This window comes from Benincasa hispida, chromosome 10 (genome assembly GCF_009727055.1).
Source record: "Benincasa hispida cultivar B227 chromosome 10, ASM972705v1, whole genome shotgun sequence".
In the NCBI taxonomy this organism is placed as follows: domain Eukaryota; kingdom Viridiplantae; phylum Streptophyta; class Magnoliopsida; order Cucurbitales; family Cucurbitaceae; genus Benincasa; species Benincasa hispida.
In genome coordinates, this window is record NC_052358.1 from 12,705,458 (window position 1) to 12,848,724 (window position 143,267).

Below are 143,267 nucleotides of genomic sequence, written 5' to 3' on the forward strand. Positions count from 1 at the left end.
CAAGATGGATATTGATTCTCCTCTAGTATGCTTAATGGACGATGCTGATGTCCAATTTCTCCTCTCAGAGTACGACCGTACTAGACCATAGGTATTTATGAGTCTTGAGGAAATTCAAGAAATTCATCACAAGGCAACATTTGATTACACAAAGAGAGAAAACCAAGCCATGTATGAAGCGGATGTCAATGAGCATGATGTTTGTCCATCGGGTGTTTCACTAGAAAACGACAACATCATTGTTAATATAGCGGATGCATTATATCCGAATATGACAATAAAAGAGGTTGGCACATGTATAAATGAGAATGTGATGATAGAAGAGGAAGAGGCTGGGAATAAAGAATAGCCAACCCCGGTTTTTTAGAGAGTAATCATTCTGTTGTGAATGAAGAACAACTAACCTAGGTTATTTTAGGGAGTAGTCCTTCTGTTGTGAATGAAGAACAACAAATTTTGATTATGTCAAATGATTTTGGTTATTCTGTTAGAAGTGTGTCATAACTGGCAGAAATTTCAGTTATTATAAGCCTTTTATTTAGAATTATGAGGGCTAACAAGTAGAAAACACGCTAATAATACTTAGAATTTGTGAAAAATTGAGTTTTGCGTCGATTAGCACCTAAATCCTCACTGACCCAATATTATGCGTTACTCCATGCCAAAGTGTCTATTTTTGTAGCTATCGCAGGAATCAAACGCATGCGCTGAAGGCAGGCGACCACAAAGACAAACACATACGCTGAAAACCGAGCTATCACCTAGACGAACACATGCGGCGATCACATGCATCCATCGCATGAAAGTTGCGGTGATCGAATGCGTCCATCGCATGAAAGTTGCGATGATCAAGAAAATGCGGTAATCACTTGGAGATTGCGGCCACAGAGTGATCACCATAATAGAATAGCGATCGCAAGAAGCGTATAATGTGTTGATACTTCAACTGAATCAAGCTCGGACGCATACCTCGGGAGTATTAACAAGATAAGACGATCTGACAATGCCCATATCGCGACAAAAGCAGCAGTGAGACATAACACAATCATGATAGCTGTCGGCATTTAAACTCTATAAATAGCCCTTGGACCTCAATTTTAAGACATCCAAACTTCTACCTTAAGGTAGAGGTTTGCGATCACAGATGATAGTATGAGCAAGATTTTCAGTGAGAATTCTTCATCTCCATGAACCAGACCGAGTGACGACCGGAGCTTTCGTCGAAGATAGAGCTCGAGAGAGACATCTCCACCATTCATCCATGGCACCACTAGCAGCCTTGACGCAGAGTCTTTCATTTCTCCTTTAACCTCTGTATTGTATTACATTTTAGCTTAAGATATTAAGACATTTTGTAATCAATGCATATCTTGATTCCTTCAATGCCATCTTCTTCATCATCTTTATCTTTATTATCGTTTACCTTCATAGTTTATTTATCAAAGGCGATCGCATACTTAATCGTGCAGCCTAGAGATAGGACGCATGTAGCAACCCATCGAGAGGTGTGCGTTGTGCGAGTATAGTGAGTTAATCCTCTTTGCTTGGTGAAAAGCGATAGCAACGCTTGTCTATAGGTTGTTGCAATGCTTGTCTATAAGTTAAATAGCCGTGTCTAACTGCTTGAGAAGGTAAGAGATGGAACGCAAAAATGCAAAGTATGCATTGTTCCTAGAGATAGGCACGGTCTTATGTTCGACGCACCCATGCACTATAGAGATATAGTCATGTGACTGACCACCGAGAGGTGTGCGATGCGTTAGTGTGACGAGCTGGGATTACTCGAGCGATTTAAGATAATAAACATTACTATGCGTTAACGGTTGTTATGTAATCTACCTATTCTCATCGCAAGTCTTCTATTGCTCAATCTATGTTTAGTTAGGAGTAGGAGTAATGTGTAAATCCATTGAACTTCTTCTTTTTATTTTTATTCATCGCCTCAAACGCATTGCTTCACAAGCATTATTGAGTGACAAGTCCCTGTGTTCGACCTCGGATTACCCGATAAACTTGCGTTGCGTTATACTTGGCGCAAAAGTAAGAGAACTTGTGATAGGAATGCATGGTCATTGCATATTAGATTAACGTAATTTCATTCCAACGCATGACCTCTGACACATGGGCATAAACGCATAGCTTAAGCCATGTATAACGCATGATTGCGTGCACAACCCCATCATTTTTCCTTAACAGTGTGCCTCGCCAAAATCGCGCAATGTACCATCTAGTAGTAACGCCAGAACGGGGGACTTGATCATGCAACCATATTCTTCTATAAGGTTGGTGGATACCGTTGAAGTAGGTCAAATTTTCTTCAGCAAGAATGATGTGAAGATGAAGTTAGCAATGTTGACCATTAAGAATAACTTTAAGTTGTGGGTTAAAAAATCAAACATAAAATTGTATAGTGTTTGATGTATACACTCAACTTGTAAGTGAACTGTTCGAGCAATTAAAATGGACAAATGTGATATTTTTAAGATCACACAATGCACGCTCAATCACACCTGCTCGATTGAAGTATTGAATCATGACCATAGGCAAGCTAGTGCATTTGTTATTGGTCACTTAATTAAGGACAAGTTCGTCGTTGGTTGTAACACAAAATTTAAATGTGAATGAATGAACAAGTCCATGTCCCTAGCAACGGCGCCATAAACTTGTAAGGCATAGAATTTATCTTATGTCACATAACGCATGGATGATGGAAATGGAATGTGGATGCTGTGTTATGCTTGTTCAAACTTCATGCGATACTACTTCTAGATGTATGCATTAATAATGAAATGCTTGTAGTATGCTATGCGTTGTCACAAGTTTCCTTACGTGAAACCAAGTATAATTCCAACGCAAGTTTCTCGGTGTGATCTGAGGTCGAACACAAGGTTTGCTTAGTTAATGCGTTACGTTCGTGATATATGCGACCGAGGGTTTTTCAATTAATAAAAGTTGTGTTTATAAAGGAAATTAAAGTTACGGTAAAGTAAAATCGTGCGGTAAAGTAAAGATGCGATAATAAAATAAAATGCGATAAAAGTAAACCTAAGCTATTATGATACAAGATACATAATACTGATACATGATACTGAGTTTAAGACTGACTGTGAAGATTATAAAAAGGATCGTGTTATGCGGTGGCAAGTCTTTATGCATGAAACAAAAATAAGGGGTAGTTAATATAAACATCGTAAGTTCATTAATTGCGTTAAAGACATAACTACGGTTCCGCTTTCCCTTGGCGTACACCTCTCGGTGATCTGCCGTGTTTCCACATCTCTGTGGTGAAGTAGGGATGAACGTAATGAACGCAAGGTTGCTTCCATCTCTGGAAGTACTTCTCGCTTTAGTTAACGCATTCTTCCAACCTTCTCTCGACAAGAGAATGGCATCTTCACTTCTGCTCTCACAGGTGAAGATTCCATCTAGCATGCTTTAGCTAAACATATTTATTTCTTTAGCAACAGATTAATTTACTTGTAAGATTCATGCTAATTACCAGGGGATTAAGAAAACATCATGGAGAAAGCAGCTCATGGAGCCAACAAAAATAGACAGAAAGATGGAGATGAAAATAATCATGACATTCAATACTAAGATTTAGCGTTTGATACATGGTGTGGATGATAGAGATTAAGAAGATGAATACAATTGATGATAAAAGATAGAAACAAATACAGAAGAGTGCCAACGTCTTGACACAGATCTGGACGGTGGATTTGCTTTACCAGGCGAATGGAATGAATGTAGAGAAGAGCTTTCTTCTCAGGCTTGCTCGTCGCGTAGAAGTGACCTTGGTACAGAGCTTCAATGGCGGGGATTGAAAGAATTTGCCCTGCGACTCACCTCTCGGCCTTGTCTCTTAAATCTTCCTGGATCTTCTCCGATCAAGCTCTTCAGACCAGTCTCTCTCTCAATATACAAATATCAAAATATGCCCGTATCAAGTTTATCTTGCAATGGAATTTCAGAGGCTATTTATAGACTCAGCTTTGACTCTCTGCAGTGTGGACCCCACTTTATTGTTATGGCAAATTTGGAAATGGTGGAGTGAATATTCCTTCTGTTACGCAATCAATCCCGTCAGAAATACACAACGGTTAGCTGTACACGTGTCTGGATCCTCTGCAATTGCGTTGCTCTTTTGCATCTTTGATCGTTTGCCCACATGCGATGTTGTTTTTTGTTTTCGCATGCGGTTGAGATTGCGTTGATCGCAAAGCTCTTGATCGATTGTCGCGTAAGCCGTCATTGCATTGATCGTCTATTCATTCCTAAATGATGGTGCAATGCGATGTAGATGCGTTGTTTTTTTTATCTTGAGCCATGAACGCATGCGGTGACTTGATTTCCTGCAAAACAGACTTGAAATATTCTTTTCTACCATCGCAATGGTGTCAGTGGATGTATTGACGATAATTTATAATTCCTGCATTTCTTAGCTAATTTCTATACAATTGACATAACTTTCCTTTCTTTTGGCCGCAATATTTAAATAAAACAGTATAAATAACATGTATTTCTACAAGTTATCATTGGTCAGGGGGACAAACCGCACCATATTATTGAGGATATCCAGCATTAGTACGGTGTCAATATAAGTTATGACAAGGCATGGCATGCAAGAGAAACTACTTTTGCTCTTGCAAGGGGGACGTCAGAGGAATGACATGTCGTTTTGCATGCATATAGTAAGGCTTTAAAGATAGAAAGTCCTGGAACTATATTTGAGATCGAGCTTGAAGAATCAGAATATTTCAAATACATGTTCATGGTATTAGGTGCGAGTTTAAAAGGTTTTAAGAGTTATTGACCCGTAATCATTGTGGATGGTACTCATCTAAAGGGTAAGTATAAAGGAACAATGTTAATTGGTGTTACAATGGACGGTAATAACCAATTGTATCCATTGATATGCGATTCTTGATAGTGAGAATGACTGAGCCCTGAAGTGGTTCATGACGAACCTTAAGACAACAATTAAAGAATGCTCTAACCTCGTATTCGTCACCATAGACAGAGTATAACTAACGTTGTGGACGTCACATTCCCCAATTCTTACCACGGACCAAATAGTGAACTACAACAATGATTCCCTTGTTAGATATTTGAAGGATGTTGATGTTCAACGATGGGCATGGTGTTATCAGTTCGGGAATTGATATGATAACATGACCAACAATAGTGTCGAATGCTTCAATGCTATTACCAAAGAAGCAAGAGTGTTGCCAATAACTTTGTTGCTAGTACATAAGAGGTCTACTTCAAAGGTGGTTTCATGAGCGGCGAACAATGTGGTTTGATAGTACATCGACACATTCAAAATATGCAAAGGAAATAATGAGTTTAGAGTGTGATTAAGCTAGGCGATACCGAGTAAATCCAATCGATTGTTATAGGTTTTATGTCAAGGATGATGGATTAGATGGTACCATCAGCCTTAACACTCGAGAATGTAGTTGCATACAATTTCAGTATTTGGAGATTTCGTGTTCATACACTATTGTTGCAGTTAGAGAGTGCAACATCAATCCATTTACTCTATGCAATAGATTCTATAGTGTTGATTCTCTAGTACTAGCATATGCGAAGTCAATAAACCTGTTTGGTCATGCGTCCGAAAAGAAAAAGCCACCAAGGTAAAAATACTCCTACCAAAAAGAGTGGCACTGATTGGTAGACAAAGGGTAAACATGATACCATCTGCTGGAGAACATGTCACATTAAAGAAATGTGGATAGTTTGGCCAACTGAGACATAATAGACAAGACTGCAATGAAGCACTTCATACGACCAAACGTAATAAACGGGCAAGGACCGAGACTCAGGGGACCCAGATATAATCAATGTCAAATAATGTATAACATATGCTGATTTAGATTGTTTATTACTTTGCATTATAGATTGTTCATTCTGTAAAGTAAAGTAAGCATTTTGATAAATACTTGATACTCGATCCATGTTACACGTTACTCCCTACTCGATCCTCATTACATGTTACTTAATACACAATTACTCGAAAATACTCGATAAATATTAACTGAAATTACAATACTCGATATATGATACAATACTTGATGCAAGTTACACGATACTCGATACACGATATTGATACTTGATGCATGTTACTTGATACAAGATGCATGTTAGTCATACAGTGGCTTAATACTTAATATGGAAATATACATACAGTTGCTTGTAACTGTTGGGGTTGATGCCCTAAATCTTGTAGGGTCTTATAGTTTATAATTGTAATGTATAAACATTTTATTTATGTAATAAAATATGTGATGTTTTATTTCAAAATTAGTTGCATTAACCACAAACCAATAAACTAACATCCAGTGTTATCTTGTAGCTTAAACATGTATGTAGAGACATACGGGTGGATCATGTTTAAATGATAACCTAAATAGTCTGTAGTAGATAGATAATGTTGGATACCTTATCCTGGTGACACTATGAGTATGGTCCACTTTGTAGGTGTTACAATTGTTGTAAAGTACTACAAATGATCAGATCCTGATCATTCATGTGGAGACATGTGAGCGGGATATTCTATACAAAGAAGTTTGTATAAGACTAGACCACAAAATGTTTAGTCTCATCATATAATGTCGTTTATAATAGACTTACATTTCATCGGAATGACCAGAGGTAACATGACCTGAATCCTAAGTGAGTTGTGAACTCCTGCCTATAAGGGCGGTTATTTGATTTGTATGGGTGAGAGTGGCCAAATCGCTGACTCAACAAGCCTACCATTTTGGGGATTCGTCTTATTGAGGAGATGGGAACACAGCTACACAAGAAGGAATTCACTCCTTCCCTACTGTCAGGACGAGTAGACAAATTGCTCCCCTAAGGGCTGATTCCAGGGCTTGAACAATGTGGTGTCATACTCTCACTTGGCCTGAGAGGAGTTTGGTCATGGTTGGACTATGATTTATTGTTCATAAGAAGGATCAATGGTACTTAAGGAGTTTTGGCCTAACTATACTTACGAGCAATTTGTGAAAGGTTACCATGCAGATAATTGGTTACATCCAATGAACACAAAAATATATCTGTAGTGCGAAGAGTGCAGTTGTTGGTCTTTAATAGAGTGCTCGACAGTTAACGGATGGTGAATAATTTAATTAAAAAATTTAATTAATTATTCACTTACTGTTGAAGCTTCAAGCTACAGGTCCATAAGGTCTCTTCGGTAGTTCAACGGGATTAGATGAGAGTCGATTTTTGGATTAATTTGAATTGTTCAAATTATTTGAGAGAATTAATTATATATGATAGTATCAAGAAAATTTTAATTATATGTGATATAATTACTATGAGAGAAAATAATTATTAAATAATTACTATGATATTAAGTATTTATGAGAGAAAATAAAATTTTGAATATGATTCAAATATTAATTATATGAATTGGATTTATATAATTAAACTTAATGTAAATATGATTTATATTATATAAAAAGCCATTGGTAAGAGAAAATTGAAACTATATGTCATATTGTATTTGATACAATATAAAAACTGTGGGTTATATGTTATATGTGATGTAACATATAGTTATGTATATATGTATAATAAATTAGTTATTATATATATATACATAATATTAATTAATTAATTAATTTTTAATTTAAATTAGTTAGTTTAATATTTTATTTATTGGGAGGGAATTAACTTCCCTCCCCAATTTTCTCTCCACCCATGTTTGATGTGGGTGGTTAACATAGTTTTTGTTTTTCTTTTACTTCCTTCTGCTGTTGGATTTTATGTCCTAAAACTCATAGTTTGTAATATCATATTCTTGCTCAATAAAGTTGTCATTGACAATATGTAGTAAATTTAAATTCTATATTCATGAATTCAATAAACTAAGGATCCGAGGCTATGAAGTTTAAGTTTGAACTTTATGAGTGACATAAATTTAGATCAAGTTCAAATATATAGCCAAAATGGTCTATAGTATATGAATAAGGTTGGGTGCCTTATTCTGGGGACACTATGGATGCGGCCCATTTTGTAGTTAGTACAAACGATGTGATCTTAAACTGTTCATGTGGAGACATGAAAATGGGGGCATCCTATGTAAAGAGTTTACATAAGACTGAACCATGAAATAGTCACTTTTTACGTTCTAAACGCCATTTAATGTATAAAACTGACTATTTCGTTAATTGATGACCTAGGTAACTTAATCTTAATCCTGAGCTAACTATGAACTCTTGTTCACTCATAATTATCCTTAGATCTGCATAGGTGAGGACAACTCATTATCGCTGGCCCAATAAGCCTCCCATTTCAAGGGTAAGATCAGATGGATAGCTAGAAACATAGTGTGCAAGACGGAATTCACTCCTACCCGTTATAGGGATAGTAGATAGGTTGTTCCCTTTAGTACTGAATCCAGGTCTTGAACAAGGGGCCCCACCCTCTTCTTGGCCCGAGAAGGGTTCGGTTTATAGGTTGAACCTTAAACAAATTGTTCATTAGAGGATCAGTGGAACTTAAGGAATAAGATGTAGTCTCGGGGATAAAATAGTTTTTATGACCCAGCCGAGATTACGAACAACCTGTGAAGGATTAGCTTACTAATCATGGTTATATCATATGGACACAAATATACCTATAGTGAGGGGAGTGTAACTACAGGGCTATAGTGGAATGACCCGTGAGTTAACGAATGTTGATTAACTCCATCTAAAGAGTTTAGCCAGCTGATCTCAAATCGTTGGACCCCATGATCTATAGGTCTATTAGATTCCCCTAATAGATCATATGGAATAAACATAGAACAGTATGGTAGAATAATTCGAATTGTTCGAATTAGGTGAAGAAAGAGAAACCGACAAGTATATGTGATATAGTGGTCGGTTTTTCAGTTTAGAGATACAACTTTAATATTTAAATGTGATTTAAATATCAAGAATATGAATACGTTCATATTCGGAAGCTTGGAAATAATGGAAATGGTCAAAGATGTAAAAAGTCAAAAAGTTGACTTTTGATTTTGAAAAGTCAAACTTTGACCGACCTTATATTCAAGTGTGAATTGAATTTCAAGAAAATGAATGCGGATTCATGCTTGGGAGATCAAAATTAGTCAACACGAAAAAAATAATAAAAAGTCAAAATGTTGACTTTTCAGTCAAATTTGACTTTGACAAAATGACTATTTTGCCCTTTGACTAAAGTTAGTGGGAAAGTCCAAACTTTTGTTGGATAATTCCACTAACAAGATAGTGGGCTAGGTGTTGGCTTATAGTGGAGACATCAAGCCCACTTAGATAGTGGATTTTGAGGTGTTGGGTTTTTATGAATTTGTTTCATGCAATTTTGCATGGCTTTTTTCATAAATATGGGCTTTCAATTTGGATAAAAGACTTTTGACATTTTGCCAAAATTGGCTTCAAATTTGGGCTGGAAAAAAATCACTAAGTTTTAGAATAATTCAAAACCCAAACCCAACCCAAAATTCTATCTTCTATTTTCGTCTCTTTCTCTCTCTCGGGTTCTTCATCCATCAGGTCCCACAACCCGATTTTAAGTCCAGAGGATAATAGGTCAGCTCTAGTGGTTGTCCGATTCGTGTTCGAGTGGAGATAGAAGAGATTCGGGAGCTTCAAAGGTAATATTTAAAAAAAAATCCTAATTAATTAATTTAGGGTTGTATGTTTAATTTATGCAATTAGAGTAAAATTGATCCTCATTTCTGTTCCGCATGCCTATTTTTCCATCATGTGGTATCAGAGAATATTTTAATTTTACTCAATTGCATGTGGTGGGTTTCGATTTTTTAGATAAAATTGAGATTGGAAACTAAAATGGTTTTTAGGTTTTGACAATTAAATTATGTTTTGTTTGTAGTATTAATTTATAATTTCTCACATGTTTATGAGCATTAATGTGTGAAAAAGGGTATGTAAATTTGTTAGAGTCATTAAAGTTGAAATTAGACTGTAATTGCTCGATTCCGGAAAAGAGGATAACTTCAACTTTGGAGAAAAAGGGCTCACAGACCCGAAATAGCCACTAGACCCGAGAGAGTGCTCCCAGACCCGACCCAGACCAATCCGCACTCCTCCCCGGTTCCTCGCACGCATGCTTGGCTTCACATGCCTGCCCCGTTCGGATTCGACTAGTGTGCCGCCCTGCTCCGCCTCCGCCGACTCTGCGTGCCCTGTGCGCTTTTCCGTCGACCTGACTCCTCGCTCTTCTGTTGACCGTGCTAGCGCACGTTGACCAGTCGGTCCAGATGGTCTGGACGAATCCGTTTGACCTGGTTTAGCCAGTTTGACCAAGTTCAACTTGATTTTTGGTTTTTTGGGGCCCGGTTACGAGAGTTTTTGGTGGCCCCCCGGTTTTCAAGGTTTGAAAAAAATTTTCAAAGGGGTTGTTTTTGAAGCTGATTCGAAGTGGTTTTTTTGTAACTACACCAAATTATTATTGTAATAAATTTAGTTTTTAGCTTTAATTTAAGAGCCAAAACCAATCCAGTTTTAGGGTGTTTTAATTATTGATGTTGAATGTATGTTTAATTAAATTTTGAATCTTGTTGGTGCATATAGTAATGCCATATAGATTTACAATCCGCACCATAGGTTAACATCGTACATGCATTTGATATATGGTTATAATTGTTATAAATGTATTATAGTCATGGCATGTTAAGTTTTTTTTTTTAAATATAAAGTGTTATATTAAAGCATGATCATTAAGTATGAATGTATGTTATAGATGTATGATTCTAGGGTTATAATGGTTATAATTTTATTTTATAATTGTTATAAAATAACCTAGACTTTAAAATCTATAACAAAGGTAAAAGTTGCATGCTCACCTAGGATTAAATTGGTGCAATTTCAATCGGCTTTTCTAAAGAGTTAGAATAGATCGATTACTTGTTAAACAAAGAGTTATTTACTTACTCAGGGAAAAATTGTCTAAGGTTGGGGGTTCTTAAGATGACGGTTTACAGAACACCTCCTACCTGGAGATCAAACTGGCGTCTAAGTCAAATAACCCTGGTTTTAATGAGCATGCGTGAGAGATGTGAGGTAATAAAATTTGTTTATCACCTAGACATCATAGGTTAAAATCCAGTATAAGAGTTATACCTGGATCTACCATCTAGACTTAGGATATGTTTAATTTAGCCAGAATATATCTCTAAGTATTTTTTTATACTCTAAACCGTTATAGAACACTTCAGCTAGAGAGAAGTAGCGTACTTTTAGCTTTAGCGTCCCTAAGAGTTCACATCGTGAGGTCCATGCAGGGTTTTGGGCCGTGCTTAGGAGCGGACTCCCTTCGGAGAGTGTTTGCATGGATCAATATCAAGGTGAATAGGGGAAGTAGTTCATAGTAAGTAAGTGACGGGTATGTAACAACATACCCCATGGTCTCTTCTATTAGGTAGCACGTGAGATTCCTATAATGTGCCTATATGTCTGCCCTTGAGCGACCTTTCCCTTTGGAGGGTTGTATTATAGGATTCGGAACATCGCGAACTCCAAATCTGGATAGGCTCTCTTAGATTAGTTTTATATTGACTTTCCACTTTTGGGAGCATGTTGATTCTGGTTTCTGAAATCTAAAAATGGAAGGTTACATTTACAAGAATTACTAAGATGTTGGTATATTCTCGACCAAAGTAGCGATAACTAAAGTGTTATAAGAATAAAGAGTTATTCTGGGGTTAGCATTCAGTCAAGATTATCTTGGTTCAAAAGAGGAATAATCGATCGCCCTTCGGTGGAGGTTACTTTAAACTTCTGAAATATCGTTGCAAAATATAATAATGAAGGGTACATTGTTAGTTTTTGCTAAATTAAATTGGTTTCTTTGTGATTATAGTTTTTCTAAAAGAATATGTTTATCTTTTTCAGCATGAATAGCTCAATAATTCAACTCTTAGCTTCCGAGAAACTAAACGGCGATAATTATTCGACATGGAAATCAAATCTAAACACAATACTGGTAGTTGACGATCTAAGATTTATCTTAACTGGGGAATGTTCTCAAGCCCCAGCCTCAAATGCTAACTAAACTATTCGGAAAGCATACGATCGATGGGTCAAAGCCAATGAAAAGGCCCGGGTTACATTCTTGCCAGCATGTCTGATGTTTTGGCAAAGAAACATGAATCCTTAGCTACAACTAAAGAGATAATAGATTCATTAAGAGAAATGTTTGGGCAACCATCATGGTCCCTTAGACATAAGGCAATTAAGCACATTTACACAAAGCAGATGAAGGAGGGGACCTCTATTGGAGAACATGTCCTGGACATGATGATGTAGTTCAATATCGCTGAAGTAAATGGCGGGCCCATTGATGAGGCTAATCAGGTTAGCTTTATCTTACAATCTCTTTTTATACCTTTTGAGACAAAATGCGTCTTTAAATAAGATAGAATTTAACCTCACTACTCTTCTTAACGAGCTCTAGCGATTCCAAAACCTTACTTTAGGTAAGGGGAAGGAAGTGGAAGCAAATGTTGCTACCATTAAGAAATTTTTTTTAAGAGGATCGTCCTCTAAAAACAAAGTTGGACCCTCTAAAGCTTAAATGAAAGAAGGGAAAATGGCAGGCTCCCAAGATAAGAAAGGGAAAGAAGGATACAGATAAAGAAAAATGTTTCCACTGTAACCAAAATGGGCATTGAAAGAGAAATTACTCGAAGTACCTTGCAGAGAAGAAAGCTGAGAAAACGGCACAAGGTAAATATGATTTACTGGTCGTTGAAACATGTTTAGTGGAATATGATACTTCAACCTGGATACTAGATTCAGAAGCCATTAATCATATTTGTTTCTCATTTTAGGAAACTAGTTCTTGGAAAAAGCTTGAAGAAGGTGAGATAACCCTCAAAGTTGGAACATGAGAGGTTGTTTCAGCTGAAGCAGTGGGAGATCTGAAGTTGTTTTTTGAAGATAGATATCTAGTACTTAAAAATGTTTTGTATGCACCTTTTATGAAGAGGAATTTGATATCTATCGCTTGTATTATAGAACAATTATATACAATATCTTTTAATATAAATGAAGCGTTCATTTTTTGTAAAGGTATTTAAATTTGTTCCGCTACACTTGAAGACAACTTATATAAGTTAAGACCAACTAGAGCAAATTTTCTTTTAAATACTGAAATATTTATAACATTAGAAACTTAGGATAAAAAAACAAAAGGTTTCTTCCAACATCTATCTATGGCACCTAAGACTTGGTTACATAAATCTCAATAGGATTGGGAGATTGGTCAAGAGAGGACTTTTAAGTCAGTTAGAAGATAACTCTTTACCTCCATGTGAATCCTGTCTTGAAGGAAAGATGACCAAGAGATATTTTTCAGGAAAAGGTCTCAGAGCCAAAGTACCCTTAGAGCTCGTACATTTGGACCTTTGTGGACCAATAAATGTCAAGGCTTGAGGTGGGTATGAATATTTCATCAGTTTTATTGATGATTATTCAAGGTATGGTCATGTCTACCTGCTTCATCACAAGTCTGATTCTCTTGAAAAGTTCAAAGAATATAAGACTGAAGTTGAGAATGAATTAGGTAAAACAATAAAGACACTTCGATCAGATCGAGGTGGAAAGTATATGGACATATGATTCCAAGACTATCTGATAGAAAACGGGATCCAGTCACAACTCTCTGTACTTAGTACGCCTCAGCAGAACGTTGTATCAGAAAGAAGAAACCGAACCCTATTAGATATGGTTCGCTCTATGATGAGCTATGCTCAATTGCCTGATTCCTTTTGGGGATATGCACTTGAATCTGCTATCTATATTTTGAACAATGTTTCCTCTAAAAGTGTTTCAGAAACACCTTATGAGCTATGGAAAGGGCGTAAAAGTAGTTTACGTCACTTTAGAATTTGAGGTTTCCCAGCACATGTGTTGGTACAAAATTCCAAGAAATTGGAACATTGTTCAAAGATATGCTTATTTGTAGGTTATCCAAAGGAATCATGGGGTAGTTTATTTTATCATCCTTAAGAAAACAAGGTATCAACAAATGCCACATTCTTAAAGGAAGACCACATTAGAAATCATCAACCATGCAGTAAGATAGTATTGAAAGAAATTTTAAAAGACGCTATAGATAGAGCTAGTTCATCTACTAAAGTAGTAAATAAAACTAGTACATTTAGTCAGTCACATCCTTCTCAAGAGTTGAGAATGCCTCGACGTAGTGGGAGGGTTGTTCATTAGCCTAATCGTTACTTGGGTTTAACAGAAACACAAGTCGTCATACCTGATGACGGCATAGAGGATCCATCGACCTATAAATAGGCAATGAAAGATGTGGACCATGATCAGTGGGTCAAAGCCATAGACCTCGAAATGGAGTCTATGTGCTTCAATTTTGTCTGGAAACTTGTAGATCAACCAAATGATGTAAAACCAATTGGTTGTAAGTGGATCTACAAGAGAAAAGAGACCAAGCTAGTAAAGTACAGACTTTTAAGGCTCGACTTGTGGCAAAGGGTTATACCTAGAGAGAGGGAGTGGACTATGAAGAAACTTTCTCTCCCGTTGCCATGCTTAAGTCGATTAGAATACTCTTATCCATTGCCACTTTTTATGACTATGAAATTTGGCAGATGGATGTCAAGACAGGCTTTCTAAACGATGACCTTGAAGAGAGTATCTATATGGCTCAACCAGAGGGGTTTATTGCACAGGGTCAAGAATAAAAGGTTTGTAAGCTTCAAAAATCCATTTATGGGTTGAAAGAAGCTTCTAGATCTTGGAATATAAGATTTGATATTGTGATAAAATCTTATGGCTTTGAACAGAATGTTGACGAGCCTTGTGTTTACAAGAAGATCATCAATTCTACTATAACATTGTTGACGAGCCTTGTGTTTACAAGAAGATCATCAATTCTACTATAACATTCTTAGTTTTATATGTCGATGATATTCTACTTATTAGGAATGATGTAGGATATCTTACTGACGTCAAGCAATGACTAGATACACAATTCCAAATGAAAGATTTAGGAAATGCGCAGTATATTCTTGGGATCCAAATTGTTCGGAATCGCAAGAACAAGACACTAGCCATGGCTCAAACATTTTATATAGACAAAATGTTGTCTAAATATAAAATGAAGAATTCCAAAAAGGGCTTGTTGCCTTTCAGACATGGAATTCATCTGTCAAATGAACAATGTCCTAAGACACCTCAAGAAGTTGAGGATATGAGAAATATTCCCTATGCTTCCGCTGTTGGAAGCCTGACGTATGCAATGTTATGTACTAGACCTGACATATGCTACTCAGTAGGGATCGTTAGTAGGTACCAGTCTAATCCTGAACGTGATCATTGGACTACTGTTAAGAACATCTTAAAGTATCTCAGGAGAACTAGGGACTACATGCTCGTGTATTGTGCTAAGGATCTGATCCTTACTGGATACACTGACTCTGATTTCCAAACTGATAAAGATGCTAGGAAGTCTCCATCTGGATCAGCGTTCACTCTTAACGGAGGAGCAGTAGTGTGGAGAAGCGTAAAACAGACCTGTATAGCTGACTCCATAATGGTAGTTGAATACATAGCTGCTTGCGAAGCAGCAAAAGAAGCAGTTTGGCTGAGGAAATTCTTGACAGATTTGGAAGTTTTTCCAAATATGCATCTAGCCATCATCTTATCTTGTGACAACAACGATGCAGTTGCAAATTCAAAAGAACCTCGAAGCCATAAACGTAGAAAGCACATCGAATGCAAGTACCACCTTATCGAGAAATCGTACACCATGGTGACGTTATCGTGACCCAGATACCTTCTGGAAAAAACATTGCTGATTCTTTTACAAAAACCTTCACGGCTAAAGTTTTTTAGGGTCACTTACAGAGTTTAGGTCTATAGTGTTTCTAAACTAGGACAAGTGAGAGATTTTGTTGGGCGTGAATGCCCTAGTTTATTGTTATCATATGTTTATTGTACTCATATGTAATATTAATTTCACACAGTTAAATTCAGCATCGTTTGATTCTACTAGGAGTTTTAGTCTAAGTGGGAGTTTGTTGGATTTTATGTCCTAAAACACGTAGTTTGTAATATCATATTCTTTTTTAATAAAGCTGTTATTGAAAATCTTTAGTAAATTTAAATTCTATATTCATGAATCCAATAAACTAAGGATCCGAGCCTATTAAGTTTAAGTTTGAACTTTATGTAGTGACATAAATGTGGATCAAGTTCAAATATATAGCCAAAATAATCTATAGTATATGAATAAGGTTGGGCGCCTTATTCTGGGGACACTATGGATGCGGCCTATTTTGTAGTTAGTACAAACGATGTGATCCTAAACCGTTCATGTGGAGATATGAAAATGGGGGCATTCTATGTAAAGAGTTTACATAAGACTGAACCATGAAATAGTCACTTTTTATGTTCTAAATGCCGTTTAATGTATAAAACTGACTATTTCGTTAGTTGATAACCTAGGTAACTTAATCTTAATCCTGACCTAACTATGAACTCCTGTTCACTCGGAATTATCTTTAAATCTGCATAGGTGAGGGTAGCTCATTATCACTGGCCCAATAAGCCTCCCATTTCAGGAGTAAGATCAGGTGGATAGCTGGGAATATAGGATGCAAGACTGAATTCACTCCTACTCGTTATAAGGATAGTAGATAGGTTGTTCCTTTTAGTACTGAATCTAGGTCTTGAACAAGGGGCCCCACCCTCTCCTTGGCCCGAGAGGGGTTTGGTTTATAAGTTGGACCTTAAACCAATTATTCATTAGAGGATCAGTGGAACTTAAGGAATAAGATGTAGTCTCGGGGGTAAAAAGGTTTTTATGACCTAGCCGAGATTACGTTGGACCTTAAACCAAACGGTTTTAGGACCTTAAACCAATGCATGATTTGTTTTATTTTCATTGTAAAATTGTGTTCTGTAAAATTTTGGGAATTGAGACGATTCGTTGCTTCCGCTCAAGGACCCTTCATTGGGATCCTTCAATTGATATTAGAGCCAAGTTTAATGGCCCAAATTTTCAAAAACACTTCAGCATAAATTTTACAGTTTTGGTAGGTTACTGTATTCAATTTATTCATGTGATGTGCTACATTGAATGAGGTTTACAATTAATGAATGTTTACGAGATTATACACTATAGATTTCTTTGTTTTGGTTTACAATTTTGTGTTGTAAAGACCCATGTTTTGGGGTATAAACAAGCATTTGAGTATGTACTTTAGTATTTGAGTCGCCCATGTTGTTGCTAGAGGCGATCTGATGGAAACGGGGCCAAAATTGGAGGTGTTTCGAAGAAGTTCGAAATTGTAGAGTGGGCAACTGTACAGTAGCATCGTGATGTTGTGCCCTAGCGTCACGACATTGCATTGCAGAGGACGAAGATCATCTTTATAGCATCGCGATGCTAGGGCACAGGTTATGCATTTTTTTTTTTTACATGTGATGTATGACTATTATTTACATTTATATGCAATATAGTATGAAATCCCACCATAGGTTATGCATTTTATTTCCTACATCATTTACATTATAAATGTTATAATATATGTATATGCATGATTTAATTAATATAGCATGCATCATTTAACTAATATAGCATGCCCATGTATCATATAATATAAATGTTATAATATATGTATGCATAAGTTATAATATATGCATGCATATATCAATAGCATATTCATACATCATTTATATTATAATTGTTATAATATATGGTTTGATATATGTTTAGTTGTATGTTATAGTATGTTTCATTACTTTGTCATATAATCGTTATATATGTTAGTAATGAAATGAAATTGCATGAAACGTGACACTACTTTAGTTTAATTTATAAATGTTATATTTTACTAAAGTACGTCAACGCATGCAAATGTATGGTTTTAATTATTTCATTTCTTTATAGTTTTTATATCTAAATGAAATTAGAATTAGAATCAATAATTCAAAGATGCATGCAAACTTTAGGTTATATTCATCTTTTAAAATTGTTTTAAAATATGATTGCGATAGACCTAAGATCACGTTTCTAATGAGATTAAAAATATTAGTTTAATCTTTTAATCGGTTTAATAAGATTAAATTGATTCATAATAAAAGATTAACAATGTAACAAATATATTTATAAGGGACCTTTTATCTAAGGCGGGTTCTGTCTAGGTTGGGGTATTTAAGTTAACGGAAACGTAACACCCCTACTTGGGAACTTATTTGGAAAGGTGTATTAGATAGATTTGTTACATGCATGCTAGTTTGATCAAAGTTTATTAAAGAGTTTAATAGACCTTGATCAAAATTATTTAACTATCCAAAGACAAATGTTGTTTTTTGGGAAAATTAAACACCCACTTAGTTAAATCAGTAGCCGAATTTTCCTAATTTAATTAACCTCAGGTAAAACGCTCAATGGAAAGAAAATGGGGTATATGATACTTCATCCTCTTCACGTTTTTCCATTAAAGTTCACACTGTGAGGTCTATACTCGACCTTGAGGCACCATGGGTGTCCCCCTACGGGTGGCATTTGTATAGATCAATATTAAGGTGAATGGAGAGAGTGTTTATAGTAAGTGGGAGCGGGACGTGTGACAACACATCCCTCGTTCTCTCTCATTAGGTTGAAGTAAAGTTTCGTGCATGGCCTCGTAACACCGTGGGTGTCCCTCTAAAGGATGGCATTTTTGCATGATGCTTCATTCAATCTCCATAAATGGATAGGGTTGCTTTAGTTTCATGTCCTAATCGGTTTTTCCCTATGGTTGTCTCATTGGGGAGGAACTTTAAAACTTAAAATGAGAGGTTATACTTACAAGAATTATTAAGCAAGTTAACAAATTCTGGACCAAACAATGGTGACTGTTAGTTATAGTGACAAGATGTTGTTTCGGTCTAATGGTCAAGAATGTCTCATTTCAGTGAAAGGGCACTTGATCACCCTACGGTGACTTTTGTCCTACTTTATTGAAACATCATTGCACCATAGATGTCACTTAGGACACATTAGACTATTTTGCTAAAACTTATTGGTTGTCTTAGTGGTTTAATACAAATAAACTAATAATAAATAAAATTGTATGGTTTCAACAAACATTTTTCACTATGACTTCTGCGACATTAAATCTACTCGCCGCTGAAAAGTTAACGGGCGAAAACTACGTTTCATGGAAAAACATGATCAACACAATTCCAGCCTCGAATGTTGCTCAAAATGTTTGAAAAGCATACGAGCGTTGGACACGGGCAAACAAAAAAGCATGAGTGTATATCTTGGCTAGTATTTTGGAAGTCTTGGCCAAGAAGCATGAGCCCATGCTCATAGCTCGGGAGATCATGGAGTGGTGGAGTCCCTGAAGGGAATGTTCGAACAATCGTCCACACAGTTCAGGCATGACGCTCTCAAACATATCTTTAATGCCCGTATGCAAGAAGAAGCATCTGTTCGAGAAGATGTTCTCAACATGATGGTCCACTTCAACGTTGTGGAGATGAATGGGTCTATATCGATGAAGCCAGCTAGGTTAGCTTCATTTTGGAATCTTCACCTGAAAGTTTCCTTCACTTTCGTAGCAATGTTGTTTTGAACAGGATTGACTACAACCTAACCACCCTCCTCAATGAGCTATAGACCTTCCAGTCCTTGATGAAAAGTAAGGGATAGAAGGGTGAAGAAAATGTTGCTTCATCCTCTAAGAAGTTCCACAGAGGTTTAACCTTTGGGAAAAAGTCTGTACCTTCTTCCTCTGACAATAAAAAGTGGAAGAAGAAGAAAGGTAGAAAGGGGAAAGCTAACCCACTGAGCGTTGCTCAAAAGAAAGCCAAGGCTGTAAAGGGATTATGTTTTCATTGCAACCAAGGTGGGCATTGGAAGAGGAACTACCCCAAGTACTTGGCAGAAAAGAAGAAGGCCAAACAAGGTAAATGTGATTTGTTTGTATTAGAAACATGTTTAATGGAGAATGATGATTTTGCCTAGATTATAGATTCTGGCACCACTAACCACGTTTTTTTCTTTATTTCAATGAATTAGTTCTTGAGGCAACTTGATGCTGGTGAGATGACGATGCGGGTTGGAACTAGGCACATCATCTCGGCTGTGGCAGTCGGAGGTCTTTAGTTGACTTTATAGAATAAATTCATTTTGTTAGAAAATATATACGTAGTTCCTGGTTTAAAAAGGAACTTAATTTCTGTAAAGTGTTTGCTTGGACAATCGTACTGTATCAACTTTATTGTAATAAAGTGTTTATTTCCAAAAATGGTTGATAACTTATAGAAATACAAGTTATTGTCTCTCAAAAGTTGGAACAAATAGGGTTTTTAATGATAAAATCTCATCATTCTTAGAGAAAACGCATGAAATTACTCAAACACTACTAAGACTGGCCAAGAAATAAGCTCGAGCCTTCTTGTTTGCCCGTGTCCATCACTCGTACGCCTCCTGAACATTTCGAGTGGCATTGGGAGCTGGAATAGGAGGACAGCCTCCGTAAAGGCAAACATGAGATCTTCGATGGTTAGTATCGTTGTGATCATATGTTTCCAAGTCGAAAAGTTGCCGCCAGTAAGTTTGTCGGCGCTAAGCAAAGCTATAGTGGTTGTAGCCATTTTAAAAACTTTTTGAAAAATGAACAAACTTTTATAAGATTTTGCTAAACCACATTTTAACCTATTAATTTTAGCAAAACAGTTTCCAAGTATCCAAGTGTATAAAACTTCTATTTTGCAATGATACCCCAACGAGGTAGGACAAACGTCACCGGTGGGGTGATCAGATGCCCCTTCACTAGGATGAGACATTCTCAACCATCAGGCAGAACCAACTCCTGTCTCTTATACACATCTAGATGTGTATAAGAGACAGGTCCAGAACTGTTACCCTTAAGAATTCTGCGTAAGTGGGACCCCTGGCTTTCGGCGCCATAGTCTCACCCTAATGAGCCCACCGTAGGGAAGAAGCAAATTAGGACAAAAGATTAAGTAACCGTATCTTCTTACAGGAGATCAAATAAAGAAACGTGCAAAACTTCCATCCTATAGGGGGACACTCCCAGGGTGCCTCAAGGCGATGCGCAAAAAGTTTATTCAATCCAACGAGAGAGACTGTGGGATATACTGTTGCACTTCCCGCTCCCACTTACTATGAACATTCTCTCCATCCACCTTGACATTGCCTACCCAAACACCATCCTTTAGGGGTACACTCCCAGGGTGCCACGAGGCCGAGGGTAGATCTCACGGTGTGGACTATGTGAAAGAAACGTGAAAGGTTTAAATGAAGCATCATATGCCCCAAGTACCTCCCATTGAATGTTCTACCTAGGGGTTCATTAACCTAGACAATCTGGCTACTGATTTTAGTCTAAGTCATCTTTTAAGTCTGCTCATAAACAACTTTTGTCTATGAAATAAAACAAATTCAAGTAGTCGTATTTAAACACTTTAATGGACTATCCTTAACTTGCATGCATGCATCAAATCTATCTAATTCATTTTTCCAGGTAGGTTCCCAAGTAGGGGTGTTACGTTTTCGTCAACTTAAATACCCTAGCCTAGACATAACCCGCCTTAGACAAAAGGTCCTTTATAGATAGATTTTCTACACTTTAACCTTTTCTTAATAAATTCAATCCTATTAAACTGATTAAAAGATTAAAGCCTAAGGGTTGCTAATCATGTTAGAACCGTGATCTTAGGTCTATGTCATCCAAGTTTTAAACATTTTAAAACCACGATTTAAACCTAAGTGAGCATGCATATCTTTCTTATAGCTTTTAGTTCAAATTTCTCTTTAACCTTTAAAAAGAAACAACTAAAACACATTGCACATAACAAGGTATTTATAACGCTTATAAAGTAACCTATGTGTCATGCTTCATGCAATGTCTGGTCATTACTATACATAACTTTTATATACATGTAATAACCAAGCAAATATGCTTTCCATACACCCTTATACTATAACAATTATAATATAAAGATGATGCATGTCAATGCTTTTTATGCATGCATAAATATAACTCTTATATTATATGATGCATGAGCATGCTCTTACGTAATATAAATCATGCTTCTCTAAATCATAATATTTATAATAAAGAGATGATGCATGATGAATCCGTAACCTAAAGTGGAATTTTCTATATGTGCATACCATATGACATATAAATAAACATACATCTCATGTATTAAACAAAAGATTAATGGATCGGGATGAACCAACACAAAATCAGAATGAAAAATTCTATCTATTACATATTTCCATCGAGCAAACTGGTTCACAGGTGAACCAGGTCTTGAACCATCGGGCGAAGCTCCATCGTTTAATAAACGACTCCAGGTAAACGATCGTGTAGCACACACTAGACGATAGGACGAAAATCTAAACAATCGCTTAGACGACAACAAGGCTGTGAAGCCTGATCGTTTAGACAATCGCTTAACACGCAAAAAGGTAAACGATTTACCATGCGATTACTCCACGATCGTATAGTCAGTAACTAAGCGATTAGGCTTGCTGGACTATACGATTGTTTAGTGCGCACGTGCATTAAATGATACCCGAGCATCTGATACTCAGCAATCATCTACCTCATTGTCTGCACGACCTGACCAACGCTTGGTCTTTTTCCTCGAAAAACAACAACCCTTGCTCCGAACTTCTTCATAAATGCCTCAAAACTCAAAATAACTTTGAAATCACAGACTCAATAGCAATTAATTATGCCCAAAAATGCAGAGGCCTTTACAATTAATTGGAAATGTAAAAGAATTTAACAAACTGAGGTTTCATCCCAAAAACTCCATTAATCCACACATCCACAAGTGATTTAACAATTAAAATAGAAAGTAGACATGATGCACCCACCGAGAATGTAAATGCAATTCTTTGCAGCAATGAAATTGGAATATCAAAAACCTGCCTTTGATACCAATTGAAAGAACTCTTATACCAGAGTATCTATGAGGGGCAGTAGATCTTTCCAATTCATTGTGACAGAATTTACACATTTACATTCAAACAAACAGATATGCATTGATTACACTAAATTACTGGCATGCTTTAAAAAGTAAAAACAAAAGACCGAGAAAACGTACCAGTTGAAGATTTTCTTCAGAAAACTCAGTATCTCCGTGAACGAGCTCCTCTCGCTCTTTCTCGTCTAGCAAGTGATCGCCCAACAACACCACAGTCGTCTACACGAACAACAGGCAATAGGGACGACACCACCACTCGAAGCCCTCAGTTTCTCGGAGTGAGAACAGGGTGGGCTTTGATGGAATTAGGGGAGGAGGAAAGGCTATCGTGTACTACGAACAAGCAAGTGGGAGAAAAAGGAGACTATCGTATAATCAGGTGCTTGATCGTTTAGAGCGGGGTACACGATCATGTAGTATAAGCTAAGTGATCGTCTATGAAAAGGTAAGCGATCATTTAGATACGCTCAGGTGCTAAGCGATCGTCTAGGAAGAGGTAAGCGATCATTTAGGAAAGCGCGAGTGTGTTTAGTAAACGAGCGCTATCATATAGACTCTCAACACTAAGTGATACAATACTTATCACACCGTAAGCGAAAATGCGTCTCTCTTGCAAAATGAAAACTATTTTCATTTTATTCTTCAGTTACTAAAACTGAATTGAACTTCCCACTATCGCACGACTTCGGAGAAAACTTCGGCCAATTATCTCATAACCGCCCAATTATTAAATTAATAAATATAATCATATTATATTTATAACCTATAGTTTGATATCATATATCAACTATAGTGTTTTCTCCTTTACTTGATATAAATCATATTTATATCCTTCCAAAAAAAAATGTATCTCATACATTTAGTCAATCATATCATATATAATTAACTAGTTCAATTATATCATATATAATCGAATACCCTTTTGTCAATTTGAACATTTCAAACTGACCTAAAAACTGATTCTCAACTTATATCCAAGCTACCAAGGGGACCTTATGGACCTATGGCTCGAAGCTCCAACGGTACGTGAATAGCTGACTAAACTCTTTATCCACGAGATCCACCATCCATTAACTGCCAGGCATTCCACTAAAGACCGACAGCTGAACTCTTCTTACCATAGATATATTTTTGTGTCCATCAGATATAACCAATCATGAGTACAATAACCCTTCACAGATGTCGTAAGTACAGTTGGGCCAATTTACCGTTTTACCCCTGTAGTTACATCTCACTCCTTAAGTACCACTAATCCCTCTAATGAACAATACAACATAGTCCAATTATGTGTGAATACCTTTTGGGCCATGAGAAGGTGTGTGTGGCGCCACATCGTTCAAGCCCTGGAATCAGCCCTTAAGAGAGCTATCTATCTACTTACCCCTACTTTGGGGAAGGAGTGAATTTCATCTTGTGTAGCTGAGTTCTTAGCTCCTAAATCAGACGAATCCTCAAAGTGGTAGGTTTGAGTCGGCGGCCTGGCCACTCGCACCCATGCAAATCAAAAGACTGCCCTCAATGGCAGGAAGTCCCAACTCACTCAAGATTGAGGTCATGTTACCTATGGTCATCCTAGTGAAATGAAGTCTTTGTCATGAACGGTGTTATATAACGAGACGTTCACGCTTCGTGGTCAGGTCTTATACAAACTCTTTGTTAGAACACCCCAGCTCACATGTCCTCTACATGAATGATCAGGATGAGACCAATTGTAACATGTCACAACACTTGTAACTATTCCACAAAGTGGGCCGCATCCGTAGCGTTACCAGGATAAATTTCCCTTCTACATCCATATACTACAGACCATTTTGGTTATCACTTAAGATATGATCCACTTGTATGTCATCATATACATGCTTAAGTTACATAAAGACAACCAGAGGTTTTAGTTTATTGGTTTGTGGTAAAGCAAATAAAGCATTCAAATGAGCAAAAACAAGAAGTGAAGTAAATATCATATATTATACATCACAAGCGTTTGTACAAACTATTTACAAACTACAAAACACGAGACTTTAGGGCATCAACCCCAACAATTCCTACACTGATTGCCCACAAAATCTGTAGTCAGTCTGCTTTATTAAAAATAACCCATTCTCGAACACTTATATTGCCGGATGGAGGAACCATCCAAATTTTTCTTGGGGAGGTCAACAATAGAAGCAACACCAACCAGGGGTAAATCAACAACATAGGCAGGGACCACTGCCTAAATTCCAACCATCTCAACAATCGCACCAACAATTCTTCAATAGAAGAGGTCATGCGTCAAGTTTAGCTTCTCCGCTTGAAAACCTCTTAAAGGAATATATCGCCCAGTATGACGAATTACTAAAAAGCCAAGTGTCATCCATTAGAAACTTGGAGATACAAGTGAGGCAAATTGCTAGTGAGCTGAAGAATCGGTCGCCAGGAGTCTTGCCCAGCAGTACAAAAACCTCGGGAAATAGTAACAGAAAAGAGCAATGTCATGCGGTGACATTGCAAAGCGGTAGACCTCTTGTGGAAAGAACAGTGAGCACACAACATGCCCGAAGGCATTTAAAGATCAAGAAGAACAAATGTCTGAACCCACAAGTCATTCCAAACCGAGCACGTCTAATGCAGGAGCACCTGCGGTGTAGCTGAAAGCATCATTTCCCAGACACTTGTTGAAAAAGAATGATGAGTAGCAATTCAAGCATTTTCTTGAACTTTTAAGGCAACTGCACATTAACATCCCACTTATAAAATCCTTGGAACAAATGCCCAAGTATGTAATTTTTTTAAGGATATTCTGACGAAGAAGAAAAGAGTCAGTGAGACAGAAGTAATTGTTCTAATGCAAAAGTGCAATGCGTTAGTCAGCAACAACTTAACCAAAAAATAGAAGGATCTGGGAAGCTTCACAATCCCGTGCTCAATTGGAGGATTAGATGTGGTACATGCGTTGTATGATCTGGGAGCCAACATCAATCTCATGCCCCTCTCAATTTTCAAGAAATTAGGAATTGGAGAAGCGCAACCCACTTCTGTAATGCTTCAACTCGCTAATAGAACAATCACATATCCGGAGGGAAAGATTGAAGATGTTCTGGTGAAAGTTGACAAGTTCATATTCCCAGCGGATTTCATTATCCTTGATTAAGAAGTATACAGGGATGTGCCAATCATTCTTGGACGCCCATTTCTTGCACTAGGAAAGTGCTAATAGACGTGCATAAGGGAGAACTAACCATTCGCATAGATAACCAAGAAATGAAATTTAATTTGTTAAACGCATTTAAATTTTTGGATGATGAACAATGCTTAGCAACTCAATAGAATTTCCTGAAGAGGAAGAAGCGGACCAAGTTTGTGAGATCCTTACATTGGGAGAAACCATGAAGAAATTCGAGTTGCTAAGTCTGAGTGAGCGGTAGACTAAGCCAACGAGTCCATCATCAGAGCAACCACTAAAACTAGAATTGAAACCTTTACCTGACCATCTTAAATATGCTTTTCTTGGATTAAATAACACTTTACCTGTAATTATTTCAGCTAATCTTTCTGAGCCTAATGAATGCTCTCTTTTGCAGATGTTACAAGGACACATGCGAGCAATAGGATGGACACTAGATCGATTGAGCCTCAACACAGGCTAAATCCTATAATGAAGGAAGTGGTGAAGAAAGAGATCATTAAGTTGCTAGACGCAGGAGTAATATATCCTATCTCCGATAGCAGCTAGGTGAGCCCAGTTCGATACGTCCCTAAAAAGGGAGGCACTACAATGATAGTAACAACAATAACGAACTCATCCCTTCAAGAATTTTCACAGGTTGGCGTATCTACATGGATTATAGGAAGCTCAATGCGGCATCCAAGAAGGACCACTTCCCTCTCCCCTTCATCGACCAGATGCTTGATCGGTTAGCCAGAAAAGACTTTTACTATTTTCTAGATGGATACTTTGGATACAATCAAATTCTTTTCGACTCGGAAGATCAAGAGAAAACGACATTCACATGACCAATTGGAACATTTTCATTTAGACGCATGCCTTTCGGATTGTGCAATGCACCAAGGACATTTCAAAGATGCATGATGGAAATTTTTTTAGACTTCCTTGAACAGACCGTTGAAGTTTTCATGGATGACTTCTTAGTTTTTGGAGACTCCTTTCAATCTTGCTTAGACAACCTAGAGGTCGTCCTTGCGTGATGCGAGGAAACGATTCTTGTGTTAAGTTGGGAAAAATGTCACTTCATGGTGATTGAAGGTATTGTTTTGGGTCACAAGGTGTCTAAGGCCAGACTGGAAGTCAATGAAGCCAAGATTGATGTCATAGCTAAACTTCCCCTGCTTGCAAATGTTAAAGCATTACAAGTTTCCTAGGACATGCAGGCTTCTACAGAAGGTTCGTAAAAGGATTTTTCTCAGATTGCGCATCCTCTGAGCACACTATTAGAATTGAATCGACCCTCTATATTTGATAACGACTACTGCGACGCATTTGAACCATTGAAGTATGCATTAACTAAAACACCAATACTAATAGCATCGGACTGAACGCAACCCCTCATTCTGATGTGCGACACGAGCGATGTTGCAGTTGGAACCATGTTGGGGCAAAAGAAAAAAAACTTGATACACCCCATCTCTTATGCGTCAAAGACTTTAAATGACTATCAGGAGCATTACACAACTACTGAAAAGGAAATGTTGGCAGTAGTGCTTGGAATTGAGAAATTCAGGTCTTATCTAGTTGGTGCGTCAACAACCATTTACACAGATCACTCTGCCATTAAATTCCTGATGAGCAAAAACGACGCAAAATCGAGGTTAATTAGATGGGTGTTGCTCTTGCAAGAATTTGACATTGACATCAAGGACAGAAAAAAGACTGAAAATCAAGTGGTTGATCACCAGTCGAGGTTAGAAAATCAAGAGATACAGAATAAACAAGATGAAACCAGGGATGCATTCCCTGATGAATGTTTATTTAAAGTTGAAGATAGGGAACATGGTATGCAGACTTTGTTAATTACTTAACCACCAAACAATTCCCTGAGCACTTCAATACTCAATAGAAGAAACGACTTGTACACGATAGCAATTTCTATTTTTGGGATGAACTGTTTCTTTACAAACAAGGTCTTGATTCCATCATGCACCGATGTGTGACAGAAGGAGAGACATAATGCATCTTAGTTGAGTGTCATGACTCCCCTTACGGAGGTCATTTTGGAGGACAAAGAATTACTGCAAAGGTTCTCCAAAGTGGGTCTTTATAGCCCATCCTCTTCAAGGACACAAGGGAGTATGTTCTCAAGTGTGACCCTTGTCAATGCATGGGAAATATATCCTCAAGGGATGCGATGCCTTTGAATAACATACTTGAAGTTGAATTATTTGATGTATGAGGCATTGATTTCATGGGATCTTTTCTTATGTCCTGCGGTCAACAATACATCTTGCTAGCCGTAGACTTGTATCAAAGTGGGTTGAAGTTGTAGCTTGTGCCAAGAACGATGCGGTGACTGTTTCAAAGTTTCTCACCAATAATATTTTCACATGTTTTGGAACACTGAGGGCATTGGTGAGTGAAGAAGGTATGCATTTTATTAACCGCATCATTTCGAAATTACTTGCTAAATACAATGTCAGGCATAAAATTGCTACCGCAATCACTCTAAAACCAACGATCAAGCAGAAGTATCCAATCGAGAAATAAAGGCGATATTGGAAAAGGTAGTCAACGCATCGCGAAAAGATTGGGCACAAAGGTTAGACGAAGCACTTTGGGCCTACAAAACCTCAATAGGTATGTCTCCATACTCTTTGGTATTTGGAAAAGCCTGTCACTTACCCTTGGAGTTAGAGTACAAAGTTTTTTGGGCAGTGAAAAAGCTGAAAACCTAGAAGCCGTGGGTGAACAACGCACGCTTCAGCTCAATGAAATTGATGAATGGCGGCTGAACGCATACGAAAATAGCAAAATTTACAAGGAAAAGACTAAATGTTGGCATGACCAACACATCAGTAAGAAAGATTTTTCTATTGGACAAAAAGTCTTGTTATTCAACCCACGTTTGCGTTTGTTTCCAGAAAATTGAAATCTAGGTGGTCAGGACCTTTTATCATTAAAACAATCTTTCCACATGGAGTTGTTGAACTAACACGAGAAGATGGCACTAATGTGTTCAAAGTGAATGAGCAAAGCGTGAAGCCCTACTTTGAAGGAAGTATAGAACGATAGAAGTCATATCTCGAGTTGCGCAAAGCCAACTGAGGCTTGTGTTGGAGCTTTCGTATGTTTAAATAGACACATATTCTAGGGACGTTTCCTCTACACCAACTCTTTTGCATTATGTATTCTATGTTTGCTTTGTTTGCGTTGGTTTTTACTTTGTGTTATTCCTTGTTTTGGTTTATGGCCATTTACTGAATTTATGCATTAGAAAAATTTTGAATGTGTGTTAAATCAACTTAAAGAAGTTTAGGGTAGCAAAGGGGATAGGATTCTGATGCGTTGGACTTTAGCCAACACATAACCCAACCATCAGATGAAAGGACATCCCTCAAAGACATAAAGCACTCGATTGCTTGGAAACCCTAGGCGCATCCTTTCATCTGCACCATTAATGACGATGTCAGACGCTGCCTGACGTCGCTTCATATTCTCCCAATAGCCTATAAAAGGTAACCTCTAGCACTCTTCTTCTTTCTTTACTCTCATTTTTTCTTCCCGAAATCCCTTGCTATTACTCAAACTTTCGAAGCCCTCGACGTCCGTCCAAACCAAATATTTTAGTTTGCATTTTGGTCGTCGCCCTCAACCACGATGTCAGACGCTTCAGATAGCCAAAACCAATCGCTGAGCTTTGGAGGTGATTCATCGGTAAGCTCCTTCTCCTCTTCTTCAGTTTCGTTGTCGCCTTCCACATCCCCTCGCCCAGCCTCGAAAGCCCCTTTTCTGGCCAAACCTTCGTGCGGTGGTTCATCCTCAATTTCTTGGAAATCATCTCTGTCGAAACCCTCTAAAACCACCCAAAAACCTCAACCCTCCAAAACCTCCACCAAACCAAAGACTAAAACCCCTACCAAACCGATACGGCAGGCTGCAGCTAGGCGTCTTTCAACCTCTTCGTCTGTCGCCAAACCCTACAGACAGCCTGCACCACCACCAGTTATACCAAACATTAGTCTCGTGGTTGCGATGCATGGCTCTACCCCAGGACATCTTCGCACCATTTCATCACCTGTCATGTGTCCCATTGCCCTTCTCTCTATCCAACCCTTAGCCACAATTTTTCCCATCGAAATGGAACCATCCAGCCAAACCATTCAATCAACCTCACCCATCATCATATCATCCTCTGGGTCACTGCATACCCCGCCTGGCACCCCACCGAGCACACACCTAAACCCACTTCCAACCCACCAAGCTCTGACAGTCATGCTTCAGAGCACGATATTGCTGATCTGTCAGAGCTGGATTGAAGAGACGAGCAGGAAGTCTTTAGGGAAATTTTAACAAGCTTAATGCAAGGATAATTTGATGTGGATCAAGTGATGCGTTCTGACCCAACCAACGCATCACTCGATGTTGAAGATAAGACAGAGTGATAAGTGATGATGCTCGAAGCTGAGTTAGAAGAAGAAGAAAATGAAGAGAGAGAAAGAGAGGTTGGCCCAAAGCATCGCAACCTCAGCAAACTGATGTAGAGGAAGGGTCGTCAAAAAGAAAAAAAAGTTGATTTTGGAAAATGATGAGATGGGCGTCCTGCACCTGGACATGAAGGTGCAACGCATGAAGCCAGTTATGACTCAAGAACCATGGAAAAGATATTGGAGAGGTATAGGCCAGCGCGCCAAGGGCAAAAGAAGTCAGCCATTCAAAGAAAGTTAGAAAATAAGCTAAGATAGCTCGCATGAGAAACCAGAGCACATGAAGCGGGGAAACGTAAGGTGACAGCCGCATCACCTAGGAAGAATAAGAGGAGGAAGCGTCAATTCAACGATATCCTTACAGAGAAAGGCTTCTTCCCTGAATGCAGCCCATCGCCTTCTTATATAACAGACACTGTGGACACAATGGGCTAGCGTCAACTTTGTGTTGGGCCCACAAAGATTTGGCCCAACCTTGTCCACCGCTTCTACAATAGTGAGTTTGATGAAGAGAAGAACGCAGTGCTTGTAGATGATATCCTGGTGCGTTTCTCTACAAACAGAATCAACAGAGTGTTCAACATAGAGAGCAATTCGGACACAGAAGGGAATAACATCTTTGAGCAGCCAACTCCCAACCATTTAGAAGATGCGTTAAGAGAAGTGGCCAAAACTGGAAGCACTTGGAAAATTTCAAGTACTGAAGTGATGACTTTAGCTTCCAGGAACCTCACACCGGACGCAAACTTATGGTTATATCTGATAAAAACCGTATCATGCCAATAACACATGATGAAATAGTTTCAAGAGAACGCGTTCTGGACATTTACTGCATCATGCAGCGCATCCCCCTGGACATAGGGAAGATAATCGTGGTTCAGATCAAGGCCATCAAAGCAAAACCACGCGGCTAACTCTATTTCCCTTGGCTGATCTGTGTGCTGTGTGAACGCGGGGGCATCCCTCTAAGGGATGAGTATAAGGAGATTGTTGGTCTCATGGACATCAAGTTAATCAAGCGTCTGCTTCACGATTCACCAAATCAGCTTGCCCTACCTCTTAAAGCTGCAGTAACAAAACCTCGCTGAATGAAATCGAAAATGAGGGATTTCTATGAGCAGCGGAACAAGACTATTCCAAATTACAATCATGAATGAACATATACATTTACAGTCGACTTCAAGCAAACGATTATGTAATTCATACAGAAATTATAGCATGTAAAAAAACAAAGGAACAGAGAGTAAAACTCTACAAACAAATGCAATAACGTCTCCACGCTCCGATGCGTGACTCTGATAGAACAAAAGAAACCACGAGTGCTCGATCTATACGATCGCAACACCGCACGAACAGTTCGCACTCGTCCTCAATGATCTCCTCGGTCACGAACTCCTCCACAACACGAACGACCTCCACAACACCACAAAGGCCTCCAAAAACCTCGACAGTGTCGAGTTGAGTCTGACACCACCAACAAGGCGATCTTGGTATTCTCGGTGTAAGAATTCAGAGGGTGGGCTCTGTTCGGACTTGGTATGAGGCAGACGAACAAAGAAAACAACAATCGCGTACATGACTGGGCAAGTGGGAGAAGGCGGAGACCTATCGTATAGGTCGATGCTCAATCGTTTAGATAAAGCTATGTGATCGTTTAGTCTGTTGTCTAGCTTGGTCTGTCGCTTACAGACTCTACACAATCGTTTACCTTGGGCAAGTGATCGTCTAGCAAAACTATGCGATCGTTTAGTAAACAATGCATGATCGTTTAGCTCGCACCTGCACGATCATTTAGCTCGCCCAACCATCGTTTAGTAAATCTGTATTTACTTGACGACCACTGTGAGTTTCTATACGCCAAGAGAAAACTCAAAAATCCTTTTGAAACTTTTTTAAAACTTCTTTTTCAAAATAGGAAACCAATTTTCTTTTAAACTCACGGTTACCATGATCCAATAACCACCTACTACTTTGGTTATTTAAAAGAAAAAAAGTATTAATTATCCAATAATTAATATTATTATAAATATAAATGATAACTAACTTATTATACTATATTTATAACTTATAGTTTTAATATTTCATCTCATGAAACATATAAACCATAGTTCTTTTTCTATTCCATGGTACTTAATGTAAATCTCATTTACATCAATCCTCAACTAGATGTATCTTATACATCATATCGATTATATCATATATAATTAAAATACCTTTTGTCAATTTAAACATTTCAAATCAACACCAATAACTGATCCTCAACAGAATCTAAACTATCAAGGGGACATCATGGACCTGTAGCTCCGATGCTCCAACAGTATGCGAATAATTGACTAATCTCTTTAGTCACGGGATCCACCATCCATTATCTATCAGGCACTCTACTAAAGACCGATAGCTGAACTCTTCTTACTACAAATATATTATGTGTCCATCTTAACCAATCAGTAGTGTGACAACCCTTCATAGATCGCTCGTAAGTACAGCTGGGCCTATAACCGTTATGCCCCTGTAGTTACATCTGTCTCCTCAAGTACCACTGGTCCCTCTAATGAACATAAGTCATAGTCCTACTATGACTGAGTCTTCTCTTCCAAAGAGAAGTTGTGGCCACTATGTTCAAGCCCCGGAATTAGCCCTTAAGGGAGCAATCTCTCTACTTATCCCTGCTTCGGGAAAGGAGTGAATTCCATCTTGTGGATTGCAGCACAGCTAAAACAACCTCACCATTACCGATCGAAGAGTATCTCTCCCTGTGGCAACGTTTACTAGGATACTAATCCTTGGTAAGAAGGAACTTGACATGAATTGGTAAGTACCTAAATCAAGGATCCAGGCAAGAATCATCATTCTTTACCAGACATGTCTCCAAGACGAATAAATCATATTTTACTATCTTGTCTCCTCTTTGAGAGTAGTGGGATGGAGATCGTTTTGCCACGAAATTCGCTCACACGATTCTTTCCATTGTAAAAAATTCGGTCATTTTTAAAGCTTTAAATTTTGAAATACTAACGAGTTGCTCGAAAAGAAAAAACAACATTGACCTACATTAGGTTTTTTATGGCAAATACCCAATTGTAAAACAAAAACAACATCCAATAAAGTTTTTCGTAAAACTAACAATGAACCACTGTGACTCTAGTTTTCGCATGACGCTTCAAAGGTTTAGGACAAAAAGACGCCTAAGGGAGGTCAGTTTATCCCTCCTCTTTGAATTGAGAAGTTCTCAACCAGTCATTAAATATCCAGAACAACTCTTGTTCCTAAAACGACTAGCCATCATTGATTTGGCCAAGAGATCATTAACTTACTTAACATCTCGCCGTAAGTGTGACCTGCCATTTTAAGCCCTAGAGGTTCCATCCAAAAGGCCATTATCCTAAGGGAAAAAATCCGATTGGGCCAAAACCTAAAACGACCCTATTCCAATTGGAGTTCACCCTTAATATTGATTGGGGCAAACCTAAAGCGACCCTATCCATTTTTGGAGTTCACCTTAATATTGACCAACTGCACAAAACCCGCTTCCTAAGGGGGCCCGCTACCAAGGTGACACGAGGGGCGTACAAATGATCTCGCAGTGTGAACCAATGACAAAGATAATAGGACGTGTTGACACATACCCTTCACCAACTTAACTATAATACTCTTTCTGTCCACCTTGATATTGACCATGCAAACACCATCTAGGGGGATGCATTCCTAGGGCATCTTCGAGACAAGCATGAAATCTCACAATGTGAAACATACAGGGAGAAATGTGAGTGGAAATCATAGAAATATCTGATACGGCCTCCTCCTCCCACTGAGTTATTTTATAATCTTAGGGTTTAGTTTACTTAGAAACACGGCTAAGGATTTTAACTAAGTGAATTTTAGGTTCCCATGGTAACTTTTTAACCTTGGATAGTTGAACACTTTTGAATCATCATCCATTAACTCTTTTAGCGGAGTCTTTGACCAAAAACGTCGCATGCTTGTTGAAAAATCTATCTAATTCACCTTTCCAAAGTAGATTCCCAGCGTGGGGTGTTAACGTTTCTGTTCAACTTGAACCTAGCCTAGCAGAATCCGCCTTAGACAAAAGGTCCCTTATAGATATGTTTGCACAATTTAACTTTTTTATTCCAACCAATTTTATCCTACTAAATCGATTTGAAAAGATTAATACTAGGTTACTAAATTCCTTTAGAAACCACTAGACTTAGGTCTATCTCATCCAATTTTAAACCCTTCTAAAAAAACTTAAGTTCACCCCATTTCTGCATGCAACTCTAATTACTGATTTTTAAGGTCTATTCCTTTATAACACTTATAAACAGATACAACCACAATGCTAAGCTAACACATGCAAGGCAATTCATAACAATGTTAAAACAGCCTAAGTGCATGCTCAATGCAATTGTTCATTCATTTCTTACTTCTTTATATAAACTTATAACAAATACACAATGAAACAAGCAAACATGCTTCCTTCACCCTTAGAAAACTATAACAATTATAATAAAGGAATGATGCATTATAATGCTCCTGCATGCAAAAATATAACTTCTTATATTTCATGATCATGTGCATGCTTTCCAAGTAATTTCTGCCATGCAAGATTATAACATTTATAATACATGATGCATGAATAATTGCAGCACCTAAGGTGGGTTTTTAACTATATGACAAACACTTTAACATATAAGAAGCATACTCACATGTATAAGCAATAAAGTTGATGAACTGGGTAAAATTGCCTTAAAACACAAAAAGAAAGCTTGAACTATTACAAAGAACAAGGAGTCTCTTATTCCAAACAGGCCGACCGAGGTCTTGAACCACTCGCAAAGGCATTGCTTCTCCAACGCATCCCATCGTGTACTAAGCTCCCCGCAATGGTCACACGATAAAACAAACTCTTTTACTTATCGCTTACTAGCGCTCCAGAGTTAAAAACAATCGCTATATCATTACTATATGATCGTCAGAAAATCAAAACGATCATTTAAGCTATTAACACATGATTGTGTAACTTTACTAAGCAATGAAGCCTCAAGTACACGATCGCTTAGCACGCTCCGCACAGCGACTCGCCTTCCACGCTCGTTAAAGCGACTTACGAGCCACGAAGCACCATCGCCTAAGTGATCGTCTTTAGCCTAGCATCTCCGTATCGTATAAGGGGGATCACATAGTAGTAACTAAGCGATGAAGGCTTGCTAACTAACGATCGTCTAGCGCGCACCTACTAATAAACGACGAAGCATCAACATGCTCCACTACGATCGCCTACCTCGCGCGGCCTATGCGATCGCGCAAATCGCACGCCATAAGCGACATGGTAAACGATTTACCCCATCTGCTTAGCATTAGCTAAACGATCGATTAAATACTATAGTGGTCGTCTAGAAAATATCTAAATGATGCGCTTAGTGAAATCAACGATGCGTTTACCTGAGGCTACACGATCGACAAACAACTTGATCTCTTCTTCGTTGAGAATTGCATCGTCATGCACGAAGGCTTCATCACGAACGACTCGACAACTCGAACTTTTCGAATTACAGACTTGATTGGCAAAGTTAATTTTCCCAAAACACAGAGGCCCTTTACAATTTAGACACTTTGTAATACCGAAAGCTTTAACAAAAGGCAATTTTAAAAAACCGAAACGTCCATTCAAAATCATCCCATAAATGTAGAAAACGGTTAACCACAAATGCAAAAAACCCCAACCGCGACTGTAAAACCAAATGTTTAATTCAGATCTGTAATTTGGAATATCAAGAAACCTGGCTCTAATATCAATTGAAGGTGTATCCTGTAAGGATCAGATCCTTATCTCCATACACAAGCATGTAGTCTCTCGTTCTTCGAAGATACTTAAGGATCGTCTTGACCGCTGTCCAATGATCAAATCCTGGATTGGACTGATATCGACTGACAATCCCTATTGCATAGCAAATATCGGGTCTGGTACACGACATTGCATACATCAAGCTTCCTTTAGCAGAAGCATAGGGAATCCGTCTCATCTCCTTAACCTCTTAAGGTGTCTTAGGACATTGATCCTTTCACAGAACGATTCCATGCTTGAAAGGTAGCAAACCCCTCTTGAAATCCTGCATCCTGTACCTGATCAACATTTGATCAATGTACGATGCTTAAGACAGAGCTAACCGTTTGTTTTTGCGATCCCCAATAATCTGGATCCCCAGAATCTACTATGCCTCACCCAAATCTTTATTTGGAACTGGGCAGCTAGCCAACTCTTAATGTCAGTCAGATATCCTACATCATTCCCAATGAGTAGGATATCATCCACATACAGTACCAGGAAAGCTACTGAGCTGTTGATGATCTTTTTGTAAACACAAGGCTCATCAACGTTCTGGTCAAAGCCAAACGACTTGACAGCAGTGTCAAATATGATGTTCCAAGATCGAGATGCTTGTTTTAGCTCATAAATGGACCTATTAAGCTTGCAAACTTTTTGCTCTTGATTTGGAACTACGAACCCTTTTAGTTGAATCATATAGATGGTCTTCTCAAGATTACCATTTAAAAAGGCAGTCTTAACGTACATTTGCCATATTTCATAATCATAAAATGTGGCTATGGACAGAAGAATCCGAATAGACTTAAGCATGACAACAGGTGAGAAAGTTTCCTCATAGTCAAATCCCTCAACCTAGGTATAACCCTTTTCCACGAGCCTAACCTTAAAAGTTTGCATTTTTCCATCTACACCTCTCTTTCGCTTATAGATCCACTTACACCCAATAGGTCTTACCTCATCAGGCGGATCAACAAGCTCCCAGACGTTATTAAAGTACATAGACTCCATTTCTTGGTTCATGGCCTTAACCCATTCATCTTTATCAACATCCTTCATTACTTTCTTAAAAGACAATGAATCCTCGACCCCATCATTCGTAATGATGTTTTGGGCTTCAGTCAAACCCATGTAGCGATCTGGTAGGTTCATAACCCTCCCACTACGTCGAGGCAGTCTCAACTCTTGAGCTGGTTGACTAGACATCCCGACCTCAACAACTCTTGTTGATCTATCGGCCTGTTCAACAACTCTTGTTGAATCCTCAGCAGTCTTAGTCTCACTAGAGATCTCATGTAAAACGAGCTTACTTCATGGCTTATGATCCCTCATGTGATCTTCTTCCAAGAAGATAGCATTATTGGAAATAAACACTTTGTTCTCACTTGGATCATAGAAGTATCCTCCTCTCGTTTCCTTGGAGTAGCCCACAAAGAGGCAAACCTTCGAACGCGGTTCCAACTTCTTTGGGTTAGTCGCTAGCACCTGTGTTGGACAACCCCAAATCCTAAAGTGGCATAAACTACTTTACGACCTTTCCATAACTCAATAAGTGTTTCAGAAACACTATTCGAAGGAACGTTGTTCAGGATATAACATGCAATATGCACTACATACCCCAAAACGAGTCTAGAAGATGAGCATAACTCATCATAGACCGAACCATGTCCAACAAGGTTCTGTTTCTCCTTTCTAATACACCATTCTACTGAGGTGTACCAGGGGCCGAGAGTTGGGACACAATCCCATATTCTATCATATAGTTCTAGAATTGGAGGTCCATATACTCTCCACTACGATCAAACCGTAGTGTTTTTATCTTCTTTCCTAACAAGTTTTCAACTCAGCCTTATACTCCTTGAACTTGTCAAGAGTTTCAGACTTACGTTGCATTAGGATGAGATACCCAAACCTTGAATAATCATCTATGAAGGAGATGAAATATTCATACCCACCTCGAGCTCTAACATTCATCGGACCACAGAGGTCTGAATGTACAAGTTCCAAGGCTTCCTTGGCTCTGTAACCTTTTCCAGTAAAAGGTCATTTGGTCATCTTGCTTTCAAGGCATGATTCACATACTGGTAAGGAGTTTTCTTCTAAACTTTTTAGAAGTCCACTTTTCACCAACTTCTCAATCCTACTGAGGTTGATGTGACCTAACCTTTTATGCCAAAGATGGGCGTTTTCCTTTGGAGAAACCTTTGGTCTTTTAGCTGTTGTTGTCGTACTAAACAATGTTAAACATGGCTTTTATGACTAACGGCCTTAGTACATATAAGTTATTTTCCATTGAACCATAACCAATCTCCATTCCATTCTTGAAAATAAACATTTTATTCTCAGAAAAGAAAACGGTATAGCCTTGTTCAATGAGAAAAGAAACTGAGATTAAGTTCCTCTTAATATGAGAAACTACAAAAATATTATCCAGTAACAGATAACGCTTCTTGTCAACAAATAACTTCAACCTGCATACAGCAACAGCTAAAACAACCTCACCATTACCGACTCGAAGAGTCATCTCTCCCTGTGGCAACGTTTACTAGGAACTAAATCCTTGGTAAGAGGAACTGACATGATTGGTAGTACCTAAATCAAGGATCCAGGCAGAATCATCATTCTTTACCAGACATGTCTCCAAGACGAATAAATCATATTTACTATCTTGTCTCCTCTTTTGGAGAGTAGTGGGATGGAGATCGTTTGCCACGAAATTCGCTTCACACGATTCTTTCCATTGTAATAAATTGGTCATTTTTAAAAGCTTTAAATGAAAATACTAACGAGTTGCTGAAAAGAAAAACACATTGACCTACATTAGGTTTTATGCAAATACCCATTGTAAAACAAAACAACATCCAATAAGGTTTTCGTAAAACTAACATGAACCACGTGTGACATCTAGTTTCGCAATGACGCTTCAAAGGTTTAGGACAAAAGCCGCCTAAGGGAGGTCAGTTATCCCTCCTCTGAATTGAGAAGTTCTCAACCAGTCATTAATACCAGAACAACTCTTGTTCCTATAACGACTAGCCATCATTGATTTGGCCAAGAGATCATTAACTTACTTAACAATCTCCCGTAAGTGTGACCTGCCATTTTAAGCCCTAGAGGTCCATCCCAAAAGGCCAATCCTAAGGGAAAAAATCCGATTGGGCCAAAACCTAAAGCGACCCTATCCATTTCTGGAGTTCACCTTAATATTGATTGGGGCAAAACCTAAAGCGACCCTATCCATTTTTGGAGTTCACCTTAATATTGACCAACTGCACAAAACCCTTCCTAAGGGGGCCGCTACCAAGGTGACACGAGGGCGTACAAAATGATCTCGCAGTGTGAACCAATGACAAAGATCATAGGACGTGTTGACACATACCCTTCACCAACTTACTATAAATACTCTTTCTGTCCACCTTGATATTGACTCATGCAAACACCATCATAAGGGGGATGCATCCTAGGGCATCTCGAGACCAAGCATGAATCTCACAATGTGAACATACAGGGAGAAATGTGAGTGGAATCATAGAAATATCTGATACGCCTCCTCCTCCCACTGAGTATTTTATAACTTAGGGTTTAGTTTACTTAGAAAAAACACGGCTAAGGATTTTAACTAAGTGAATTTTAGGTTTTCCCAATGGTAACTTTTACCTTGGATAGTTGAACAACTTTTGATCATCATCCATTAAACTCTTTAGCGGAGTCTTTGACCAAAACGTCGCATGCTTGTTGAAAATCTATCTAATTCACCTTTCCAAGTAGATTCCCAGGTAGGGGTGTTACGTTTCTGTCAACTTAAGAACCTCAGCCTAGCCAGAATCCGCCTTAGACAAAAGGTCCCTTATAGATATGTTTGCAACAAATTTAACCTTTTATTCCAACCAATTTAATCCTACTAAATCGATTTGAAAAGATTAATCTAGGTTACTAAATTCTTTAGAACCACTAGAACTTAGGTCTATCTCAATCCAATTTTAAAACCCTTCTAAAAAAACTTAAGTTCACCCCATTTCTGCATGCAACTCTAAATTATTGATTTTAGGTCTAATTTCCTTTATAACACTTATAAACAGATACAACCACAATGCTAAGCTAACACATGCAAGGCATTCATAACAATGTTAAACAGCCTAAGTGCCATGCTCAATGCATTGTTCATTCATTTCTACTTCTTTTATATAACACTTATACAAAACACCAATGAAACAAGCAAAACATGCTTCCATTCACCCTTAGACTATAACAATTATAATAAAAGGATGATGCATGATAATGCTCACTGCATGCAAAATATAACTCTTATATTTCATGATGCATGTGCATGCTTTCAAGTAATTTCTCCATGCAAGATTATAACATTTATAATACATGATGCATGAATAATTGCACAACCTAAGGTGGGTTTTTAACTATATGACAAACACTTTAACATATAAGAAGCATACATCACATGTATAAGCAATAAAAGTTGATGAACTGGGTAAAATTGCCTTAAAACACAAAAAAGAAAGCTAACTATTACAAAGACAAGGAGTCTCTTATTCAAACAGGCGAACCGGGTCTTGAACCACTCGACAAAGCATTGCTTCTCCAACCATCCATCGTGTACTAAGCTCCCCGCAATGTCCACACGATAAAACAAACTCTTTACTCTATCGCTTACTAGCGCTCCCAGAGTTAAAACAATCGTTTATCATTACTATATGATCGTCTAGAAAAATCCAAACGATCATTTAGCTATTACAACATGATTGTGTACCTTTACTAAGCAATGAAGCCTCAAGTACACGATCGCTTAGCACGCTCCGCACAGCACTCGCCTTCCACGCTCGTCTAAGCGACTACGATGCCACGAAGCACCATCGCCTAAGTGATCGCTTAGCTAGCATCTCCGTATCGTATAAGGGGGATCACATAGGTAGTAACTAAGCGATGAAGCTTGCTAACTACACGATCGTCTAGCGCGCACCTACTACTAAACGACGAGCATCACATGCTCCCACTACGATCGCCTACCTCCAGCGCCTATGCGATCGCGCAACCAACGCCATAGGACATGGTAAACGATTTACCCCATCGCTTAGCATTAGCTAAACGATCGATTAGAAAATACTATATGGTCGTCTAGAAAAATTATCTAAATGATCGCTTAGTGAAATCCCAACGATCGTTTACCTGAGGCTACACGATCCGACCAACACTTGATCTTCTTCTTCGTTGAGAATTGCATCGTCATGCACCTGTCTCTTATACACATCTAGATGTGTATAAGAGACAGCTCCTCTACCGCACCACGAACAACCTCCAGAAAACCTCGACGGTGTCGAGTTGAGTCTGACATCACCAACAAGGCTACCTCTGTCTCTTATACACATCTAGATGTGTATAAGAGACAGGTTTAGTATATTGTCTAGCTTGGTCTGTCGCCTACAGACTCTACACGATTGTTTTCCTTGGGCAAGTGATCGTCTAGCAAAACTATGTGATCGTTTAGTAAACACTACACGATCGTTTAGCTCACACCTGCACGATTGTTTAGCTCCTGTCTCTTATACACATCTAGATGTGTATAAGAGACAGGGATAAGCGCGATCACATAGGTAGTAACTAAGCGATGAAGCTTGCTAACTACACGATCGTCTAGCGCGCACCTACTACTAAACGACGAGCATCACATGCTCCCACTACGATCGCCTACCTCCAGCGCCTACGCGATCGCGCAACCAACGCCATAGGACATGGTAAATGATTTACCCCATCGCTTAGCATTAGCTAAACGATCGATTAGAAAATACTATATGGTCGTCTAGAAAAATTATCTAAATGATCGCTTAGTGAAATCCCAACGATCGTTTACCTGAGGCTACACGATCCGACCAACGCTTGGTCTTCTTCTTCGTTGAGAATTGCATCGTCATGTCATCACGAACGAATCTGTCTCTTATACACATCTAGATGTGTATAAGAGACAGAACGAACACCACAACACCATGAACGACCTCCAGAAAACCTCGACGGTGTCGAGTTGAGTCTGACATCACCAACAAGGCGACCTTGGTATTCTCGGTGTGAGAATCCAGAGGGTGGGCTCTGTTCGGACTTGGTATGAGGCAGACGAACGGAGGAAACAACGATCGTGTACATGACTGGGCAAGTGGGAGAAGGCGGAGATCTATCGTATAGGTCGATGCCCAATCGTTTAGATAAAGCTATGCGATCATCTAGCAAAAGCTATGCGATCGTTTAGTATATTGTCTAGCTTGGTCTGTCGCCTACAGACTCTACACGATTGTTTTCCTTGGGCAAGTGATCGTCTAGCAAAACTATGTGATCGTTTAGTAAACACTACACGATCGTTTAGCTCACACCTGCACGATTGTTTAGCTCGTCCAGCCGTCGTTTAATAAATCTGTATTTACATGACGACCACCATGAGTTTCTATACGCCGAGAGAAAACTAAAAAGTCCCTTTCAAACTTTTTTAAAACTTCTTTTTCAAAATAGGAAACCAATTTCCTTTTAAACTCATGCTTACCATGATCCAATAACCACCCACTACTTTGGTTATTTAAAAGAAAAAAGTATTAATTATCCAATAATTAATATTATTATAAATATAAATGATAACCAACTTATCATACTATATCCAATAATTAATATTATTATTAATGATAACCAACTTATCATACTATATTTATAACCTATAGTTTTAATATTTCATCTCATGAAACATAATAAACCTTGGTTCTTTTTCTATTCCATGATACTTAATGTAAATCTCATTTACATTAATTCTCCACTAGATGTATCTTATACATAATACCGATTATATCATATAAAATAAAAATACCTTTTGTCAATTTAAACATTTCAAATCAACACCAAGAACTGATCCTTAATAGAATCCAAGCTACCAAGGGGACCTCATAGACCTGTAGCTCTGAAGCTCCAACGATACGTGAACAACTTACTAAACTCTTTAGTCACGGGATCCACCATCCATTAACTACCAGGCATTCCATTAAAGACCAACAGCTAAACTCTCATTACTACAGATATATTATGTGTCCATCTTAACTAATCAACAGTGCAACAACCTTTCACAGATCGCTCGTAAGTATAGTTGGGCCTTTAACCATTATGCCCCTGTAGTTACATCTATCTCCTTAAGTACCACTGATCCCTCTAATGAATATAAGTCATAGTCCTACTATGACTGAGTCTTCTCTTCCAAAGAGAAGTTGTGGCCACTATGTTCAAGCCTTGGAATCAGCCCTTAAGGGAGCAATCTCTCTACTTATCCCTGCTTTGGGAAAGAAGTGAATTCCATCTTGTGGATTGAGTTCCCAGCTCCCAGATCAGACAAGTCCCCAAAAAGGTAGGCATGTTGAGTTGGCAATCTGGCCACACTCATCCATACTAATCAAAGAACCGCCCTCAAAGGCAGGAATTCCCAAAACACTCAGGATTGAGGTCGTGTCACCTATGGTTGTTTAGGTGAGATGCAAGTCTCTAGTATCAACGACGTTATATACAGAGTCTAGTTATCTCGTGGTCCAAGTCTTATACAAACTCTTTGTATAGGACACCCCCCCTCCATGTCTCTACATGAATGGTCAAGATCTACCATCTGTAATAGTTTACAACACTTGCAAACCTCTACAAAGCGGGCCGTATTTGTAGTGTCATCAGGATCAGGTATCCCACCTTAATCATTATACTACAGACCTATTTAGGTTATCACTTAAGGCATGATCCACTTATATATCACATATACATGCTTAAGTTCACATAAGATAACCAAGGAGCTTTGTTTATTGGATATGTGTAAATGTCAGAATTAAAAAACACTTATTTTATTCATTGAACAATGTGTATCTTTACAAAATAACGAGACTCCGAGAGAATTAGGACACCAATCCCAACACTCGCTCCTCCCAATGTGCCCCCAAAAGAAGACAGGTCCAGATTGTTGAACGCAGCGATGATGCTTCTGAAAATGAACAAGGATCTGAAGCAGAGCATGCGTTAACACAAGAAGAAGTCGGCCAAATTTAAACATGCCTCTCCCAAACTCACCTTTGGCCTCGCACGATGATGAGATTCTTGATCTAACACATTATGATAACACCAACTTAGATCAAGAAATCCTTAGTCCTCTTCCTTCCCCTTTACCATCTCCAATCCCAACCTTCATCCCTTCTCCAACTATCTTTGAACCAACTGGATTAGGAACAAGTAACGTATAAAACTCAAAAGATCAGGATGGAAGAACTGAAGAACCAACCCCACCTCCAGCAAGTGCCAATCTTGATGAGTCGAAGGCGTTCATTAGCGATCAATGATAACGAGCAAAAATGCACGTTATCATAGTGTTAAGTTTACAATGTTGGAATGCGTTGATGAAATATGTTAATTTACGTCCATTAAGTATCAATTTTATAATATTGCGGTCGCATGCATTCATCGCATTAGAACAGTTGATTTTTGTATTTTTGTGCAGAATATGCATTAACGCAATACAAGAATTGCGATCATAGGAAATCATCGGTCAAGCACAACTTCACCGCAAGGCTTTGCGATGATTGTGCTCGCAAAAATTCACCCGAAAAGAATCGTCACAACCTGGTCAGCGTAACTTGGTGGGCGCATATGGGTGAAAGGCTAATTAATCACGATGGGATAGAAAACTGATGACAGTCGAATCCGAATTAAGTTGACAGCCAATAACGATCACAAGTACATTCAGCTTTTCGGTGACAAATATTCGGCGCATCAATTAGGAATTAATGTCGTCCCATCTGTATAATCATGAGAGAGAAGTCATTGTTCATCTTAGATGTTCTATAAATACTAGAGGCATCCTTCGAAAAAAGGGTTCACAAGTTCACTATTCTTTGTTCCACAAGTTCGCACGCCCTTGTTCATAGTTTTCTTTCATTTTAAGGCAGACGCAAGAGAGAAGGTTGTGCCGATCGAACGTTCCGATAAGCTTGGGAGAGCACCGGAAGCTTCAAGGACGGAGAGAGGGCCGACGCCTGTGGAAGCGAGAACATCTTTAGAATCAAATAGAGATTACAGTGTAAAAGCCTCAGTCAGCAAGGAATTGCTACCAGACTCTCTACCTTTAACTTCCATTGTCATTTTGTACTCCACTCATTTATCGAAATGGAATCTATTTCTCTATATCTATTCACTCTCTGTTATTTGCACATGAGTAGCTAAATTAGTTGAATGGGTTGAGAAGTACTTAGCTAGCACAACTAGGGAATCTTCATGCTATGCGATTATCTTATATTATGTATGCTTCATTCATCCATTAGAGATACTCGGGAGGGTAGTCTAAGGGCAGGATCTAGACTTGGGAAGGCCAGGTTAGAATCTAGGCTCGGGAGAGTCAGATTAGAATGCATAATCAAGAGATAGAAGCTTAGGAATGAGTACTATTTGTTATCAACACATCGCATGCATCCTAGAGATAGGATATGATTGTATGCGGTCACCTTGCTTTTATGCATCTTACATCATTGCATAAGACAAGAGTAGAGACTTAGGGATAAGCTCTATGGATACTTTTGCATTCAACACATGCGTCCTAGACTTAGGAGCATTGCATTTGCATTGGAAAATGACTTGTTATGCATGGTGGTAGCATGATCGCATAGTCTGAGGCATTCCCAAGTAACTGTCTCTTATACACATCTAGATGTGTATAAGAGACAGCGATCGCAATAGGCCCATTAGGGACTATGCATCGCCAAACCTCTATGATTTCTCTCCAGGAATCATGAGGTCTGCCCTCTACGGAAGCCGATTCGAGATGAAACCAGTGATGCTGCAGATAATCCAAACTGCAGGATAATTCGGAGGAAAGCGTGGCAAAGACCCGCATGCCCACCTCTGAAGCTTTATTGAAATTTGCAATACTTTTGTGTTCCCGAACATCTCTGTCGAAGAAGTTCAACTAACTTTGTTCCCATTTTCTCTCTGTGATCAGGCTAGGAAATGGGCATATTCTCTCAAACCGGGAGAGATAACTTCGTGGGAACTGGTGGTGGAAAAGTTTATGAAGAAGTATTTCCCACCAACTGAATGCTAAGAGAAGGAAATTAATAACAAATTTTGAACAAGAAGATGACGAATCGCCCAGCGATGCTTGGGCGAGGTTCAAGCGGCTGGTAAGAAACTGTCCACACAATGGCTTACCAAACTGCCTGCAAATGGAGATTTTCTACCAAGGATTGAATCCCTCTTCGCAGACCGCTGCTAATGCGACAACCGCTGGTGGTCTACTCGACAAAACATATTGGGAGGCAAACTAGATCGCATTTTCAAAAATCACGAGGATTGGCGAGAAAGGGACCAGAGATTAAGAACAAAAGAAAATGACACAAACAATGGGGCCATCACATCCCTGCAAAATCAAATGACTACGATGATGAGTTTAATACAAGGAATCGCAATTAATAATACGGGAGCGAAGAAAGGGCAGGTCAGTGCAATTACTCAAACGACCGCAAGTTATGTCATTTGCGAAGATGCTCACCCGATGGAGGAATGGCCAACAAACCCACAATCGGTATGCTTCATGAGAGATGATCCCTATTCCAATACATATAATCTCGGGTGGCGAAACCACCCAAATTTTGCGTGAAAAACTCAACAACAAAACTTTCAACCTATGGCACAAAAAGAAGGGCCACCTAGATTTTTTCCTCAAAACAACGGTTCAGTGCATAGCCAAGCTAGGAGCTCACAATCACTGCAATCTTCATCCTTAGAGAGCTTGTTGAAGCAATACATTGAGAAAAATGAATCAGTGCTTCAAAATCAAGTTACATCCATTAGAAATCTCGAAATCCAAATGGGACAAATTGCGGCGAGCTGAAAAACATACTGCAAGGAGCGTTGCCAAGCTCAACTGAGCTCCCTCGCAATGCTGGGGGTAACGGGAAGGAACAATGCTTAGCAGTCTCCTTGCTAAGCGACAACATGACTGCGGAAGTAGAGGGCAAGCCCATCGCGACCAACTTGAATGCGGTGACAACCAAAGACCCATTGACCTATAGTTTGAAGAAGCCCAAAAGAATAGACCCTGAAGTTGCGTCCACCTTTAAGCCTCTAGATCTTGAAACAGAAGAAGTCCAACCACTAGCAACTCCGCAAAGACTGAAAGAGGAACAAAATGAGGAAGGAAAGATCGCAATAGTGGCTGCAGCGTAAAATGCTATGATCCCACCTAAAATGGGCAACCCAGGAATCTTCACGATCCCATACTCTATCGGAGGGACCTACAGTGCCAAGCACTATACGATCTTAGGGCAAGTATAAACATAATGCCGCTATCAATCTTCAAACAATTGAATGCCGGCACACTTACACCCACAAAGGAAACTCTCCTACTCACTAACAGATCCCAAATACACCCAGAAGAAGAGTTGAAAAATGCTGTAATTTCAATCGATAAATTCATCCTGTCGGCAGACTTCTTTATTTTGGATTATAAAGCGGACGAAGATGTGCCCATCATATTGAGACGACCATTCCTTTCAATCGGTCGCGCTCAAATGTATGTGCGCAAGGGGGAAATTGTAATGAGCATTCATGGGGAAAAACTCTAGATTAAGGTAGTAAAGATCCCAGAGGACAAAGAAAAGAGAGAAAAGCCACCATGGACGTGAATAAACCAGCCTGGAATAAGTGATCCCTGAGTATTATATGATTCAACCTCATCAAGGACGCAATCCTTTTGAATATCCTTTTCCCGCATCAAATACTTCATGAACTTTTATCTTACTCGTTATTATCTATTATCGCAATTACTTTGTTTTACTGACTATCTATCTACACTGTTCTTATTCTAAAAAAAAAAAACTTGTTGTTTTGTTTAAAATCATTTAACCCTCTCTTTGTTTGTTTATAACGATTAAAGCACAAGATTGCGGAGATGCTACATAAAGCAGAAAATTATCTCCCTCCATCACCGCAATCCAAAGAAGAGAGATCGTCGCAAAGATGGATGTGTCAATACACAATGCGGGCAACAACGTAAATTTGGGGGTGTATTCTTCCTTATCCTTATTTCAAATTTTTCACTATCGCATCGCATGTTAGTCTTTACAATTTTTATCACCGCATCCTCTTTAATTACCAAAATCATATGACATAGATAAATTTAGTGAATCACCGCATGTTGTTTCTTTGCCAAGTATGATTTCAATGATGAAAAATATGCTTCTATGTCTTTCATATATACTAGAGTCAACTTAACTTTAAAATAGTCACCTCATAAAATATTTCTAGAAGTTAGGGGTTTGCTAGCTTTCTTTCAAACTCTCTTTACAACGCATTCTAAGAACATCGCATGACTCATTTCAATCTTTTGGCAATGAGGACATTGCCGCATTTTAAATTTGGGGGTGAGGTATTTATTTTCGACCTTGCTCTTTTTTAAAAAAAAAATTGAGAATAACAACTCCACTGTTAATGCAATGGGAAACCCATGTTGATAAGAGTTAAGTTGTGAAAGGCACTTACCCGTAGTGGATGTCCGCATGATACATGTGGGGGCAAGCCAAAACGAAAGTAAGTCACCACAATCCTGTCTCTTATACACATCTAGATGTGTATAAGAGACAGTGACATACGTGGGGGCAAGCCAAAACGAAAGTAAGTCACCACAATCAACGCATAAATAAATAACCGCAACTCCACTTCCAAATAGGTATGAGTTTAGTTTGAGAAAGAGTGCATTGCTCGTAGTTGAATGTCCACATGACACTCGTGGGGGCAAGCCAAAACGAAGGCAAGGCACTTGGATCAGGGCAAAGTCAGAAGAAAAAAATAATAACAATGACAAGAAATATGCGAGGATAAAATCATTTGACACCCCGGTGGAAAATTTTCTTTTTGAAATAAATCATGCGACGTTCCGGAAGTTAGTAAAGTCTTTTTTAAGGTTAAGCTTGCAGTCCTTAGGTCTTAGAAATATTTTAAGAAGAGACTTGAATAAGACTTAAAGAAATTTTGGCATATAGGATTTGAACGAAGTATCCTTGAGAAATCTAGGAAAAGAACTTTGCAGTTGACTTGCTAAGGAATCTTTAATTTATGCTTGAGGACAAGCATTGTTTAAATTTGGGGGTGTGATAACGGGCAGAAATGCCCGTTATCATAGTACTAAGTTCTTAAACAATGTTGGATTGCATTAATGAAATATGTTAATTTGCGTCCATTAAGCATCAATTTCATAATATTGCGATCGCATGCGTTCATCGCATTAGAACAGTTGATTTTTGTATTTTTGTGTAGAATATGCATTGACGCAATGCAAGAATTGCGATCATAGGAAACTTGAGTGCACAACGCAATCTCATCAACACATATCATCCACATTTCCACTTCATAAAAATAAGCATTAATCAATGCAGACCACTGGTTGCGTCTATAGAAACACTACAGTGTCAGAATATGGTTTTAAGAGGCTACATGCGACAATAAACAAGAAGAATACAGGACCAGTTCGTCTTTACAACACAATACATCAACCAAGTCCTAATAGGGATGTTTGCTCTACCACTTCTGCCTGCCCATCTAATGAACCCTCTGTGCTTCATGGATGAAGACCCTGCAGATGAACGCAGGGATGATGCACCAGCACAGTGAATCTGGGGGTGTTGGTTATTTTGTTCTCAATTGATCTTTTGTAATACTTTGTTTTGTTTTAGTTATTCCATGGCTGGCCTATCAAAGAAATGAATGAAATTTCTATCATTTTTCATCCTTGCATTTGTCTTAAGCATACCTCTTTTTATTCTTTAGTTATTTTATTGTCTTGTTCTTTGATTTACCCCAATGATATTACTAATATGCAAAATTTATAAGTATAGAGTAGGCGTAAAGAAAATCAACTAAGTCTGAACTTCTCTAAAAATCAAGTACATGCTTTCTTTCTGACACATGCAAGCCCTAACTCAAACCTTCTTTTGAAATTTTCAAAGCCTTTTCGGAATTTTGTTTCTCTTTTAGCAATGAGGATTTTGCTGATCTTCAAAATTTGAGGGTGATGGAAGTCCGAGTTAAGATGCATTGATCAAATAATTTCAACAAACAAAAATATTAAAAAGAAGAAGAAACAAAATATAAGGATGTAATATGCAAACTCCTCTGCCAACTTTATAAAAGAAAACCTCAAATTGGCAAGAGTTAGATTGGAACGGGCATTTAGCCGTAGTTGGATGCTCGCATGACCCCTGTGAAGGCAAGCCAAAACGAAGTTAAGTCTCCTAAACTAACGCATCCCAAACTCCACTATCTAGCTTAAAGGAACTGTATCCTGAGTTTAGTTGTGAAGGGCTCCCACCCTTAGTTAGATGCTTGCATGACACTTGTGGAGGCAAGCCAAAATGAAAGTGGGACATCTGGAATAACGCATGGGTGGTCCAGAATTCTTATTTTCTTACCTGCATCTTGTTTAAAAAGAAAGCATCTAATGCATTATTGGTTTAGAAAAATGAGAATGTTTTGAGAAGCGAAAGGAGTTGTTGACAAAAGGCTTGCTCCATTGGAAATAAAACATTCTTCCTTTTAGAAAAGAATCAAACCTGCGTTACATTTTTAAAATGTCAATATCAAAAGCTTATAAGTTAAATATGATGAGAGGTGAAACCTGCACACTTAAGACAATGGAGATAACAACGAATTGTTTTTGGAATGCTCGAGGATGAGCATTGTTCAAAATTTGGGGGTGTGATAATTTGTAGAAATACAAGTTATTGTCTCTCAAAAGTTGGAACAATTAGGGTTTTTAATGTTAAAATCTCATTATTCTTAGAGAAAACGCATGGAAATACTCAAACACTACTAAACTTGTACAAAAGAATGTTTATTGTTAAAAGTTGCGCCACTAACGCATATTATTGCAAGATTTCAACAAAGATTCTAAGTGTCGTAGGCGAAGCTAACACATGGACATGCGTCGGAGGGATTTCAACGCAACAAAGGTTCATTGACTTAGGCTGTTTATGTCAAATCACCATTTGCAAGCATGGGCAGCTGACTGGCGACGTCTAAAAAGTGTCTGAATGTCAGACGGCTGACCAGGGTATGGAAATTTAATGTTGCCTCATCATTAAGCTGGTGAAGAAAACGCCTATAAATAGATGAAATCCCACCAGAATAAGGGTATTCAGCTCATTGTGTATAATTTCGAAAACTAGAAAGACTTAGAGCTTTGCTGCTATAACAAGAACACATAAGGAAAAGATCCATCTCCACAGTTCATCAAGAAGTGAAGGAGACCTAGCTCGAGAGAGAACTTTCCTCCATTTCTTCCACAAGTTGGTTGTACACGAATTTAAATTGACCCAAAAAGGATAAGGGATTGTACTCTGCGGCTTGATTCTTTTCTTTTCATCTCAATTCTACTCTCTTCATCTCATTTGATTAAGTATTGACATTGTAAAGACAATCTGGTTCTTTATGAATTCACATATTTGATCAACTACACTTTGCTAATGTTTATTTCTTGTTATATGTTAGATGCATCTATGACTTCATGCAAGTTCAATTTATAAACGCTTAAGTCAACATAATTACTTAGCTTGAATTATTCGAGAGAATAAGCAAGTAAGCATTAAGTTAAAATGCTTGGTACATCTAGAGATAGAGGCACTAGTATTTCATTACTTTCTGTGATTAATGCATGCATCCTAGAGATAAGAATTTGTGTGGCATTCGCATTGAGAAGTGCTAAATAGAAGTTAAGCAGAAACCTAACGCATTAACGCATATTTGAATTATAAGCATATCTTCATCCACACAACATTCTCGTACGTGTTTTCAACTTAGATCAACGCATACCATTTTCACTGAACACCATTTTCACACGAACCCCTGTTTTCCACTTGACCTCTTGCATCTTCTTGTATGCATGCAGCAAACTTAGTGTAGATAAAAACTCATTCAACATTTACTTAGGATCCTTCTACATTAGCTACAACGCAAGCCCTGTGTTAGCTCTGATCTAAATCCCTGATTTCAACCCTGAACTTACCAAAAACCCGAATTAGATTTATACTCAAATCCGATTCAGGAAAACTTGAATGCATAAAGAGGAGTGTCACGCATCATTGACACATCATTCACACTTACACCCTATTTTCCTACTTTTCTCACACAATACACTCCTAAGTTCGCATCATGAGGAACACGAACAATGGTGTTGATATTTTTTATGCAAAACTGGAAAACAACCTTTATATGCTAAGACCTTAGCAACTAAGGCACTTCATAACACTAAAATATTTAAAATTTTGATAACTCAAAATAGAACACTTAAAATTTCTCCTAAAGAAAATGCCCAACTTTGTCATTGAGGTTAGGACACATAAATTTTAATAGGATTGAGAGATTGGTGAAAAATGGACTTCTAAGCGAGTTAGAATAAAATTCTTTAAATGTGTGTGAATCATGCCTTGAAGAAAAAATGACTAAAATACCTTTTACTGGAAAAGGTCAGAGGACCAACGAATCTCTAGAGCTGGTACATTCAAACCTTTGTGGTTCGATGAATGTAAAAGCTAGGGAAGGTTATGAATATTTCATCACTTTTGCTAATGATTATTCAAGATATGGGTACGTTTATTTAATGCAACATAACTTTGAATCTTTTGAAAAGTTCAAAAAATTCAAGGCTGAAGTTCAAAATGCATTAAGTAAAACAATAAAAACATTTCAATCTGATTGAGGTGGAGAGTTTATAGATATGACATTCCAAAACTATTTGATAGAACATGGAATTGTATCCCAACTCTCAACACATAGTACAACTCAACAGAATGGTGTATCAGAAAGGAGAAATTGAACCCTATTGGACATGGTTTGGTCTATGATGAGTTACGCTTCCTTACTTTACTCGTTTTGGGGTTATGTAGTAGAGACTGCAGCATATATTTTGAACTGTGTTTCCATCCAAGAGTGTTACTAGAACACCTTTGGAGTTATGTAATGGTCGTAAAGCTAGTCTACATTATTTCAGGATCTGGGGTTGCCCAGCACGTGCGCTTGAGGCTAATCTTATGAAATTGGAATCTTGTTCAAAATTGTGCTTATTTGTAGGCTATCCCAGAGGAACAAGAGGTGGTTACTTCTTTGACCCAAAAGAAAATAAAATGTTCGTATCGACAAATGCTACTTTTCTTGAAGAAGACCACATGAGGATTGTGTTAAATGAACTTTCCAAAGAAACTACTAAACCTTCAACAAGAGTTGTTGAAGTTAGATCATCTAGTAGGTAAAATCCACCTTAAGTGTTGAGGGAACCTCGACGTAGTGGGAGGGTTACAAATCCACCGGTCTGTTATACGGGTTTAACTGAAATCCTTGCTATGGTAGCTGACGGAGATGTTGAGGATCCATTGTCTTACAAGAAGCCAATGGAGGATGTTGACAAAGATGAATGGATCAAAGTTATGGATCTCAAAATGGAGTCAAAGTACTTCAATTCAGTATGGGATCTTGTTGATCAACTTGATGGGGTAAAACCTATAGTTTGTAAATAGATCAACAAGAGAAAACATGGTGATGATGGAAAGGTGCAAACCTTCAAGTCTAGACTGGTGGCAAAGGGTTATACCCAGATTGGGCGAGTCGACTATGAGGAGACTTTCTTATCTGTTTCCATGTTGAAGTCTATCAGAATCCTCCTGTTGATTGCCTCATATTATGACTATAAGATTTGGCAAATGGACGTCAAGACTGCTTTTCTAAATGAAAATCTTGAGGAGACCATTTATATAAAGCAGCCCAACGGATCCATAACCCAAGGTTAAGAGTAAAAAGTTTGCAGCCTTAATCAGTCCATTTCTGGAGTGAAGCAAGTTTCTTGATCTTGGAACATAATGTTTGATATTGCGATCAAATCTTATGGCTTTGATCAAAATGTTGATGAGCCGTGTGTATAAAAGAGGATCATCAACAGTTCAATAACTTTCTTAGTTTTATATGTAGATGATATTCTACTCATTAGGAATGATGTAGGTTTACTAACTGAAGTTAAGAGCTGGCTAGCGACCCAATTCCAAATGAAAGATTTGGGAGAGGCTCAGTTTCTTTTGGGAATTCAGATCTTTCGAAATCAAAAGAACAAAATGCTAGCTCTGCCTTATGCATCGTATATTGACAAGATGTTTGTCAAGTATTCGATGCAGAACTCCAAGAGAGGCTTACTGCCTTTCAAGCATAGAGTGATACTGTCTAAGGAACAATGAGACACCTCAAGAAGCTGAAGAGATGAGACAGATCCCCTATGCGTCGACTGTTGATAGCCTGATGTATGCGATGTTATATACGAGACCTGACATCTGCTATGTTGTGGGGTAGTCAGTAGATATCAGTCTAATCCAAGATTTGATCATTGGACCGACGTTAAAAATATCCTCAAGTATCTACGAAAAACAAGGGACTACATGCTCGTGTATGGTCTAGGGATCTAATCCTTACTAGATACACAGACTCTAATTTTCAGACTGATAAGGATTCTAAGAAATCTACATCAGCATCAATGTTCACTCTTAAAGGAGAAGCAGTAGTCTGGAGGAGCACCAAGCAGGGGTGCATTCCTGATTCCACTATGGAGGCCGAGTATGTAGCAACTTGTTAAGCTACTAAGGTACCTGTTTGGCTCAGAAAATTCTTGACAGATCTGGAAGCTGTTCCAGGCATGTCAAAGCCCATCACACTTTATTGTGATAATAGTGGTTCTATGGCTAATTCCAGAGAGCCTAGGAGTCACAAAAGCGACAAACACATCGAGCGAAAGTATCATCTCATCCAAGAGATTGTGAATCGAGGAGACATGATCATCACACAGATAGCTTCGAAGCACGATGTTGCTGATCCATTTACAAAGGCCCTCACGGCTAAGGTGTTTGAGGGTCACCTGCATAATATGGGTCTATGGGACAGGCCACATTTAGACTAGGGTAAGTGGGAGATTTTGTACTGGGCGATTTGTGCCCTAGTTTATTACTTTGTGTACTTTGTTTATAGTTTTACTTTTACACTGTACACCCCACTAACTTTAGGTCATGTGGGAGATTGTTGGGGTTGATGCCCTAATCATAAGGTCTAATAGTTTGTAATTGTAATGTACGAAGATTTTATTTATGTAATAAAATATGTGATTTTTTATTTCAAAATTAGTTGCATTAACCATAAACCAATAAACTAACATCCAAGGTTATCTTATAGCTTAAACATATGTATGTAGAGACATATGAGTGGATCACGTTTAAGTGATGTCGATAGATCCGTTGGATACCTTATCCTGGTGACACTACGAGTATGGCCTGCTTTGTAGGTATTACAATTGTCATAAATTGCTACAAATGATCAAATCCTGATCATTCATGTGGAGACATGTGGGCAGGGATATTCTATACAAAGGAATTTGCATAAGACCGAACCACGAAATGTTTCATCTCATTATATAACGTCGTATATAATAGAGACTTACATTTCATAAGGATGACCATAGGTAACATGACCTGAATCCTAAGTGAGTTGTGAACTCCTGCCCATGAGGGCGGTCCTTTGATTGTATAGGTGAGAGTGGCTAGATCGTTGACTAAACAAACTTATCATTTTGGGGATTCTTCTAATTGGGGAGCTGGAAACACAGCTACACGAAAAGGAATTCACTCATTCCCCATTGTCGCGACAAGTAGATAAATTGCTCCCTTGAGGGTTGATTCTAAGGCTTGAACAATGTGGTGCCACACCCTTTCTTAGCTCGAGAGGGGTTTGATCATAGTTGGAGTATGATTTATTGTTCATTAGAGGAATCAGTGGTACTTAAGGAGTTAGATGTAACTACAGGGGCAAAATGGCAATTTTGACCCAACTGTACTTACGAGCAATTTGTGAAGGGTCGTCGTGTTGTTGATTGGTTATATCCAATAGACACAGAAATAAATCTATAGTATAAAGAGTGCAGTTGTTGGTCTTTAGTGGAGTGCCCAACAGTTAACGGATGGTGAATAATTTAATTAAAGAGTTTAATTAATTATTCACGTAACTTTGGAGCTTCAAGCTACAGGTCCATAAGGTCCCCTCGGTAGCTCAACGAGATCAAATAAGAATAAGTTTTTGGATTAATTTGAATTGTTCAAATTATTTGAGCGAATTAATTATATATGATATAATTAATTAAATTTTAATTATATGTTATATAATTACTATAATGTATTTGATACATTATAATATTAAGTATTTATAAGAGAAAATAAATATTTGAATATGATTCAAGTATTAATTATATGAATTTGATTCATATAATTAAATTTAATGTAAATATGATTTATATTAAAAGCCATTGGTAAGAGAAAATTGAAACTATAGGCTATATTGTATTTGATACAATATAAAAAACTATAGGTTATATATTATATGTGATGTAACATATAGTTATGTATATATGTACAATAAATTAGTTATTATATATATTATTATGAATATTATAATAATAAATAGATGTCCATTGAATAGTGTCCCAAAGCCATGTGTCACCATTCATGTTGTCCATGTGTCTTGTAATTATTCATGTTTGGTCTCCATATAAATCCACACCCTACTTGCCACTTTGCCTATAAATAGTGACATTTAGTGGATCTTAAAATTATATATACATCGGTGAGAATTCCACTTCAATTTACATATTATCAAATTTTATAATTTTAGTTATTTTATTTAATTATTATTATTATTTAAAATATTATTATATTATATGTTCTCCATATTCGTGTTCTTGTTGTATTCCTTAATTTCACAATACGTTATCAGCACGAGCTCCTGTCGTTTTTCCCACTAAAGGTAGGTCCTAAAGGTATGTCGATTTTTTCCTTTTCGTTATAATTAATAAATTTAATGTTATTTTACATATTCAATATTTATTAAATTTCTAACATAAGTAACATATTTTATGATAGTGTTGTCAGGACAAATCTCACAAAATTAGAATTTTCCGCCCTTGATATTAATGACAATAATTATTTGTCATGGGTACTTGATGCCGAAATCCACCTAGATGCTATGAATCTTGAGGAGACTATTAAAAAAAATATGACATCCAGTCAGGACAAAGAAAAAGCTATGATTTTCCTTCATCGTCATCTCCACAAGGGATTGAAAATGGAGTATCTTACAATAAAAGATCCCGTATCTTGTGAAAAAAATTTAAAAGAGAGGTATGATCATAAAAAAAAAAAAAGTTATTATTCCTAAAGCTCGTTATGAGTGGATGCACTTGAGGCTACAAGATTTCAAATCAGTAAATGATTACAACTCCGCATTATTTAAAATCAGTCCAGAATTATTATTATGCGAAGAGAAAATTAGTGATATCGATATGTTAGAGAAGACATTTTCTACATTTCATGTCTCGAATATGCTCCTGCAGTAGCAATATCGAGAGAATAGTTTTAAATAGTATTCTGAATTAATTTCATGTCTTCTCGTGGCCGAACAAAATAACGAGTTATTGATGAAAAATCATGAATCTCGACCAACCGAAACGACACCATTCCCTGAAGTGAATGTTGTGAAATTTAATAATAATTGTAGTCGAGGTCGTGGTCGCGATTGAGGTAGTAACCGTGGCACATGAAGAAATGATTATTATTTTCGTGGTGGTCATTTAATCATTCAAATTTCAGAAGAACCGCCCAAAATGATGATCACAAAGGAAAAGCTCCACAAATCAAGAGTTCAAAAAGTGTTGAAAATAAATATTTCTAATGCGGAATGACTAGCCATTGTTCATGTACCTGTCGCACGTCAAAACACTTAGTTGACCTCTATCAAGCCTCCCTGAAGGAAAAAGAGAAAAATGTGGAAGCAAATTTTGCATACCAGGATAATGACATATTTGACTCATCCCAAATGAAAATTTTGGATGTGGCAGACTTCTTTGAATTTCATGAAGAGAAGATTGGCGCAGTTGATGGAACACCAAGTGTTTCTTTTGATTTCGAGAATATCTAGACTTAATGTTATTGTTTTCTTTTATCTATCTTCATGTTTTTTTAGTAACTTTTGTTAAGTGTTGTTTTTCTTATTGTAATTATTTTTTTAATGAAGAAACATGGATCATTTTCATATGTTGGGTGCTTCAAAAATGAGCAATGAAGATCTATGTCTAGTAGACAGTGCAACTACACACACAATACTTACAAATAAAAAGTATTTTTCCAAATTGACAATGCTGAAAGCAAAAATAAATACAATATCAGGTTCTACAAACTTGATAAAAGGTTTTGGAAAAGCAAATATTATTTTGCCTAGGGGAACAAAATTTACAATTGACAATGCATTATTCTCTAGTCAATCAAAGAGAAATCTTCTAAGTTTTAAAGATATATGTTGCAATGGTTATCATATTGAGACTAATAGTAAGAATGATGTGGAATATCTATATATCATATCCACTGTCTCAAATGAAAAATGTATATTGGAAGAGTTGTCTGCTTTATCTTCTGGATTGTATTATACTCATATACGAGTAATTGAAATATATGCAACAATGAACCTGAAGTTCATGAATCTAAATATATTTACAATTTGGCATGACCGATTGGGTCATCCAGGATCTATAATGATGAGGAGAATTATTGAGAATTCAAATGAACACCCATTGAAGTACCAGAAGATTCTTCAATCTAATGAATTATCATGTGATGCTTGCTCTCAAGTAAAATTGATAATTAGACCATCACCAGCTAAAATGGGGGCTGAATCACCTGCATTTTCAGAGCGAATTCATGGTAATATATGTGGACCCATTAACCCACCAACTGGACCATTTAGATATTTATGTATTAATAGATGCATCCACCAGATGGTTACATGTGTGCTTATTATCAAGTCGAAATATTGCATTTACAAGATTATTTGCTCAAATAATTAAGTTAAGAGCATAATTTTTTCATTATACAATTAAGCCATTCGTCTTGATAATGCTGGTGAATTTACATCCTAAGCTTTTTGTTACACCCTGCCCTAGACCACCCTTTTAGCCTAGAGAAGGGCATGACTGCAGCAGTTATCAACCCTTAGGTTGACACTTACTGCTTAAAAACTCCTGCGGAATAACTCTGATACCAAATACAAATTATATGCAACGGGATGGTTGTAGGCCCACAATTTAGTAACTTAGAAACTTAATATGTTTAGAGTATTTACAACATTAGATTTACAAGTCCCAAAACCCACAAACCCTAGTCCCTATACGAACAATAGTAACTTGTGTACAATATTAACAGTAACCACCTAGCAAACGGTTACAAGTCTTTTCGTCCTTTAATGGCAGAGCAGATACTGAGCTATCTTCAGAGGATTACCGTACCTGTGGGAGGGGGGGGGAAACAAAACATTTGAAAACGAGGTGAGCTTAAGCCCAGTGAGTGACCGAGAAAACATAGTAAATTCTCATGCATTAATTTCAGAAGATAGTTTTATCTGAAAATATATTATGCAGCATAAACAATTTCCAAGCGTAAATGTATATAAAACTGTTTTAAACATAAAACAGTTAAAATCATTTCTCAAATCAAAGTACTGTATAAACTGGTAAATATATTCCCAACATCAACTACTAGTCCAGAGAGAACCCTTTGCCAATCTCTGACTTTATTCACCTATGGCCACATTAGTACTACTGCTCAGATAACCTTCTCCTGTACTCAGTATTCGAGCTACTAGGATACCTTCTCCAACGTACTTCATATCCCGTTGGCTTGGTACCTTCTCAAACGTATTTCAGTACCAATAGATACCTTCTCCTTGTACTTCAGTATCTAGTTGAGTGGATGCCTTCTCCTTATACTTCGGCATCGCATTTTACCAAAAATTTATAAACAACTTTTCTCTTTAAAGCATGTTACAGTAAACACATATACAACATGGCTTTAAAGATGATAATGCATGCTGGATAAAATCAACATATGTAAATAGTTTTTCAACAATATGCATGCATTCAAAACCATTCAAACTTGCTTGGAAACCACTTTATAAAACTAGTAGCATGAGAACATTTTCGCAAATATGCTTCTATAAAATGTTTGTAATCAAACCAGTTTAAAATATTTTAGTTCGAAAACATTTTAGCCACTCACCGCGAACTCTTAGGAACTTTCACTCTAGTAAGTCCTCGGGTCCCTTTTTCACCCCTAGAATCCAGAATTCAACTTACAACTTAGATTACTATAGTTCGGACCTTATTTGGAAATACTTCCTTCTACAAACTTATTCTAAAATGTCTTAGAATCTTACCCTAAACTTTCACAAATTCCTCTATGTTTGGCCATAATCTCAAAATCTTCAAGACTTGCTCAGACTGATCCGACAGTCTGACCCTTCTGACTTCTTCTCAACCTCTAGCTCAGTTCCTTTGAGCCTTTCCTCCGTCAGCCCTACTCTGAAAACTAGACTTCTAGATTCATATGGTTTTGGAATCACTCCAAATGCACGAGTAGATTGGAAGATCTTCTCGTCCAAAGTTTGACACATTCCTCTGAACCCTCACTGCCCTCTACTTTCTCTACGAAATTTATGATTTTTTGTGATTTGAAAATGAAACCCAACTCTCTATTTATAGGCGTTCAAATGCTCGTGGATTGACAGTACCTACTTGGCTGCATGACCAAATGTTTAATCCTCCCTTTATCAACGTAAGCTGACTTCACCTTTGGTCAATGTGTTCTTCCAAACGCATCCAACACAATTTCTTAGGGTTTAAGAATTTCTCTTAATCAGACACCTAGATTTTAATTGAAGTTTGCCCTACGTCTTCAAGCTTTGTTTGTATTCAAATTAGGTTTTTACATGTATAATCCACCCCAACGCGTCCAAATACATCGCCCAAGAAGCTTGCTCGGTCGTTCAATGCATAGGTGAGGCCATGGGCTGACGTTCGAATGCAGCATCGGACAAGGCGTGGCTGACGCACGGGCTGCTCTCGCTCTCTCCCACTTTCTCGCTGGTCTCGCTCTCTCTACTCTTGCTCTCTCCCACTTTCTCGCTCAAAATCTCACTCTCTTCCACTCTCGCTCTCTCCAACTTTCTAGCTCAAAATCTCACTCTCTCCAACTTTCTAGCTCAAAATCTCGCTCTCTCTACTCTCGCTCTCTCCCACTTTCTCGCTGGTCTCGCTTTCTCCCATCTTCTATCCAATCTCGCTCTCTCCCATTTCCTCTCCATCTCGCGCGTCTCGATCTAATGATCTCGCTCTCAACGATCTCGCTCTTAGCTACTGCGAATGTTTGTCTCCGTGCAACTTTCTACACGATTGTTGCCACTAGTCACCTTGCCTTCTATTGCTTTGTGCACAACACGCATTTCACATAAATTTTCCATACTTAGCCAATTTTTCCCAAATTTTCCAAACTCAATGTCCATATTTTCTTTTCAAATCCCCATTCCTTCTTCACCATTTCACACTAATTTTCTCATCAACCTACTCAACTTATTTATACAAATTTAAATAAGGACACACAATTAAGTAAAAAATTAAGACAATTTAAATAAGAAAACACACTTAAGTGTAAAATTGGGATTCGAGGTTCACACTTTTGATAATCATTGTATGTCAATTGGGATAAGTGTTGAATATCTTGTAGCTCATGTTCATACACAAAATGGTTTAGCAGAATCATTTATGAAATATTTGCAATTAATTGCAAGACCATTACTTATGAGAGCTAAGCTTCCTTCATCTGTATGGAGACATGCTATTTTGCATGTATTGTCACTTGTACGCATTAGGCCAGTAGCTTATCATAAGTACTCGCCATTACAATTAGCTTATGGTCATGAGCCAAATATTTCCCATATGAGAATTTTTGGATGTGCAATATATGTTCCAACTGCTCCACCACAACGCACTAAGATGGATCCTCAAAGGAGGTTAGGAATATATGTTGGGTACGATTCCCCATCAATTATTAAATATCTTGAGCCCCTGGCAGGTGATGTATTTACTTCATGATTTGCTGATTGTCATTTTAATGAGACAAATTTTCCAACATTAAGGGGAGGAATTAAGAAGTTGAAAAAATAAATTATATGGAATACATCATTATTGTCTCACTTAAATCCCCTTACAGATAAATGTGAACTTGAAGTTTAGAAAATAATTATTTGAAAAATATAGCAAATCAATTACTAGATGCATTTATACATATACCAGCTACAAATATTCCATTAAAAATTGATATCCCAACACAACAAGTTGTCTTTAATATGTCTGGAACACGCCAGAAGCGTGGTAGACCAATGGGTTTCAAAGATAAAAATCCTCAAAAATGAAAAATAATTAATAGTGAAAAAGACTTGGTTGAGGATGTAAATACCCATAAAGAAATCCTCGACATGACTAGTGAGGAAAGTGAAATACCTAAAGATAATAATGAGATTTCAATAAACTATGTCATTATAGGAAAAAAATGGAATCGATCTAATGTAATTATTGACAACATTTTTCCGTATAATGTTGCTCTTGATATTATATCTGAAAATGAGGATCCTGAACCAAAATCTATTAAAGAATGTCGACATAGAAAAGATTGGCTTCAATGAAAAGAAGCAATCGAGACAGAATTAAACTCACGTTTAAAACATCAGGTTTTTGGACCAGTAGTCTGAATACCAGAAAGTATTAAACCTGTGGGATAAAAATGGGTATTTGTGAGGAAAAAAATGAAAATAACGAGGTCACTGTAGGATCTCTTACCGAAGAGTTCCATGAGCACGTTCGGATCACTCCAATTTCACAGTGACTGAAATACAACATTATACATTCATATGAACAGTTATGCAAACAAACACTAATTATCGGCATGCTATGAACAACAAAATAACAAGAGAATGAGTGCCATACCAGTTGAATACATTCTTCACACTTTGGAACTCAACGCAGCGGAAAACCTCCACGCGGTCTACCAAAACCCAGTGGAAGCGTCCACTACAGCAGCACGAACAACCACGAACACGAACGTTGTAGGGACGACACCACTAGAAAAGGGCCCAGGGTATTCTCGGAGTAAGAACCCAAAGCGTGGTCTTTGGTGAATTTGGTAGAAGAAGGAGGAATACCAGATCGTGTAGGCGATAAGCAAGTGGGAGGGAAAAAGTTGCTATCGCATAGCAGAATGCTTATCGTTTAGGAGAAGCTACACGATCGTATAGGTTTTACTAAATGATCGTTTAGTAAATGGTATACGATCGTTTAACAAAATCGACATAATATACGATCGTTTAGAGAAGCTATGCGATCATGTAGGAAATAGTGTGCGATCGTTTAGGCGCAAGGAAACTATCGTATAGGCTCTCAATTCTTTAAGCGATCATTTTCTTTCACCAGCGCGCTCTTGCGAATTCTTTTGGACAGTTGAACAAAATGAAAACTATTTTCATTTTAATTCATCGGTTACAATAACCGACGTTGCCCCATTAACCCACGTCCAAACGTGAATTTTTGGATTAGTTATCATATAATTAACCAATTAATCAATAAAAAAAATAATCATATTATATTTTTATCCTATAGTTTGATATCACATATCTACTATAGTATTTTCTCCTCTACTTGATATAAATCATATTTATATCTAATTTCCTCCGGAATAATGTATCTCATACATTCAGCCAATTATATCATATATAATCGAACTTCCTCTTGTCAATTTGAACATTTCAAATTAACCCAAACACTGGTTCTCGACTTTATCCAAGCTACCCAGAGGACCTAATGAACCTATGGCTCAAAGCTCCAATGGTCCGTGAATAGCTGACTAAACTCTTTAGCCACGAGATCCACCATCCGTTAATTGTCAGGCATTCTACTAAAGACCAACAGCTGAACTTTTCTTATCACAGCTATATTTCTATGTCCATCGGATATAACCAATCATGAGTACGATAACCCTTCACAGATGCTCATAAGTACAACTGGACCAAATTACCGTTTTGCTCTTGTAGTTACATATCACTCCTTAAGTACCATTGATTCCTTTAATGAATAATACAACATAGTCCAACTATGTGTGAACACCTCTCAGGCCAAGAGAAGGTGTGTGGCGTCACATCGTTCAAGCCCCGGAATCAGCCCTTAAGGGCTATCTATCTACTTACCCCTGCCTCGAGAAATGAGTGAATTCCATCTTGTGTAGCTGAGTTTCCAGCTCCCAAATCAGACGAATCTCCAAAATGGTAGGTTTGAATCGGCGGCCTGGCCACTCGCACTCATACAAATCAAAGGACTGCCCTCAATGGTAGGAGTTCCCAACTCACTCAAGATTGAGGTCATGTTACTTATGGTCATCCTAGTGAAGTGAAGTCTCTGTCATGAACGGTGTTATATAACAAGATGTTAACACTTCGTGGTCAGGTTTTATACAAACTCTTTGTATAGGACGCCCCCGCTCACATGTCTCCAACACAAATGATCAGTATCAGACCATATGTGACATGTCACAACACTTGTGACCATTCCACAAAGCGGGATGCGTCCGTAGTGTTACCAGGATAGGGTTTCCTTCCTATATCCATATACTACAGACCATTTTGGTTATCATTCAAGACAAGATCCACTTGTATGTCACCACATACATGCTTGAGTCACATACAGATAACCATGAATTTTATGTTTAATGGTTTGTGGTAAAGCAAATAAAACAAGTAACTGAGCAAAATATCAGATGTGAAGTAAATATCATATTTTAACAACAAAAGTGTTTGTACAAACTGTTTACAAACTACAGGACACAAGACTTTAGGGCATCAACCCCAACAGTCACAAGATATAAAGCAAGACTATTTGCACAAGTTTTTTCACAAAGACCTGGTATTGATTATGAGGAGACATATTCTCCAGTGGTGGATGTAATTACATTAAGATATTTAATTGGCTTAACTGTGTATAAAAGTCTGGATATGCATCTTATGGATGTAGTCACAGCATATTTATATGGATCTCTTCATAATGATATTTATATGAGAATCATAGAAGGATTTAAGGTACCTGAAACATATACATCAAATTCCCGGGAATAGTATTTAATAAAGTTACAGAGATCACTATATGGATTGAAATAATCAGGTGAATATAGTATAATCGCCTGAGTGGATATTTATTGAAAGAAGGATATCAAAATAATCTAATATGTCCGTGTGTTTTTATAAAGAAATCACAACCAGAATCTGCTATTATAACTATATATGTTGATGACTTGAATATAATTGGAACTTCTGAAGAACTTTCAAAGGCAATAGAATATCTTAAGAAAGAATTTGAGATGAAAGATCTCGGAAAAATAAAAAATTTTCTTGGTTTGAAAATTGAGCATTTAGTAGTTTGAATATTTATTCATCAGTCAACTTATACAAGAAAATTTTTGAAAATATTTTATATAGACAAATCACATCCATTAAATATTCCAATGGAAGTCCGTTCATTGGATATAAAGAAATGTATATTTCTACCTCGAGAAGATAATGAAGAACTTCTTGGTCCTGAAGTACCATATCTTAGTACAATTGGTGCACTTATGTATCTTGCTAATAATACAAGACCAGATATTGCATTTTCGGTAAATTTATTAGCTAGATATAGTTCTTTTCCTACAAAAAGACATTGGAACAGAATTAAGCATATATTCCGTTATCTCCGAGAGACAATCGATATGGGTTTGTTTTATTCAAATAAATGAAATTTTGATCTAGTTGGTTATGCAGATTCTGGATATTTATCTGATCTACACAAAACTAGATCTCAAACAGGTTATCTGTTCACATGTGGAGGAACTGCTATATCATGGCGATCGGTGACACAGACTATAATAGTCACTTCCTCAAATTATTATGAAATTATTGCAATTCATGAGGCTAGTCGAGAATGTGTATGGCTAAGGTCAATGACTCAGCACATTCGTGAAACGTGTGACTTGTCTTCTAATAAAAAGCTTCCAACAATATTATACGAAGAAAACACAGCTTGCGTAGCCCAAATCAAAGGAGGATATATTAAAGGAGATAGAACAAAGCATATTTCACTGAAGCTTTTCTACATTCATGATCTTGAAGAAAATGACAACATCACTATACAACAAATTTGTTCGGAGGATAACCTGGCAGACTTATTTACAAAGACATTACCAACCACAACTTTAAAAAAATTGGTGCACAACATTGAAATGCGGTGACTCAGAGATCTTAAGTGATGTTTTCATGAGGGGGAGTAAATATATTGTATTCTTTTAGGCGTATGCATTATATGAAATATGTACTATTTTCCTTCACTATAATTTTTTCCCATTGGGTTTTCCTAGTAAGGTTTTAATGAGGCATATTTCATATATATATATATATATATAGACATCTAAGGGGGGTATTATGAATATTATAATAATAAATAAATACTCATTGCTTAGTGTCTCAAAGCCATGTGTCACCATTTATGTTGTCCATGTGCCTTGTAATTATTCATGCTTGATGTCCATGTAAGTCTTACATCTTACTTGCCACTTTGCCTATAAATAGTGGCATTTGGTAGATCTTAAAATTATATGTACATTGGTGAGAATTTCACTTCAATTTACATATTATCAAATTTTATAATTTTAGTTATTTTATTTATTTATTATTATTATATAAAATATTATTATATTATATTTTCTCCATATCCGTGTTCCCTTTGTGTTCCTCAATTTCACAATATATATATTAATTATTTATTTATTTTTTTAATTTAAATTAGTTATTTTCTCTCCACCCACGTTTGATGTGGGTGATTAATGGAGTTTTTGTTTTTCTTTTACTTCTTCCTACAACACAGTGAAGGTATATATGTTCTCTTAGAAAAACAGAAATTTCCTTGCTCCTCCTCTTTGCTCTCAATTTCTAATCCCTTCTCTTACCAAAATCACCAGAGCCCACACCTCTTGGGTTCTTTACCTGAGAATACCGAGGTCTCTAATTGGTGGTGTCCTATTTGGCCTTTTTTTGTTGCCATTCGTGATTTGCACAGAGAAGGGATTTTGCGTGAAGAAGGTCTAAGTTAAGATTTTCTGAAAACCTAATTCTTTCTTTTGTATGCATGTTGTATTTTTGAAATTAAATGCATGATTTGTTTTAAAATTGTGTTCTATAAAATTTTGGGAATTGGGATGATCCATTGCTTCTGCTCAAGGACCCTTCATTGGGATCCTTCAATAACCTTATAATATGGAAATATACAAATTAGATAAACACAATTTTCTCATAAAAAAAAATTACATTTGCTCATATAAAATTCACAAATTCATACATTTGCAAATACTTTCAAAATTTACATAGAAAAACCTAATAAAAAAAACTGATTGGCCCATAACTTAGCACCATACTAAAATCTAAAATCATGCATTTTATCTTGCCGTAAGCTCTCCATACTCGACCCAATCACTAAGTATTCAAAGAACTTGAGACAGAATATCCCACAGTTCAATGTATTTGATCCTTATAGAAAGCCTGTATTGACACGACTCAACTTCCAAGGACTAGGTGCAAAGTCGAACTTTGCAACATATTAGTTGCAAAATTGTGTCAATGAAGGGAGAGTGAAGCATAGAGGCCCTAGGAATGATACCAGATCCCTCGGTGTGATATATTTGGGGAATGAGTCACACAAAAGAATGTGCCCAATGTTCATGTTTATCACCAACATAATCAAATGTTGCTTTTGAGTGGACTATAGACGTAATCGACATCTGCCCATCCAGGTTTATGTTCAACTTCCAATCCGAGCACGTAATCAACATACATATGCTCTTTCTCCCATACTTTAGCAGTTTCTTCATTCTTTTCTTATATATGGCGTGGAACAAGCTATCTAAACCATGTAGGTTCAAGTGACTTTGCAAAATAGACTTGGTGGAGGGTCGAGAAATGGGGTCACTAGAATCGGTGGAGGGTGGAGAAATGGGGTCACTGGACTCGGTGGAGGGTGGAGGAATGGGGTCACTGGACGCGATGGAGGGTGGAAGGATGGTGCCACTAGACTTGGTAAAAGGTGGAGGAATAGGGTCACGGGACTCGGTGGATGGTGGAGGAATAGGGTCACTAGTCTTGGTGGACTTCATGCCTAAACCCTACATCGTTTAAGAAGTATGTTAGGTCAAACACTACATGTTATAGATTTATATTAGAACAAGTCTAAGATAATATTACATACCCAACACAAGGATCGCGGTAGGTTGGTGATTGTTTATACGTCGGCCTGAAGGATACTCAAGTCAGACTTGACATCTTTCAAGTCTGGTTGCACATCATCCAATTTATGTTCTACCATAGACACTCTCTGTCTATGTCATGGAGTGATATACGATGGCCCACACCCCACATGGGCTCCAAATAGGATGTTTTCAACTGAGGTGACACTCACTACTCAACTGGGGATATATGCTCGTGAGACTCATTATGAGGAGTGTGAATCTCACGCTCGTCAGTAGTGACCTCGTGAGACATGCTCATGGAATTTTGGCTCGTGAGACTGATGCTCGTGACTCTCGTAGTCATGGAGTGACTATGAGCATCATCATCATGGTGTGATATGTGTGTCTTTAAGGAGATCGCCTCGACATCAGTGCATTCATATATGGGTCGTTCATCAACCCTAGTGTCCTTATACTGCCTCTCCTTATCCGACATGATCAATGGTGTGGTTGTACAAAACAAAGAAGAATTTGTTAGTTACATGTGACCTTCACCTTAAATCTGAGTAAATATTGATGTAATACACTAACCTCGTTGGACTTAAACACATCTCGTTGTATTGTTCTCGTTGGCAGTGAATATGTACACTCTCACCTCAGGAATCGAGGTACGATATGTCTATTCAGTCGAGTTGCAACTTTTTCGACAATCGTTGATATGATCTCGTATGCCTACACCTATCATAATAAATAAACGATTATAAAACAAGAATAAGTAGTAACTAATATTGTGACTAAAATAAATAGATCTCATATAGCCAAGGAATGAATATTAACTAGAATGCATGAGGAAACCCCGGTAGGTTGTACTTGATAATGTAGTTTTTATTGTTCTTGGACCGTTTCTTGTAGTTATCTGCCTTACCACTCAATCCTCTTTATAGTCCAAGTAACATCCTCTCTCATAACATGTTTTCCCAATCCATGCCATTGAAGTAATCCAAATCCTCCACATCAATTAATGAGGTCTTAATGACATTGACCCTTATCTTTTCCCTCCCCATCATAGCCAGTTTGGTGTAATAGACCAATGTCATCTTCATAGCATCCATGTCATTCTCAAACTCTATCTCCTTGTACACTGTTTCTAAGGTACCAATGTGAATGTCCCTTGTAAAATCATTCTTGAAGTACCTATTAGCAGTGATCCAGGTGCTTCAACCCTCCTTATAACTATTGGATTAGGTGACCGCCACAATCCGGTCACCAATAGGAAGTCTTCTTTGGAGAATGTTACAACCGTACGATTCAAATCGAAGTCATTCCATCATTCCTATCGTCTACAACTTCCCTCAATAGAATGTAGTAGACCAATGGAATATTGAAGATAATGTCCATGTCTACAAATCGCCCAAATACCATCTTCTTGAAAAGGCAAACTGAGTGGGAGTAAGCTTCTCTTTCACTATCTTGTTAGTTGTCCCAATGTGAGAGGATAGATTGGTTGCTTGGCCTGGAAAACGATCATGGGGAGGAATCTTGAATTGTCTAGCTATACTACATAGAATAACAATACACGATACTCGATGCATGGTACTCGATATTCAATACTTGATATACAATTCTCGTTACCCCGATACTCGATACATGCTACATAGTGTTATCCCTTACTCGCTACATTACATATAACTCGATGGTTGATTATCGAGCATTCAGTTTGATTTTCCACTTTTATGACTTATCCTACTCAAATCCTAAACTCTAAACGGTCCGAAATACCAGAAATATGAAAATTGAAACGAAAAAAATTTAAGCTTCAGCCAAACATGCAAGATATGAAAACTGAAATGAAAACTGTATTGGTCGAGTATCGAGGAACATGCAAGTACATATTGAGGAACATGATGCCAAAATATAAACAAAGAGAAGAATGTTGCCTGATGTAGAAAGAATCGAGAGAGTTTTGAGTCAACAAGTGCAATGGTTGAGGGATACAAAATCGAAAGACGAGAAAGAATAGTCTGAGCAACGAGTTGAAATCATGAAATAATGGACTTCAAGTAGGTTAAGAATTCAAAAAGTTTAAAAGAATCGAGTATAAAGTTATCGAGTATCGAGTATGATGTGACTATGATCAAGTATGCCCATGTCAATTGTTGTCGTATTGAGTGACCATGCACTGAGATATCGAGTGACGAGCCATCGTGGATTGAGTTCCTTGATAGTGGTAGGCGTGTGGGGTGCATCTTAGGGGCGAAGTAGTAAAATCACACGTGAATGACGGAAGCAGAAGACCACTTTTCATTAATTGACTATTTTTTATTTAGGTGTCTCAAATAAGATCATCTGTAAAAATAAATAAATAAAATAATAAATAATAATAAATAATAATAATAATAATTAGAGAAAAAAAAAAAAAAAAAAACTCATTTTGATCTTCCAACTAGTCTATTCAAAATGGCGCGTTTCTTAATCCTAAGGTAACTTTGGTTATGCCTCTAACCAAGGATTGGATGCCAAACATCAACTTCGATAATGCCTTCCGCCTTTTCTCCTTTGCCTTTCTAAAGAAGCTTTTAAAAACTCAACTATATGGCGATTGCAACGGTAACTGCTCCACGATCCCCAACTCACCTCATAGTCGCCCAAAAATGGCGGATTCAAGTTCTGGGTTACCGCCAATTAATGACGATGACAATACCAACGAAAGCTTCCCAAATATCCCGGTTGAGATTGTGAGCGACGAGGAAATGGCCCTAATCGAAGCTGCCTTAGCCGCTGCCGTCACCACTGCTCGATCTTCAACCTCCGCTATTCGTTCCACTTTTTGTTCCTCTCAGAATCTCTTTAACACCAGGTCGATTCACTCCATTACCCTCCTATCCAAGAGGGGCATCTCTTCTTCCCAGCCAGACATTGAGGATCTCGGCAAAATCGCGATTACCCAGAAGAAGATCAAAGTCAATGAATCGTTTCTGCAACGTTATAGGAGGAACAAGCCCTTGGCCGTCACTGATATTACTCAAATGGTATGGACTTCTTGTTTCGCTTCTCATTGGTTTTCTTATTTTTGATTTGATCGGAATAAACTCTGAACTAAATTAGCTTGTTTCTATAAGTATAAGTTCTTTCAAAAACATTTGTATCTGTTTATGTTACACTCGGACAGTTTTTGTGTAGGAAGTGCTTGAACACTTCCAGACAGCCTGAAGCTGAAGCCCATTTGATTATTTGAATTGGGAAAGTTGTCTCCATATGTTTGTTTCCTTCTCGTCTTTGAAGGAAATCTTGAAGCAACCCAAGACAGTATAACCTGATTTTTCCCATCTTTTTATGGGGTGGAAAATTTATGTACTTAACTCCTGACCTGACATCTGCAGGAATGGTGTGAAAAACAGATGGAGCTTTCTCTTCTTTCTGGAGTTCGGAAAAAAACCAAAGCTATGGAAGCAGGTATTGCGCGCCATGCAATGCTTGAAGCGGAGGTAAATTTCTAGTCTCTAGATTGCCTTATTTCATTTGTGCGTGCTCTAGTTAGCTGTTTCTTAGTAAGTAGTATCTAAAATGGCTTTTGTGACTACATGTTGTGATGCTTGAACCATTTATCACATATATGTATATGACCTTGTTAGGACTGAGTCTTCTGTGTTAGTTCCCCTACTTACATACCTTTCGATTAAATCTGTAGGATAGCAGCCTGAAATCCTATAGCATTTAGTGTCAAGTACCTTGTTATCAAAACCTGTGAATTATTTTGAGTAATCATCATGAACAGAACTAATTAGTAATTCTTATATTCTCCTTTTTACCACTATTAATATGTACCCTCTTTGAATCCTTGTAGGTTGTTAAAAAAGTCAAAGTTCAGGTGAAATCGGAAGAAGATAGATGGGCTTTGAAGCTTCTTAATTTCATATTTGGTGTAAATCAACTAGTGCTTGAAGGATTGACTCGTGAACTGCCTGTGTAAGTCCCGATTTTTGTGTCCGATTCTCCCGTTTGTCCATCGGCATACTTTCTAGCTACACTCATAAATTGTTAAGCCTTGCTTGGAACAATTTTTGTGACACATCAGGGACATTAAAGTTGAAAATTAGGCAGTTCTACTGCCTGGTTTAGTTCCTCTGAATGAATAGGAGAACGATTCGTTTGATGAAACAAGTTTAGGGGAATAATTTGTTTAATGAAACCAGTTCTTTTTCTGCTCTTCTTTTGCAAGTTTCTTAGAATATCAATTACTGACGTTATTCTTGCTATTGCACTATACTTTCTTCTTATGAACGAAGTGAAAAATATGTCAATTTTAGCATCATTAACTTGGGACACGCTAATGTGAACTTTCAAATTAGTTACATTGGATAGAAAATGAGTTGAGTGTTATGTGAAAATAATATGGTGCTTGCACTCTTACAGCCTATCATATGGCAGTTGTTTCCCTGTTTTTAGATGGGCATTTTACGTTTTTCCATGATTTGATTAAAACAAATTACTCTCTTTTGCTTCCATTGATTTTCAGTTTTCAGTTTTCAACTGCTATTGTTCTCTTTTCTTGTACACACGATTTGTAGCTATTATTAGAATTATTTCTGTTACTTGGATTTTTCCACTTCTCTCAATCTCACAGAAGCTACGTTTGCATTGGGTTCAGATTGAGCTTGGTCGAAGGTGTATGGATAGTTGGTGTGATTGATGAGATTCAGATGTTGGAGATTAATACCAGTAAAATACCAATGTTGATAGACAGAAAAACCCGTGTGCGGGATACAATTCCTGCTGAACCACAACGAAGAAATGGAAAGTATGTTATTATGGTTATTTTCTTTAAGCCTTAGGATTATCACTCCATGTTCATCTCTGGATTGCAAAGGATATTGATTTAACTACCCTTATTGTTTTTGCAGGCTTCAATTAATGTGTTATAAGTTCTTATTGGACAGTTTAATTTCTGGTAGCTTTTCTATCAGACAATTTTTCGATTTCTTTTCTTTGAATCCTCATTCCACCTTGTCCGAGGAAATTGCGGACAGCACTACTTCATTTGGTTTTACTGCAAAGGTAGAGCTTTTAACTTCTGCTTGTTTTTCCACAATGATAATAAGGATGATGAGAAAATGATACTAACTCTACATGTCAAAATAGGGGGAAAAAAAGATTATCTGACTAGCTTCTTTAAATATTTTATATAAAGTAACCACCCTAGGTTGACCTGTAAAAGTCATGCAAATAAAAGAAGGGTCTAGAAGGAATGAGTTTAAATGATGGTGGCCATCTACCTAGAATTTAATATTCTCCGTGTTTCCTTGTCAATAAATGTAGTAGGGTTTGGTGGTTGTCTTGTGAGAATAATCTAGGTGCTTGGACACTCACACATAAATTATAAGTATATATTTTACATAATCTGGAGCTTACTTTCAGGCTCTCGATGCATTAGATTTTCTTTGGGAAGTTTTAGGAGAGTATTGTCAACACAATATTAGGTAATTCCGGAAGAAACTAACTATATGCAGATTTTTGTGTTTTTTTTCTTGTTTATACAGACTCTTGATGATGTAGTAAGATACTACATAAATTGTTGTAGCATGCTGCCTCCTTCTCACAATCAACTCTTACTAAGGTACACATTTATACTATAAAGGTTCTGATTTTTTCAATGGTTGTGCACTTGTGCTGGATTTGCAATAGTTTTATATGTTATTATTGGATTTTGGACTGAACCCTGTTTCTTATATGTTGAGCTTTTAACCCTGTTTTGTATACTTCACCTTTTCTTCTTGCTCAAACCGATGCTCGTGGTTTGCCCTTTGGAAACTGATACTTCATTATGCTACATTTTTCATTGTGATCTGTGTTGGCAGTTGCTTCTGAGAAATATTTCAGTTCTGATAAGATATGGTTAATTGTTATGGTGCAGATATGAATCACAAAAGGATCAGTCTATTATTGTTGAAGATGAATTTGCATATAATCATGGTTGGCTCAAGAGTCAACTTGAGACCTTATTACAGGTCTGGGGTGGACAGCGAGAACCCGAATGTACTCCTCGGGAAGAACGATGGAAATGCCGACATTGTCAATTTGTTTCTGACTGCCCTGTGAATGCTAACTTCGATGCTACTCGAAAGCCCGAGTAATTCAACTCGAAAATTCTGGGTTTGGTCTCTCCTGCCAACTAACAAGATCATCTCCTTCATGTTTATGGGGTTCATTTTCTGACCCTTCCCCTCAGAAGCTATAGTTTTATGTTTTAGCTTCTTGTGATTTATTTACAACAGATATATCAATTTGGATTGATCATGTTTGTATTTACACTCGCGGTGCAAAACTGCACCTCTTAGAAACAGATGTATGTGTTGTAGTTCTAATTTGGAGAACTATTCTTGGTTGTATTGGCAATTTTCTTAAGCTTGAGCAGTGAGGTAAAACAGCAATTACAAGTATATTATTTTATTAAAAAAAAATAATTTTATTGTATGTAAGAATTGAAATCGTTGGTTGCCAATCTGAGTATAACTCTGGATAAGACATAAAATAACCATAGATATTTTATGTTTTAATGGTTAATTTTCTGAGAGAATGTGATATATAACATATGGATAGCACCTTTAACAAAAAATAATTGTGTTTGGTTTAATTTTTCAGTGTTTAATTTTGAAAAAAAAATTAAAATGTTTGGTAACTATTTAAAATAGTTTTTGAAATACTTTTCAAGTATATTTTAACTTATAAAAATGATTTTTTTTTAAAAAAAAAACTTTTTTCTAGTCATTCCAAATTGGCCTTAAGTCTCCGCTCAATTTTTCTAGCACGATAGAACAAATAGGGCTAATTTTTAAGAAAAAGAAAAAAAAACTCTCCACTCGAACATAATTATTTCTTTCCCTTTATACCCCATCTATATACATATATTTACTGTAACATTCCATATATTTAAAAATAAAAATAAACTGAATTTAGAATCTGAATTTAGCTTAACATTCCTAGATTAAAATTTGAATCAATTCATTTTCAAATTACTTGATTTTGTTCAAATTGAAGACATAATTTGATTTTGTTATTGGTCATAAAAACTATATTCGAGCTCAAAATTTCAGAATATAAAGTTATTCCAAAGAAAGGAAAATGTGTATGCTAAGGTAAGGAAATGACGGTTATAAATGCACGTACATACTTAACACTCAAGATGGGAGATGATAATTGGAACTCAATGAATTTTAATGAAATCTAAATCAATTTAAAAAAAATTATTGCATAAATATTTAGAAGGAAGCAAAAGAAACTAACTACTTTTGCAATAATACTCTTATAGTTGTTTTCTCAAAGAAAGGAAAAAAAAACGATGCATCCATCTTCAATTCCCCATATTTATTAGGGAAAGTTTCACATAGAGAGAAAATGTCAAACTGTTTACCGAAATAGTAAAAAAAGAAGAAAAAAAAAACACTCAAAGATATTGATAGACTTTATCAGCGTTTATCAGTTCTTATCATCGACATACTTCTATCAGTCTTTATCAATTTCTATAAAAAAAAATTAAAATTTTATTATTTTGTATAAATAGTTTTCTTAGAAAATTTCTTATTTATTATGTATCTATATTTAAAAATATATATGTTAAAAAAAAAAATAGAAACCTGAGAGGGTGTCACTTTTGTTCATTCTCCACCTTTTTCTAATTTTGGCCTTTATTCCATCCGTGCAGCTGCAAATCGCCAACAGTTAGAGATGTCCACGATTAAGTAGGACCGTAGATGGCATCCTCATCCCCGCTGCATTTTATTCTTGAGAAAATTTTCACGAAACGGGATGGGATTCCCCGTGAGAGAGAAATTCATTAAATATACACCTCTATTCCCAATCTCACGCGACAAGATTGCTAGGGGAGGCCAGAAATTTTTCAAATTTTAAAATTTAAATATATTTATTGTTTAGTTTTAGTATATAGAATTTTAATTTTTTATTTTTATTTTTCTCTCTTTCTTTCTCGATTAAAAAAAGGTTGAAATCCTAAAGGTCTGTTTCATAGAAAATCTCAAAACAGAAATTTGAAAATAAAGGATTAAATGAAAACAGAATTATATTTCATATTTTCAAATATGTATTTATCAGCAGATTCATAAATTAGATTCTAATTTAAACAATTGTAAACTATTTCTAGTTAGCCATTAAATACTGGTTGACATTAAACTATTATTAATTTATTTATAAGCAATAATTTATAGGATAAATTGAAATTGTGGTCCTTATGATTTGGAAGCAAGTTAGATGTAACGACCCGAGTTTAGGAGAGATATATAAATAAACCGATATCACATCCGAATGAGAGAGATCGTGAGAACATGAAAGTATGATTAAGAAAGACTAAAAAGAATTGAAAGTTACTACATATACCAATAAGGTATATTTTCCTTTTTAGTGGTTCAATCATAGGAATTCCAAAGTTAAGCGTGCTTAACTTGGAAACTTGGAGCAATCCTAACAACATTCACTTCTAAAAGCATTCAAGACATGTAAGGACAACGTAGCTAGGTCGTAGGGGAATGTCGGGGCCATCAGGTATCGAATCTGGATTTCGAATCCTGGTCTGAATCCTAGGCCTATAGCATTACAGATGATATCAGAGTGAAACCTCTCCCAGTAAGATGTGGTTCGGGAGCGGAAGCTAGTGGGTATGTAATGACCCGAATTTAGGAGGGGTGCATGAATAAACCGACATCACATCTAAATGAGAGGGATCCTGAGGACATGAAAGTATGGTTAAGAAAGACCTTAAAAGAACTAAAAAGTCACTACTTATTCCAACAAGGTGTATCTTCCTTTTTGATGGCTCAATCATAGGAACTCCAAGACTAAGCATGCTTAGCTTGGAGCAATCTTATGTTGAGTATCCTCTTGAGAATTTTCCTATGATGCATGTGAGTGAGGACAAACCATCTTGAAAGGACCTGTGTTATCGGAAAATATTATTTTCAGAATTTGCACTATTTAAATCACATAATCCGAAATAGTTTTTAGAAACAAAATTTCATTTGAAGTGCAAACCAAACCAACCCTAAAATCTTCCATTCTTCTTCCTATTTCCTTCGACACACCACCTCCACCTCTGTCTCGATGTCCGATGATCTCTCTCTGTCTTACATCCCTTCGACTCGCTTTCTCTGTCTCTCTTTGAGTTCAACCTCGCACCGTTTGTTCACTTCGACGATCTCTCATCTCTAACTCGCAAAGGTAAGATTCTAAAGCTCATTGAAGAAAATAGATTTAAATCTTAAATTTCCGATTTTATTCTATTTTGATTCTTATTTTGGTCATTGATGTTAAATGACTATGAAATTTTTGACATGGCTGGATTCTTTTTCCTTTCGGACAATTACTGTCTCTGCTAATTAAGATGTTGTCTTTGTACTTTGTTCCTTTGGGAACAAGAATTCGACGATGAAATTCTTTTAACGTTTGTAGCAATGGATGCTTTTGGTGTTAACTGTTAAGTGTGTTTTAGATCATTAATGGTTTTGTGATTTATGAGCAAAACAGTCCATGTATTCTAATGGATTTTCAAAGCCAATCCATTCTTATTGAAAAATGCATTTATTTTTAATATTTGTTTTCACAAAGAACATGGAAGCTTTAAAGTTTTTTTTTTTAGGGAATTAAAAATGAAAATGAAATCGATCGAATTGAGACTTTTGTTGTGTTTTGTTTAACTTTTCAAGTGTTTAATTTTGAAAATAAATTATTTTGGAAAAAATTGAAGTGTTTGACAACTTTTCAAACACTTTCAAATTGTATTTTAAACAGTTTTTAGTAAAAGTTTAAATTAAAATGACATTTTTTTAAAACATTTTTTTCTCTAATCAATCCAAACATTTGTTTAATATCTTAGTCTAAGACCATAATAGACATTATTGAAAGTTTAGATACCAAAACAGACATTTTAAAAATTTAGAAATCAAAATAGAACAAAATTGAAAGATTGGGAACTAAAATAAGATCTAAACCAAAATAACAAAAAGAAAGTGACAATCATTGCATACAACCAATTAGAAGTCGGTTTTATAAAATGAAAATTGATCATTCAATTTTTTATGATCCTAAAACTAACATATGTACACTCCTAATCATTTCTTAGCCGGATTTAGAGAGTGCAAAAACTAATAGTTTTGATAAAAAAAAAAAAAAAAAAAAATTAACATTTGTGAAATTTTGTGTATAAAAATTATTATATGCCATAATATTTTATAGGTTAGTTCAGTTTTAGTATAATTTTAATTCATAATGAACAACAGAAAGTATAGAGACTAAAATTAAATAAATTTTAAAGTAATATTTTCACTTTTTTTTTTAATTAAAACACTATAGGTTGCAAACATATTCTTAAGTCGATGGTGGGTCGAAAGCCCAATATCCATCTTAGCCATAGGCCCAAAGCCCAAATTTGTTAATGAAATCTTTCTTAAAAGTGAACAAAAATATGACAGCGTGGCAGTTTCTAATTGGTCGAAAAATTATCCTTCAGAAACGTAGATGCAAAGGATAAAACCGAAGAAAACAGAAAAGGAAACCCTAGAACACAAGAACTTCACTGAAAAGTGGAAGCCGGGAAAATTCCGATGGCGACAGATCGGAAGAGGCAGAGACCGAACATATTGATCACCGGAACTCCGGGCACCGGCAAGACAACAACCTCATCTGCTTTAGCAGACACCGCTCAACTCCGTCATGTCTCCATCGGAGACCTTGTGAAGGAGAAAAGTTTGCACGATGGCTGGGACGACGAACTCCAATGCTATGTCATCAACGAAGATCTGGTTAGGTTTTTTCTTCTTTAATCCTTACATAAACTGCTGATTTCATCCTCCTGTAACCTAATTACGAATTGACACCGGTCTTAGACTGAATGAATTTTAATGGCTTTTCCGTTGTACTCGAGATGATGCTAACCTGTAGGCCTACTGAAATTTTCAGGTCTGCGATGAGTTGGAGGATTTGATGGAAGAAGGTGGAATCATTGTGGACTATCACGGTTGTGATTTTTTCCCTGAGCGGTGGTTTGATCGCGTGGTTGTTCTCCAAACTGAGAACTCCATCTTATATGACCGCTTGACGAAGAGGTAACAAAATTGTTAAATGATATGATATTAAAATTTCCAACACCTATCAAACACTTAAGTTTTTGGTTCAATAGGAGGTTTAAAATGGTATTAGGGCGGATAATCTACCCATCGACTCAAGCTTTTTTGGATCAATTGAAAGTTTAAAATAGTGTTAGAGTAGGTAATCTAGGGATGTTTATGATAGTGTTAGAGCAGGGAGATCCTTTCTCTTAATTTATTTTCTCCACATTTAATATTGATTTCCACTTATTGGATTACAAGTGAAGGTGAGTTTTAGACAATATTATATTAAATTTGCTTCATTCATCGTCTAAACTTTTGGATCAATAGGTGATTTAAGAGAAATCAAAGCTTGTTTGTTTGTGATTATTCTGATTCTGCATTTTGCTCCAACCCTCTTTTCAGACACTCGTGGGATTCTGTTTGTGGTGTGCAGGGGATACGAGGGAGCTAAGCTTTCAAACAATATTGAATGTGAAATCTTTCAGATATTACTGGAGGAAGCGAAAGAAAATTATCAGGAGAACATAGTGGTGGCTCTAAGGAGTGACACTGTAGAAGATGTAGCTAGAAGTGTTGAAACTTTGGCGAACTGGGTCAAGAATTGGCAACCTGTAAGCTAAGCAGATAAGAAAACAAAGATGAGATTATTTTTGCACCCGTTTTCTTGATTCTAATTTTATGTGAAGTAAAAGAAAGCTGTCTTTGCTGCTTGATGGAATTGGTTTTTAGCCTCATCTTTATTAGTTGTATATCTCCCAATTCTCCATTGTTGGAGTATTAGAAAGCTACACCCTTTTTATCAGGTTTTACCCAGTTTGTATCAATGTTTATCATTGAAACTCAATGGATATTATCGAAGAATTTTGAGGACTACGATTGAAAATCTTTTGAATCTCTTGATCTGGGTGCTTCATGATTCCATTGCAGAATGCAGAAAATTCTCAAGGATTCAGGACGCAAGTAGGGGCCCTTTGAAGATGGGTATAAAGTCATAAACTCTTGAGATCTTTGTATGAATAGGCTGTTTGATGTGGGTATGTTTGTTTTGCATAAATGAAGACATTCTCCTGTGTGCAATCTGCTTGAACTTGTAAACAGCTGCGTCATTGCTTGCTAATTTGTGTGCTTTGAAAGCTTGAAACATTTTTGTAGAAGATTATGTCGTTGTTTGTATGCTAGTCAATGTCTCTGGAATGTTAAGGCATGCCATTTTTTCAGTTTTAGTCCTTTGAAATGATAATTGGTGGCACGTTTTTTATATGCATCTTCTTCATACACAAATGCTTATCAGTTTCATCCGATTTTGAGGAGGTGATTATCATCAAACTCCTCGTAGGTTGGTTTAATGGCTAAATTTTTTAATGTCCTTAATTCTTTGTTTCAATTAAGAAAAGAGATTATCTTCAAACTGGTAAGTTGGAGAGTTTTTTCCGTCAAAATAATTGGACTAATATGTCAAATATGAAAAGCATACGCGATAATATTTTGAATATCGAGACAACTTATATATAATAACATATATGAGACAACTTATATATAAGAAATAATTATGTAAATAATTTCAGATGGAAGCACTCTTAACTTTTAGCTTTTATGTCAAACTTCATCATTTATCTTAAATTTTTTATGCAAAATATTTATTTTTTGGAACAATTTCATAGTTTAAGAATATTTTATTGGAACAATCTTCATAGTTAAAAGTTAAAAATGAAACCTTTTAAAGTTGTAGAATGATTTAATCAACACTTCAGTAAAAATTTGAAAAAAAAAAAAAAAAGATTCATTCAGCACAGTACCACCATAATCAAATATTCAATCTCAAGCTAATTTTTCTATATATGAAAAAAAAAAAAAAAAGAAGAAGAAATAAATGCGTCCGCCATTATAAGATCAAGATATAGCTAGTGATTTTAGAGAGAATATAACAACTCAGTTTCCTTCCGTCTCTTTTTATCTCCCTCTCCGTCTCTTCAAGATGACCAAAGGACTACAGATTTTTCCAGAATCGTATAATTAAAGGTAATCTGCTTTCTTTTACTTGCCAATTCTCTTCATTGTTCCTTTCAAATCTCCATTTTTAAGCAGTATCTAAAACTTGCCCTTAAGGTGTTTGATAAAATGCCATATCCAAATATTAATGACTTAGTGAAGCATCCTTGACGTAAAATTACACCCTACAAATAAAACAAGAGATTTTTGTACGGACAACCCAATCTTGGTCGTGTTAATACGGAATGACAAAAATCAATGAAAACTAACATTTTGTTTACGTCATAGAACACTTAGCTGTCTTGAACTCAGTACCGCGTTAAGAATGTCTCACCCGCTAAATGGCCGTAGCCCTAGATTAACATGAACATTGGGTTAGGATTATGACTATTTCACGATGGGTGAGATGTCCCTAACACAATACTAAGTTTTAGACGGTTAAGTGTTGTATAATGTAAGTAAAAAAAAAAAAACATTTTCATTAGTTATTTAGGAGTAGGTTATTCCACATTAACACAACTAGGATTGGGCCATCCGTATAAAAATCTCCCTAAACCAACACTTTTGAGAATGTAGAGGGAGGGAGTGTTTACTAGGTTCGTGTGATGATCGAGGAGTTCCTCCTTGATCCACCTTTCAGAGAGAAAGGCCATTTTTTGTGGCTTGCTGGGGTGTGTGCGGTTGTTTGGGATATTTGGAGGAAGAGGAATGATAGAGTGTTTAGAGGGAGCATAGGGACCCTTGTGAGGTGTGGTCTTTAGTGAGATTTCATGCCGAAGTTTTTTTGTAACTATTCTCTAGGAAACATTTTACTTAGCTAGAACCCCTTCCTTTAGATGGGGTTTTTTTGGCGGACGTATTTTTGTACGACCTTGTATTCTTTCATTTTTTCCTCGAGCAGTTCTTATCCGCCAAAAAAAAAAACTTTTGAGAATGTAATTTCAGATATAAAGCATTTCTGCAGTTCATCTATTCTAGGTGCCTTCATATTTTGCCTTGTCTTATTCTTTTCTCTAGAGCATTTAATAGTTGCCCTTTTTTTTTGTTACAGCTTTGTAGCAGACATTTGACTGATATTTATTAGCCCTTTATTTACAAGTATGTTAAGTAGAGGTTTATTCTCAATGCATATTTCAACTTCTTTGAAATGCTTCTCTTCATCAACCTCTAATGTGCTCAAAGTTGGAGATATCTTGAGCTATACCAGAATATTCACCAGCAAAGATGTTTTGGAATACTCCAAAGTGAGTCATGACTCAAATCCTCTGCATTTTGATTCCGAATTAGCTCGGCGTGCTGGATTCAACGGCCGTCTTGTTCACGGGATGCTTGTTGCTTCAATGTTCCCTCATATCATTTCCTCTCATTTTGTAAGTCTGGCCAGTTTGCATTTCTTACCCTTAAACTTTTAGGGGATTGAGAAATGCCACCTGAATCTTACAACTGATTTAATGCTTGTTTGAGATCTTTTAATGTATGGCCTTTTTTTTTTGTAGCCCGGAGCCATCTACGTGTCACAAAGCTTGAATTTTAAGTTGCCAGTCTATGTGGGAGAGAACATCGTTGGTCAGGTAGAAGCAATCGATTTGAGGGAGAATAAGAAGAGATACCTGTAAGCTTACTCTTGGGAAAATCTCTACATTCTCAAATTCAAATATCAAGTTATCATTTCATTGAGTTGGGTACTTGCCAAATGTGTATTTCAGGGCAAAATTCATAACAAAGTGCATGAGGAATGGCCACGAAGTTGTTCTCGAGGGTGAGGCAAGGGCCATCATACCGTCTGATTTTCATTCCACAAACGGGTAGAAGAAGATGTTCAAAGATTTAAGTCTCGACCGTTCCCTTGTACTCGGGTTGGAGGGCTGTTAGCTGGCCTAAGATGTGGTTGAAGGGAGCAGTTTGCCACTTGAATTCATTCAATTTCTTCTTTACCCGCTCTGGCTGAAGGTTGTCAAGTCTGGGAATTGGAGATGGTTTCCTAGCCTCCATTTTCTTTTGTTCCATCTCTTATTGATAGGGATATGAACAATATCTATTGTATGCTGTCATCTAGGCTTGTTTCGTTTTCAATAAAGTTGCCATGAGCGTTTCCATCTTCAAACTGATCAACTATCATCAATAGAGACTAACAAAATGAAACAGATAAACACTTATGTACTCACATAAACTACAGAGGATAATGAATTGAATTTTTATTCAATTGTATTGTGTTCAATGAGACATCCAAGCAGCATAAAAGTGTAGTCAAAGTTTAAGAATCAGAAGATTCTGATACGGTAATATTTCTATTGCATGTAATAACTTGCTCCTTCGACAGCATGTTCACTAAACCCTTGACTACCCTTAACTCGTAATTTTCCCAAAAAAAGAAAAAAAAAAAAAATCAATGGGGCAAAAGGGGGAGGGGGGAGAGGGGAGGGGAATGAAAAAGAAAGCTATCTTTCTCCTCGGTACCTGGTAGAGGAGCACCAGAGCAATCGTGTGGTATGTACATTATCTATAGTGAACTACAACTGCTATCTTTTAGTCTGTGGCAGAATCATCGACGGTTTGAACTTCGAGAACTTCTGTGTTGTGATCGAAGGAAATTTGATCTACAGAACGGGAAATGTTCAGTTGGCCTTGTGGGGTTCCAAAGAGGGTAGTAAATATCTGTCTATGGCATTCGTCACAGAAGTAGATATAGGTAAAATGGCCTTCAAATGGGAGCTTATGGACTGCAGCTCCTGGTAGGATCCGATGAACATAATCGGTCATCGATGGTGGAACCACCATATCATCCATCCCCTGTTTGAAGGAACATATGAGATCATAAGGGAGAATCAAACCAAACTACAATTGACAGCTCCAATTAGGATTTTAAAAAATAGAGTTTATTTTCATTGTCCAGATAAAGTCCTTTTTCAAAAAATTCAATTTCTCAGACGTCATTCATCAGCTAGTTCAAGTGAAGCAGAGGCCACTATAATGAGGAAGTGGGCATTGACGTCATGTTAATAAAAATATGAGGTTGATGAGAAGGAATCAGCATGATACTACTGGTTATAATAAATAATAATAAAAATTGTAAAAGTACCAAAAGTTAAATTTTGAGGAAGATGAACATCAGCAATCAAAATCTAACCTGCCATATGTGTATTGGACCAAGGAAGCCAGTGAATTCCTCTTGGACATCACCTACTAAAGACTTGAGCCAATGAATCACAGATTTTACTTGACGTTTCTGTAACCTGAGATCGTGAAGCTTGAAACCCCAATCTGACACCAGTAATGTAGCTTCCTCCACAAAAGGTTTTGCAATACCTTGCCTGATTGATTCTTCTACGTCTCTTTGCCAGAACTCTTCAGAGATCGGATCCTCTACTAAAGCTCTATCCTGAAAAAAAAGATATTATGACTAGATCCTCAGTGATGATTTAGTGAAGTTTCTATGCAATCTCAAAAGCTCAGTGAAATCTCTAGAAAAGAAAACCAGTTAACAAAACCTAAATGGCTTGGGCCAAAAACTATGAAGTTTTGTACCTTACGTTAGATATCTAGAATTTCACGTTACACATGAAAACATTACAAAACAAGAAATTAGACATCCGCATATAATAGGAGTTCCAGCCAAGACTAGAGAAACATGAAAACATTCTCAACATATCATCACAGATGTCTAATCATCAACAATGGGGAAGACCATTCTTACAACAGAAGGATCACGATTAAAGATCAACTGTGACTGTAGATAATAGAGTCTCACCCTTTTTCCTAGTGATAATGCCAACCACTTATCAATCTGATCATGCTTCCCCGACAGGAAGCTCCTACGGTAAAACAGAGGAAGAACAGTAGGAAATCTTCGAGCTAAGAAGTACATAAATTTCCTCTTTCTACTCCATTTCTCCCATGTCCGACGTCTTTCCTCCTTTGTCATACTTGGATCATAGGGATTAACCATTGGAGCAAACATAGCTGCACCTGCAGAAGGATGCCAATATATATCAGAAATTCTATTGCCAACATATAGTCATTGCAACTCTGAAAATGTAATTGGGTATCCTCATCCAATATCCCCGTCTCCATCTCTCCCTCTCTCTTTCACTGGCTTAAAAAATCCCACTCCAGCAATACTATTTCGATTCAAAGATGTTCTACAGAATTTGAGCTAGAATCGAACAAGTCCTTGTTTGTTTTTATTAATTCTACATTTCAGCATTGAGCTTTGAGCATTTAACTGAAGAAATATGGTATTATTGTCATATTCGTACCTGCAAGTTTATCAGGAATATACCTAAGAGCTGCCCAAGCATGCATGCTCCCTGTGGAATACCCTATTACCCAAAATCTGTCGTTGACACCTAAAGCATTCGCTAAAAATGACATGTCCATTGCTGAAGATTCAAGGTTTCTTTGAGGATGAGGATCACTCTCACCAAACCCCGGGAGATCATATGTCAATAAGCGAATGCCAAACTCTTCCAACATCGAAGACTTAAGCCCAGGCATTCCTAAGGATAAGAATCATATGAAAATATGTTCAGAAAAGGTTGCGTAAAGATATACAGGAATAATTTAACATAAAATTTCCTGAAATCTTAAACCCTTCCTATACAACCTCCAAGCCGAGAAGAGAGGAAAGTATGAGGACCGATCATTGAAAATCTAGCTCTTTCTGCAGAGACACCTTGCTCCTTGTAAGCCAAGAATCTACCGTCTGGAAGCATTACTCGCTTGGCGCTCGGAGGATGCATGTAAACCTTTTTAATTGGTGAGATGGCAATATCATCGCGTTGATCACTAAGACTTAAAACTGCAGTTAAACAAACCAGATCATTAAAGAGGTTCTTCAGAGGAAATTCCTCAGTCAACCAGAAGACAACCATTAAAAACGCAATTCAGAGGAAATTCTTCAGTTTGGTACAAATATGATTCTTCAGATAGAAGGAAGCGCGAAAACGATTCAAGAAGCGAAGTAAGGAAACGAAGCAAAATTCGAAAAACACGAAGTTCAAATTAAATTCAACTATCTTTATAAACTTTAAAAAACACAGATACAGCAAAAGCGAAGTTCAGAAATTCACCTGCCAAAACAAGAACCGAAACGGACAGTATGACCATCCAAACATGAAACGGATCCTTATCCTCGGGCAAGTAGTCATTGAAGAACCGCAATTTACCAAAAACCTTCTCACAAGGTCCTCTCACTCTCTTCTCAATGTACGATCCCTTCCCAAACGTCTTCACAAGATACGATTCATTATCTCCAAAACTCTGCACCACAATATCCCTACACCCCTTCCCGAACTCCAGAGCCATCTCCCCAGCCGCCTTGAGAAACTCCATGGCTTGATCTCCAAAATTCTCCGGTTCACCTCCCACTCCATGGCTAGCAGTATAAGACGGCGGCACTGCGGAAGTCATACCGTCCGCAGATCCAAATCACGGCAGACTAGAATGGCGTCGCCGGAGGACGTGGAGAAAGAATCAAAACCTGTGGCATAAAATTCAGTGTCGTGGGAAGTGGAATGAAAATCAAAATAAAGAAAGAAAGAAAGAGAAATAGAAACGAAGTGATGTGGAAAAGGCTTGAATGAGACGCAAAGTGAAAAAGAGAGAGAAAGAAGAATCTAGGGTTAGCAGAAGAGAAATGTTTGACGAACAAAGGGGAACTGGAAAGGCAATGGCGATGGTGGTGGTGATGGTCGTGGTGGGTGGGGACGAAGACGAAGACGAATTCAATTATTTATTTATTTATTTGTTATTCATTTATTATTATTACATTTTTCTTTCTTTCTTTTCTTTTCTTTTTTTTTGAAAACATATATTATTATTACATTTTAAAATAATGCTCTTGTATTCTACTATTTTGGTTTTATTCTATTTTTAAATTCTATAATTTTTAAAATTAGTTAGTTTATTATTTATTTTTTTCCATAAAAAAATTAGTAACTATTAGTATGGTAAAACTGTCTACTAATGATTGACCATGATAGACTTATATCACTAATGTTGGTAGATGTTCACAGTGATAAATCACTAATAGATAAGAAAAATTTGTTATATTTATAAATAAGTTAACCAATTTTTTTATTTAAAAACAATAATATTTTCTTTAAGTGAAAATTATTAATATTTTTCAACCAATACGTTTAATAAATATTGTTAGTCTCTCAAAGTTAATTTTTATCGAGATTGACTAAATAATAATGACTTTCATACAAAGCAAACATATTATGTGACCATATTTTTGAATTTAGAGTGAGAATGTAAAGAAAGATAATTTTTTTTTAAAAAAAAATAACAATTAACGAGTATTAAAAACTAAATTTAAGATTTATTTAGACTAAAATTAAACTTTAACCAAAATGTTGTCTTGACCTAATAATAATTTTCTCAATTTATTAAACCAAAAAGTTAATAAACACTACTTTTTTTTAAGTAAAAATGAATGACATTAACGCAGGAGAGTTAATTTTAAAATTTATTAAAAGTAATGTGAAAATTGGATAAAATTACAAGATTAAGATGGTATTTTAATTAAATATTATTAAATAATTTTTATTGGAAAATGAGAGTGGGAGAAAAGAGTATTGGGATTGCTCGAAATATTTCGCTGATTTGAAAGTATGGACGGCTCTACCACTCCCCTGCCTCAGCCTCAACCGTTTTGGTGGCCATTATTCTTTATTTATTTTTTAATTCTTACTTTTTCAGTTATCCACCATCGTCTTACGTGGCATTTCATCCTTTTCTATATTTATAAATTATTTTTTTAACTAAAAGTTTGTTTTATTTTATTTATTTTGTTTCTCTTGCATTACATCGTGGAATGTAGATGAGGATGAGGGTGAAATGATAAAAAGTATAAAACAATATAGAGAAATCTGGATTTTGTATAATATGTTTTCAAAGGGGGAAAAACTTGTATGAAACTTTTTTTTTTGAGAAATAGAAGTAATATGTGGTATGATAGTGCTAGAAAAATTATCTAAAAATGCCAACAAAAGCATAGTCATAATATTCATACTATTCGATTCTCCCACCCTACATTTTAATTACAATACATTTACAAAAAAAAATATATATATATATCTAAAAGGTGTGCGTATGTACAACTTCTAGGGTAGAAGGTCATGTCAATTACCACGGATCTAGATTCACTTTGACAAATTAAATATTTAGTTAAACATTAAAATTTGTGCTTATTAGATCACTAAATATTTTATATTCATATTTTATAGTTGATTAAGTGTGTGTTTGGATTAACTTTGAAATGATTGATTTTGAAAATAAACCAATTTGAAAAAAAAAAATTGATGTGTTAGGTAATAACTCAAATAGTTTTTGAGACACATTCAAGTTTGTCTTCAACCGTTTTTATCAAAAGAGTATAAATAAAAATGATTATTTCATAAAAAAAAATACTTTTTTCTCTAGTCTATCTAAGCAGATCCTAAAATATTATAAATACATACTAACCAAATTTAAACATGGCTGAACTGGTAAAAAAGAATATTGGTAATATTCATTATATAGAATTTAAGTTTGAAATCATACCACAAATTTATAATATTATATTATATTTTAGAAAAAAAGGAGATGAAGTCAAAATAAAGTATTATATATCCGTCAAAAAGTATGAAGATTAAAGTAAAAATGTGAGTGATTGTTCTATTTTACATTATCACAGTTGAAATGAATTTGAATGTGAGAGAAATTGTAGTGTCCTGAGGAATAAATTCCAATGCATTATTCACTATTTAACAACACCTAGAAAAATATAAGAATGTGACTGCACTCCTACCAAAAGAAAATGGTGCATCTTCTAACCACTTTTATAAATTAATTTAGTAGCTAATATATTATGACGATGTAATAATTTTAATGGCACATTTGAACCCTTGTGATTCTGAGAGATTTCAAGTCCTCATACATTTTAAATGAAAGACTTGTTTGAAATTCTGATTTTACTTTAAATTAAAGTTATTTTTGTTTTACTTTAGAAAAGAATGATTTAAAAATTCGGACTGATTTGAAATTCTAATTTTATTAAAAGAAACTTCTAACTTCAATGGTCCTATATTGTAAAATTTCATAAGATTTAGAAATAAATTACTACTTTAATCTTGTCATATTCTAATTTTTAATGAACAAATCATAGTTAAAAAGACTATATTAGTAAATTTTAACTTTATTTTTTTTTCTACATCATTCAAACACATAATCTTAAATATATTAATTTCAAATCTTTCTCGTTCAAAATAAATAAATAAAGTTAAAATCATTTCATGCATTTTCTTGAATCGGAATTGAAGGTGATAAATTGAACAAATATAATGTCATTATCTTTTTTAAAAAACAAATAAAATATTACTAAACAGTTACTTTGATTTTTTTTTTTTTTTTTTTGGAGCAAAGCAGTTACTTGATTTAGGAGTGGGGTTTTGTAATGCATTGAAACTAGAAAGAAACCTAATTTGATTTATAAATTTCAAACACAAAAAAGGAAAAAGGAATCAAATAATTAAGGAATAACTGAATAATAAGGAATATATGTATATCTTCTAAAAATGGAGAATCCCGAGAAGATTGCTCGAAACCGTTAAACCTTATTTCTCCACTATGGGCCGCGAGAAGTGTGGTGGAGAGCCGTTAAAAGAAACCGGTCGACGGCCAGCGGAGAGTGGAGGCGGCGATGGCGACACCGGCAACCGTCGTACGGTTTGCAGTTGGAAAAATTAGATCCGTCGCTGTCTGACAAAATCGCCGCCCTACCTTTTTTGGTCCACAGAACCAATTCTAAATTTCAACTGGCATTTAAAATTGGGGCCCACTTTTCGGGTCGGGTCAATTTCCGAGTCCGACCGGTATAAGGGTAAATAAATAATTCAAGACGCGGGAGGAAAAGACGGGAACACCCCTTGCACCACCAGTTTTGTTTGTTTTTCTCAAGGTGCAAAATTGAGGAACCGTAAAGTAAACGCTACTGTGTCAGTGTTTGTTGTGCAGTGCAATACAATTTCAGCCAAGCATTTTATATGGCTTTTTTTTAGGATTTTAAAATTAGGTTGCATTTTACATGAATTTAGGTCACTATCACTAATCCATAATTAAATTCCTCAATTACAAAAAGAATTTTAAAAAAACTATTGTTGAAAAATGTAATGAAAATGACAAATAATGAAAAGTTAGTAAAAAAAAAAAGTGTAGATCCACATCATAATTACGATTACAGAACATTGATTTACCACGAGATAAACACGACCTTAAATAACGAGATTGAGAAATTTATGTGTGTATACTATTTACTGTAAAACAAACAAATTAAGGATTAAGAATAGTTTAAGGATTAAGAATAGTTTAACTAAAAAATGTGTTCATATGTATATTTCAAAAAACAAAGATTTAATCCTTATAATTTTAAAAATGTTAAAATTTAATCTCTATTATTTATAATTAGAATTTAATCTCTTTAGTTTGCTTAAAATCAAGGACCCATCGAACTATAGGGAATATTTATAAGGTTCTATCAAATCATAAGAACTAAATTTTAACTTTTAAAACTCAATCAAATTTGTAATTTAATCATATTTAATAAAAGGTCGGAATGGATTAGGAATAGTCATCGAATGATTAAACTGGAGATTAATGACCACAGCCAGTCATCTTCTAGGCTGGGAGGAACTATATATATAACCACCACATGGACAGCAAGTACTAGTACATAATAGTGAAAAGGATATAATCATTATTCAAATTAGAGATATTAGATGCTAAACAAATAATTAGTAGTTACAAACAAAGAACTTACTTTTCCAAACATTCAAATCCAAATTATCAGTTGTACTCAAAGCCAAATTATTGAATTAAAAAAAAAAAAAAAAGTTGGATGCGTTTTTTAGTTCCACATCATTTGAGATAGAAAATTTTAAACCTTTGACCCCTAAAGAAAAAATATGTGCATTAACTTAGTAAAGCTATATTCATATTGTAAATTTGATCTAATCATAAAATTATTATAGGTTGGATTAAAAGAATCCGAACATATTTAACTATACAAAAACATCTCATGCTAGTACTTATAACTTTAAATCAGACAACTAAATTAAAAGTTAGTATTAATGAAAATTAGAAGCTTACGAAACTAAATGAAAACTAAATTCAAAACTCAAGAGTAAAAGTGTCCATTTCAAATCCTAATGATCACAGAAATTAAACTCAAAATTCAAGGGTCAAAAATGTATTTTATCCTTCTTTTTATGGCATTGGTTCTCATCACCGTTATTTTAATTTTAAACAGGAAACTTGATTTGGGTCACTAACTTTTTATCAACTTTCTAATTTTGTCATTTATAATTAAGAATCTAAAATCCAAGATTTGAAATTTGATAGAAGTTTCAAACCAAAACTATGTACTTGAACCAATAAAATATACCATCGAAGTAGAATTTTTTGTTCAATGTGACAAAATGGAAAAGTAGATAATGTAGATCCTTAAAATACTATTTAAATAACTGAAAGTCTGAAATAAGGATCATTTTATATGGACAAAATTTCTAACAACTGGAACTAATATCTCAATTTAAACCACTAATGCACCAATAATAAGCATTATTAGAAGTGAACTAAAAGAAAGAAAAACACTATGAGAAGTGGAAAAGCAACTTTCCTTCTCATATTTTTGTTAAATATTCCTAAGGCCAGCTGAACTCCTATATAAGTATGTCTAGAACTATCAAGATTCAATAGAAAGAACAAAGTCAACACTGAAAGTAATTTTAAATATTGCAGCCTGCAGGTACTATAATCTTAACTAATTCCATAGGAAAGTGAAAAATATTTACCAGAATCCATAAGAATTCTTCAAGCAAATGTCACAAGATGTCACCGCCATCGATCCTTTAAAGTGCATCATTTATGATGTGCTGTTCGTCCCATATGGGACAAGAACACGTCGGTTGCTTGTTCTCTCACTCAGCTCCACAAGAATAGCAAAACTCATACCCACATCTGAAGAAAATCAGCCCCCAACATTAACCACAGAGTACAAAAACCGTTAATTTTATCACTATACTCAAAAGCTCAAAACATACTAAGAGCCAGTTTGAAATGACTATCAAAGCACTTAGAAATCGCTGTTTTAAATACTTAGAAAGTCTTTCCAAACAAATCCGAACACTATCTACAATGTAGGTTCGAAATAGCAATGGACCTTGTAGGTAGTTGACATATTGATTGTAAAGCAAAAGAAATGACTTTAGAATCCAAAACTTCGCATGCTAATATTATGTTAAACTGCTAGCATGTTTGGGGGTGATTCTCTAATGGTTGTTTTTAATCATTCAAAATCCATTTTAATAGTATGAAAAATGCAATTAAAAAGGAAAATAAACATTGAATTGATATTGAGTGATTAAAGTTGAGTTTCAAAATGATTTTTAACCCAATAACAACGATATTAATCATTTCAAAATCACTCTCAAATATACACTATATTGTATCTAGAAACTTAGTGAATAGATTAGCCATGCACTAAACAGAAAAGTGGGAGGAGAATGAAGGAAGCAGACCTGCAAATGATGTGGTAGCATCCTTCTGCAAGTTCAACCAAATGGCTGCATCTTGCACATGGTTGCCACAAATTCTCTCTGGCCAGAGTCTTCAGCTTCGCATCTGCTGTTTGAGTGTTATGGCTTAACTTCCAGTAGGCCTCACAGGTCATACTGTTGTGCCAGGAGATTTTGCATTTGACGCAAAAAAGTTGGTGGCATTTCATGCAATTCCTGACGCCAGATCGCTCTGCATTCTCATGAGTGTCTTTTGTATACTCCAAAACTTCAGTTTTTGACATCAAAGCAGAGCATCTGGGTTGTGGGCAATAAACTTTCTCTGAAAAAGGGATGGAAGACTCCTTTAAGCGTTGTTGTATGATTTCAATTACATTGGGTGGGAGAAGCTTATCACAGCTCTCAATACTCACTGTAGATTCACAACCTTCATGAGGGCATTTTGCCTCAGATCCACCAAGAAACTTCACTTCTACGTGCTTTTTCATGCAAGAAAAACAGTATCTGTGAAGGCACCCATCAACTGTAAACATTTGATCCAATTCCCTATCTTCATAACAAATCTTGCAGTTCTCTAGCAACTGCCTGCTGTGCTCAGTTTCTGCAGCAGCCCTAAACCCTATGGCTTCGTTTGCTAACATAAAGGCAAATTTCACATCATTACGTTCTACCAAAATGGGTTCACAATAAGTGAAGTGCCCTCGAAGAAAAGATACTCGTTCGACTAATCGTGCAACCTTGCTCATTCTTGGCCTTAATCTGTCTGTAACCTGCATTCAGTAATCACATATAGCAATAAATAATTCTGCTACGGAATCTAAAAATGAACAGAATCATGGCTCACCACAGTCCAACAAAGGATTCATAGGGAGGCTTGAAGGATAAAGAAAGAATTAGCATCAAAAGACAACAACAGTGGCAAAGAGTTCTACAATTAAAAAAAAGCGATGAACAGAGAATTTTCAACTGTATCCTTTTCTTTTCAGATTGCTAGTTGAGTGTTCTAATGGTGGGTCGCCAATGTACTAACAATCTTAACAACTATCTAAATGTTGATAAATCTAAGACATCAGAATAGACAACTTTTTGTTCTAAATGTACAAAGATCGTGAAAATGCATGATTATGCTAACTTACATATCGGTAAAGCGTACGGTCATCGCAGAAGATGGAAACTCTTTCCAAGGGAAAGACAAGAGCCGCCTCAAGCCCTTCAATTAAAGTCATAAGCTCAGCAACCACGGGATTGATAGCCTCGCGTTCTCTAACAGTTTCCAATGGCTTCCTCACTTCCATCAATAAATTATTTCTCCGATCGAAAACAGCCACCACAATCACTGTTACATCTCCGACACTCTCTTCGCTAACCAAACCCTTGAAATACAATCTGAAACCTTCGGGATCAAAAAAATGATTACCTAACATATCGAGAGTAGATACGCTCGTACGGAAGGACAACCAATCGTACTCATCCCACTCGTCGTCAGAGACGTTGATAACGTCTCCGGCGACAAGGTCATGAAGCCGATGGTCCAACTCGTCCTCGTCCTCCAAAGCGTCATTGTCCAATAACATAATCGCATCGAGATTCTTGTAATCGTCGTCGAGAAATGGCGATGGCCGTGATGAAGTCGATGGTGAAGGAAATTGGGAAGTAGAGGAGAGGTGATTTAGTGAAGCGGCAATGACTTCTTCCAATTGCAAGTCATAGGCGAGTTCATCGTCGTCTAGGTCGGAATCGATGTTCATTTCTCCGACCGCCATGGATTCCGACGAGAAACGCTGCTATAAGGTGGTTACCAATTGCAATTGGCCGCTCTTTCAACTTTTGAATGACTCAATTAAGTACTTCCTTCCTAGAAAGCGTTTGTTTTTCCTCCGAAAAGAAATTATCTAAAAAAAAGGAAGACTTCGACTTATATTGGTCAAAAGGTATTGCATATAATTTTCATGATCATTCTTAAAAAATATTGGATTTTATCCCCCGGATGTTCTAGAATTTAATGTATCATCAATGGCAGATTCTCTTATTAGTTTAAAACTGATTTTGTACTTAGAACACTGACTTTTATGTGCTGAGAGAATTTGTTTAGGAATATGTTTAACAATGATTTTGAAAGTGATAAAATTTATTATCATAACAATTCGAAATGTCATCGTAAAATTAAATATTAAAGTCTCAATTGGTAATTACTATGATTTTATTTTTTATTTTTGAAAATAAAGTTATAATACTATTTCCACCTTCAAATTTCTTTTATCTTATCTACTAAATATAAATGGTTTAAAATATCAAGCCAAATTATTAAAACTAAAAAAATAGCTTTTAAAAATTTTGTTTTTTGGTTTTGAAATTTGGCTAATAATTTAATCATTGTATTTAAGAAAAATGCAAATCATGGTAAGAAATAGGGAGGAAATGATGAGGAAATAGACTTAATTTTCAAAACGAAGAACAAAAAATTAAATGATTACAAAACGGAGTCTAAATTATTTTAGAGTGATTGGAAACTTGTTCAAAGTGATCAATGTTAGAGATTTATAATTGGCAATATTTGTTTAAGGATGTGTTGTGAAACTTCTCCATGGATGTTCTTTTGAATGTCCTAACATGCGTCTTTTCAAACACTTTGTTGTTTTTTCAAGATGTTGTGTCTCCATAATAGTTTATTTCCTTATCTGAAATATTCTAGCAATTTTTATTTTTGCGATGGTGTTTTCTTTTTTGATCTGTTCATAATAGGTTTTTGCTAGGGTTGCTTCCTTTCTACTATTAATATTTTAGGAGTTGTGATAATCCTTTTAGGATCAGTCTTTTTAATAAGATTATTTGTGTCGTGGTTCTTGTGAGTGCGTATAATCTTATAAGTGTTTCAACCTAACATTATCGAAGGTTATGTTGGCGTTGATCTTGAGTCTTTCTTAAGACCATATTGATTTGTTCTTTATCAACTCGATAAAAAATTCTTGAACTTAGGGGGAGCATAAGTTTTTTCAAGTAAAGTGGTATTCATTTGATAGTGAGAATATTACATTGAGAGAGAGTATCAGTACACTTAGGGAGAGCTTAAATGATTGCTAACTAATACAGTTGTGCTTAGGGTGAGCCTAAGTCACTTTAAGAAGGAGTCTCACACTTAGGTAGAGTTTAAATGATCATTTATTGAGTTGAATTTTGCGTAGGTCACTGTATTTACGATTTATTTACATATAAGTACTGCGTTGCAATTGTAATTTCATATTAGTAAAAAAATCTTTCCCAAGCACATTGCCCCTAGACGTATGTGGTATATCGTTGAACTGGGTTAACAAATCGTGTGTTGTCTCTTTAAAGCTTTGTTCTATGATTTTCTATTTGTCTTTGGCAAGCATTGAAACATTGTGTGTAACACTCTCATTGTGTATGTTAGATAATTTTTTTTTCCAATTAGGAACATGATAAAAGTGATTCTAACTATTATAAAATCATTTCTAAATATACACTAAGGATTGGGTCTAAACTTATAATTTATTTTAGTCTAAAATTAACATAGTTTAAATAACATACACGAGTCAACACAATGAACATGAGAATAGAGCATGAATTAAAATATGGATATCGTTATTGAGATTTCAATTTGATGAGCACATCAACAAAATATCAATATTAAAGGTTTTTTTTTTTGTAAATAAGGAAATTTATAATGCATTTATTTGAAAAAATAATTGATTTATTTTTTTTAATTCCAAAACTAAGTTGTAGATGTTATTATTAATATTCATATTCTTATTGAGATTAATAGATGATAATTTATTTATGTTTTATGTGATTTATGAAAGACATAATCTAATATGAAAAAAATAAAGGGAGTGATTTATGTTACCTTTTAAATTATTGAACCAATAATTTTGAGAATAATAGAATATAAATATTAATAGTAATTTAAATATTAGAAATTCGGGTTGGGATTGGTCAACCCAAATTTTTAAATGCATAGTCGAGTTATTTGAACACTCCAGATGGAAGATTAAGACTTCAATTTGAAGTTCTCTTAATTTCGGTGTGTCATTTTTGTGTAGACTATGTTCTTAGGATGAGGATTTTCTCTTATTGTTTATTTTAAACCAGCGAATTGTTGTACTTGGATTCAAGTAATTTGAAGTTTGAAGGTTCTTTGCGATTTCCACCATACTAGAACGAGTTTAGGATGAACCTCTGGAAGTAGGAATTTTAGATATAATTATGCTATTCTGCATTTATATATATCCTGCATAATTTCTAACAAGACAAAGATATATTCACAAATATGATTATATTATGAATTGATTGATCTTGATTTGATTAGAGATACTAAATAAAAATTTAAAGTTTTTTTAGACAAAAATTTAAGATGTTTTAGTTCTATATCCTTAACTTCGTACAAAATTGATATGACCTCTTCAAATAATTTGTCACAACAAACTTTTATAATTTTAAAAAAATATTCCAATTTCAAATTAAAAGAAAAAAACCAATGGAGTAGGAAACATTAAAAGCGATAAATAAAATTAGAATTGATTATTTTCCCCATCATATAGATGTCAAATTCTCTTAAACCAAAAAAAGCAAAAATAACAAAAAGAGGGGAAAAAAAAGAAAACAAAAAACCTCTAATAATAATAATATAGACGTCGACGTTAGTAAAAGATACCTACTTTGCATTGCATGTCGCTTCTTCAATGAGAGACGATCGTCGGCTGTAGAACTAGAAAGAGAGAACCCAAAACGACAAATCGGAAAGTGACAGTGCCAGATTTGTCTTGCTCCACAAACTATTTTTAAATTAATTTAATATCTTATATGATTGTAGAAATTGATTCCCAAATTTATATAAAATAATGTCTGTACATTTAGAAAACTCAAACATAACAGCATCATTTCATTACCCAATTTCAGTGGGTACTATTGAATTAGAACAAAGAAGAAATTGCAAAAATGACATTTAAGCTTCCTCGATAATAATTTGGTTTTTAATTGTTGATACTTGAAAATTAAACCTATTTTCTTTTAACTTTTTAGATATTTATTTTTTTAAGTGAAACAATTGAATTTTTAACTAAATTTTAAGAGAAAACAAATTTTAAAGGACACGTATCCTTATCATTAAAAAGCCAATTAAAAAAATATTTTTTTCTTTTAGTTTCAAAGATGACTTGTTTTTTTAAAAATAATGGTAGAAAGTAGATAACAAAATCTTTTATAGGCTTAATTTTTTAAAAAAATAAAAATTAAAGTCAGTTTAGTAGTCATTACATCTTTCTTAAATAAATACAATTACTGAATTCTTAGCCTAATTTTAAAAAAAAATAACTTTTTTTTCAAAATTTAAAAGCTTAAATGATTATCAAAGGATGTCTTAAGTAACCAAATGAAACATTTACCTATAATACATATGGATTACCTAAAACGAACAATGTAGAGCTTCACACCAGGGGAGCAAGAGCAAACTTCATTGATTATAACCTGTTACAAAAGGAAGAGAAGTCCCAACAAAAGTTACACTTGAACATTTGAATCATTTCAAAGTTCAAATATGTCATCTATAGTCAGGCAATTTACAGGCAAAAAATCAAATCCCAAGTTGGATCATTTGAAGAGTGAGCTTGGAGGATGGTTTTTTTTTTTTTTTTTTTTTTCTTTCAAATAAAATAATAAAACTCATCCTCTGAATCATAAAGCTCTTCTTCTCCATCTTCCTCATCGTAGTATTGATCATCATGATCAAAGTCTCTATCATCGTCATTATACCAAATACGATCCTCTGTCCAAAGCGGGCAAGAACACGTCGCCTTTTTATCTTTCCATTCTGCTCCACATTTATAGCAAAACTCATGACCACATCTACAACAAAAGGACGAGAAGGGAGTTTATTCGAGGTCGAAATGAACAACTGCAAACTAGATTCGGTTTAGATAAATTGCAGGTATAAATTGAAAAAAACACTCGCAAATACGCTATTCTAGACATTCATGGTGAACCATCCAGAAAACAAATAAAGGAATGATCGGAGTTTCAAGATAGATAACCTTCATTTCACTTTTCCAACATATACAGTTATGTATCCATAAACCTAACGTTTACAAATTCAAACAAATAAAACCAGTTCCATTCCATTTTTCATGTATTACTATTTTGATTCCCGTTCTTCAATCAAGTTCAACTTAATACGTAGGGAAAAATGTAAAGAATCTGTCAGAATTACATGCCAAACAAAAATTTCAAATCAGATGGAAACACCTGAGATTAGTCAAGGCTAAAAGTATACTTAAAGACAGATACTAAAAACCACAATAACGAGTAAATTCGGGTTAAAGTGAGAGTTAAAAACAGAGTTAAGTTTCTACATTTTTACTACATATTTTACTTCGGCAATAGAAGTTTACCTGCAAGTCATGTGATGGCAACCTTCAGCAAGTTCAATCATGTGATTACACTTCACACATTGGCGCCACAGATATGTTGATGCCAGGGACTTCAATTTCACATCTTCCGTTGGAAGATTATTTGACCTTTTATAGTCATTGCATGTTATGTGATTATGCCAAGGAACCTTACAGTCAATACAGAAAAGACCATGACACTTCATGCATTTCCGCACTCCAGATTGGTTGACAGCACCAAGGATTTCTTTAGTGTATGCCAAGACCTCAACTTTTGTCATGAGAGTTGAACATCTTGGATATGGACAATAAACTTTCTCAGCAACAGGTATGGAAGCTTCTTTAATTCGTTGGCGCATGGTAGCCATATCTTTAGGTGTTAAGAATTTTGCACAGCTATCAACATTCAGGTCAAACTTACAGCCATCGTGCGGACACTTGGGCACCAATCCTTGAAGTAATTTCACTTCCACGTGTTGTTTCATACAAGAAAAGCAGTACCGATGCGAGCAGCCATCAACTGCAAACATCCTATTAACATCACAATCCTCCAAACAAATAACACAAGTCTCATTTAGCTTCTTCTTTGGAGCAGGAGCTTCAGTTTGTATGATCTGAGGAACTATTGCATCCCTAGCTAGTTTGAATGCATATTTGATATCATGTCGAGCAACATGCACAGGATAGCAAGAGTCAAAACGTACTCGAAGATGAGCTACCTGACTGAGTAGAGCAGCGATCTTGCGTTGCTTGGGTGGCCATTTGCCAGTAACCTGTTCATGAGTTAGTATAACAAGATGTTGGATTGTTTGATGTATTTCTAGAAATAAGTTGCAAGTGAAAAACTTAACCTGAGATCAACAATTTCATAGAAAAACACTGAAGCTTAGGAGCACATCTAAATTACCTATTTTGGAACACTGCTTTTGTTAAAACAGACTTTAAAATATTACTAGGAAAAGATGACAGCAAGCTACAGGCTTGAGGATGCATTACTACTAATTGTTGTTATAGAGAGATGAAACCCTAATCATACTAGCCCAATATCGTCAAACATCTGCCATCTACAACATCCTGCTCGACATCAGTTGTTAATATATCTTACCATTTTCAATATCACTTTAAAGCACACCCATCTTCTTCAATGTTTGACAGTTGACTCGGTTCTAACTTCTAGATGATATTTCTGCTAATGGGAAGTGAGTTTAGAATCTCCTTCTATCATGATGCTCAACAAGAAACTGATCACTATTTCTTTATGGATATTACTTATAAATTATGGGTTGCCTTTAAAGTTTGAAACTAAACAGTGAACTTCACATCGAATCATTTTGAAACTCCATACACTCGTGTAAAAATATAGAAACAGACCTAATCCCTCAAATAGCCTAAGCAAGGATTTAAAACGGGTTTTCACCAACATTGTCAATACAATTTTTACAGTCATCTACGCCATTATTAAAGTAATATGTAAGGGTCCCATGCCACGTGATACAAATATACCATCATATAAATGTCTCGAGATCGATGTAGAAGACAACTAAAGTTTTTTAATACAGAGTTATCTTGGAAGCAAGGCCGTGGATAAACAAGTAATTGCCAGAAAATTGTTCAGGATTAAACAATGAACAAGAGGACAGAGAAGGCTTACGAATTGAAAGAGAGGATAGTAATCGCAGTAAAAACAAAGTCGCTTCAATTTCAAATCCATAGCTACATCCAGTCCTGCGATCAAAGCCTTAAGCTCAGCCACTATTTTACTCCTTTCATTTCCTGCAAGGCGTCTTTTCACTTCGACCACTAATTTATCCTCCGGATTGCAAATAGCAACACCGATTCCTGCCACAAAGCGTCTCTCATTTCCAATATCTTCCTCGATCACCAAACCCTTGAAATAGAGCTTAAAAACTCCCCGATTCTCAACGCCATTCGAGCATCCTTCGCCGAAGGGTTTACGAGAAGTATCACCCTGAACTCTCCAGTCATCATCGGGAATATTTAGAATATCCCTCGCGAAACCGTGATTGTGAACCTGAGGGTGAAGTTCATCGCCAGTCCTGCGCATATCAAACTCCGATTGCAGCCAGTCTTGTAATATCTCATCGTATTTCGCGATGTCCCTGGAATGGAGTGTGCCGATTCTAGAGATATCAACGCGTTCGAAATCTTGAAATTCTGGCCGAGGAATCGAGGAGGAGGAAGACGATGAAGCGAGTGATGCGACGAGAGCTTCTTCGAGTTGGAGGTTGTACGCAAGATCGAGGTCCGATTCGAGTGCTAAGGCGTCCATGAGATCACAAAAGTGCTCGGAAACTATGGCGTTCAAGTCTTCGCCGTCGGAATTTAGAGAGGGTTTGGCGGCCATAGTCGGGTTGGCCGGAGTCGACATTGGGATTTTATTTATTTATTTATTGGAGGACGATGCAATAAAAATTACTAGGAAAATTTCACAAAATGATCTAAAATCTAAAATTTTTTCTAGTAACGACCTCTTCCTAAAAACTTTTTTACCACATCTTTTCCCATTTCAAAACTATCCCCGGTTTTCTTCAGCCTTCAGACCACACCACATTTCTTGGGAAAATTGTACGGATGACCCAATTTTAGGGTCCAAAATGTCAAATGACCAATTTTAAAAAAATAATGTCAATTGACCCTCTGCTTACGTCATCACGGGAATAGATTACAAAAATTGTCCCTGATAACCCTTTCGCTCTCGCTGTCTGTTCATCTTCCATCGTGGTATGATTGTTTGTCCCTGTATGATTGATTTGACAATTTTCACAAAATCTGTCTACAACTTAAAATCGTTAATACAAAAATGGTGTATTCTTTAAAATCTAAACTTCATTTGAACTATCATTTTGTTGAATGGAGATTTATTGAACGAGGTTTTCCAGAGCAGAGTTTTTCTGAACCAAACGGAGTTTTTAGAACGAGATTTCAGAATGGAACAAACTTTTCTTGAACTTGGTCTCATTGGTGTTTGTAGAAACGTGGTCTCAAAACAGGTATGTATAGACATTGTAAAATAGCATAACGAAAAGGGTGTGAGAAAGAGGGACAAAGAGAAAGGTGGAGAGAGCGACATTGAGCGACAACGAGAGGGTGGGCTTGAGCGACAGCGAGAGAGTGGGCTTGAGCGACAGCGAGAGAATGAGCTTGAGCGATAGCGAGAAATGCAAGAGCAAGAGACAAGAGAGCGAGACGCGCGAGAGCGACAACGAGAGAGATCCATGTATTTTACTATCTGCTTAATAAAAAATGTTCTCTTGCTTTGTAGGATGACACGGAAGTGTGTACTAATTCGATACGGAGGTCATTGGGATGAGAACCAAAATTTGTATGTTGGAGGCGAGCTAACAGGAATCATTGTGCCTATTACCTTGAAGTATGAAGAACTTAAAGCTCACGTTTACAGGATTGCAAATGTAAGTTGCTCAAAGTTTGATGTTGTTATGAGAGTTAAATATAAGCTTGACTTTGAAGCCCCTCCACATTACATACGAAATGATGGTGATGTTGACTTCGTTCTTTGCTAGGATGATCTTTCTACAATTCAGATATATGTAACACTAAAATCATACCACGACGGAAATGTGAATATAAGTGATGATCGTATAGGTGTAGATAGACAATATGAGGCATCATATGAACTTAATCGAGAAGAGGGTGATATCCCATTGTCTATGAACACTCAACCATCAGCATTATCAATAGACAATGACAGCATTCATGCAGTGAACTTGGAAAGAGAAACTCAATGTAACAGATCTATGCCTGGTAATGAGAGATCAGCATACTTGAATTTTATGGATTGTGGTCCATCAGAAGAGAGTGATCCTTTCATGGTCGATAATGAGAGATCAGAAGGATTAAATTCTATAGACCGTGGTTCTTCAGAGGTGCATAAACCTGCAGTGGCTGTTACTGAGAGATCAAGAGGATTGAATTCCATGTCTTCATGTCGTAGAGGGGAATTGATTAGCCTGGCACCTCTTCATCTGAGACAGATGTTGAAGTTGGTCAAAATTTTTTGAGTAAGAGTGATTTAAAAATGAGATTGTCTATTCTATGCATAAACAATAATTTTGAATATAAGGTAAGGAAGTCAACTAAGTATTTGTTCACTGTTAAATGTATAGAGGATAATTGTAAGTGGAGCTTTCGTGCGGTTAAAATTCCAGGGTGTGACATATTTAAGATCACGAAGTATATGCGGTCGCACACATGTTCTATTGGAATTTTAAATCATGACCATAGACAAGCAATGGCTGCGGTAGTTGATGAACTAATCAAAGACAAGTTTACAGGTATAGGACGTGGTTATAAACCTCGTCACATTGTCGAGGATATGAGGAGAGAGTACGGCGTAAACATAAGTTACGATAAGGCGTGGAGTGCAAGGGAAACCGCTTATGCTCTCGCCAGGGTACTCCAGAAGAGTCTTACGCTGTTCCACATGCAATGGTGAAGCGTTAAAGATGGAGAATCCAGGTACAAGGTTTGAAATCGAATTTGAAAATGATGTCCATTTTAAGTACATGTTTATGGCATTAGGACCTTGTATTAGAGGTTTTTCAAGTTGTCGGCCGATGATAATTATTGATGGATCGCATCTAAAAGGAAAATATAAAGGGACCATGTTGGTCGGAATCTCCATGGATGGCAACAACCAAGTTTACCCACTAGTATATGCCATAGTGGACAATGAAACTGATCGAGCTTGGAAGTGGTTTATGTCGAACTTGAAGTGTGCCATTGGAGAACCCCCTAACTTGGTGTTTGTGTCTGATCGAGCGGTATCTACTGGAAATGCCATTCGTGTAGTTTTTCCCACAACATTTCATGGATTGTGCACCTATCACCTATAAAATAATATTCTTTCGAACTTTAAGGAAAACACGATTGTTGGGATGTTCAAGAATGCAGCCAGGGCATTTCGCATGGCAGAGTTCCAAGTACACTGGGACCAACTACGTATTCTTCGAAATGGTGCAGTATCGAGATATTTGGAGGATATTGGTCTTGAAAGGTGGGCACGTGTTTACCAAACAGAACGAAGATACGATAACATGACGTCCAATAGTGCAGAGTGTTTCAATTCATTGACCAAAGAATATCGACAGCTGCCCATAATGTGCTTGTTGGAACACGTTCAAGGCCTCATCCAGTCATAGTTTTATGAATGGAGAAATTATTGGGCATCTCGAACAACGTCACACTCGGACTACTGTGAAAACCGATTAGCAACTGAGTGTGACAAAGGCAGACGATATCAAGTTGAGCCAATTGATTGTTATAGGATCCATGTGTGGGACAATCGATTGGACGATATTGCGAACCTTCATACGAAGGAATGCACATGCAAGAAATTTGACTCACTCGGTATCCCATGTTCGTATGCGATTGTGGCTACGCGAGAAAGAAACATCCCCATCCATGGTTTGTGCAGTCCATTCTATAGCATGACTCCCTCATGTCTGCTTATGCAGAGTCTGTAAATCCACTCGGTCACATATCTAAATGGAAGAGACCTCCGGGATATGTGGAAAAGCATATTGCACCTCCTAGAATAGTGGTACAGGTCGGGCGGTGAAGAGTACAAATAATACCATCAAGAAGAGAACAATGCAGATAAATAAAATATGGTAGGTGTGGGAACTATGGGCATAATCGGCAAAACTGCAGTGAACCGCTGACGATCGGGCGACCCATTGACTCTAATACAAATGATTCAAATGTCGGTCGATTGTAGTTGTCTATGTGCCATTTGTCTTTGTAATTGTCTAAACGCCACTTGTCTATGTAACTGTAACATTCTATGTGCCACTTTAATCCTCAAAACTGTAATTTTTTATGTGTCACTTGTCATTCTAGAAACTTCTATTGTCTCGCTTATGAGTTTGATTACTAGAGTTTGTCTATTCATGAATCTCTTCAGATATCTCGCTTTATAAGTTTGATTACTAGAGGTTGGCTATTCTTGAACCATTCTGGAAACTTGCGCATCTCGCTTTTAATTTAACCTGTTGGCAATGAATCCTTTTATAAGTGTAATTAATGAATCCCTTCAAATGTCTCACTTATCTAAGTTTAATTTAACTTGTTGGCTATTCATGAATGAATCTTCTTCTATATTCATGGTAGTTCTACACTAACAATTCAATCCGTTTTATAATTTTAATTTAAATTAATTTAATCCCTTTTAAAGTTTGATTACTTAAATTAAACTTAAATTAAATTCTGCACTTATAATTTAATTTAACTTGTTGGCTTAATGAATCCCTTCAGATGTCTCGTCCCTTCAGATGTCTCGCTTATCTAAATTTAATTTAACTTGTTCGTTATTCATGAATGAATCTTTCTGTATTCATGGTAGTTCTACACTAACAATTTAAATAACATGTTAGTAAAAGCTAAATTACATCAATAATATACATAATATACATGTACGTCAATAATATGGAGTGTTCGTCCACTATTGACATGCCAATTGCATCCTATAGTCAGTCATCTTATCCTTAGTTATTACAGATGGGTCACTACCAGTCACTACATGTTCTAAGAATTTTACAACAAAAATTCCATAATCTAACGACCCGTGCTGTGTATTCGTAGAGGTAGGTCAGGTTATCTTCCATTGAGACGTTTCGATGTCCGGCTTCGAACGTTTCAGGTCACAGTAGTGAAGAAGCGAAGGTAGAGTGTAAGTCAACGGTTCAAGGAAAGACTCCAGCTTCTTCTTCGATGTCATGGAAGGTAGTGAATCAAATACAAACAACCGGCCTCTATTTAGATCGAATGCTACCAACATCCAATGCTGATCAATGTTTGTTGACGTGTATACGAAGTCCACACCTGACCACTTGACATCAAATTTACCCATGAAATAATCCGGTAACGTCACATTCGCCCATGCTACGACAACTTCCAAGGTCGACTTATTCTTGATATGTTTGTAGACCCCATCTCGAGAATTTAGATGACTCTACACAACGAAAAGAACATTAAAATACATAATAGTCAACTAACGTATTCCTATTCAAAAGTGCAGTAAATGGTTACCGTTATTCCAATTGGCAGGATGGTGAAGCGAGCCATACACATGTCTGGTCGCCTATAGAAATTTTCTTGCATGAACTCAAAAATGATATTTAGGGTTTGCATCTAGAACAAAATATACGTTAGGAGAGGGTTTATAACTGTATGTACTTGGTAAAAAGGACAAGGATCATAAACTTACGTCACACTCAACCCATGAACTTGGTTCAGTCAACTCCTGGAAAAAGGTTTTGAATAATGGCTGAACTGCATTTTCTCGAACCTCGTTGTCCGTGTTCTCATCGGCAATCCAGTTCACCATTTCCTTCAATGTAGCTGTTGGAACCTTATGCTCCAAGGAGTATTGGATCGTCGCTTTAAACTGCATCGTAATTACCCCAGGGAGAGGGTACTTAATATTTGGACGATCCAAAGGAAGTTGAACCCTAACTTCCTTCTCTTTTGTTATTTTCTTCTTTCGTTTAATGGGAGGTGTGTACTTATCAACGACCTTCCTCTTACGCGTTGTTTTTCTACTCTCGACCATAACCTACAGAAATATAACAAAATGTTGAACATGTTGAATAACAAATATGAAGAAAGAAATTTTCAAATCACATAATGATCATACCTGTGAATCGAAATGTAGGATGTTAGAAGAGGTCGTGATATCGAGCTGTACAGGTGGTGGTGGAGGTGGGATCGGTGGAGGTGCAGTAGGTGACTTAGGTGGAGGTGAGGTAGGTGACTTAGGTGGAGGTGGTGTAGGTGACCTAGGTAGAGGTAGAGGTGGGGTAGGTGACCTAGTATAGTCGGGATGGGGGACATAGTGGCATTTTGTGGAGTAGGAGACCTCGTCGGCATTGTGGAACCTTTCATCGACTGTAATAGAGACAAAATAGTTGACAATTGGCCTTTCGTGTTTCTCACATTCGTCTTTAGGTTCAATACACGGGCATCTAAGCTCGATATTGAGTCGTCGTTGCTCCGCAGGTAGGTATATACTTTAGGTTCAAAATTGACTCCCTCCTTGCGGCCCGAATCCTCCGGGACAAAACACTCTTCTTCAAACTCAGGACGTACATCACCAACCACAAGCACATTATGAAACATATCCTCACTAGGAGTGTAAGTAGGCTGGTGGATGCTTTGATCCCCATCAGATTCTTCATCTTTCGCTCCACCTTCTGAATTACCCTCCTGTTCACCTTCCTCACCTTTTGAACCATTATTATCTGAACCACCATCACTATTTGGACTACTAGAGCTCTCTGAACTCTTGGTGTCAGAGTGTGCTTGTCTTACCGTCGTCTATCAATTAGGGCGTCCTGAAACTCCTTCTCAGCCTCGGACATGACAAGACCCTCTTTGACTTTTGTCTGCATTAAGAAACCCAGTAAGATGGTTAGTGTATATTTAACTACCGAATAAACATACTATGGCTACATAGATTACACTTACATTTTCAGACTAAAAAAATGTCTCTCTCAAGTGTTTTGAATGACACCGAGTGGGAGCATGACCACCGTAATGTATGAGGAATCACTACCTTGCTCTTTCGAGTGGCAACGTTTCTTGCTATTGACGAAAGGATCTCATACGTCCACCCCTAAATCCAAATAACTCAAATTTATAACTATGTTAATGTTAAACCAAAGATAAAGTTAGGTTAAGGAACATCTACCTGGAATGTTTGGGGAAATCCACGGAGCGAGTACTTCACAACATAATTTTTATTTCCCCTCACCTTCTTCTTGTATAGACCAACCTTGTCTTTAAGTGCAGTCTTCAGGGAGTCGAGTGTCCTTTGCCGAATGATTGTACCCCAATCAAGAGAGTTATAGTAGTCTATGTCCTCAATATCGTCAAATAGGGTACAATCCACAACATTCTTTTGCTTGTTTTTACCCATCATTGCAACCTCTGTGTAGTATACTAGGGTAATTTTCACTTCATCCTCATCATTTTCAAATACCAATTCTTTTTATTCTTCTTCAAGCAAATGCAAGTGGAATGCATCTGAGGCCAACCGACTACCAAAGTACTTGATAAAAAGTTCATATGAGGACTCCTCACTCCATCCAACTCGCGTAGGAGACCGCCACAAACCAGTGATCAACAAAAAGTCGTCCTTTGAAAATGTGACGACCTTTCCTCTAACAAAGAAACTGATTGAGTCCATTCCAGAGCTCTTCACTTCCCTTAATAACATATGGTGGATTTGAGGGTTGTTGAATACAAGTTCAATGTTTAGGAATCGACCAAAAATTGTTCTCTTGAACATCTCTAACTGCCTTTCAGTGAGCTTCTGCTTTACAATCTTGTTGGCATTGGCAACATGGGCCAGGCAAGTTACTTGCCCGGGAAATCTATCAACTTCACGAATTTTCAAAGATTTCGACATCTTAAATTACTCCTTCATTGTTCAATGAACATTCAATTTATCAGTTAACAGGTCCGTACTAAAAAATCACTAACAAAATATACTGTAAAAGTTTCGCTAATCTCGCTATCTCTTGCTAATCTCGCTCATCTCGCTCTAGTACATCTCGCTCTCGCACATCTCACTTTCGCTCGAATCGCTCTAGTACATCTCGATTTTGCTCGAATCGCTCTAGCACATCTCGCTTTAGCTCGAATCGCTCTAGCACATCTCACTTTTGCTTGAATCGCTCTCGCACATCTCGCTTTTGCAAACTCGTCCACTAACTTGTCATCTAACTACATATTCTTCGTCCTCAACCAATGCAGAACACATCGAAACCCAAAATAAAAGACCGATCAAACAATACCAACCTAAACAGACACAACACAACATGAAAGAAAAAAAATTAAATTCACTAACCCAGTAGAGAACTTCGATTATGGCAGTAGAGAACTTTGATTACGACAGTGATGGTTTTGCAGAGCGAGATGAACGATACTTGCACGTACAACAATTTGTTTTCCCTAATTTTGAGCGGAGGGGGAGACCGTTGAGTTTGAGTTGAGCGCTATAGACTAGAGGGGCATTTTTGTAATCTATTCCCATGATGATGTAAGCAGAGGGTCAATTGACATTATTTTTTAAAAATGGGTCATTTGACATTTTGGACCCTAAAATTGGGTCACTCGTACAATTTTCCCACATTTCTTCTTCCTTCTATGATTTCTTCAACCCTTCATTTAATGTGCATTCAATACACCACCAACATTCCACCAAAATATTTATTCCCAACTAATATTTTGAAGAGAATGAAACGTCACTCTTATTATTCACTTTATGTCGTCGAACTCCCCATGAAATTCTCTCATTGTTCTCTCGTAGCTTTCTCTCAGAGTTTCAGCCCAACATCTTCGGATTCTCTCATAGCTTTCATCGTCGGATTGAGTCCACATTTCTTCTTCCTTCAACGGTTTCTTCAACCCTTCATTCAATGTACGATTTCTTCAGCCCTTCATTTAATGTACGATTTCTTCTCCCAGATCGCTTTCTTAATAAGTGTCGTTTAGCATTAAATTACTGGACGATCGTTTATACATTCATACGCGGTCATTTATACATTACTATGTGATCGTTTATACATTAATACGTAGTCGTTTATTATGCGATCGTGTATAAATTACTACATGATCGTCATAAATTACAATACGATCGTATAGTAAATTATAAACGATCGTGTATTAAATTATACACAATCATATAGTAAATAATAAATGATCGTGTAGTAATTTATACACGATTGTTTAGTAAATTATAAACGATCATTTAGTATATATACACAATCGTTAGTACATCACCATGCAATCGTTTATACATTACTATGCAATCGTTTACTACACGATCATGTAGTAATTTATACACAATCACATAGTAATTTATAAACGATTGTGTACTAATTTATATAATACGATCGTTTATACATTACTATGTGATCGTTTAGACATTACTATGCAATCGTTTACTACATGACCATATAGTAATTTATACACGATTGCATAGTAATTTACTACATGATTGTATAGTAATTTATACACGATCACATCTTTGTATGATTTGGTGGGGATTGGGATGAGTCCAGAAGAAATTATGTTGGTAGTCATATGAAAGGTCTGAAAGTTAGAAATGATATAACAATCAATGAATTAGTGAGTATGATGTACCAACGACTGAATATCAATCCGGATATGTTTGATATACATATCAAATGTTGCTACAATCTATTGGTCCTGGCTCCGCCAATTGACATAGTCGACGGTGAAGATCTTAGCTTCTTCTTAGAAGGCAGTGAGGCATCTCGGATGTCGTTATTTGTATCAGTTACACCTTTTGAAAGTCAATGGCATGCACAAACATTGTAACTATTAGAGCATATCCGCGAGTGGCTACAAGGTTTGTTCTATATCCGACGTACACACGCAATGGCATGCACAAACATTGTAACTAATTATGCAATAAGTATTCTTAAGGAATCAGAATTGATGTCTAGAACATATCGTGTTTCTCTGGTGGATATGCATATAATTATTGTGGACGAAGGATATTTGGGGGGGTTGGTTTACCTTTGTTCACGGACATGTACGTGTATTGAGTTTAATTGCCTCGAGATCTCATGCTCCCATGCAATATCTACAGCGACCCTGAGAAACATTAATGTTCAAACATTATATGCAAAATGGTTTACAGTTGAGTATGTGCTTGCTGCTTACGCTGAACCAATCTTCCCAATTGGACACAGTCAAGAATGGGTTGGAGATTTTTTTTTTTTTTTTTGGATAAATCCACCTCCATTAAAAACCAATTTTTACTCGCCTCCAATTTTACAGATGAATTGGGTCATGGGTTAAGTAGATGAATTGGGCTTAAAAGTTTGGACTCCAAGTTTTGTCTCCACAAATGACAACCAACGATCTCCCACTTGGAGACAAAACGATGATCTTGCCTCCTACTGCAATGAAACTTTGTGATCTTGACAAACTCCAAAATTCTACTCTCACTAGGACTATTATCTCTATGTATTTTGACAAACTCTAATGTTTAACTGTGAAACCCAGATTTTCATTTTCCTTACTTAAGCAGGTGATTAAAGGAATTAACTAAGTGGAAGTTAAATCCTATGTTAAAGAGTAGGAAAATTCCAAGTGTTTAAATAGATTTGTTAAGTAGCTTTGAAATAAGCTTAAACTGATGAAAATTTGGTTAAGTATAACCATGCATTGGAAGCCAAGAAAAAAATAGCTAAGTATTAGACAATGCGTTGGCCTTGTGCTAAGCGTTGGTGTGGTGCCATGCGTTGGCCATGAATATTTGAGGGGTTATTTGGGCGTTGAAAGAGGTTATAGTATGGCCAAGAGGAAAGGCTATGCGGGGACAAGCATGCGGCAGCCAAAGTCTTGGGAGGTTAGTAGAGCATGCGGTAGCCTCAAGTTGTATGGACATAGGCGATAGGCGCTGGAGATGTGTGCGCGGGTTGATCGTGTAGTAAATAAGCAATGCTACACAATGGTATGCGACGATGCTACACGATGGTATGCGATGATGCTACATGATGGTATGCGACGATGCTACACGATGGTATGAGAAGATGCTACACGAAGGTATGCGGAGATGCTACGCGATGGTGTGCGGCGATGCTACGCGATGATGTGCGGCAATGCTACACGATGGTGTGCAGTAATGCTACGCGATGGTGTGCGGCAATGCTACGCGATGGTGTCATGCGGCAATGCTATGCGATGGTGTCATGCGACAATGCTATGCGATGGTGTCATGCGGCAATGCTATGCGATGGTGCTATCCGACAATGCTATGCGATGGTGCTATGTGGTGGCCTTGCTAAACGATGAGCTAGGCGATGAGACAAATGATGGTGAACGCATGGTGAATTGTCTTTGCATTGCTAAGGTTTGTGGTAATAAGGTTTATGAGGTTTGTTGCGTTGTTCTTGAGTAAGAGACTAAGGACGTTGACAAGCAACTAAGACATACATGCGATGGTCATGAGGGATGCGTTAGCAAGAGACTAGGTGATGGTAAGTTATACTATGAGGCGTTGAGTTGAGACTTAGCTTGACTCAAGGGTTGACATGCGTTAGAGATGTGCTATATGCGTTGGACATCTGAGGCATGTGGACGCATAGGACAAGGCTTGAGCAAATAGTATGCGGTGGAAGAAGGTTAGTCATAATCCTAGTTGAGAGCATAAGGCAAAGGTAAGCCATGCGGTAAAGGGCATGCAGCCAAGGGGGAGCCTTGCGAGCATCTAGCATATACGAACAAGTTGCGTCAATGGGATGCACAAGGTAAGGTTGCGTTAATTGGGAATGGCACAATCGAGGTTAGTAGGTCGCATATGGGGAAAGGTGCTAGGCGGCAATGGCTTGAAAGGTGTTATGTTGAGTTTTAAAGACACCGCAAGGGCGCAAAGATGGGATGGACGCATGCGCCAATGGGTGGTGTCTGGACATAAGTGTGTTGCGTCAGTCGGATGAATGCATATGAAGTTAGATGGACGCAATTGCAGTAGATAGATGCATTGAGATTGGATGGACGCATTCAGGGTTGTCATCCAGACATGTGGCTTGTTAGGAAAAAAATCTTAAGTCTTAAGGAAATGAGGTGGATGCACAAGAAGACATGCAAATGTGAGGGCTATGTGTTGGCTAAAGGAAGAGGAAGACACCTTGGATTGCGATGATGTAAGGTTGCGTTAATAGTGTAAGGAAAGGACACTTGGACATTCGGCCAAGTAGGAGGTGTCGGCCTTAGAGAGATTGTGGACGCCTATAAATAGGGCCAAGGACTTCAGATCATAACTCAAATTCTCTTCAAAGGATAAAGGCTGATTGGGAGAAGACTATGCGTTGATGGAAGAACGCATGCGTTGGTAGCAAGACCATGTGTTGGTCAAGAGGTTCTAGAGGGAAAGATGTCGTCGAACAGGAAGGTCTGAAAGTAGCATCAACTTGGGACGAGGAGTTCTCCCAGAATACTTATGCATTTGGAGTGATTCTAAAGCCACATGAAAGCCCTGAGAGTCTATTTTTCAGGGTAGGATTTCAGAGAAGAAGCTCCAAGGAATCGGGTTAGAGAATGAGGAAAAGACAGAAGGGTCGAGCTGTCGGGTAAGCTTGGGCCAGCCTTGATGTTTTGATGATTTCGGCCAAACCACGAGGATTTATAAGCTAATATTTTAGGGTAAGCTTCCTGAGACATTTTAAAACATGTTTTCAGAAGGAAGTATCTTAAAATAAGTTCTGGAACTATAAGTAATCTAAGATTATAATTGAATCTGGAATTTAGGGTTCAAAAGGGAAACCAAGGAAACCTAAGGAACTTCGGAAAGGAAAGTTCCTAACCAACCAAGGTGAGTGGTTATTCTATTGTTTATATGATTTATTTCTATGTATATATGTGAATATATATATAGGTTGTGTTTGAAATATTGGCATGATCGGGAAATGGTTTTTTCCTAAATTGATTGTTGTTGTATTGTTGTCATAATGCGTGTGTCATTGTGTCGGAACGAGATTTGTACTCAGGATGCTGTTAACATGCCTTGAGGACGTTTTGCTGGAAATTTACAGGTACCTGATGGAAATTGTCAACGTACTCAAGCATGACTAACAGGAACTAATAATATACTCAGCGGACTATAGGGTTGTGTCCAAAATTTGGTCATCGCGGGTTATTCGCGGAGAATACCCGGGGAAGATACATGGTCATGCCAGGGTTGTCTAGCTGATAGGCTGGGGTGATTACATTTTATTATGTGATTGTTGTTGATCGTGGAATTGTATTCTCAAAAATGAATTTTTAAAATAAAATTTATGTTTGTTTAAAGAATGGTTGTTGTAAACTTTGTAATCAAGTCTTGGAGTTGTATGAACATTACATTGTTGTAATATAAAATGGGCCTACTTAATCAGTTATTGTTATCTCCTTGACTTAAAGTTTATTGAATGTAGTAAAGAGGTTTAGTTGGGCAGTAGGTATCACAAAAGGGTGGTATCTGCGGTCCCTCACGCCTCTCCTCGGGATCAGGAGTGCAGATTCGGGGTGGGGTGTGACATTAACATAAAACCTATAAAATTAACAAAGTAACAAAATAGGAAACCATAAAAAAATAACTGTAGTTCATCTATACTTGTCTCGAGATATGAGCAAGCTACGGGTAATTATCCTCCAAATATGAAATATAGCCACGTACTCACACTTCAGTGAAGTGGTAACAACTGACATCTTCTCCAATCTGAACACATATTCTTGAAGAAGACATATTATGCAAGTGGCTTGACTCCTTCTTTCAAGCCTACTGCTAAGCGGGATTTGACCCTAGCAATTGTTTGAAGGAATGGAATTCTTCGCTGAAGTGTATGAATGTCGTGACATTGACATTTAGTTTTGAAAACAATAAATACAGAGAAGTATACAGAGAACATAGCATAAACATTCAAACCTAAAGCATGCTTCTATAAAAGAGAAAATGAGAAGAGTAAATACTAACCCCTTGAAGACCTCTTCTTCATGTAAATCCTCTCTATTGAGATCACGAACTCTTCTCTGCAAAATACAAGAACTTCTTCCCGAATTCACAAACACTACAAACAGCACATGCAAAAGACATTACCACTCAGTGACCTTGGTATTCTCTGACAATGAATGAAATTGCAGGATTTCTTTGGAGTTTTTGGGAAAGGGAAGGTTATTACAAAAAGGTTGTAAGAGTTCTTTCTTAGGAGAGATTTTTCTATTAATTTCACATCTCTTCATCTTCTCTTGTGAAGAAAATCATCCACATAAAGATGAGGAATGGGAGTTATTATAACTCCCCACACACGTAAAATCAATAACTCCCTGTAATAAGGAGTTAATAATAATAATAATAATAATAATATATTGTATTATATATAATCTAACTAACTGATTAATTAACTAACTCTTAATTAATTAATCATATAATATGCATTTTAATCATATTAAATTGCTTATATCTCTTATAACCTATAGTTTTTAATACGAATCTTATTCATATTAAATTTTAACGTATAGTATTCACGTGAATCTTATTCATATAAATAATATTTGAATCTCATTAAAAAATTTATTTCACACATATTATATAGTTTAAATTATAAATTATACTTACAATTAATTATATACTATAATATATTATACATTATATTTTTATATTAATCACATTATTATAATTAATACCTTTAATTCCCATAAATAATTTGAATAATTTTAAATTAATTAAAAACATCTATTCCTTGTTTTATCCTTAGTGAGTTAGCAAGGAGACCTTATGGACCTACAAATTAGAAGCTCCAATAAAATAATATTAATTAATTAAATTAGTCAACATTCATTAACTGTAGGTCACTGCACTATTCGATTGTAGATATATTTTTGTGTCCATGTATATAACTAATCAACAGTAAGTCGACCCTTTACATATTGCCCATAACTATAATGAGATCAAATTACTGTTTTACCCTTGTAGTTACATCTTATTCCTTAAATACCGTTGATCCCTTTAATGAACAAATAGTTTATAGTCCAACTATAAACTAATCCTTTTTGGGCTGGTGAGAGGGTGAGATCTCATTGTTCAAGACACGAAATTAGTCATTAAGGGAGCAATGCATCTACTTACCTAGGAAAGAAGTGTGTTCTAAGCTCCCCACTCGGACAAATTCTCAAAATGGTAGGCTTATTGAGTCGGCGAATCTAGCCACTCTCACCCATATAGATCAAGGGATTGCCCTTATAGGTAAGAGTTCACAACTCACTTAGGATTAAGGTCGAGTTACCTATGATCATCCTTGTGAAATGTTACTCTCTTCAAGTAACGAAGTTATAGAGAGAGACTAATCATTTCGTGGCCTGGTCTTTTACAAACTCTTTAGATAGAATACCCTTACTCACATGTCTCTACATGAACGATTAGGATCACATCATTTGCAACACTTTACAACTATTGTATCAATTATAAAGTAGGTTGTATCTGTTGTGTCACCAAGATAAGGTGGAACTTTATCCATATACTACAGACCATTTAGGTTATTACTTAAACATGATCCACTTTTATGTCAACCACATACATGTTTAAGTTACATAAAATAACCTTGGATCTTAGTTTCTTGGATTGGGTTAATACAATCTAAATGTCGAATAAAGTAACTTCTTATTTTATTAAATAAATAATGCATGTACAAATTTCAAACTATGAAACTCATGAGTTTTAGGGCACTAACCCTAACACTTCTTGGGTCTTCCAATCTAATACGTTTACTCGCTTTGGCGAGATCAATCCATTCGAGTGTCTGAAAATTGAGATTTCGTGATAGTCATCAACTTTCCTTCTTGGATTTCCTAATTATTTTTGAAATGATGGATCTTGATCTTACTGATCGAAATTGGCTATCATTGTCGATGGCTCGACTTCACCTCTATACTTGTCATCTACTAACTGGCATTCTTCGCCTCGCCGTTCTTTTGGCAACATCAAATTGACATTTGTATAGTGTAGAATATTTGTGGCCAACGACTACTACCTAGGATCCTAACATGAGTTTACACTGACGACTAACAAACTCACAACTGTATGTTGGGGTTGATTCCCCAAATCACGTAGGGTTCTGTAGTTTGTAATTGTATTGTACAAATACTTTATTTATTTAATAAAATATGAGATGTTTTATTTGACATTTAGTAGCATTAAACCCACAAACCAATAAATAACATCCAAGGTTATCTTTTGTAGCTTAACCATGTTTGTAGAGACATACAGGTGGATCATGTTTAAGTGATAATCTAAATGGTTTGTAGTAGATAGATAAGGCTGGATATCTTATCTTGTTGACATTATGAGTAGGACTGCTTTATAGATGTTAGAATTGTTGTAAAGTGCTACAAATGATCTGATCTTGATCATTCATGTGGAGACATGTGAGCAGGGGTATTCTATACAAAGGAGTTTGTATAAACCGGATCACGAAATAACTAGTCTCATTATATAACAATGTTCATAATAGAGATTTATATTTCACTAGGATGACCATAGATGACATGATCGAATCCTGAGTGAGTTATGAACTTCTACCTATGATAGTGATCCTTTGATTTGTATGGGTTTGAGTGGCCAGATTGCCGACTCAACAAGTCTACCATTTTGGGGATTTGTCTGATTCGATAGCTGGGAACACAGCTACGCAAGACGGAACTCACTTCTTCCTCGAGGTCGGGGTAAGTAGATAAATTGCTCTCTTAAAGGTTGATTTCAGGGCTTGAACAATGTGGCGCCACACATTCTCTTGGCCCGAGAGAGGTTTGGTCATAGTTGGACTATGATTTGTTGTTCATTAGAGGGATCAGTGATACTTAATGAGTTAGATGTAACTATAAGGGCAAAACGATAATTTTGGCCTAGTTGTACTTACGAGCAATTTATGAAGGGTCATCACGCTGTTGACTGGTTATATCTAATGGACATAGAAATATATATGTAGCGCGAAGGGTGCAGCTGTTGATCTTTAGTGGAGTATCCGACAGTTAATGGATGTTGAATAATTAATTAATTAATTATTCAAGTACCATTAAAGCTTCAAGCTACAGGTCTATGAGGTCCCCTCTGTAGCTCAACGGGGATTAAATGAGAATCAATTTTGGATTAATTTCAATTGTTCAAATTAATTGAGGGAATTAATTATATGTGATATAATTAATTTAATTTAATCATATATGATATAATTACTATATGTATTTGATACATTATAATATAAAGTTTATTTGAGAGGAATAAAATATTTGAATATGATTTAAATATTAATTATGTGAATTAGATTCATATAATTAAATTATATAAAATGGGATTTATATTAAATATCGTTGATGAGGGAATTAAAACTATAGGTTATATTGTATGTAGTACAATATTAAACCATAGGTTATATGTTATATATGATATATAATATATATATATATATATAATATATATATATATATATAATTCTTTTTAAAAATTTAATATTTGAAATTAGGGGAGGAAAATAACTTCTCTCCCTATTCTCTCTCAACCCCATGTATTGTGTGGGTGATTGGGAGATATTTTCTTCTTCTTCTTCATTTGTTTTCATAGAGAGATTTTTTATGGTTCTTACAGAAGAGTTATGTAATTTGTTTTTAGCCTCCCAATCTCTCTTCTCCTCTCTCTTAATTCCCTCTTCTTCCAAAAAGACAGAGCCCACAAAACTTATGGATTCTTATTCCATAAAATACAAAGGAACCAATTGGTGGTGGTCATTTTGGCTAAATTAGGGTTTCGAGTTCGTGGTTTTTTTGCAGAGAGGAAAAACGTGATGAAAAGTTCTTCAAGGGTTAGATTTTCATCTCCCAATTCTCTTTTTTCTTTTCTTAATTGTTTATAGCATGCTGTAAAATTTATTTTTGAATGCATAATATTCTGTACTTTTCTGTAAATTTTTTATCTTGTAAAATTTGGGATTTGGGTCTGATCCCGTTTCCGCTTAAGGACCTTAACCGATTCATTCAATTAGTATCAGAGCGGGATTTTGGCTAGATTTTTTTCCAACTTTTCAGAGTTAATTTCACAGAAATTTAGTGGGTTTGTATTCTGTTCGAATTCTTCATGTGATGAATGCTTTTTATGAATGGTTAATAATTAATGGATGTTTCAGGATTCGTCATTTTTTTATCGCTTTCAATTTTTACAAATTTGATTTGTAAGGACCCTTGTTTTAGGCACAATTGTTTATGATCGAGTCTGTATTTTAATGTTTTGAGTTGTTCATGACTGTTCCGGTTGAAGTCTAGAGAAATGGGGCCAAAATCGGAGGTTTTTTTTTAAAATAAAGTTTGCGACTGTACAATGTCGTCTGTACCGCAACGCCGTGCCCTAATGTTGCAACGCTCCGAGACGGAAAGAATAAACCGGTTCTCGCCCGGTTTAGTTCTTTATCCATTTGGTTCGCTTGTAGTTCGATCAATTTGAGCGGTTCGGGTCCAGTTCAGAGGTTGGGCAGTTCGGTTCGAGCAGTTCAAGGCCCAGTTCGCTTGTTTTGAATCGGCTGACCATTATTTTGTAATAAATAGTTACTTTGATTAATAAATTAATATAAGTATTATATTAATTTAATTAATTGTTTTGGTGTCCAATCCCAGTCCATTAATTATTTTATTAATTATGCATTTGATGTATGATTTTTATTTTTATATATATGTCATAATGGATGTCATATAGTATAAAATCTCACCATAGGTTATGCATTTAATTTCATACATCATTTATATTATAAATATTATAATATATGGTTGCATGATTTTATTTTATAGCATGCTTATGTATCATATAATATAAGTGTTATAGTATATGTTTGCATGCATTTATAACATTGTCATGTATCACTTATATTATAAGTGTTAGAATATATAGTTTCATGTATGTATGGATGAATGTTATTAATTATTCCATTATATTATTATATAATTGTTATATAGTTAGTAATGAAATGAATTTGCATGAAGCATGACATTACCTTAGGTAATTTATAATTGTTATAATTTACTAAGTATGTCAATGAATGTAATTGTTTGATTTTAATTTATTTCATTTATTTTATAAAAGTTATAATTAAATGAAATTAGTACTTAAAATAAATAATTTAGAACTGCATGTAAACCTTAGGTTGAAATCATTTTTTAAAATAGTTTTAAAATATGATTTACATAGACCTAAGATCACTTTTCTAATAAAATTAAAAATTAAGTTTAATCTTTTAATCAGTTTAATAGGATTAACTTGACTTTTAGTTAAAAGATTAAATTTGTAACAAATATATCTATAAGAGACCTTTTGTATAAGGTTAGTTCTATTTAGGCTGAGGTATTTAAGTTGACAGAAATGTAACACCCCTACTTGGGAACTTACTTGGAAAGGTGAATTAGATAGATTTGTTATAAGCATGCAATGTTTGATTAAAGTTTATTAAAGTGCTTAATAAACATTAATCAAAGTTGTTTAACTATCCAAAGTAAGTGTTATTTTTGGGCAAATTAAACAAAACACTTAATTAAAAATCAGTAGCCAGATTTTCTTAAGTTGAATGTGTTGGAGTTGATGCCCTAAATCTCATAGGGTCATATAATTTGCAATTGTACTGTACAAACTTATTATTTATTTAATAAAATATATGATGTTTTATTTCATTTTTTGTTGCATTAACCATAAACCAATGAACTAACATCCAGGTTTATCTTGTAGCTTAAACATTTATGTAGAGAAATATGGGTGAATCATGTTTAAGTGATAACCTAAATGGTCAATAGTAGATGGATAAGGCTGGATACCTTATTCTGGTGACACTATGAGTATGACCCCCTTTGTAGGTGTTACAATTGTTGTAAAATGCTACAAATGATATGATCCTGATCATTCATGTGGAGACATGTGAGCGGGGACATTCTATACAAAGGAGTTTGTATAAGACTGGACCACGAAATATTTAGTCTCATTATAACGTCGTTCATAATAGAGAATTACATTTCACCAGGATGACCATAGGTAACATGACCTGAATCTTGAGTGAGTTGTGAACTCTTGTCTATGAGGGTGGTCTTTTGATTTATATGGGTGAGGTGACCAGATTGTCGACTCAACAAGCCTACCATTTTAGGGATTCGTCTAATTGGGGAGCTGGGAATACAACTTCACAAGATGGAATTCACTCATTCTCCAATGTCGGGGCAAATAGATAAATTTCTTCATCAAGGACTGATTTTGGGATTTGAACAATGTGGCACCACATCCATCTCCTTGCCCGAGAGAAGTTTGATCATAGTTGGACTAAGATTTATTATACATAAGAGGGATCGGTGGTACTTAAGGAGTTAAATGTAACTACAGGGGTAAAATAGTAATTTTGGTCTAGTGTACTTACGAACAATTTGTGAAGGGTCATTGTACTGTTGATTGGTTTTATCCAATAGACACAAAAATATATCTGTAGTGCAAAGAGTGCGGCTGTCGATCTTTAATGGAGTGCCCAACAGTTAACGAATGGTGAATAATTTAATTAAAGAGTTTAATTAATTATTCGCATACTGTTAAAGCTTCAAGCTACAGTTCCGTGAGGTCCTATCGATAGCTTAATGGGATTTAATGAGAATCAATTTTTGGATTATTTGAGTTGTTCAAATTACTTGAGAGAATTAATTATATATGATATAATTAATTAATTAATAATCATATATAATTAATTAAATTTTAATTATATATGATTTCTATTATGTATTTGATACATTGTATTTATGAGAGGAAATAAATATTTGAAGAAGATGATAAAACCGTTTCCCACAACCACGTCTTTTCTTTAGAGCATTAAGGGGAGGGAAGTTGTAACTCCCTCCCTTTAATTTAAAATTAAATTAAAATTAATTTAATAAATTATATATATATATATATATATATATATACACGCGCGCGGGCACACACACATACACATATATATAATAGCTAACTTATTATATATATATATATAACTATATGTTATATCAAATATCACACATAACCTATTGTTTACATTATATCAAATATAATATAATTCATAGTTTCAAAAATCTCAATAATTCATGGCATTTAATATAAATCAAATTCATATTAAATTTAATTATATAAATCTCATCCATATAATTAGTATTTGAATCATATTCAAATGTTTAATTCCTCTCAAAATAAACTTTATATTATAATGTATCAAATACATTATATGATAATTAATTTAAATTAATTATATCGTATATAATTAATTCCCTCAATTAATTTGAACAATTCAAATTAATCCAAAATTAATTTTCAATAATCTCTGTTGAGCTACAAAGGGGATATGGACTTATAGATTGAAGCTTCAATGGTACTTGGATAATTAATTAAGTTCCTTTAATTTTCAATAATTTAATTAAAAGAGTTTAATATTTATCCAACATTAATTAATTTATCCAACATCTTTTAACTGTCAGTCACTCCACTAAAGACCGATAGTTGCATTCTTCGCACTGCAGATATATTTATGTGCCATTGGATATAACCAATCAATGGTGCGATGGCCTTTCACAAATTGCTCGTAAGTATAGTTGGAGTCAAAATAACCATTTTGCCCCTATAGTTACAACTAACTCCTTAAGCACCACCAATCCCTCTAATGAACAATAAGTCATAGTCCAACTATGACCAAACCACTATCGGGCTAAGAGAGGGCGTGGCATTGTTTAACCCTTCATAGATCGCTCGTAAGTACAGTTGGACCAATTAACCATTTTACCCCTATAGTTACATCTAACTCCTTAAGTACCACTGATCCCTCTAATGAACATAAGTCATAGTCCTACTATGACTGAGTCCTCTCTTCCGAAGAGAGGTTGTGGCCACTATGTTCAAGACCCGGAATCAACCCTTAAGGGAGCAATCTATCTACTTACCCATGCTTCGAGGAAGGAGTGAATTCCATCTTGTGTAACTGAGTTCCTGGTGCCGGTAGATTGGAAGTCAATTTTACTCGACAACTAAAATCCCGTGGATGCGTTATGCGATGCATGTTTCTAAGATATGCGTTGATTGTTATGCGTCGATGGTCATGCGTTGGACTAATATTGCGTTAATGAATATATGTGATGACCGTGCGTCCTGCCACAAGTTTTCTTGTGTTGGAACCAAGTATAATTCCAACCCAAGTTTTTCAGGTAATCCAAGGTCTAACACAGGGACTTGTAACTATATGTTTGCAGTGATGTGCATGCGGCAGTTTAAATAAAAGAATGGAGGGGATGTTGCTAAGTTAATTCTACTCCTACTCCTATCTAACAGACAACGCAATGAGAATATGCATAAGAGGTAGAGATACGACAACACTTGACATGAAATAAATGGATGGAAAAATAGATAAAATGCATAGATGTTTTGATTGCAATACTTAAGAGTGACCGCAAGGGCAACCTTAGTCAACGTCAGACTATGCGATCATGTTACAACCATATACGGTAAGTCATTTCCCAATGCAAATGCGGTGCTCCTAAGTCTATGACGTATGTGTTAAATGCAAAGTGTCCATAGAGTTTATTTCTAAGTCTCTACTCTTGTCCTATATGATGATGCAAAATGCATGAAAGTAAGGTGACCGCATACAATCGTATCCTATCTCTAGGATGCATGCGATGCGTTAATAACAAATAGTGCTCATTCCTAAGCGCCTATCTCTTGTATTATGCATTCTAATCTGACTCTCCCGAGCCTAGATTCTGACCTGACCTTCCCAAGCCTAGATCCTGTTCTTAGATTACCCTCTCGAGTATCCTTAATGAACGAATGAAGCATACATAATACACGACAATCGCATAAACTTCGCTGACCTAAGATTGTTACCATCCCTAGTGAACAATGCATACCTTGCTTAATGCGTCCAACCACTTACCCTCTCAGGCAGTTGATTGTTGCTGACTTCACTCATACACAAGCAATGCGTTAGCCTATAGACAGGCATTGCAGTAGCTTCACACTAAGCAAATAAGATTACTCACATACTCGCGCAACGCACACCTCTCGGTGGGTTGCTTCATGCTTCATATTTCTAATCCATAGACTAAGTATGCAATATCCAAGCACTCCCACTAAGTATTGCAATGAAAATAAAGATGATAAGCAAGAAGATGGAGATGGAGTCGAAGGGATAGAGAAATGCATTGAAAACACATTGTATTCATTTATTAATTCAAAATGTCATACAATACAATATAGGAACTGTCTCTTATACACATCTAGATGTGTATAAGAGACAGAATAGATGCAATGACTTGCTTCCAGCGGATGTGCGTCAAGGTTGTCGGTGGTGCTATGGATGGGTGGAGGAGCTGACTCTCCCGAGATCTAGCTCCGTCGTCAATCGAAATGGATGAAAGAGGTGAAGAACTCTTAGCCATCTTCTCACGCAGTTTGTCTAGATCGCGGGGAAAATCCCCGGTTCACAAGGATCGTCCCCAGATAATTTGGAATTTTTCTCATCAGCTTCTATTTTTAGAGTTTGGACCACCGACAACATTAATTGGACTGCTCTGAGTCTGACGTTCGGCGCGTTAGTCCTTTCTGAACCTCTGCCACCAACAGTACAATAGGTGAAATGTCAGCATCAACTTTGGATTTTCTCGAGGTAGATTCGGTGATGCGTTCATTCCACTAACCTTGCGTTGATCCCATTAGAATGCGTTGTCGCGTAGCCGCAATCATTCAATGGCTGCATTCGCTTAACACCACAACTCTACATGATGACCGAAATCGCTTGACGAACGCAACTCCCATGCAATGGATGCATACGGCTGATTATCGCAAATCCATGCGTTGATCGATGCGTTTGCCTTTGCAATGGAGTGTTTCTCTGCATGCGGTCGTCTATGCGGTGGTCCAGTTTCTGTGTTTGCGTTCATTTCCTACATTAGCTACAAAAATAGAACATTGAACGCATAATTAACGTAAAGTAATGGGTTAGCTGAGATTCGACATGCTGGTCGACGCAAACTCATATTCTCGTGAATCCCTATCATGATCGACGCAATTTCTACCTAACAACCTTCATAATTCTAAGTAAAAGGACTAAGATGGCATGCATTTCTGCATGTCATCAGTTTCCTACTCCCAAATCAGATAAATCCCCAAAAAGATAGGCTTGTTGAGTTGGCAATCTGGCCACTCTCACCCATACTAATCAAAGGACTGCCCTCAAAGGTAGGAGTTTCTAAAATACTCAGGATTAAGGTCATGTCACCTATGGTCGTTTAGGTGAGATGTAGGTCTCAAGTATCAACGGCATTATATAAAGAGACTATTCATCTTGTGGTCCGGTCTTATACAAACTCTTTGTATAGGACACACCCTCGCTCGCATGTCTCCACATGAATGGTTAGGATCAACCATATGTAGTAATTCACAACACTTGTAAACCTCTACAAAGCGGACCGTATCCGTAGTGTCACCAGGATCAGGTATCCCTCCTTAATCCTTATACTACAGACCTTTTTAGGTTATCACTTAAGGCATGATGCACTTGTATATCTCATATACATGCTTAAGTTTACATACAATAACCATGGATCTTTGTTTATTGGATATGAGTAAATGCAAAATAAAATAACTCTTATTTTATTCATAATAATGTGTATAATGTTTACAAACTACGAGACTCCGGGAGAATTAGGACACCAATCCCAACAATATCCCACTTGTCCTAATGCCTCAGGAAACTAATGTACAATACATGAAAAAATACAATTACAATATACAATAGAGTAGGGCATACTCTATACCCCAGTATCATCTCCCACTTGCCCTAGACAAGATGCCGCATGTTTCGTAGACTCAGACTCCCTGATCTGATATTTCCGTTTTATATGTTTGCCTCTACGATGACTCTGAGGTTCCTTCGAATTTGCCACAGCCTCATCGTTATCATAATAAAGAGTGGTCAGCAAAGACATATTTGGAACAACTTCCAAATCTGTAAAGAATTTCCTCAGCCAAACAACCTCCTTAGCTGCTTCACTAGCAACTATGTGTTCAGCTTCCATTATAGAGTCTGCAATGCTTCCTTGCTTGATACTTCGCCACACTACAGTCCCTCCATTAAGAGTGAACACTGACCCTGATGTCGATTTCCAAGAATCTCTATCAGTCTGAAAGTTAGAGTCTGAGTATCCTGTAAGGATCAGATTCTTATCTTCATACACGAACATGTAGTCCCTCGTTTTCCGAAGATACTTGAGGATCGCTTTGACCGCCGTTCAGTGATCTAATCCTAGATTGGACTGTAATGACTAACAATCCCTACTGCATAGCAAATGCCAGGTCTAGTACATAACATTGCATACATTAAGCTTCCAACAACTGAAGCATAGGAATCTGTTTCATCTCCTCAACCTCTTGAGGTGTTTTAGGTCATTGATCCTTAGACAAAACGATTCCATGCCTGAAGGGTAACAAACTCTTCTTGGAATCCTGCATCCTATACCTGATCAACATTTGATCAATGTACGATGTCTGAAACAAGGCTAACCTCTTATTCTTACGATCCCGAATGATTTGGATCCCTAAAATATACGTCATCTCTTCCAAATATTTCATTTGGATCTGGGCGGCTAGCCACTTTTTAATGTCAGTAAAAAACCCTACATCATTCCCAATGAGTAGGATATTATCCACATACACTACCAGGAAATCTACTGAGTTGTTGATGATCTTCTTGTAAACACAAGGCTCATTAACATTCTGATCAAAGCCAAATGCTTTGACCGCACTGTCAAATCTAATGTTCCACGATCTAGATGCTTGTTTCAGCCCATAAATGGACCTATTAAGCTTGCAAACTTTTTGCTCTTGATTTGGAACTATGAACCCCTCTGGTTGAGCTGTGTAGATGGTCTCCTCAAGATTACCATTAAGAAAGGCAGTCTTGACGTCCATTTGCCATATCTCATAATCATAAAATGTGCCTATGGACAAGAGTATCCTAATAGATTGCAACATAATAACAGGTGAGAAGGTTTCCTCATAGTCCACTCCTTCGACCTGGGTATAACCATTTGCCACAAGTCTAGCCTAAAAGTTTGCACCTTTCCATCTACACCTCGTTTTCGCTTGTAGATCCACTTACCCCACCAGGCTGATCCACAAGTTCCCAGACGTTATTGAAGTACATAGACTCAATTTCCTGGTTCATGGCCTTAATCCACTTATCCTTGTCAACATCCTCCATTGTTTGCTTAAAAAACAATGGATCCTTGACCCTATCATAAAAAGGATATTCTCGACTTCAGTCAAACCTATGTAGCGTTTCGGTGGGTTCGTTAAAGGAACTCCTATCAAAGAGTACCTCCCGGAAGCAAGATCGTTCCAAACTCATTGTGACAGAAATACCACATTCACAATCAAACATACAAGTTATGCATATACAACAAATTACGACATGGTTTTCAACTTAAACAACAAAGGAACGAGATACATACCAGTTGAAGAACTCTTCTTCACTTTAAATCTCACTCTCGTCAATCCAGCCAATCTCGTTGTCGCTGAGATCGTCAAGCCTATCGTCCACCAAATCTTACTGTCGTCTACCCCCGAATGAACTCCTCACGAACAAGGCAACAATGGAAGACACAACCACTCAGAAACCTCGGTATTCTTGGAGTGAGAATCTAGGAGGTGTAGGCTTTATTGGATTTGGTAGAGGGAAGGAGGAAGGAATGATCGTTTACAACGACCAAGCAAGTGGGAGATATTTGAAGTCTATCGTATAGACGATTGCTTGATCGTTTAGTAAAAGGTGCATGATCGTGCAGTAAACTGGGGCTGATTGTATAGACGATCGTTTAGTAAAATGCTCGAGCGCGCGATCGCTTAGAAAATGCTAGACGATCGTTTAGGTAATTCTATGTGATCGTTTAGGAAATGCACGCGTGTACATGATCGTTTAATAAACTTTGAGCTATGGTGTATGCTCTCGGTTTGCTAGGCGATGGGCAGTGTACTCAATCGGTGAGCGAATATCTGATCTTCTTGCAAAATGAAAACCATTTTCATTTTATCCTTCAGTTATGAAAACTGAATTCAACCTCCCACTATCTCATTCGGTACGGAGAAAAAACTGCCAACAATTATCCCATAATTGTTTAATTAAAAAATAAATATAATCATATTGTATTTTTAACCTATGGTTTAATATCACATCATATGCAATATATGAACCACAATCCTTTTCTCCTCCACTAGATATAAACATATTTATATCTTTTTTCTCCAATTAATGTATCTCATACATCATGTCAACTATATCATATATAATTGACTCGTTTAATTATATCATATATAATTAAACTCCTTCTTGTCAATTTGAACACTTCAAACTGACCCAAAAACTTATTCTCAACATGAATCCATTGAGCTACCAAGGGGACCTTATGGACCTATGGCTCGAAGTTCCAATGATATGTGAATAGCTGACTAAACTTTTTAACCACGAGATTCACCATCCGTTAATTGCCAGCATTCCACTAAATACCGACAACAACACTCTTCTCACCACAATTATATTTTTGTGTCCATCGGATATAACCAATCAACAGTACAATAACCCTTCACAGATGCTCATAAGTACAGATGGGCCAATTTACTGTTTTGTCCCTGTAGTTACATCTAACATCTTAAGTACCACTGATCCCTCTAATGAACAATACAACATAGTCATACTATATGTAGACACCTCTCGGGCCATGGAAGGTGTGGGACGCCACATTGTTCAAGTCCTGGAATTAGCCCTTAAGGGAGTAATCTATCTACTTAACCCTGCTTCGGGGAAGGAGTGAATTCCATCGTACGTAGCTGAGTTCCCAGCTCCCAAATCAAACGAATCCCCAAAGTGGTAGGTTTGAGTCGACGATTTGGCCACTGGCACCCATGCAAACCAAAGGACCCTAGTGAAGTGAGTTCCCAACTAATACTCTAGTGACAGAAATACCACATTCACGATTTGGCCACTGGCACCCACTGGCACCCTAAAAGAAAGGAGTTCCCAACTCACTCAGGATTGAGGTCATGTTACCTATGGTCATCCTAGTGAAGTGAAGTCTCTGTTATGAACGATGTTATATGATGAGACTATAGCACTTCGTGGTCCGGTCTTATACAAATTCCTTTGTATAGGACGCCTCCGCTCACATGTCTCCACATGAATGATCAAGATCAGACCATCTGTAGCAAGTCATAACACTTGTAACTATTCTACAAAATGGGCCGCATCCGTAGTGTTATGATAACGGATAGAAATACACGTTATTATAGCTCAAATAAGTAAAACAATGAGAGAATGTGACGGTAAAAATAAGCAATATCATGTCCAAAAGCGCTAAACTGAGGAAATTGCGATTGCATGTGCTCATCGCATAAAAGCAGTTAATTTAATTACTTTGTGCAGGAAATATGCGTTGACGCAAGTAAAATTGCGATCCAAGGAATTAGGCACCCGCGCGTTTGAAAGATTGTGGTCGCAAAGTCATGCGATCATATGCGATCGTGAGAAGTTGGTAAAAAAGGTGGTCGAATAAAGACTACGAATCAAGGTGACGACACAATAAATCATGATGGGATGGAAAGCTGATGACAGTCAAATCCGAATTTAGTTGACAAGTCGTTAAAGCCACACTGTAGCAGATACACTCAACTTTTGGTGACCATTAATCGATGCATCAGAGCAGGAGATTTAATGAATGCCCATCATTGCAATCATTAGAGAGAAAGATTGCTTCACCTTGAGCTCTATAAATACCAAAGGCCACCATTGTAACGGGGGTTAACAAGGGATGCCATAGAATAAGTTCGAGAGCCATTAGTCTTTTCACGTACATACTCATACTTAGATTTCGAGGACGGAGACGAGCTAAGAGATGAAGAAGCCGAGAGATCATTCCCAGACAGATCGAGAGACTATCGGAAAGTGTTACAAAGGGAGAGAGGGCCAACACTTGTGAGAGTAAGAATATTCATCTGGACAGAGTTGGAGTGTAAAAGACGGTGTAAAAGGCCTCAGGAAGCAAAACATTGCTTACCGGGCTTCTTATCTCTAAATTCCATTGTTATTTTGTATTCAACACTTTATTTATAGAAAATGGAACTCTCATTTCAATCTATGTTCAATCTCTCCACATTTCGCATGAGTAGGTAAATTTTTGAATAGGTTGAGAAGTACTTAGCTAGCATGACCTAAGATTTACATTTTATGCGATCATCTTGTCTTATGTATGTGTCATTCACCCTGTAGAGATACTTGAGATAGTAGTCTAAAGATAGAATCTAGACTTGAGAGAGTCATATTAGAATCTAGGCTTGAGAGAGTCAGATTAGAACCACATAAGTAAGAGATAGAAACTTAGACATAAGTTCTATTGCTATTAACACATCGCATGCACCCTAGAAATAGGATATGATAGTATGCGGTCACCTTGTGTATGTGTGCATCATTCATCATCGCATAGACAAGAATAGAGGCTTAGACATAAGTCCTATTGACATTTTCGTGTACATCGTATGCATCTTAGAAATAGAAATTATGGCATTTGCATTGAGAGATGACGTGCTGTGGTTTGTGTGTAGCATAATCACATAACATGTACGCAATCTTAGGAAGTGTTAACCAAACCCCTTCTCAACCCGTTCATCGCATATTCATTGTAACTCTCGATTTCATCAACTTTTCATTCGAACTCCGTCGCATAGGAAATTTTCTTATTCAAAACACCACCCAACTTATTTGTTTTCACCACCGCAAGAGAATCAAAGTAACTGTCGCATATTACTCAATAGTCCCTGTGTTCGACCCTGGGCTTACCAGGAAACCTAGTGAGGCTTATACTTGGGTCTTATTAGGAAAACTTGCATGTTCAACGCATAACACATCACTGCAAACTTACACCATAATTGCATCACAATTCACAAGGCATCATGTTACCAGGATAAGGTTTACCTCCTATATCCATATACTACAGACCATTTTGGTTATCACTTAAGACATGATCCATCTGTATGTCTCCACATACATACATAAGTTACAATGACAACTAGGGATCTTAGTTTGTTGGTTTGTGGTAAGGAAATTAAAACATCCAATGTTCCATAGACAATAGTGAAGAAAAATATCATATATTATTACATCATAAGTGTTTATTTAATACAGTGTTTACAAACTATAGGACCCAATGAGAGTTTAGGGCATCATCCCCAACAATCATAACCCTCCCACTATGTCGAGACAGTCCCAACTCTTGAGATGGTTGACTGGATGTACCGACCTCAAGAACTCTTATTGATCTGTCAGTCTATTCAACAACTCTTGCGGAACCCTCAATATTCTCACTAGAAATCTCATGTAAAACAAGCTTACTTCATGGTTTATGATCCCTGATGTGGTCTTCTTCCAAGAAGATAGCATTTGTAGAAACAAACACTTTGTTTTCACTCGGATCATAGAAGTATCCATTCCTCATTTCCCTGGGGTAGCCTATAAAGAGGCAAACTTTCGAACGCGGTTCCAACTTCTTCGGCTTAGTCATTAGCACGTGGGCCAGACACCCCCAAATCCTGAAGTGGCGTAAACTACCTTTACGGCCTCTCCACAGCTCAAAAGTTATTTCAGAAACACTTTTTGAGGAAACATTGTTCAGAATATAACATTCAGTCTCCACTGCAAAACCCCAAAACGAGTCTGGAAGATGAGAATAACTCATCATAGACCGAACCATATCCAACAATGTTCTGTTTCTCCTTTTTGATATACCATTCTGCTGAGGTGTACTCGGGGCCGAGAGTTGGGACGTAATTCCATGTTCTATCATATAGTTCTAGAATTTGAGGTTCATATACTCTCCACCATGATCAGATCGTAGTGTTTTTATTTTCTTACCTAACAATTTTTTAACTTCACTTATACTCCTTGAACTTGTCAAGGGCTTCAGATTACGTTGCATTAGGTAGAGATACCCATACCTTGAATAATCATCTATGAAAGAGATGAAATATTCATACCCACCTCGAGCTCTAACACTCATCTGATCATAGAGGTCTTAATGTACAAGCTCCAAGGTTTCCTTAGCTCTATAATCTTTTCCAGTAAAAGTTCTATAGGATCTAAAGGCAAAACTAGAGGGGGGGTGAATAGGGTTGACTACCAATTTTTTTTTTTTAAAAAAATAATTTTATCTTCAAAAAATGCTCAATAAAGTTAACCCACTAATTTGATTAAAGAAAATTTATGCAAGATAAAACTTAAATCATGCAAGCTATGATAACTTCAAATTTAAAGACAATTTAATCAAGGATAAATTTAAATAACACTAAAAAATAAATCATGCAATTTGGAAAGATTAAAAAAATAACTAAGACAAGAAGTAAAAAATTTGAAAACAAGAAATAAAAGAGAGAGAGGAAGAGAAAACACCGGGAATTATAGTGGTTCGGCAAATTGCCTACTCCACTCTCCAAGACTCCTTCTTAGGTATTTCACTAAGTGATCCTCTTGCAGTTGAAGACCAAACCGACACACGACCCTCTTTTTTCTAGGCTAAAGAGAAACCCAAAGCCAGACCGGAATAGGGCTAGGTTATATACATTCGAATTATGAGAACGGGTCATCCGAGCGTATTTAAATAGATACTATGTTGACATATGGATGCCTACGTCCAACCATTCCATTTAGGATTAGGAAGCAAGTGAGCGAGCCTGTGAAAAAGCCATCAGGGTCAAGTGCCTAAGCTAATGGAATCTCCAGTTTTTGTGCTAGTAGTTGCCCATCCAATTCAAGTGCTTTCCTATGGCTAAGGAGTCTTTGTCTACGGATAAGAAGTGGTTTACTATTCTTAAGTAGTAATTTCCTCCGCATAACCATTAGTTGCATACCCAAAAGGAGCATCCATAATTAGTCAAGTTCCCTTTCATTCTGATTTTTTTTAGCGAGTGCCAAGCTAATCTCGTGAGAGTTGCCCCACCACATTGACAACATTTGAAACCCAGAGAAAAAAGGCACCCAATGTGCACCCACACCTTAATACAATTCCCAAAAATTAAAAGAAAAAATCACAATATTACCTCTTGAAAGCTAAATACACAAGTTGAGTACTCAGAAAAAAAAAACTCACAAAAATAACACTAGGCCAATTTAGGAGCAAGGAGGATAATAATTTGGGAGAAGAGAGAATTGAGAGCTTAAGACTTGATAGCTTTTTGGTGTGTCAATGAAGAGTAAAATCAAGTCGAATTTATAGGCGAGGGGGATAAATTTTGGTCATTGGATATGATTGCAAATGAAGGGTGGAGATTGAATAAAAATAGAAAATGAAAGGATTTGGAAAGGAATTTTGAAAGATTGGAATTATTGAAATTTGGAGAATAAAAAGGATTTGAAGGATGAAAATTTAGGAAGGAAATTAAATTTGAAAAGGCTGAAATTTTGGTGAGAATTTAGAGAAAATTAAACCAGGAAATTAAAGGAAAATAAAAAATAGCCGGATGATATGAGCACCACGCGCACAGAAGAGGAGATTGAGCGTCACGCGCCGCATTCTATGAAGAAACCACAGGCACACGCGCATCTGCGCGTGAAGCTGGGTGACCGCCACTTGTCATTATCTCATTCGTCCACAATCGCCACGTCACTGCCACATCATGTGCCCCGTCAACAAAAAGTGACCGGTTGGAGCGTCACGTCATCTGCCACATCAGCTTCCACGTCATCAATATTGACTGTTTGTGTGCCACATCAGTAAGGTGCCATGTGTCACTGCCACGTTGGATTTCCTCTCCAATCTTCTTTTGCTTATAACTTTCTCGCTTGAACTCCGATTTGAGCGATTCAAATTGCGTTGGAATCGTCTTTCCGAACTCTACAAGATAGTTACTCTAAAACACTGAAAATGTTAGTACAAAAAATCTGAGTTTATTATCATCAAAATACTTGGTCTGATTAAAGCCCTAAAGCTAACAATCTTCCCCTTTTTTATGATGACAAACCACCATAATACCAAAAATACTTCTCCCCCTTTTGTTATCAACAAAAAGATATACAAGTGATTTTTCTCCCCCTTAATCATACAAATAATGCTCCCCCTATCAAACATAATTAGGCAATTCTAATAATACCAAGTGCAAGTCTATTTTTACAAAAGGCTTCTTCATTTAATGCCATTGTAAGAATATCTGCTACCTGGCTCTCAGTATTAATATAATTAATGACAGTATTCTTATTTTGCACATGCTCTCGAAGAAAATGATGTCTAATAGATATGCTTTGTTCTAGAATGTTGAATGAGATTTTTAGTTAAATTAATTGAACTAGTATTATCACAAAAGATTGGTATTTGTTCAAAATTTAAACCAAAATCATGCAACGTTTGTTTCATCCATAAAACTTGAGAACAACAACTAGCAACAACAATATATTCAGCCTCAATGGTAGATAATAGAATTTTGCTTTTTACTATGCCAAGATACTAAAAAACTACCTAGAAATTGACATGTTCCACTAGTACATTTTCTATCAGTTAGGCTACTAGCAAAATCAGCATCAGAATATGCAATCAAATCTAAAGATGCATTTTCTACCAAAATCAAGGATCCAGGCAGAATCATCATTCTCTACCAAACATGTCTCCAAGACCAATAAATCATATTTATTGTCTTTAGACTTCCTCCTCTTTTAGAGAGTAGTGGGATCAACATCAGAGCCTAAATAAGCTCCAAGTTCCATTTTAGAGAACACTTCTCGTCAATGGACTTTAACAAAGTCAGCAACACTTGCTTTCTCTTCCTGGAGGTTATCTTGGGAACTGACACTACTGGTGTCTATGTCATCCATCCCTCTGTACTCGAAAGGTAAGAACTGACGATCAAACAATTTTTGCAACGAGTCCATGATCTCACGTGCAATGACCATGTTCTCAACCTTTTTGGCCAAAGCATTAGGTATACTAGCCAATATGTGAAGTCGGGCCAATGTATTAGCCTTCATCCACACCTCATATTCATTACGAACACTTCACGGTTCATCAAGGGTCGGGACTTGAGGACATTCTTCAACCACAAAAAACTCAAGGTTTTACCATGTAATATGTTTTAACAGACTCTTTCCACTGTATGTAATCGGTTAAACTAGAGGCATTTAACGGAAAATCTAATATGTTGCTGAAAAAGAAACACATTAACCTACGTTAAATTTTAAGCAAATACTCATTGAAAAACATACAACATCCAATACGGTTTAGCAAAACTAACATGAACCCCATGTGACATCTAGTTTCGTAATAATGCTTCAAAGGTTTAGGACAAAAGCCGCTGAAGAGTGGTCCCTCCTCTGAATTGAGACATTCTCAACCAGCCATTAATACCAGAACAACTCTTGCTCCTATAATGACTAACCATCATTGATTTGAAGAAATCATTAACTTACTTAACAATTTCCCGTAAGTATGACCCGCCATTTTAGGCCCTAAAGTTTTGCCCCAAGCAATCAATCCGAAGGGAAAAAATCCAATTGAGGCAAAAACTAAAGTGACTCTACCCATTTCTAGAGTTCACCTTGATATTGACCAATTGCACAAAACCCATCCGAAAGGGGACGCTCCTAGGGTACCACAGGGAGTGCAAGAATGATTTCATGGTGCGAACCAATGAAGAAGACCGTAGGACGTGTTGACACAGACCCTTCACCCATTTACTATAAATACTCTCTTCGTTCATCTTGATATTGACTCATGCAAATACCATCTGAAGGGAGATGCTCCCAGGGCACCACGAGGCCAAGCAAGAATCTCATGGTATGAACATTCAGGGAGAAACGTGAGTGGAATCATTGATATATCATATATATCTCTTCCTCCCACTGAGTATTTTATAACTTAGGGTTTAGTTTACTTAGAAAAAACACGGCTAAGGATTTTAACTAAGTGACTTTTTAGGTTTGCCCAAGAGTAACACTTACCTTGGAAAGTTGAACAACTATCGATCATCATCCATTAAACTCTTTAACAGAATCTTTGATCAATTGTCACGTGCTTGCAGAAAATCTATCTAATTCATCTTTCCAGGTAGGTTCCCAGGTAGGAGTGTTCTGTTTTCGTCAGTTTAAGTACCCGAGCCTAGACAGAACCCGCCTTAGACAAAAAGTCCATTATAGATAGATTTGATACAATTTTAATCTTTTATGTCAATCAATTTAATCCTATTAAACCGATTTAAAAAGATTAAACTTAGGTTGATAATCACATTAGAACCTTGAACTTAGGTCTATCTCAATCCACTTTTCAAACCCTTTTAAAACATGAGTTTGCCTAAGTTCGCATGCAACGCTTTCTTATCGATGTTAGTTCTAGTTTTAACACTTATAACAGAAACAACCAAAACCATCCACAACGCGAAGCAAACACATACAAGACATTCACAACATTTACAAACAAGCCTAAATGTCATGCTCCATGCATTGTTCATTCATTGCTACTTTTATATACAACTTATACAACCAAGCAATGAACCAAGCAAACATGCTTCCATTCACCCTTATACTATAACTCTTATAATATAAAGATGATGCATGAATATGTTTAATGCATGCATAAATATAATTCTTATATTTCATGATGCATGTGCATGCTCTCTTGTAATTTCATCATGCCATATTATAACACTTATAATACATGATGCATGAATAATTGCACAACCTAAGGTGGGTTTCAAATCTATATGTCATACATTATGCCATATAAACTACATACATCTCATGTATATTAAACAAAAAATGATGAATCAGGATAATTAGCCTCAAAATCCTAAAAAAAAAAAGCTAACTATTACAAATAGCAAAGAGTCTCTGGTTCAAATAGGCGAATCGAGTCTTGAATCGTATGGTCGAAGAAAAACGTCTCCACTGATCATATACCAACCTCCTTGTGATCGCCTACACGAAAGAGTAAACGCTTTACTCAATCGTTTACTAACGCTTCCTAAGCTAAACGATCGTGTAACTTAACTATGCAATGAAGCATGAGTACGCGATCGTGCAACACGCAACGTACAACGCAAGCTTTAAACGATCATCTAACTGACAACGATGCGGTAAAACACAATCGTCTAAATGATCGCTAAGCAAGCGTGAGGTATCGCATACCGGGTGATCATGTAGTTAGTGACTATGCAATGAAGCATGCTAACTACACGATTGTTTAGTGCGCACGCCTTTTATTAAATGATGAGCATCAAATGCTCCCACTCGATCGTTTACCTCCAGCGTCCATGCAGTCGGGCAACCAACACTACGCGATAGAGCAAAAACTTTACCCCATCATTGAGCATCAGATAAACGATCGTATAGTAAATACTACACGATCGGGCAGAACATTTCTACACGATCGTTTAGCCAAATCCCAAAGATTGTTTACCTTAGGCTACACGATACGACCAACCTTTAGTCTTCTTCTTCGATGAGAACCGCATCTCCATGCTTCGAAACTTCATCATAAACGACTCCACAAACTCAAATACTTTGAATTACATACTCGATTTCTTGTTAATTATGCCCAAAAACACAGAGGCCCTTACAAATTAACACTTTGCAACTTTAAAGAAAGCTTTAAACAGAGGCAATTAACCCGTAAACATTCATCAACATCCATCCACAAACACATTTAACACTTAAACGCAATGAGAAACCTTAAAACCCACCACAACTGTAAAAGAAGTTCAAAACAGAAGTGAAATTTGGAATATCAGAAGAACCTGGCTCTGATACCAATTGAAGGAAATCAGACATGAGGATTTCCATGAGCAACGAAAGGATCGTTTCAAATTCAATTCGAAATTGAACATTAACAATTATAGTCACAACGGAAACTAACAGGTCATGCAACAACAAGAAATTACACCATGCTGACAAAATGATAATCAAGGGATAGGGTATGCTTACCTTTGAAGACTCATTCTTCAAACTCCCTCGATCAATTTACAATCGTTCAAGAACAATAACTCAGCCCTCAAACACAACGTCCAAAACAACAACACGATCACAACGAACACGAACCCAACGAACGACCTCCAAAACCTCGATATCAATCGAGTTGAGTGAGGACACCACCATAATGGTTACCTTGGTATTCTCGGTGTGAGAATTCAGGAGTTGTGGGCTCTGTATGAACTTGGTTAGAGGAAGAGACTGGAGAAACAACAATCATGTAGACGACTGAGCAAGTGGGAGATGACACAGTCTATTGTGTAGATGATGTGCTCAATCGTGTAGAAGATGACAGCCTATCATATAGACAATGCCACACGATCGTTTAGCTACGACCAACTGAGTGAACTATCGTATAGTTAAACTTCATGATCGTTTAGTCTCTCTATGATTTATCACTTAGTGAAACACTTTCACTTGATAGCCTTGTCCGTGAATTCTTTTCGAATCAAGTAACTCCCTAATTTTAGGAAAATATTTTTCTTTTTATTTCACGATTATCATAAAACCACCAATAACCTCCCACTCAATTGGTTATTAGAGAAAAAGAGATAATTGTCAAAGAATTAATATTATTATAAATAAATATGATAATCAACTTACCATATTATATTTATATCCTATTATTTTAATATTTCATCTCATGAAACATATAAACCATAGTTCTTTTTCTATTTTATGGTACTTAATGTAAATCATATTTACATTAATCCTCCACTTAATGTATCACATACATCACACCAATTATATCATATATAATTGAATTTCTTCTTGTCAATTTGAACATTTAAAATAAACCCCAAGAACTGATTCTTAACTTGAATCCATTGAACTACCAAAGGAACCTTATGAACATGTAGCTTAAAGCTCCAACGATACGTACTGACTAAACTCTTTAGTCACGGGATCTACCATCCGTTAATTGTCGAATACTCCACTAAAGACTGACAACTGCACTCTCTTAATACAGATATATTTTTTGTCCATATCAACCAATCAACAGTGCGATAATACTTCACAAATCGCTCGTAAGTACAGCTGGGCCAATTAACCATCTTGCCCCTATAGTTACATCTAACTCCTTAAGTACTACTAATCCCTCTAATGAACATTAGTCATAGTCCTACTATGACTGAGTCTTCTCTTCCAAAGAGAGGTTGTGGCCACTATGTTCAAGACCCGGAATCAGTCTTTAAGGAAGCAATCTATCTACTTACCTTTGCTTCAGGGAAGGACATTTTGTGTAACTGAGTTTCCAGCTCTCAAATAAGACAAATCCCCAAAAAGGTAGGCTTGTTGAGTTGGCAATCTGGCCACTCTCACCCAAACTAATCAAAGGACCGCCCTTAAAGGCAGGAGTTCCCAAAACACTCAAGATATGAGTAAATGCACTTGTATATCTCATATACATGCTTAAGTTTATATACAATAATCATGGATCTTTGTTTATTGGATATGAGTAAATGCAAACTAAAATAACTCTTATTTTATTCATAACAATGTGTATAATGTTTACAAACTACGAGACTCTGGGAGAATTAGGACACCAATCCCAACAATACAAATACAAAAAACAATGAGAAAGGATTAGAGAGTCAATCCATGGTTCACAATGTCTTGCTTCCTCCGACTCATTTTACAGCTGCTTCACTTAGGTGATTAAACAGTATTATCCTCTTCTCTCCCTAGAACCCTAAGCTCTTACTAAGGAATTTCTATGGAAATTTGGTAGGGGTTTCTAACAGAATCCCTTCTCAAGGTATTCTTCTCATCTCCCACGATGTATATTCTACATGTCATTTGCATGGGTATTTGTAGACCTTTACGAGCACTTCTTTTCTCTAACTCATGATTGCGTTGATGGGATGAATTAAATTCTATACCCTGTCGCACCATCTGCAACGTGCCAGGGGTTCATTGAATCTTCAACAAAGTTTTCCTATCAGCCACCAATGCAACTTGTAACGTGACATCCACCACCCATGTCATGCCTCAATGCTTGTAGCTTATGCGATCATCTTTCCTTTTTTTTTTTTCTCTGGAAATTCTTGCTTTATCGCATTAGTGGGTATGTAACATACGACCGCACATTCATCAGACTGCTGAAGGATATTCTGTATAGAAGTAGCGAAGTTAGTCCGAAATTTAAATATGTTATGCATTAAAAGTATGTGATCGCATGCTTCGTTTTTTATATAGATTTATTGGTAGAAATTATCTAAATTTCATGCCTTTTCCTTATTATTTTAAATAAAAGAGATACAATAACTTGTATTTCTACATGTTATCAACTAAATTCCATCTTGTGTAGTTGTGTTCCCAACTCCTCACTCGAACGAATCCCCAAAATTATAGGCATATTGAGTCGGTGAATCTAGTCATTCTCACTTATACAAATCAAATGATCACCCTCAGAGGCAGGAGTTCATAATTCACTGAGGATTAAGGTTAATTTACCTATGATAATCCAAGTGAAATGTAAGTATCTTCAAGTAACAGTGTTATAAAGAGAGACTAATCATTTTGTGGTATGGTCTTATACAAACTCTTTGTATAGGATATCCTCACTCCTATGTATCCACATAAGCGATCAGGATCAGATCATTTATAACACTTTATAACAATTGTAACAATTACAAAGTTGACCATATCCATAGTGTCACTAGGATAAGATACCTTATCCATATACTACAGACCATTAAGGTTATTACTTAAACATGATCCACTTATATATCACCACATACATGTTTAAGTTACATTAAATAACCAAGGATCTTAGTTTAAGTTACATTATTGGATTTGGATCTGAGATTTAAAACATCAACCCCAACAGTATTCTTTATGCATCAGTTGTGGTTTGCCTGATGTACGCCATGTTGTTTACAAAGCCTAACATTTGTTATGCAGTTGGGATTGTCAATAGATATCAATCTAATCCAGGATTTGATCACTAGACGGCGGTTAAAATAACCTTCAAGTATTTTAAAAGAACGAGGGACTATATGTTTGTGTATGGTGCTAAGGATTTGATCCTTATAGGATACGCTGACTCTGATTTTCAGACTGATAAAGATTCAAGGTATTTCACATCAAAATTAGTGTTCACTCTTAATGGAGGAGCTATAGTTTGGTAAAGCATCAAACAAAGATGCATTGTTAACTCCACCATGGAGGCAGAGTATGTAACTGCTTGTGAAATCTCTAAAGAGGTTGTATGGCTAAGGAAGTTATTGACTAATTTGGAAGTTGTTCCAAATATGTCATTGTCCATCACCCTTTATTGTGATAATAGTGAGGGTGTGGAAAATTCAAAAGAACCTTGTAGCCATAAGTGTGGTAAGCACATATAAAAGAAGTATCACCTGATATGGGAGATTGTGCAACCAGGAGATGATTGTCACAAAGATAGCTTCGGAGCACAATATTGTTGATCCATTTACAAAGGCTCTCACAGCTAAAGTGTTCAACAGTCATCTAGCGGGTCTGGGTCTACAGGACATGCATCACCTTATCTAGGGCAAGTGGGAGATGTATAGGGTATAGTGTATGCCTTAGTTTATTATATTTTACTTTAATGTTTTATACATCCCATTAGTTTTAAGACAAGTGGGTGGTCATTGAGATTTATGTCCCAAAATTGTAGTCTGTAAATTTGTAAATAAATTTTCTATATAAATAAAATGTTATTTGTCTTTAATAAACAAAATGTTAACCGCATAAATCAAACCCAATAAACCGAGGTTATTTTCATATAACGTGAACAGTATGTGGCTGACATACAAGTAAATAATGTTCAAGCGATAACCTAAAAGGTCTAGTATATGGATAAGGTTAGGTGTCTTATCATGGTAACACTATGGACACGACCCATTTTGTAGTTGTTACAAACGATTGAGACATGTGAGTGAGGGTATCCTATGCAATGAGATTGTATAAGACTGGACCGCGAAATATATAATCTCTCGTTATAACACCATTAATTGAAAAATATTAATATCTCAAATGATTATCATGGAACTCAATCTGAATCCTGAGTGAGTTGTGAACTCTTGCTCATGAGGGTCATCCTTTGATTTGAATGGGTGAAAGTGACTCTAGTTGCTTACTCATAAGCCTACCATCTTGGGGATGATACCCAGTGGGGAGTTAGGTACATAGTATCACAAGACGGAATTCACTGCTTCCCCCCTTTAAGGTAAATAGATAGGTTGTTCCCTTAAATGAAGACATCGAGACTTGAACAATGAGGCCTCATCCTCTCGCTGGCCCCAAAGGAATTTTGTTTATGGTTGGACCATAAAGAAATTTTTCAATAGAGGATCAATGATACTTAAGAAGTAAGAAGTAACTACAAGGGTAAAATAGTATGTTACCCAATTATAATTACAAACAACATGTGAAGGATTGACTTACTAAAAATGGTTAAAAATCAACGGACACATAGATATTCTACAGTTCATAAGAGTGCAACTATGAGCCTATAGTGGAGTGCCCCGTATTTAATAAATGTTGATTAATTTAATTAAAGAGTTTAATTAATTAATCTCATATTATTGGAGCTTATAACTGTAGGTCCATAAGGTCTATCTACTAACTCATAACAGGAATAAACAAGAATTTAGGTGTTGTAAATTTCAAGTATTTAAATTATTGTTTAAGAGAATTTATTGTATATAATACAATTTAATATAATGTATATAGATACATTATAATATATAGTTTATTTAAATTAGATTCAAATTTAGAACTATATAACATGAGAGAATAATATTTGCGGTTCAAATATTAATTAATATAAATTGGTTCATATTAAACCTATATAGTAAATTTAATATGAATGAGATTCATATTAAACTATTTCTTACGAGTAAGAAGGATATTTGATATT

General features: G+C 36.5%; 7 protein-coding genes across 8 annotated transcripts; 4 read left to right on the forward strand and 3 right to left on the reverse strand.

Annotated features, from left to right (window-relative positions):
* Nucleotides 1-71,294: 71,294 nt before the first annotated feature.
* Nucleotides 71,295-75,178, forward strand: LOC120088700 (exonuclease V, chloroplastic). The gene is given in 8 exon segments (XM_039046122.1): nt 71,295-71,328; nt 71,331-71,731; nt 72,083-72,187; nt 72,547-72,668; nt 73,351-73,500; nt 73,604-73,757; nt 74,240-74,316; nt 74,614-75,178. Coding segments are annotated over 8 exon segments (1,263 nt in total). The 3' UTR covers nt 74,834-75,178.
* A 4,073-nt stretch (nt 75,179-79,251) lies between these two features.
* Nucleotides 79,252-81,020, forward strand: LOC120088170 (adenylate kinase isoenzyme 6 homolog). Its single transcript, XM_039045280.1, has 3 exons — nt 79,252-79,507; nt 79,665-79,810; nt 80,250-81,020. The coding sequence occupies exons 1-3, from the start codon at nt 79,310-79,312 to the stop codon at nt 80,434-80,436; spliced, it is 531 nt and encodes a 176-aa protein (XP_038901208.1). The 5' UTR covers nt 79,252-79,309; the 3' UTR covers nt 80,437-81,020.
* Nucleotides 81,021-81,403: 383 nt separating this feature from the next.
* On the forward strand, nt 81,404-84,191 carry LOC120088171 ((R)-specific enoyl-CoA hydratase). The gene is made up of 4 exons (XM_039045281.1): nt 81,404-81,835; nt 82,857-83,175; nt 83,302-83,417; nt 83,512-84,191. The coding sequence occupies exons 2-4, from the start codon at nt 82,906-82,908 to the stop codon at nt 83,612-83,614; spliced, it is 489 nt and encodes a 162-aa protein (XP_038901209.1). The 5' UTR covers nt 81,404-81,835; nt 82,857-82,905; the 3' UTR covers nt 83,615-84,191.
* LOC120088169 lies at nt 83,977-87,523 on the reverse strand. The gene is made up of 6 exons (XM_039045279.1): nt 86,875-87,523; nt 86,409-86,603; nt 86,062-86,301; nt 85,554-85,771; nt 84,933-85,184; nt 83,977-84,595 (listed from the first exon to the last, which is right to left on the reverse strand). The coding sequence occupies exons 1-6, from the start codon at nt 87,212-87,214 to the stop codon at nt 84,332-84,334; spliced, it is 1,509 nt and encodes a 502-aa protein (XP_038901207.1). The 5' UTR covers nt 87,215-87,523; the 3' UTR covers nt 83,977-84,331.
* Nucleotides 87,524-92,363: 4,840 nt separating this feature from the next.
* Nucleotides 92,364-95,253, reverse strand: LOC120088754 (probable E3 ubiquitin-protein ligase ARI9). Of its 2 annotated transcripts, none has more exons than XM_039046191.1 (3): nt 94,497-95,253; nt 93,364-94,130; nt 92,364-92,803 (listed from the first exon to the last, which is right to left on the reverse strand). In XM_039046191.1, the coding sequence occupies exons 1-3, from the start codon at nt 95,121-95,123 to the stop codon at nt 92,764-92,766; spliced, it is 1,434 nt and encodes a 477-aa protein (XP_038902119.1). In that variant the 5' UTR covers nt 95,124-95,253; the 3' UTR covers nt 92,364-92,763. The 2 variants fall into 2 exon arrangements, with proteins under 2 accessions (XP_038902119.1, XP_038902120.1); XM_039046192.1 differs by lacking the exon at nt 92,364-92,803 and having other exon boundaries at nt 93,497-93,682; nt 93,774-94,130.
* A 3,556-nt stretch (nt 95,254-98,809) lies between these two features.
* LOC120089288 lies at nt 98,810-102,173 on the reverse strand. Its single transcript, XM_039046712.1, has 3 exons — nt 101,410-102,173; nt 99,762-100,531; nt 98,810-99,219 (listed from the first exon to the last, which is right to left on the reverse strand). Exons 1-3 carry the CDS (start codon nt 102,145-102,147, stop codon nt 99,018-99,020), a joined length of 1,710 nt encoding a protein of 569 aa, XP_038902640.1. The 5' UTR covers nt 102,148-102,173; the 3' UTR covers nt 98,810-99,017.
* Nucleotides 102,174-104,028: 1,855 nt separating this feature from the next.
* On the forward strand, nt 104,029-104,938 carry LOC120088929. Its single transcript, XM_039046367.1, has 3 exons — nt 104,029-104,190; nt 104,300-104,560; nt 104,657-104,938. Exons 1-3 carry the CDS (start codon nt 104,029-104,031, stop codon nt 104,936-104,938), a joined length of 705 nt encoding a protein of 234 aa, XP_038902295.1.
* Nucleotides 104,939-143,267: the final 38,329 nt, after the last annotated feature.

Coding starts and splice junctions, on each gene's coding strand:
- LOC120088170 (XM_039045280.1), top strand. CDS start 79,310: ATGGCGACAGATCGGAAGAGGCAGAGACCGAACATATTGATCACCGGA. Junction 79,508..79,664: donor ATGTCATCAACGAAGATCTG/GTTAGGTTTTTT, acceptor TGAAATTTTCAG/GTCTGCGATGAGTTGGAGGA. Junction 79,811..80,249: donor TATGACCGCTTGACGAAGAG/GTAACAAAATTG, acceptor TGTGGTGTGCAG/GGGATACGAGGGAGCTAAGC.
- LOC120089288 (XM_039046712.1), bottom strand. CDS start 102,147: ATGTCGACTCCGGCCAACCCGACTATGGCCGCCAAACCCTCTCTAAAT. Junction 100,532..101,409: donor ACTATCCTCTCTTTCAATTC/GTAAGCCTTCTC, acceptor ACTCATGAACAG/GTTACTGGCAAATGGCCACC. Junction 99,220..99,761: donor TGCCATCACATGACTTGCAG/GTAAACTTCTAT, acceptor CTTTTGTTGTAG/ATGTGGTCATGAGTTTTGCT.
- LOC120088754 (XM_039046191.1), bottom strand. CDS start 95,123: ATGGCGGTCGGAGAAATGAACATCGATTCCGACCTAGACGACGATGAA. Junction 94,131..94,496: donor ACCGTACGCTTTACCGATAT/GTAAGTTAGCAT, acceptor TACTGAATGCAG/GTTACAGACAGATTAAGGCC. Junction 92,804..93,363: donor TGCTACCACATCATTTGCAG/GTCTGCTTCCTT, acceptor GATTTTCTTCAG/ATGTGGGTATGAGTTTTGCT.
- LOC120088929 (XM_039046367.1), top strand. CDS start 104,029: ATGGCTGCGGTAGTTGATGAACTAATCAAAGACAAGTTTACAGGTATA. Junction 104,191..104,299: donor CCGCTTATGCTCTCGCCAGG/GTACTCCAGAAG, acceptor GTCCATTTTAAG/TACATGTTTATGGCATTAGG. Junction 104,561..104,656: donor TGTTTGTGTCTGATCGAGCG/GTATCTACTGGA, acceptor TCGAACTTTAAG/GAAAACACGATTGTTGGGAT.
- LOC120088171 (XM_039045281.1), top strand. CDS start 82,906: ATGTTAAGTAGAGGTTTATTCTCAATGCATATTTCAACTTCTTTGAAA. Junction 83,176..83,301: donor ATATCATTTCCTCTCATTTT/GTAAGTCTGGCC, acceptor TTTTTTTTGTAG/CCCGGAGCCATCTACGTGTC. Junction 83,418..83,511: donor GAGAATAAGAAGAGATACCT/GTAAGCTTACTC, acceptor TGTGTATTTCAG/GGCAAAATTCATAACAAAGT.
- LOC120088169 (XM_039045279.1), bottom strand. CDS start 87,214: ATGACTTCCGCAGTGCCGCCGTCTTATACTGCTAGCCATGGAGTGGGA. Junction 85,772..86,061: donor TATTCCTGATAAACTTGCAG/GTACGAATATGA, acceptor ATCCTTCTGCAG/GTGCAGCTATGTTTGCTCCA. Junction 84,596..84,932: donor GTCCAATACACATATGGCAG/GTTAGATTTTGA, acceptor TCCTTCAAACAG/GGGATGGATGATATGGTGGT.